At 35.7% G+C, this 143516-nt stretch overlaps 3 protein-coding genes across 3 annotated transcripts; 1 reads left to right on the top strand and 2 right to left on the bottom strand.

Moving 5' to 3' along the window:
• The first annotated feature begins 9481 nt into the window (after positions 1 to 9481).
• brms1lb (BRMS1 like transcriptional repressor b) lies at positions 9482 to 26213 on the top strand. Its single transcript, XM_056481584.1, has 10 exons — positions 9482 to 9702; positions 9783 to 9873; positions 12916 to 13043; positions 13761 to 13840; positions 13919 to 14015; positions 14732 to 14821; positions 19516 to 19580; positions 19673 to 19712; positions 21007 to 21133; positions 23268 to 26213. Exons 1-10 carry the CDS (start codon positions 9567 to 9569, stop codon positions 23383 to 23385), a joined length of 972 nt encoding a protein of 323 aa, XP_056337559.1. The 5' UTR covers positions 9482 to 9566; the 3' UTR covers positions 23386 to 26213.
• Positions 26214 to 79484: 53271 nt separating this feature from the next.
• On the bottom strand, positions 79485 to 111600 carry calm1b (calmodulin 1b). Its single transcript, XM_056481244.1, has 6 exons — positions 111492 to 111600; positions 94948 to 94978; positions 94724 to 94867; positions 85592 to 85698; positions 85350 to 85485; positions 79485 to 80468 (listed from the first exon to the last, which is right to left on the bottom strand). Exons 1-6 carry the CDS (start codon positions 111492 to 111494, stop codon positions 80440 to 80442), a joined length of 450 nt encoding a protein of 149 aa, XP_056337219.1. The 5' UTR covers positions 111495 to 111600; the 3' UTR covers positions 79485 to 80439.
• Positions 111601 to 114281: 2681 nt separating this feature from the next.
• psmc1b (proteasome 26S subunit, ATPase 1b) lies at positions 114282 to 136757 on the bottom strand. Its single transcript, XM_056481420.1, has 11 exons — positions 136707 to 136757; positions 134438 to 134491; positions 134252 to 134348; positions 132755 to 132879; positions 132485 to 132670; positions 127601 to 127729; positions 124216 to 124312; positions 122763 to 122952; positions 119496 to 119647; positions 119009 to 119163; positions 114282 to 114555 (listed from the first exon to the last, which is right to left on the bottom strand). The coding sequence occupies exons 1-11, from the start codon at positions 136707 to 136709 to the stop codon at positions 114421 to 114423; spliced, it is 1323 nt and encodes a 440-aa protein (XP_056337395.1). The 5' UTR covers positions 136710 to 136757; the 3' UTR covers positions 114282 to 114420.
• Positions 136758 to 143516: the final 6759 nt, after the last annotated feature.

The raw sequence follows: 143516 nt of genomic DNA, 5'->3' as shown, positions 1-143516 counted from the left end.
ACCAAAATATTGTAATGGTTTCTTGTGTATTTGGGACATATGCCTCTGACAGGAAAATAGATTACCAATAGAGACCCACTGGAACTCAGATTATAAGGTGAAAAATAGTTTTGCTAATGCCCCCCTTTTAACTATGTGGCTAATTGCTAACCAGCAAAGCTTAAAGTGACCAATTACAAACCAAAACATTACAAACCATCAACGTTTAACCATTAAGACTAGTACATTTTAATGGTTTCTAGTGTGTTTTGAGTCCTAACAGGGCAATAGATTATACTAGACACCCACTATCTGAGATTATGAAGAGAAGAGTTATGCTAATGCCCATTTACGACTATATCTGTTGCTGTTTAAAGTAGCAGCTGTAAAATGACCAACTAAAGTCGTTTTACTCTAATTTGAGTCTAAAAAAGAGAGAGGGGGGGGGGGGGGTGATACCAGTAATTTATAGTAAAAAGGAAAGGTTTTTAAATCATGTTAAAGTGTGTCATTTACAAGACTTTGTTGGTGAACTGATGATAGGCCTACTGTATATGAGCCTACTTAATGGGTTTTATACCGTATGCTATACTGCAATTTATTGTATAAATTTTGTGTAATTTAGTGGGTAATTTGTTTATACTGCTATTGTTGTAGGCCTACCAGAATCGTCACTGGTTACTTTATGGTTAAAACATTGTAGTATTTACTGTGAATTACCATAGTTGTTTTTATGTGAGCAAGTACCCCTTGGTCGTTAAGACCAACTCTTAATGTGGTTGGTAAGCTATACTGTTCCCAGATCAGAACTGTAATTTGTTCTTGAACTTTATTAGATTATCTAGCAACTTATTTTGCATTGTACTGAATCTTGAATATGTCTGTTTACACTGCGAGGCCACTTAACGGGTACTGAAACACAGCCATTATAGAAACGCAGACATTATCACCCAAAACTAAAAGAAAGTATGTGAATCTGTTTGCAGACAGCACCCTCTGTTGGTGTTCATGTTCACAATGCGAGACAAAATAAAGGGCACATCATACACCCGGTGCAATAAGGCGCAAGACTTGTTTCCAAGATGTGTTGCTAGTTTCAGACCAACGCAACCCTAATTTTCCTGTTTTCTGCCATGTTTTTTAAATAGCAAATCAATTGCGCCACTTTGTAGACTCAAGGGTGTTCTGGTCTGGAAAAGAGGTTTGTTAAGGCGCATTATTGACGCCTTGCTATTTTGAGAAACTAAATAGCTTCTGCAACAGACCAGGTGATAGCAGGTCTAAAGTACAGCGCAGAGTTGGATTGCGGCTGGAAGGGCATCCGCTGCATAAAACATGTGCTATAAAATAGTCTCTATCGTGTGGTTTTTGATGTTATTTCTGATTTTACACGCTTCTTCAAAATTCAAGCTTTCAAATTTCACATGGAATAAACTCTCAATATATGAAGTATGACATACACTATATAATGCAAACCCATCACTGTATTAGCCAGGCAGAGCTGAAAACAGAGCAGTTGTTTTAAAAATTCTGGGATTGAGAAATTTGAGTTGGGTATAAACAAGGTCATAGCCAGCTCTAAATGGACAGGTCAGCTCCAAATTGGTGAGACTTGAGCTCCAGTTGTGCTGTACAAACCTCCGGGGCTTTGGTGTGCTCCACAGGTGAGTGGGCTTGACAAACCACCTGTAGGACACACTCTCTCATCTCCATATGCACCAGAAACTTTCTTTACGTTTCTGAAAACATATTGCAGTCCTTGTTGTGCTCCGCAGGTAAGTGGGCTTGACAAACCACCTGTTGACAAAACACTCTTGAAGAAAAAATAGCAGGCTGTCCTTTTGAAGAGTTTTTTTTAATTATAACTAACCAACTTTTTCCTAAATGTGTGTAAAATTACAAAACACACACAAAAAACGGAGTATTCCTGAGTTTCCTGTTTTGTGTTAAAGTGACTGTGAAAATGTTAGTGTGCTCACAAAGTGCTCATGTATCACAAAACAAAGTAATTGATTCAATTCAGAATCAAATGATTCAGACTGAAATTATGTTAAACTTAGGAAATAAATGTTCACATTTGCAAAGTAGCGTAGGAATTGTTATGTGTCAAGTTCACCAAAAAGGTAAATATATTTCAGGAAAGAAAGAAAAAAAGAAAGAAAGAAAGAAAAAAGAGAGAAAGAAAGCTTAATTTTTAATATAATAAATATTTATTTATTTGGTGTGAATAAAGTCTTATTGATAGGCTGCACCGGATAAGCCTACAGCGGTCACAGATTTTTATAATGTTCATATTTTTATCAGAGTCTTTTCAATATCCAGTTTTGCAATACACAGTAAAATTGCAATTTAGACAATACATTTTATTATTATTTATCATATTCTCATGACTGAATATGCTAAAAATTTGGTCCAGGAACATGTGAACTATGTGAAATCGCACTCACCAAATATCCCCAAAAGTATACGTTTGTTTTTTGTTTGTTTGTTTTTTGACCCCATGACAAAGATTTTATTCAACCAAAGAAAGGCAGGTATTAAAAAATATTACATGAAGTATTTCTGAAATGTATGGAGACAATCTAGGGCCATAAATACTTGCAAAATAAAAGAAAGTTTTGCAAACAAAACAAAGTATTGAGGAAAAAATAAATAAATAAAAAAAACACAAAGCGAAAATTATTTGAGAAATAAAAATGATTTTTTATAAAAAAAAATAAAGAACTGCAAAGGTAAAATTACGTTTTGAGGAAAAAAATTGCAAACAAAAAAGAACACACACACACACACACACACACACATATATATATATATATATATATATATATATATATATATATATATATATATATATATATATATATATATATATATATATATATATATATATATATATATATATATATATATTTGCAAAACATTTTTATAGCATTGCCTTTACAAAACCCATCCAGCCAATTGCAATGCTCATTTTGATTAGGTTTTTAGTCAATCTTGACCGTTTTGACTTCTCCCCATGTCAAATCAGGGCCACGAAGTAAAACGCGCAGAAACGTGAAGTGCAAAGAGAAAACACCATCGCAAACTCACGGTTGACTAGAAAGCAAATCAAAATGAACATTGCAATTGATTGGACGGGTTTTGTAAAGGTAATGCAATAAAATAAATGTTTTGCAAATGTATATAGTTTTTTTTATTGCAAATATTTTAGTTTTTTTTTTTTTTTTTTTTTTTTTTTTTTTTTTTTTTTTTTTTTGCACTACTTGATTTTTTTGCCTGTTGCAGTTCTTTTTTTAGTTAGCAAAATTATTTTTTATTTCTCAAAAAATTATTTTTGGAGATTTACGTTTGTTTTTTTTTTTTTTTTTTTTTTTTTTTTTTTTTTTTTTTTTTTTTTTATGGTTCGCTCTTCTTTTTTTTTTTTTTTTTTTTATTAAAGAATGCAAATATACAACCACAATCAGGAGATCGATATAAGAGACATACAAAGGAGAAAATACAAATTACATTAGCTGCAGAAAAGAAAAAAAAAAAGAGATTAACAAAACAAAGGAAGGGGTGAATAAATTATAATTGTATAAAAGTGTATGAAATTAAATTAAGAGCATTGGGAAAGCGTTCTACCTCAAATCAGAGTCCGTAGACAGCAGTTCTTCATATAGGACCAGGAATCTGACACATTTTTTGTTTTTACATATACGGAAAGATTTGAGCAGTGAGTCAACTTCAATCAGAAAATGTCGAAAAGTAGGGACTGAAGCCATGCATTTTTGCTTATGTATAAAAAATTTTCCAAACAAGATAAAAAAGTTGAAAATAAATTCTTTAGATTTATGTGAAGATTCTGAGTAATAACAAATAATTTCTTTTAAACTAAAAGATTGTGCAAAGGTAGGAGGGGTGTTTAAATAACGATAGAGGTCAAACCAAAATTTCTGAACAAATTCACATGTACAAAATAAATGTATTAAAGTTTCCTCATCCTTACCACAAAATGTACAACTACTTGGAATATCAACATATTTGGAAACAAATGAGTTAGCCGGATATATTTTATGCAATATTTTAAAGTGAATTTCTTTAGTTTTATTAGGAAGGAAGTATTTATGAGGCAAAAACCAAGCTTTTCTCCAATCTATATTATTAATTAATGCAGCCCAATGAAATTTGCCTCGCGGAGCAATACGATTTCTTTGCTGAAGAATTAATTGAATATGCTTATTATTGCATTTCTTATCATGAAAGTCAATGCCTTCCAGTACTAATGCTGATTCTTTCATATTTTTTGTATTGTATTGCATATGACTTTTGACCAGATGCATTAATCCTGTAGGTATAGCTTTAAGAACAGTATTATATTCTCTAAAGGGAATAGGAAAGTCATGAACAGTCATAAAGCGCTCATAAGATAGTAAATTACCAAAATCATCAAATAAAGAAAGTAAATAAATTATGCCTCTATCAAACCAGTTAGGATAAAAAAGAGATTTATTTCTAACAGTTAAATCTTTATTATTCCACAAGATAGTTTTGTGGGGTGAGAAGTTGTGGAGGTAACACAACTTCCATGCAAGAAGAGCCTGCTGATGAAAGCTGGCTAATTTAACCGGAAGTTTACTATGCAAGAAATTACATTTTAAAATAAAGGAGAGACCACCGATTTTATTAAACATATAATTCGGAATGAAAAACCATATAGAATTTGGATTTAATAAACATCTTTTAAGCCAATTTATTCTAAATGCATTGACAGATCTAAAGAAGTCTATGGCTTCAAGTCCCCCCTCACTTCTACATTGTGATATCACATCATTTTTTAATTTGTGGGGCCTATTTTTCCATATAAAGTTGAAGAGAATTTTATTAATGCTTTTAATAGTACCATCATTTGTATACAAGGAAAGTGAAGGGTAGACAAAGCGAGAAAGACCTTCCGCTTTTGAGAGAAGAACCCTCCCATATAGAGATATATCTCTTTGTAACCAAAGATTAAAAATATTTTGTGTTGTCTTTAATCTACTACTAAAATTAAGATGTTGCCTGGCTATTAAATTTTGTGATATGTAAATGCCTAAATACTTTACTGAGTCTTTAACTGGAATACCTTCAATTATTTTGTCATCACATTTATGCAAAGACATTATTTCACATTTAGATAAGTTAAGTTTTAGTCCAGATGCACATGAAAAAAGTTTAACTATCTGAGTGGCTTTAAAAACTTGATTTTTATCTCTTAAAAAAAGCGTGGTGTCATCTGCTAGTTGAGAGATTTTGATCTCCCTGTTAAAAATGGAAATACCTTTTAAATCCTGGTTATGCATAATACTTAATGATAATAATTCAGTAACCAAAATAAATAAAAGTGGGGAGATTGGACATCCCTGTCTGACACCGCGTTTTATAGAAAATCTTTGTGAGGTGAACATATTAATTATGACGGAACTGGTGATCCCTTTATAAAACATTTCAATTATATTAATAAAAGAGGAACCAAAACCAAACTGTTTGAGAGACTGCAGAAGAAACTCATGCTCAACGGTGTCGAAGGCCTTATAGAAGTCCAGAAAAAGTAATATAGCTTTAGAATTTACAAAGTCAGCATAATCCACCAAATCTAAAATAAGTCTAATGTTATTACTAATGTGCCTACCTTTTAGAAAACCTGACTGTGTTTCTCCTATAATATTATTGATCTTAACTTTTAATCTATTCGCGAAAACCAAGGCCAATATTTTATAATCCACTGTAAGAAGCGTAATAGGCCTCCAGTTATCTATTAACAGAGAGTCTTTCCCGGATTTTGGAATTAGAGAAATAATGCCCTGTTTCATCGATGGAGTCATTTCTCTCTGACTAATGCATTCTTGATACATGCCGAGCAAAGGGGACTGTATTAGGTCCCAGAAATGAATATAAAATTCAACCGAAAAACCATCAACGCCAGGGGACTTGTTTTTCTTCATGGAAAATAATGCAGATTTAATTTCCCCCAGTGTCAAGGTGGCATCGCAAATATCTTTAAAATCATCATCAATAGGGGAAATGTGATTTTTAATTGTTTTAAAGAAATTTTCACAACTATCTGTATTAAATTCAGAAGTATAAAGATTACTATAGAAAGTAGAAACAAAAGTAGAAATTATTTTTGGATCTGTACATTTGGCATCATCAATATTGAGTGCTGTTAATGAGTTTCTCCTGCAGTTTCTTTTCTCTAAAGCAAAAAAATAATTGGAGTTAGTCTCTCCTTCCTCAAGCCATTTTGCTCTAGATCTAACAAACACCCCTTTAGCCAAGTCCAAATAAGCCTGATTAATTTGAATATTTAATTCCCTTAAATGCAATTCTTCTTCTGGAGTTAGTATTTTTAGCAGTAAAGTATTCATTTCATTCAAGAGATTACATATTTTAATGTTTTTAGATGCTTTCAGCTCTTTGCTTCTTCGAATAGCAATCTGTCTGGCTTTAAATTTAAAAAATTCCCATTTTGTTTTATAACTATCAACAGATTTTTTGGAAAATATACCTGAAAATAAATTTTTAATATTATCATTAAAAGAATTATCCTTTAGAAGGGAATTATTAAATTTCCAATACCCACGCAAACTTGGGAGTTCATTGGAATTGCCAGACATTTTTAATATAATTTGTTTATGATCTGAAAGGGGAGCAAATGAGTGAGAAATATCATTTACAAATTGAAGAGCTGAAGAGGAGAGCAAAAAGAGGTCAATTCTTGACTGGTAGGATCTATTTTTATTAGACCAGGTGAAGTCACATAAACTAGGGTGAAAAAAACGCCAGGCATCTGTTAGGAAAAATTCTGAACATAAAGCTGAAATATTAGTATTTAAATGAAGACCATCATTGTTCCTGGGAGGAAATCTATCCAAAGTGTTATCAACACACTCATTAAAATCGCCACCTAGAACGATAATAGAATCCGGGTATTTAACAATTGTTTCTTTTAGTTCCAAAGTTATTTGAGAAAATAAAGATTTATTATCTGATCTAGAATTACAACCGTAAATATTACAAATAATAAAGTTTGAGTTATCCTGTTTAAGTGCTAAAATAATCCATCTTCCATCATCAGCTGATTTTGTCCCAAGAATTTGACCTTTAAATTTGTGAAATAACATTAAAACTCCAGCAGAATGGTTAGAGCCATGACTACAAATGATAGTATTGCCCCACTGATTTTTCCAAAATTTAACATCCATTTCACATGAATGTGTTTCCTGAAGTAGAATTATATCAGACTCACTGCTCTTACAAAACAAAAAAACAGCTTTCCTTTTTATAGCGTCACGTAAACCCCTTACATTTAAAGACATAACAGAAAATGAATTAAACTTATATTCCATTAAATATTAAGAAAAAGTATACCTCTTAGATTTAGATCGAAAAAACCGACTGAGATAGGAACAACATATAACCGAGAACAATTCTTAAATGCAAACGTAGGTTAATCGCACCATTGCACATTACTGTATTTATATAAGAAAAAATGAACTGAATATCAATTTTAAGGATAGCACATCATTAACTTTAATGGCGAACTTTGTTATTTAACCTTTTTAATTATTCACATGCTAAATCAACGGAGAGTAAGCATACTACATACTTACTATTCATTTCCTCATCAATTGAGAATAAAGAAAAAAAGACAAATCACTTAAAGTTATGACAGGTCACGTCATCGGAGTCATGGGAAAAAGAGAGAGAGAAAAAAATCTTCAGAGATGTGATAGTAGGTCTATTAAGTCGCCCTGTGAAAGACCAATCTACTTCACATCAACATAGTTGTATCTTTGACCGTCTATTAATGCGAACGAACCCCGAAAGGATGCTTTTTTGCCGTCATCTCTGGCTTTTTTAACAAGAGGCCACAGTTTTTCTCTGGCGACCCGATCTTCTGTTGAAAGGGCTTCCGTGATTCGCAACTTGTTGTCGATAAGGAATTTGCAGCCTCTGGCGGATTGCCAAACGAGGTCGCGAAAACGACGGAGCACAAACAAAACGATGATGGATCTGTGAGAGCCGTCCCCTCTTTTAGGGCCAAGACGATGTACAATGTCAACAGCGGCTTCGAGATCATCGCTGATGCCAGGTACTACGTTGCTGAGAATATCAATGACCCTCTTCCGAGTATCTTCTCCATCCTTCTCTCTCACGCCATGTAATTTTAGAGTCCATTTCCAACTGTAGCGCTTGGTTTCCCCAATTTCGACCTTAAAGTTTTTATTTGATTTTTTAAGCTCCTGAATCTCCGAAGCCACCGCTTTCAGAGATTCCTTGTGTACTGCTACTTCTGTAACCAGCTGGGAAACAGTGGAGGACAAAGATTGAATCTGCTTAGCAGTTGATCCAGTGGTTATTTCGATCGCTGAAATTTTCTGCAACATCTGGTCGTATTTTCCAGACAGCTCGCGAATCGCCATCAAAATTTCCGTTGAACTGTCATCCCTGTCTTGCAGTTTTGCCTTCTTAGAAGCAGGCTTTAAAGGAGTATCGGGAAGCGGGATTGCAAGATGATCATTCATATCTGGTCGTGAGTCAAACCAGTTGTTTTCTTCTGTATTCTCCGATGAGCTTATGTCCAGTGAGCGAGCGATACTAGTTTCATCACTTACAACAGTTTCCATAGTAGGCGCACGTGTTCTCCCTTTAGAAGTTTTGTTAATTTTCTTTTTGCCCATAGAAAGTTCTGTGCAAGGTGAGTAACGTGGTAAAATATTTATATACGCATTTATACACAAAGATATGTATTCTTACGGCTATATATTGACCTATTTCAATTTTCCTGAAGACACCTCCGAAACCACGTCCACACGTCACGCCGCCATCTTGGCCACCTATTTTACGTTTGTTTTATTTTGCGAGAAATTACCAACCTACGTCACACATGATGTCACATGGGCCCCTGGTTGCAAAAAAATGCAAATGAACCTGTCAGACAAATGCTGCTCACTTAATGTTAATTTTGCTGAATAACCGTGCTTATCACTGAGTGACAGGCTGTTATAATACACTGAAAGCATTATGTAAATAATATATATAATATGTAATCAACATAACTTATTTGTAAGACAACAACAAACTCTGTACCGCATCTGATGTCATTCACTCGCTGTAAATGCTAGCGCTCCCGGGTTTTTTTCTGCAACCTCACTGGTAATTCGTCCATATGGCCCTAGATTTACTCAATATATAAATATAAATATAAATATATATATAAATATTTTTAAATATACACTTTGTAAAATATAAAAATCATGATTTCCAAAAAAGATAGCTTTATACAAGTGTATGTGTGCGCGCTGGTGCTTTATTAATATGGTACAACAAAGTGGTTAAATTTATTGGAGTACTACAGATCCCATCATCTACCGTTAAACATGTAAACACACTCTGACCAATTAATTCGCTATCTCGGAGCGATCACGTGCCTAGCAGCCCGTTGATTGGTCGTCCGCGAGTCCATGTTTGAAACGTGAATCTTCTTCGCCGGTTGGCCACCGGCGGTGTCGTTTGTCCGTCAGAGTGTGTTGTTTACGTGATTGCAGATTTATATTTAATATAAAATGCCAGTTCACCCGCGCGATAGAAAAGAGAATAACCACGAAGAAATGGACGTGGATTATCCGGAACAAGAGGCCAGCAGCTCCGACGAGGAGGATTCGGTGAGCTCCACCGCGTCTGAGGATGGAGACACTTCAGGTAACGTTTCAGAGATACACAAACACTGTAATATCATCTGTGTGTGTGTTAGAAAGATGATGCTGATGATGTTTTTGCAGATATGGATGATGAAGACTGTGAAAGAAGGCGAATGGAGTGTTTAGACGAGATGACAAATCTTGAGAAGCAGTTCACAGACCTGAAGGATCAGTAAGTGATGTGGCAGTATTAAAGAGCACATTATTTAATCTTCATAATGTATACAAAATCTGCATATGATTTAGATGATTTTCTTACAGTCTTGACCCTTGTTTGCCGTTGGGGGTGTTTTTTTATCTGCTCTGGGGTGATTTTAAGTTACATTTTTTCATAACTTTCTCTGTGAAAGGGATTTGGTTTTTATTCGCTCATTCAGACTTTCTCCTTAATAATATCATTTCAGAAAAATATTATTTCATTCATTCATTTTCTTTTCGGCTTAGTCCCTTTAATAATCTAGGGTCGCCACAGCGTAATGAATCGCCAACTTATCCAGCATGTGTTTTACGCAGTGGATTTTATTTGAAGTATTATTTGCAAATTCTAAATAGTGAAATCATATTAGCAGCCAATGAATATCAAAGTACAACAGTGTTCACAGTCAAATAAATAGTGCTAATGTTGTTTTCAAGTCATATTTACATGTGATTTGAGACCCTATATTCAAATTAGCGTAGTAGATAATATAGGGAATGTAATAATAAGAAGGAATGTGCAAATATAAAACCAACTTTACCTCAATGTTTTTGCTGACAAATCTTATTTTAACATATTTTAGGAAAATGCTTTGAATTTTTTCAAAAGTTAAAAAACAACAATACATACAGATTTTCTACGCTTTAGAAGATGTTTTGGCCCCATTGACGTCCTATTATAACTATCTTTTTTGCTTGCATAAATTATATAAATAAATACATTATACCTACAAATTATTCATTTATTCATTTTCCTTTCGGATTAGTCCCTTTATTAATCAGGTGTGGCCACAGCAGAATGAACCACAAACTTTTCCCACATATGTTTTACACAGCGTACGCCCTTCCAGCTGGAACCCAACACTGGGAAACACTCTTGCATTCTCACCCATACACTATGGCCAGTTTAGCTTATTCAATTCACCTATACCACATGTCTGGACTGTGGGGGTAACCGCAGCACCCAGAGGAAACCCACGCAAACACGGGGAGAACATGCAAACTCCACACAGAAATGCCAACTGATCCAGCCGAGACTCGAACCAGCGACCTTCTTGCTGTGAGGCGATCGTGATACTCACTGTGCCACCATCTAACATTTCAAATGTTAATGTAATTAATATATCCGTGAATATTTGTCCCCAATCTTGGAGCAGTCCAGGAGTCAAATCAGGGGCTGGTTGCACCAGCACTGTGTAAGTTAAAACGTAGCCTAGTTGTTACTTAAAGGGACGCTAAGTTACAATTTACGCATTACTAAATATTTTTGTGTTGCACCACTGAACTTAGTTTAAATGTAACGCTACGCTCCACCAAATTTTTACGGCAGCCTCCCCATGTATAAAGGTAGAAAAGAGACGACAGTGAGATTAGTTTACATAGAGGAGCTCGCGATCATAATGAAGAATTATCTCGCTTTAGTCACAGCCTTAATTTTCTCCCAAATCTCGCACTTTTTTCGGTTTGTGAAAGAAGTATAATTTTCTTTCAATTTTTTTTCTTTTTACTTTCATGTGTAAGATATAAAAAAATTCAAGTTTAATGTTTTGAGAACATCATGTGTATTTCGCGTACATTCGCAGCTCGCACATGTAATTTAATGTGTTATAAAAATGTGATTTATAATAAAATTTTCATTGGACAGTCATAGGCTTGGGCCGGTATAAGTTTCTGATTGTATGATAACCTTGGATAAAAAATCACGGTTTCACGCTATTAAGTTTATTGCTCTAAATTATATATATTTTAAATGTCTGGGTAAAAAACAAAAACTTTTTCCCCCTTTGAACACAATATATTTTATTTTTTGTAAGATTAATAATATTTTGGAGCAGTAAACATGTCAGGCCATATAATTCAAATGAATCATTGACTTCTGCTGTCTTCATTTGGTTCAAAAACACAGATTTCTTTACTATTTAAAACAGCATCTTTGGATATCTTTTCTGCTGGAGATTCTGTTGTCCTAAAAAAATGTAAATAAAAATTCTTACACATACCTTAGGAACGGTATTGTAGAAAAATTTGACTGTTTTAAAACCTTGACTTTTCCAAAACCACGGTATACCTTAAAAACGGTTATCGTCCCAAGCCTAGACAGTCATATGTAGATGCATTAGTTGCAGAAATTTAAAGCAGTTTAACGATTTAAATGCTTTTCATTGGACATTATGTCATTCAGCACAACTACGCATGACTTTACGGAGAGCTTGCGACCTACTAACTGCGGTTTGCCTAAAGAACATGTGGTGCAACCGAAGTGAGGACAAATTTAGTTACAAAGTAGCTAGTGGTTACTAAGCCCCTAGTGTGAACTTTATGTTCCAGTTTAAGAAAGAACTTATGAACAACTGGTGCAACCCTACCCAGATGAAGATTTAGATTTAAAAACGAAGTAGTTCATTTATTATTTTTAGGGTTTTTTTTTCCCACTCAGGAATCGCCACAGTGGAATAAACCTCCAATTACTCTGGCAAATGTGCAACTACGCATGACTTTACGGAGAGCTTGCGACCTACTAACTACGGTTTGCCCAAAGAACATGTGGTGCAACCGAAGTGAGGACAAATTTTGTTACAAAGTAGCTAGTGGCTACTAAGCCCCTAGTGTGAACTTTATGTTCCAGTTTAAGAAAGAACTTATGAACAACTGGTGCAACCCTACCCAGATGAAGATTTAGATTTAAAAACGAAGTAGTTCAATTATTATTTTTAGGGTTTTTTTTTCCACTCAGGAATCGTGACAGTGGAATGAACCTCCAATTACTCTGGCAAAGGTTTTTATGTGGCGCAAGCTCTTCCAGCCTTAACCCAGCACTTTTTTTGTTTTTCATTTTAAGGAAATAAATAGAAAAGAACTGTTTTGAATGATGTTAGAAAAGAAACTAAAACAAATAAATAACCACAAAGTATGCATAGTAGGACTGTTGGGCCCCATGGCTGGAAGTGTTTAGGGCCCCCAAATCCTTAAATCCACCCCTGGTGAAGACTTCTGTTGATGTGTTGTGCACTCTCTTTAGTTTGTACAAGGAGAGAGTGACTCAGGTGGATCTTAAACTGCAAGAAGTGATGGCAGGCAGTGCTGCAGAATACCTGGAACCACTGGCTACCCTGCAGGAGAACATGCAGATCCGGACCAAAGTCGCAGGTCTGATCCAGCTGAAAATCTAAAATATGATAAAACAATACTAAAAATATGTCTGCAAAGAAATAGTTCTCAGTCTGCAGGGTAAATATAGACTTTAAAATGCTTTTTTTAGTTAACAGGTATTGCAATCATCAGGTCTTTATTCAGTATACTAATGCTATACTACATAAACATTTAAATACAGTAAAATAGTTATTGCTATGAAATATTGTTACAATATTATAAACATTTTTATATTTTAATATATTTTACAATGTATTTCTTTATTTCACTCCATTTCTGTGTTATCAAAGTTGAATTTTAAACTCAATTACTCCAGTGTTCAGTCAGTGTCCCATGATTTATCAGAAATCATACTAATGTGATGGTTTTCTGCTTAAAAAAACATTTATTATGATTATCAGTTATGAAAACAATTGTGTTATATTATGCAAAATGAACTTTTTGGAGTAAAAACATTTACAACATGAATTTAATGAAATAATTAATTATTACAAGTAATTATTTCATTAAGTTAATGTTGTAAATGTTTTTACTTAATTCAATGTTTCCTGACCCTATTTATTTTTTTATTAATAAGATACTACATAAATACAACTAATGATAATAAAATGCTTGCAGTTTAAAGTATTACTATAAGCAAATGTTTAGCAGGTATACAATTGAATGATTCAGTTTGTGGTTTGATTTTTCTGATGGTATTTTGTTTTTTTGCAGGTATTTATCGTGAGCTCTGCTTGGAATCTGTCAGAAACAAGTATGAATGTGAGATGCAAGCAGCCAGCCAGCATTGGGAGGTAATGAGAGGTGACAGACCAATTGAATTTCAAACGAAATACCATGTAAATATTTCATGTCTCTTGTGTTTTCCATAGAGTGAGAAGCTCCTGCTTTTTGACACGGTTCAGAGTGAGCTGGAAGAGAAGATCAGGCGGCTGGAGGAGGACAGACACAGTATAGATATCACTTCAGGTACAGATTCATACATGCACTGTTATCTGTATATTATTAAGGTGACATATTAGGCCACATTTAAAAAGTTATAAAATAAGTCTCTGATGTCTCTAGAGTGTTTATGTGAAGTGTCAGCTTAAAATAACCCACAATTAATGTTTTATAACTCTTTGAAACTGCCCTTTTTAGGCTTTAATTTTGCCATTTTGGTGAATGTCACTTTAAATTCAAATGAGATTGATGCAAATGTGGCAGATTCAAAGCAGGACTAGCATTATCTTTGTGGAAAAACTGAAAATGTCAAATTAAGTGGCTCAGATAACGATTTATGGAGTTTATGGAGACTCCGGTATTCATTTGTGCATAATAAAACTGAACATTCATAATGCCTCCAAGTCACAGACATCAGGTATGGTGCGAAAAACTCAAATGGTGGATGGCTGCTTCTCACTCAGGGCTGTCTATGCTAATGAGGGAGATATCATCAATGGGCGGGGCTTTCTCCCTCTTATGATACGTACAAATGGAGTATGTCAATCAAAGTGTTTTGCGGACTGTTTTTATGAAGTGTGTTTAAAACAAATAAAATTACTAAACTTTTATTGTTAGAGGCTGGCTTTATTCACACACTGTTGCCACACAACTGTGTTCAAACCTCTAATAAAAGGAATTTTTGCATAATAGTTTTATATGTGTATATTCACTTATAATGAACTGATTTGTTCCTGCACCAGAGCTGTGGAATGATGGTCTGCAGTCCAGGAAGAATAAAAAGAAGGATCCTCTCAGTCCTGGAAAGAAGAAGAAACCCGTGGTCGTGTCAGATATCCTTTTTAAAGCAGCAGTGCTCAAGTCACTTATTCACTGGAAACTTGTCTCGCTATTTTCTAATGGACAAGGGAAGTTCTCTGTTGAATTTATAACTGTCTCAGGTTAAACAGGGTAAACGTCACCTACAATAGAATCCGAAATTCAAATTTTTGGGGGAGGGGTTTGTGGGTAAACTAAATGGTTTTGCTGTAAGGACATTTGTTTGTTACAAGGCAACATGGATGCGTGCGAACACATACATTGATCAGTAATTATTTAGCATTTTTATTTTATGATTCCTGGTTAAAAACACTTGCGTTGGGAAAGTTAATGTTGGAGAATATAGCCAAATTACTAAACATTATTAGGCGCCTTTTCAAAATCTATCCAGCTGCCTATCTATCTTGCAGGTGTGAATTGAAAATATTCCTGGAAGCACATTTCACAAAAACAGCCACATATCAGACAAAAGTTTTTAAGCGTGCGCAAGGTGTTTTTTTTTATCCATTAAGAAATTGTCATGTTAAGCAGCAACGCAATAAATTAAATAGTTTGTGGATTTGCGCTGTAGCTATCTTGGTTTCACAGATATCGGAAACAACAAAATGTTTTGTATTATTTGTATTAATTCACAATATATATTTAATGTATAAAACATATATTAATATTAGGGTTGCAACAAAGAATCAATTAAATCGATAAAAATCGATTACTAAAAGCGTTGGCAAATAATTTCATAATCAATTCGTTGTGTCGCGAAACATGAGGATGTTTGATTATTAAAGAGCCTCTATTGTGGGTTTTGAAAATGACCTTTCATGTAGTGTGTAACACAGCTCTAGAAGGGAAGGGAAATATCAAGCTAAGGCTTAAAAATGAAAGTGCACAGTGTTTAAAACTATTGATTCATTTATAAAAGAGTCGACTCATAGGGGTTTAAATGAATCGTCTTGATAACGAGTCTTTAGCCGTTTCGGTAAGTGTAAGTGCGAATAAAATGGCTGCTTCCTTGTTTTCTCTGGGTTGCAAATTATGTATTTAATTGTGTTTTGTTACTTGTAACCGCTTGTACTGTATCTGGTTAACTCTTTATATTCTCATATTGCGTCTAATGCCATGTTTAAAATGCGACGTGTGCCGCTTTGTTGACGGATTTAAATGCGTTTGTGAGCTCGTGTTCCACTGCCGTTTGTCATTGCTTATGCCACCGTCAGCTGTTCTTACACACGTGCGGCGGTCAAGTTTCAAAATAGTTCTGCTTTTGCTGCTGTGTGGATTAATACTGAATGTGTGTCATAGTTAAGAATAGAGCACTATGCTGGTGTTTAACCGCACTGTTTTATTGCACTCCTGCATTGGGTTTCGGGTGGCCGCTGCGATCGGGTTGGTTAAAATTACGTGAGTTTTCTGGGATAAATAACAAAATGGGTTGGAGATGGGTCTGAAATACGGGAGACTCCTGGGAAAAGCAGGAGGGCTGGCAGGTATGCTCACACATACACTATGCACTCTGACTACTTCAATATTGTTGGTGCTGGGCATTTCACTCTGTCTCGCGCTGAATGCTGTCGACCAATCGCAACCGGCTGTCATTGGTTCAATCAGCACAGATTAGCTTTACGCTAAGGAGGGGTTTGGGAACAGATGAAGCGCTGAACGAATCATATGGGAGTCGCTGGGATAATTAGGTAAAAGTAAATGCAAATTATAAGACAATGAAAGTGTTTTTGACCTTGCATGCATATCAGACTGTTGTTGAAGACCCTTAAAACCAAAATATGACCCTATTTAATGTATAATAGGGGTTCTTTAAAAAAACACTTAAGTTCAGCGTGGAAGGAGTAAGTACGGTCTCTCTCGCGCACTGATACAGAGTTCGGCGCCTCATAGACGGGCATGAGGAGCAAGGGAGCAACAGCAGGGTAAATCACTACAGAACCCTTATTTTGTTCCATTTTGAAGTGAGGACCGTAAAGTACCTGGTGTTAGTGCTTACTTGTTATCCAGCTTGACAAGCATGACAAGTTAGTGTTAGCTCATTTACCCTTAGAGCGGCAACTAAAAAATTCAAACTGAGCTTTGGTGCATTGGCTGGCGCTGAGCCAGGGAAAGACGTTTCATCAGTGTTACCAGATTGGAAATGTCAAAGTATTGTACATTGAAAAAAATTATTCCAAGATGATTCCTTGGATTTACTAAATGTTTTTACGTTAAGTGGTTGTAAACAATTTATTTTGGCTGAATATAAACAATCAAATTTAGTTGAACATTGCTCAATTTAATTTGTTTGTTTAAATTCAACACAAATAAATTGTTTGCAACAGTTTTGCATGCAACACTTTTGAGGTGTACCAGAACCTCAAAATTATCGTATTTGGAGGAAAATTATCACACACACACGAGTCAAATGGAGAGTATACAGCTATTATCTAGACACATAGCGTTTGTCACAATGTGCAAATTACAATACATAAAAAAAAAACTAGCCATACCTTAGTGGGAAGGCTCAAACTCCACCTCTGAGTTGCTGTCATCAAATGTTGAAAGTTGCCAGATGTTGAGGGTTCATTTTGCTGTACATTCTCCGCGTTGATTGGCTGAGAAGAGGTAACATAAGATGAGATAGAAAACTTGCTAACTCCACCTTCTCCTCACAGAGAGTACAGAAAAGATGCAGCTAGATCAATAAGTAAAGAAGCCGGAAGAATTCACTGAAATTACTTTTAAATGCCATAAAATTCTGAAATTATCGTACATTATAGGATTTTACTCATTATTGATCGTACAGAGGTCGAAATTATCGTACGAATAAGACAATTATCATTTGTCTGGCAACACTGCGTGTCATATTATTACAATTATGCAGCGTTTGTGTTTTAGACATGTAAATACACACAAGTACAAGTACTAACAATACATTTAGAGTTTGTAAAACACAAGGAATCTAACAATCCATTCAAATATAATTTGCCAATGTGTTTTATTCATGTCAGATACACATAGTGAAAGTAACAATAAAGTTGAATCTATTCTTCCCTAAGTTCACCAGTCACTTACTAGCATGTATTGGGGAGTAACTTATGAATTTACATGCTGAATCCTGCTTGGCCGCAAAGAAACATGGTGACGCCCATCTCACGTTACAGATCACGATCACTTACACGGTTTTGTGAATTGGAATATCAGGTAGTTGATGACATGATGAGCAAGCGTGTGAATATGTTGAAATAAAACAGAAAAAAAAAAATAAAAGGGGTACATCGGTCATACAGTGGCTGCGGTGTGTCACGTGACAAACATGACGCGTCGCCATAGAAACAATAAGGGTGAACAATCTAATATAATAGTCGCCTAAAAATTGACTCCTGGTTCCAGAATATTTTAACTTCACCAGTTAAATAACAGCAGTAAAGTAGTGGTGATACAGTTTCTGCGCACTTTGCATTGCAAGACTAAAGACACGTTTTTATTCACTCGCCGTTTTTTGATCATTAATTTTTCAATCTGTTGTCATGTATAGCTTCACTGCAAAAAAGCTTTTCTTTCTTAGTAATTTCATCTTGTTTCCAGTCCAAATATCTAGAAAATCTTAAATCAAGACTAGACACGATAAATGGCAAGAGAAAATTAAGTGATGCTTGACCTCTGTTTGAGATTATATCTCATTAAGATTATTTTTATTACCCCATTGGCAAATAATTTAGCTTGTTTTAAGCAAATAATCACTTTATTTTGAGGTGTTTTTTCCAGAAAACAAGACATAATTTCTTATGCTACTTCATCTGTCTAGTATTTATCTTGATTTAGATTTTTTTAAATTTACTTAGTTTTTTATTATTATTATTATTATTATTATTATTAATTACAGCTTTTTTGAATAAAGGGTTGGAAATGAATGCTTTTCTTGTTTTGTTTTTTTTATTCGATTTATCGATTAATCGAAGAAATAATCGACATGTTAATCGATTATTAAAATAATCCTCAGTTGCAGCCCTAGTAAATATTTAGTTAACATTTACATTGAAAAATCATTCTTAAGTTCAATGTTTTTCGCTCCCTTATGAAATTCTTTGTTTTCGATTGGTTGCAGAAAAAACCTCTGTTGTCCAATGACTTAATTAACCTAACTAATTTACCTGACTTGCCTAGCTAACATAAAAACCTATTTTTAAGTCTTTAACTTTTTATAGCAATTATAAATTATTGTATAATATTATTAAAATAACACTGTGCCCTCAAAAATAAATGTAAACAAGCATGATGCGTTTCTTGTATAGTCCTACAAATGAAACAAAATGGAGTATGTACTCATTTTTTTCCCCAAATTTGTAAATAGTTTAACTGAAATGAATATATAATCATATTTATTTTTTTCAAGTTTTGATGTGAGGGACAGTATGTACACCAGGCACTACTATTCAGTTATTCAAGTGCGTTTGGGGTCAAATTAATTTGTATTTGTGATATAAATTGATCAGATTCAGTAACTCTTACAATTTCTATATGTGCTGGTCAATTACGACCAATTAATAAAATTAAACTTCTAGCCAAAACTTCAGAAAACCATGTGGGTCGGTGGGGACGCTGCTGCAAATATTTGAGTGGCTCTTGTAAAAACTTGAGTGCCCTGAAGTAGCTAATATTGCAGATTTTTAATATTATTAATGTTCCGCTATAAAAATGACACCATTTTCCTGAACCACAACACGACCATACATTGTTTACATGTTGCAAGACCTGGATATACTTGAAGACTGGACTGCCATAAGAAAGGTTTTATTTTATTTATACAATTGTTTATTATATAAATAAAGTGGTCTGTTAGTAGTTGACTAATCATTGATAAACCTTTTTATTCCTCACAGGCTATGGCTTCAATGGGTCCCCATAGAGTAAAAGCAGATGGTAAGAAAGATTTTGAATGTTTTACAAAGCATGAAAGTAAAGAGTATTTATTCTCTTAATCAGTCTTAAGTTGCAATAGCTGCATTTTAATAAATACATTTTATTAAATTACATTCAATAAATACATTTTATGGATCAAAATAATCATTACAGCTCATTCGCACAGGGCGTCAGCATCAACGCTTCCCATTCACTTTGAATTGGAGACGTCAGGCGTTGCCAAACGGCATTGTAGATCCGTTGGCACCACTTCAGCGGTGTTGCTTGCTGCAGAAGTTGGGAATTTCTAAACTTTAAGCACCAACGGACGCATCAGCCAATCAAATAGCTTTATGCAAATACACCAGCTCAGACAGTAGCCGTTATGACGATCATGTCAGCCTCAATTTCAGACACGCCCTCTGTCAAGTGTTGACGCAGAAGACCCGTGTGAATGCACTGTAGAATATTAAGTCAAGCTCAAGTTCTATGAAGATAAATTAAACATTTCCTACCAAAAACTATATATCAAAACTCTATTTTGATTAGTAATATGCATTGCTAAGAACTTAATTTGGGCAACTTTAAAGGTAATTTAAATCAATATTTTTTAACCTCAGATTCCAGATGTTCAAACAATTGTGTCCTGTGTCAGTCCTGTCCTAATAAACCATATGGAAAGCTTATTTATTCAGTTTTTAGATGCTGTATGAAAAACAAACAAAATATAATAATTATTATTATTATACTTTGTTTGTAATATGTGACAGTGGAGCACAAATATATCATATATTTCATTAAAAACTAATTATATATATTTACATTGAAATATATGACTGGTTTTGCGCTCCACTGTCACATATTATACTATATATTCATTATATTTTACCAGTTAGTCATGTTTAAATTATTTATAGTTTAACTATTTAAATTATTATTTATGTGCTACAATAAATCTGTCACTGTTGTTAATTGTAGCATTTAATATTATAGTATTGCAAAAGGACTTAGCCTTTTCACATAGTGTTACAGCATTAGCTAAAGCATATCTATTTTTTAACTTTGAAAGGAATTATAACTGAGTATTAATGTAATTATATCAGATACAGTTTGTTTTAATTACTGTTTAATAATAAAGAAAAAAAAAAGAAGCAAAATTGTACCAAACTGAGACAAAGCAAAATAATATCCACAGAACCATTTCTGGTACATTTTTATGTACAGTTACACCAGTAAGACTCTGTTTTAAGTGATTTTTGGAAAGACGAGTCTCTGAAGTGAGTAAACTGTGTGTGTGTCTCTGTGTGTGCATCAGCTTCTCTGAAAGCAGAAAAACACCATCATGTTGCTCGATCAGAAGAAGGACGTCTGTTCTATGATGATAAATGGTTCAGCCGTGGTCAGGCCATATGCATCAACAGAAAGGACGAATTTCCCACCAGGTGTGTGTGCATGTGTGCGTGCATGTTTAAGGATATAGGTGATGCGTTGGCTTTTAGGTATTTTAAGTGTGTAGTATTAAAAAGTGTGTGTGTGTGTGTGTGTATATAGGTATATATACTGTCAGAATTAATAGCCCCTCTTTAGATTTTTAAAAAGTATTTCCCAAATGATGTTTAACAGAGCAAGGAAATTTTCACAGTATGTCTTATAATATTCTTTCTTCTGGAAAAGTCTTATTTGTTTTATTTCAGCTAGAATAGAAGCAGTTTTAAAAAAATTTATGAACCATATTAAGGTCAGAATTATTAGCCCCTTCAAGCTAATTTTTTTTTCGATAGTCTACAGAACAAACCATCGTTATACAATAATTTGCCTAATTACCCTAACCTGCCTAGTTAACCTAATTAACCTAGTTAAGCCTTTAAATGTCACTTTAAGCTGTTTTAAGGTGTCTTGAAAAATATCTAGTCAAATATTATTTACTGTCATCATGGCAAAGATAACATAACTAAGTTATTAGAAATGAGTTATTAAAACTATTGTGTTTAGAAATGGGTTGAAAAAATCCTCTCTCCGTTAAACAGAAATTGGGGAAAAAAAATAAACAGGGGGCGAATAATTCAGGAGGCTAATAATTCTGACTTCAGCTGTGTGTATGTATGTATGTATATCGTGTATCCGCGGGGTCCTAAAATGTCTTAAATCTCAAAAACAAAATTTTAGACCTTAAAAAGTCTTAAATTGACTAAAATGTTGTGTTGTAGGTCTTAATCTTTTTTAAGCAGGTCTTATTTTTCTTTGTTTATGTATAACTACCCAGTCTAAGCAACACCCATCCAATCAGCGACAATCCATCTCAATAAAACTTAAAACTTTTTATTTAAGAATGTAATTTTACTTTTTTACACTCTTAATTTATTAATTACACTCTAATTTTACTCTCTATTTACCATAATTGTTTAATTATTTTCCTTGCAATAACATTTGTTTAAAAGTTCTCCATCTATTTATTGCTTAGGAAGCTGACCTGGACAGATTGTTGTGCACACATTTAGTTTATTAGTTTTTAAAACCTTTAAAACATTTGTAAATTTATTTTATTTTTTTTTTCATTTTTAAGAAAGGTTATGTTGAAAAAAGTGTATTCATAAAACTAGAGCTTGCTTGTTTTGACACAATATTCAAAATATTTTGCTCAGAGTTAACTGAAATATTTAATTTTTAATTATTAAATTATTGTTATTGTATTATTAAATTTATTAATTATTAAAAAAGTTTGATATAAAAAATGTGATATAAGCCCTGTTTGGGCCTGAAATGAAATTTGTGTGTGTGTGTGTGTACGTGTTTTTATGACATATCAGGACACAAATCTGTATAATGACATAGGTATGACACAGGTATTACAAAACGAGGTGAAATATGAGGACATTGGTGACGTCCTCATTTATCAAAATGCTTATAAATCCCACAGGATGAGTTTAATCAGAGAGTAAAGCTGCCCACAAGTTTCCTGTGATGGTTGGGTTTAGGAGTAGGGTGGGGTGAGGGCAATACAATATACGGTTTGTGCTGCATAAAATGAATGGAAACCTATGTAATGTACCCACCTTTCACAAAACAAACGTGTGTGCGTGTGCGTGTGCGCGTGCGTGTGTGTGTGTGTGTGTGTGTGTGTGTGTGTAAACATGAAGAAAAAGAAAGAAAATATAGAAAAAGAAAATAATAGTATGTTAATTTATTCCAAACTATTTGTATTTCAACTAATACTCAAAGAATCTTAAATTAATACAACGTGGTTTCCACAATAAAATAAGCACAGTTTTAAACATTAATGATTTTAAGATTTCTTGAGCACCAAATCAGCATGTTATGAATAACTTCAGAAGTCATCACAGAAATATAATAAATTAGAAAAGTTATTTAAATATATAAAAAGTATTAAAAAGTATATTAAATATATAAAAATGGTCATTTTTCCACTAAATATAGCATTAATTTTAAGCCATTAAAAACATTTACACTTTCCATGAACTATACAGTCAAATGATCTTATTAAGTGTCTTCTAGAACATGGTTTATATTTGGTTATGATATTTTTTGTACTGTTTTTTTTTTTTTTTTTTCCTCCAGTGCCACAATAACCACCATAAACCATGATGAGGTTTGGTACAAACGTCTGGATGGCAGCAAATCAAAGCTTTACATCTCGCAGCTCCAGAAAGGCAAATACAGCATAAACCACTCCTAAAGCTTCATCTCCAGTGCTGAATGCAGACCTTCAGGAGTCTGTCTTCAACACTGAGCACTGGTGCGGGAGGGAGGCTCCTTTTTCATGCACATCACACACGTTTGCACGTCTTAAGTTAGAGCTGCTAAACAAACACATGATTGCCAAGGACACAGGGAAAGTGTGCGTGTATGTGTGTGTGTGTGTGTTTGTCTTGATGACAAGGAAGAGCCAGTAAAGCCTTGTTGTAAGTAGAAGACGTTTTGCACGTCTTAAGTTAGAGCTGCTAAACAAACACATGATTGCCAAGGGAACAGAGAAAGTGTGTGCGTGTTTGCGTGTGCTTGCTTGTGTGTATTTTCATGTGTTTGCGTGTGTGCGTCAGACTGGATGTATGTGCTTGCGTGTGTGCGCATGTTTGTGTGTTTATATTTGCATGTGTGCGCGTGTGTGTATATGTGCTTCACAGTGGATGTGTGTACATGTGTGCGTGTATGAGTGTGCATGCGCCATTTGTGTGTCTGCGTGTTTGTGTGCACATTTGTATGTGTGTGTGTGCATGGGCACAGGTGGGTCCATTTGTGTACATGTGTGTAGATGTTTGCGTGTCTGCGTTTGCGTGTGTGTATGTTTGCGTGTGTGCTTGTTTGTGTGTGTGCGTCACAGCGGATTTATGTGTATGTATGAGTGTGCGTGTATGTGTTTGCATGCGCGCGTTTGTGTGTGCATTTGTTTGCGTGTGCATGGGCATGAGTAAGTGCATTTGTGTACATGCGTGCGTGTATGCGTTTGTGTGTCCGCGTGTGCACATTTGTGTGTGTGTTTGTGCGCATGTTTGTGTGTGCATGTGTATGTGGGTGCATGTGTGTGCAAGGGCACGAGTGGGTGCATTTGAATACATGCGTGTGTGCTTGTTTGTGTGTTTGTGTGCGGGTTTGTGTGTATGCGTCACAGTGGACGTATGTGCTTGCATGTGTATGTATGAGTGTGCGTGTATGTGTTTGCATGCGCGCATGTGTGTTTGCGTTTGTATTTGAGTGTGCACATTTGTGTGTGTGTGAGTGTGGATGTGCTTGCGTGTGTGCGCATGTTTGTTTGTGTGTGTGTGTGTATGTGTTTGCATGTGTGCATGTTTGAATGTGTATGTATGAGTGTGCATGTGTATTTGCATGCGCACATTAGTGTGTGCGTGTGCGTTTGTGTACATGCGTGCATGTATGTGTGTTCGCGTGTGCACATTTGTGTGTTTGCGTATGTGTGCACCTGTGTGTGTCTCTGCGTGTTTGTGTGTGCATTTGCTTCCGTGTGTGTGCATGCTTATGTGTGTGTGCGTGCACGTGTATGTGGGTGCGTGTGTGTGCATGGGCACGAGTGGGTGCGTCAGTGTACATGCGTGTGTGTGTATGCATGTGCTTGTTCGCGTGTGCACATTTATGTGTATTTGTGCTTGTGGGTGTTTGTGTGTGTGTATGTGTTTGCATACGCGTTTATGTGTCCACGTGTTTGTGTGCGCGCATTTGTGCGTGCATGTGCTTGTGAGCGTATGTGTGCACAGGTGGTTTGTATGTGTGTGCATGCAGATTTGTGTGTGTGTGTTTGCGTGCACATTTGTGTGTGTGCGTGTTTGTGTTTGCGTGTGTTCGCGTGCGCATGTTTGTGTGTGCATGTATTTGCGTGTGTGTGTTCGCACACGTGCCTTGATGACAAGGAAGAGTCAGTAAAGCCTTGTTCTCAGCAGAAGAGCAGCGAACACATGAGTGTTTCCATGCCTTTGATGAACTCAAGAGTCGTTATTGGTGAAGTGCCACGTCCTGTGACATGCATAATGCTTTAAACAACGCAGAAACGCAAAGCTCTGTCTGGCTGGTGTTATTTTTCAACCCGACCTAAAAAATAACTTGTGAAACAGACGGAAAGACTATAAAATATGTATAACGCTATTTCAGAGAATGGTTTTGGTTCATTTTAATGTAACGGGGGCTTGTGCAAGTCGTCAGATGTTGTGGTTATTTACAGTTAAATGGATAGTTCACCCAAAAATATATAAATTTACTCACTCTCAGGTGGTTACAAGCAGTTTCTTTCTTGTGTTGAAAACTGAAGATTATATTTTAAAGGAAGCCTGTAACTATTGACTTCTATTATAGGAAAAACAGACACTATACAAGTCAATAGGTACAGATTTCCAACATTTTTCAAAATATCTTTAGAAGAAATAAAGTCAAACAGGTTTGGAACAAGTGAAGGGTGAGTAAATGATGACAGAATTTTCATTTTTGGGTGAACTATCCCTTTAAGCCAACCAAATGTACCACATTCGGAACCTTTTATCATACTTGCGTGTGATGTCTTGATATGAAAACCACTGCATTATGTAAAACGTGAGCTGGAGATTAATGAATGTGGCAGTTGGTTAAATTTTCAGTATTTGTCATGTATTGCAGTTTTAGCACTGCAGTAAATTGTATTTGTGCACCAAGTGGCATGATTTGGAATTGCACAAATGATTGTTGGTTTTATTATTTTACTGCTTAATAATAAAAAAAACGTACTGCAATACCAAAACACTACACAGAAATATGTCTTCCAGAAGCCCCAAAGGTCAAACACATGAGGTATGAAATCCACAGCTTTAATGTAAATCTCATTTTAGCAAAGACAGTTATAGCCTATCAGAGGATTATTCGATGCATTGAACGTCATTTTAGTAGCAGATAAAGAATCTTCTGTGAGTTTCAGGAGTAAGACTTTAACTTAATGGAAATTAATCATATGACAGTATTCGACGCTGAAGGTTTTGTTCAGAAGTTCATGTCATGTTAACTCATATAAAGCTGTTTTGCATGGTCTTGTGTTGTTTGCATTCAGACTGATTGAATATATATATTTTTTCAGCCTGATCTCATGAGGAAACGTAAGTATTTTACGTTTTATCAGTTTATGAGTTAAATCGTATGAAATTGCAATTTTAAACAGGAGGTATAGCACCAAACCCCACCCCTAAACCATTGGGTGATAAGCAAATCGTACTAAATATGAATGAGATCGTACGAATTAGCCACTAAATCAAACAGTTACAAATTGCTGTTAATTTATTTTTTTTATACCATCATTATAAAGGCTAACTTTCATTGACACTTTTTTTTACATTGATCTTCCAGATAGTACTGGGTATCATTAGTGTAAACATTTAAGAATTAGTTCATCCAAAGATTCTACTATGGTTCGGGATCTGTAGAGCTGTGCATCGTTGGATCTGCTCTTCAGTATTTGGACTCTCAGTAGTGATTATTAAACCACACTGAACTGAGCTAAACTGAACTGAACTTAAACACTAAAACTGAACTACACTGTTCCTATTTACTATGACCTTTTATGTGAAGCTGCTTTAACACAATCTACATTGTATAAGCGCTATACAAATAAAGGTGAATTGAACTAAAATGTTATTTTTTTTACTAAAAGTATAAAAATATTACCAGGCTCTAATTTGACTTTTAAAGCAATTAAATTCATCAAATTCATCAACAATTGGATGCATTTTAAACATGTTTTAACATGTTTTTTTACTAAAACATGCTGGGTTCCACACATTTCCTTCACATTGTCCCAGTGTCCTGTGTTGATAAAATTAAGTTAAGCAAATTTAAGGATTGAACATAAAAATATTCAGTTTCCCCCTAAAAACTCAAGATTTATGTTGTTTCAGCTCATTTTAGTTAAGTAGTTTGAACAAGCAAAAGATTTTAGATGAAATCCTGGAGCTCTCTCAACCCCCTTACACAGAAAAATTCCAAAATGTATATAATCAGGGGTCGCCACAGTGGAATAAACCGCCAACTACTCCAGCATATGTTTTACTCTGCGGATGCCCTTCCAGCTGCAACCCAGTACTGGCAAACACCCATACTCTCGCGCGTTCACACATGCACTCCTACACTATAGCCAATTTCATTCATCCAAATCACCTGCATCACGTCTTTTGGCTATGGGGGAAACTGGAGCACCCAGAGGAAGCCCATACCAACATGAGGAGAACATGCAAACTCCACACAGAAATGCCAACTGGCCCAGCTGGGACTCAAACCAGCTACCTTCTTGCTGTGAGGCAACAGTGCCGCCCTATATTCCAAAATGTTTTTGGTTTCTTGAGTTTGAACATCTCATGACCATGCAGGATGAGAGAGCTCCAGGATTTCATCTAAAATATGTTAGTTTGTTTTAAGATGAGGAAAAAAATCTCTTAAACCTTTAAGGTGCAGTGAACACTTTTCTGTAAATGAGCAACACCTCTTTTAATACTTGTTTCCTTTATTCTTTACGTTGGTTGACAAATAAGTCACTACATAGTATAGTTAGATATGATCATAGATAGGCATGCAGACGTAAAGTGAAAAAGGCCACTGTGTTTTGACATGTCACGTTTTGCTGTACAGAGAAAACTCAAAAGATGGGATTGCGGCATCATGCTGAATGCTAAATGCTGCAAGGCTTGTCCATGTTTTTATTAAACCTCGTTTAGATTTTTGTAACTGTTTATTTGGGGGTCTGCCAGCCAATTCACTTAAGATTTTACAATATGTTCAAAACCGCATGTGTGTTAACTCACACATCATCTCATTCTCACATTACCCCTATACTCCAACAGTTACTTGCCTGTAAAGTCATGCATTGATTTTAAAACCTTGATTTTAACTCATAAAGGTGTTCACGGTTCTGCTCCTGATTATATATGTCATCTGACATCTATGTCCTCTTCCTCTCGTAATCTACGTTCAGCTTCGGGGCTCACCTTGTTTCAGCCTCGTTGCAAACTTGGCACCATGGGGCATTCTCCTACTATGTACCTAAATTGTGGAACTCATGTTTTTATTATTGCTTATAACTTATAAGGCTTTCTTTTAATCTGTATTTTTTATTTAATTTTATTTTGTATTTCATGTTCCACGGTGTTCTGATGCTCTTGTTAGCGATTTGAGTCTGAGAAAAGTAAAGTATAAAGAAATGTATAATTATTATTATCATAGATGTGTTTCAGTCAATTATCACTACATCATGCAGCATCACTACATATTTACAGGAAACTTCAGTTATGAACGAATGACATTTTGCTTTATTGTCAACAGCTAAAATAAATGTAGATAAATAGTTGAAGTCAGAATAATTAGCCCCCCTTGATTCCCCCCCCCCCCCCCCCCTTTTTTTTTTTTAATATTTCCCAAATGATGTTTAACAGAGCAAGGACATTTTCACAGTATGTCTAATAATATATATATTTTTAAAGTCTTATTTGTTTTATTTCAGCTAGAATAAAAGCAGTTCTTAATTTTTTATGAACCATTTTAAGGTCAAAATTATTAGCCCCTTTAAGCTATATATATTTTTTGATAGTCTACAGAACAAACCATCATTATACAATAACTTGCCTAATTACCCTAACCTGCCTAGTTAACCTAATTAACCTAGTTAAGCATTTAAATGTCTCTTTAAGCTGTATAGAAGTGTCTTGAAAAATATCTAGTCAAATATTATTTACTGTCATCATGACAAAGATAAAATAAATCAGTTAAACAAAAATTGGGAAAAAAATTAATAAACGGGGGTAATTATGACTTCAACTGTAAATGGGCTGCATTAAAGTGCAAGGCAAACAAAAGAAAATAGCTTAGGATTTTGTTTTAGTTTTAGGAACAGGCTTAAAAAAACTTAAACCATTTCAAAGAAATAAAGTTTACTTAATTGTGATGTGACTTCCTCTGGGAAACTCTGAAAGGCACTGAGGCATATCACTATTCTTCTCTCGTTAATTTGTCCTATATAGTTAGGCTGCACCAATAGAAAATAAATGGTCAACTCTGATACTGTGAAATCAATGCGAATTTCAAATTCACGTTTTGAGAACTATTACATGATAAAAATACATCAAGTTCTGTGGTAGACATGCCATTTCTAGTTTTGAGGTTAGCATCTTGAGCTAATCACAAAATGGTGGAAACTGTCGACTCTCCAAAAATTTAACAGTATTTTACATTTTAAAAATGGATTTCGTTCCAAAATCTGTAAATTAGAGGTGATGAACAAATTAGGTAGTATATCAGAAAGTAATAAAAAAATATAATCAGATTGCTTGTAAAAACAAATAACTCCAGACTAACTATTTCAGACCTATAACTTGTTAACAAACCTGTTATAATCGTTCAGGCTTTCTCAAGTTTTATTTCTCTTCTCTTCAAATGAATCTGACGCATTTTTTGCCAGTTTGTTTTCAGGTCAGTTTTACGTGCAGTTTCTTTCTATGACCACACAGAGGCAGTATAAACTAACAATTGTTTACTTTGACGGTCTCTTGCCGGACTGCTGTTTTCATCTTTCATCCATGTTCACTTCAAATAATTTTCAGTCTCATCTGGAAAAATAATAGTATTTCTTATCTGCGGATGGTGGAAATGTCTTTTGTCGTTATGATATTACTTTAGGGCTATATTTGAAGCCAGCACACTCAAGTCACCAGGTGACTAATGGTGGGACTCGTGATGAATTGTTTATAAGAACCTGACACTCCTTCACATGGGCCAGAGCAAATGAGCTCGAGTGAAAGACAAAGAACACCTTTATGAGGCTGTGCCTGAAAACCTGCCTTTGTTTCTTAGAGCAAGCGTGGCTCCCAAAAATAAAAGGCTTAAAGGATTAGTTCACCCAAAGATGAATATTAGCCCATGATTTACTCGCCTTCAAGGCATCTTAGTTGTAAATGACTTCCTTCTTTCAGTCGACGGTGTAGTGTTGTCTTTCAACAATTCAAAAGAGGTCCTATATAAGTTCATCCATCCATAATAAAACACAGCCTCCAGAGGGTGAATTAAGGTCACCTGTAGTAAACAGATGCAATTATGTAAGACAAATGCTCCGGTTTTCCCACACAAGTCCAAAGACATGCGCTATAAAGGAATTGGGTATGCTAAATTGTCCATAGTGTATGTGTGTATATTCTGGTCCTCCAGGTTGGGGGTGAGCATAGGGCTAATGATCCATCTTGTAAAAAATTTGGTTACAAAACACCAACAAAAAATATAATATAAACGGCTAAATATAAACTTTGATATAAAACGTCCCTGTAAGTAGTAGTTTCTTTAACAATGCATTATATCAGGGGTTCTATATATATATATATATATATATATATATATATATATATATTCATTTATTTTTTTAAAACATACACAGATTCAAAGAGAATCACAGGTCAACAGGGATATTGCAAAATACCAGAATCTTCTATAGCTTTTCTTTTCGGCTTAGTACCTTTATTAATCCGGGGTTGCCACAGCGGAATGAACCGCCAACTCATCCAGCATTTGTTTTATGCAGTGGATGCCCTTCCAGCTGAAACCCATCACTGGGAAACACATACACACTTATTCACACACTCATACACTATGGACAATTTAGCTTACCCAATTAACCTGTACCACATGTCTTTGGACTGTGGGGGAAACCGGAGCACCTGGAGGAAACCCACGCGAACGCAGGGAGAACATGCAAACTCCACACAGAAACGCCAACTGACCCAGCCAAGACTTCTTGCTGTGTAAAATACAGTAAAACAACCTAAATCTGTTGAAACGCGTAAATCTGATGGTGGTTGAGTTTGCAGCTGGAAATTATTGGGAGATTGCTGACAGGAGGAACAGTGAACAACTCCTCCAGACCGTGTCTGAAGCTCATATGCAAGTTTATTTTACATTCTATGGCAGAAACACCATTGAGCCTCACTAGATTCTCCTGTATGGGTGCGCGTCCGTTATAAAACACTCATAGGACATTAATTTGGACAACTGTGCGGATATAATTATAGTATAGTTCACACAAAAATACACAGAGATACTTTCACTTCACGCATAGTTTGTGAATGAACAGACTTACGTGTACTGTAGGTGCTGTTTCGCAGGTTGCTAGGCGACCATCAATTGTTTTCTCAGAGGATGACAAGCTCACAAAACATTGCTGTCACTCTGATACAAGTTTTATTTATGGAAAAACTACAAAGCACTGTAGTGTTTGGGTGTTCTGTGTTTGTCTGGGATAATTAGTCTTACCGAAATGTGTATATTCCATGCAAGCTGAAGCTGATCGGTTAGTTCTTGTCACGTTACTCGTGGTGCACTCCTGCAAGCCGCACACCTCCACTGGAAATAACGAATTGTGCGAACTCTAGACAAGACGCGATATGTGAACGTCCCCTAAAAGTCCACCATCATTCGCGATCTCCATCAGTTGATCTTCTTGCACAGAAATGGTGGATTCACCTGATTTGTTGACAAATGGGTTGTGGATTCATTCCTTGGCAGTTCGTGGGTCCTTCACTGGGCCTTTTCACTTTAGCAAAGAAACTTTCCAAAGACGTCTGATTCTTACCCATTTTGCTGCTTGTGGGTTAAATTTGGGCACGCAAGTGAGCGAGATGTAACAGAGACGGTCATTTTTCAGAATAAAATAATTAATGATTGCCTATGAATGAGTGAATCAGTATGTCATGACTTGCTCTGACCAAATAGTTTGGATCAGTAAAATATTAACTGAAGACTCACTCTGACTGAAATGTTTGAATCAATAAATCGTTAACTGAAAACTCACCCTGGATCGTCATCAGTGGTGTAGCGCAAAACGCATGGGCCCAACCGGTGGCGGTGTTGGAGACTTGCTCTCACTGAATTGCTTGAATCAGTAACTGAAGACTTACCCTGACCAGATCATTTAAATCAGCGAATCTGTAACTGAAGACTCAAATTCAGTGTTGTTGACTTGAGAATAGACACAATTGGATAAGCTCTAAATAATCTAGCTCCTGCTTATCTAACCAATCTTCTGTCTCGCTACAATCCAACTCGCTCTTTAAGATCTCAAAACTCAGGACTTCTGGTAGTACCTAGAATAGCAAAGTCGAGTAAAGGAGGTCGAGCCTTCTCATTTATAGCTCCTAAACTCTGGAATAGCCTTCCTGATAACGTCCGAGGCTCAGACACACTCTCCCAATTCAAAACTAGATTAAAGACCTATCTGTTCAGTAAAGCATACACTTAGTGCACCACTTAGGGGGCTTCCACACAGGTTATGCATCTTGCTGATATACACTGTGAACATCAGCTACGCTAATTATTTTCTTTATTCTCCATTTCCACCTGGGGATACTCTTCCCGAGGCCCTCAGACTATGCAGAGTCACTGATTCGATCCAAGACCAACGACGAGATGATCCCAAGGTTTCCATATCCTGGACCAGGCCGAATCCTGAGCAGCTACTGCGATGGTCATGGAAGAGTGGAGAACATGAGACTGTTTCCTATGACGCTCCAGAGACAGACGAGTCTTCGCTGAGGCCAGCTTCCAGCCTCCGCCACTGAGACTGCAGCTCTGCACAAGACGTTTGGCCAGCGGAGAAATTAAAATGGTCGTGCCCAACTGAGCCTGGTTTCTCTCAAGGTTTTTTTTCTTCACTTCCGCCTTTAGTGAAGTTTTTTTTCCCTCTCCGCTGTCGCCACTGGCTTGCATGGTTCAGGATCTGTAGAGCTGCGCATCGTTGGATTTGCTCTTCAATATTTGGACTCTCAGTAGTGATTATTAAACCACACTGAACTGAGCTCAACTGAACTGAACTTAAACACAACAAACTGAACTACACTGTTCCTATTTACTGTGACCTTTTATGTGAAGCTGCTTTGACACAATCTACATTGTATAAGCGCTATACAAATAAAGGTGAATTGAATTGAATTGAATAAGTTCCCTTCACAAAGCACTGTTGAGTGTGAAATTATTCATCAGGTTACCTTAAATGTCAGATTGTTTATCAGAGTAGGTGAGTAAAGACGGATCATCAACTGGAGACTGAATTGCTTGAATCACTGAATCGGTAACTGGAAACTAAGTCTGACCAATCATTTGAATCAGTGAATCTTTAACTGAACTCACTCTGATTGTTTAAATCAACGAATCAGAAACTGAAGACTCACTTTGACTGAAATTTTAGAATCAGTAAATCATTAACTGAAAACTCACCCTGGATTATCATCTCTAGATTTTGAATCAGTGAATCAGTAACTGAAGACCCACACTGACGAGCTCATTTAAATCAGCGAATCTGTAATGCTGTGTTCACACCAGACGCGGAACAATATTCACACGTAAGTAGACGCGTAAACATTTTAAGTTTACTTGCTTCATTTGCACGTCAAATCAGGCAGGGCTTCTGTCTGCCCGGTGACTGTAGCTTCGTTGCTAAATGGCTAACATGGATTTTATTGTGAGAATAGCTGTGCTTTATAAGGGCTGAAAAACAGCGTCGATTCGTTTGGAGCTGTGTCTGAGTCCACTAGATCCATTCAGATGTGCACCCAGCACTGTGAGCTCATAAACTCCTCCAGAAACTTAACCTGGATGATGGAAGCTTTCAGCTGTGCTTCTGACTGAGTCGAGCCCAGTTTGATTAACTGTTGTCGGTGTTGGCAGGAGGATTTTCCACAGGACACCAACAACAGGCTCCACAAGAGCAAGCTCCTGATTGGTTAACGTAGTGCGAATGTCCGCTGAAGTTCAGATTTTCGAACTCAAGTGTTTCGTATGTTACGTGCATCAATTGCGCAAAACGTTCAACTTGCGCCGCTTCATTCACACAAATCGCATCATTCACGTGATGATAACATGTAAATCATTGGCGCTTGACGCTTCTTCTGCGTCTGGAGTGAACACAGCATAACTGGAGAATCAGTCAGTTCAGTTCACAAAAGCACCGTCAAGTGTTATTAGTGAAATGATCAACCGATGATTCATGTAAAATGAGTTGAAACAACACAATTCCGAAGGGTTTTTTCTGGGGACAACTTAATTGTTTTATATTCAATCCACCTAAATTGTACAAATTTTTAAGTTATTGTATTTTTTTTAGGAAAAAGCAAAGGACTTGTGTGGAACCCAGCGTTTTTTTTTTCAGTGTTGGGCTATTATATCTACCCAGTAAATTCATATTAGGCAGTGTTCCAAACCAATATAGCTCAAATTGTGCCTGACATCTGAGGTTTGTAGATTCCCACACAAATGAGGCAGGCATTTTCTGGCCAGGTTGTCGGAGGTATGTAAAGCAACACCTGTCCCAGTGCCTGATATCCAGTCGAGCAGCCGTGTGGAGGCAGAGCCGCTGTTGTGCTGCACAGAGAAATCGATATGGAAATGATATTGAAATCATCAACGGACAGAGCCAACCGTTTGTGGAGCTCCTCAAAAGCACTAATAGACATCTTCACTTGAGTTCAGCAGGAACGTGGCTTCAAGAGGAAATTATGCAGCATTACTAACATTCCTTTCTATTTTAAACACATTTTTGTTGAGATCTTCCCCCCTATAAGACTTCTGTCCTGTGAACTCAAATTGACCCAGGCTGATGATGGAAAATTTGTTTTCCTGTTTCTCATGATGGACTTTTTTTACAATGTAAAACCCAAAAGGTTAAAGGTAACTCAGCTCATTTGAGGAAACCAATTGCAACAAACCATTTAAGTTCAAAAACTAATCCTAATGAGTACTGTGAACTTAATCCCTTTGAGTAAATGAAGCAATTTGAGCACAGTAAAACCCAATATTAAAATAAATATAAAATATTTAATATTTAATATAAAAATAAAGAGAGCTCAAACCAACTGAATACTGTAAAACCCAGTAAGTTAAGGCAACTCAAACCGTTTGAGGAGTACTGTAAACTTGCTCAATTTAAGTTGAAGTAACAAGGTTAAATTAAATTAAGGTTTAATTAAGTCTTTATCTTCTACACTGAGTTCAAAACTCTTTTTAAATGAGTAGAATAAACTTTCAGTCAATTTTAAGTTAACTACACTCAGTTCATTTGATAAAGTTGACTGTTGGGTTTTACAGTGTAACTGATACAAAACCTGTCAAAATGCACTGTAAAACCCAATAAGTTAACTTAAACCACTTTGTTTTGGTTTCCTCAAACAGTTTGAGTACTGTAAACTTATATATATTGAGTCATATACACATATATTATTTGTGTTGATATTGTCAAATATTTTGAAATAGTAGTAATTTCAACATTTTGAGTTCAGTTATCAAATCGGTTCAGTTAATAGAACAAATTAAGTCCAAACAACTATATAGCTACTCAAATGGTTTGGTACTGCTTCTAGCAGTTAGAAGCAGTTAGAAGTTAAGTTGGCACAAAAATAAAATTCATTAATTGATAACTCATTAGGTTTGAGTTCTGCTTAATATAATCAGTTTATGAGTTACTATAACTTTTTACATTAATTAAAAACTTTTTTTAAAAGTGTAAGGTAAACTAAGGTATTTTATTTAGTGATTTTCACTATTAGGTTTTACAGTGTGGATTCCACATAACTCTTTCATGTTGTCTCAACACAATTGGATTAAGTTAACTTATTTTTTTAATTAATATAAGTAGATTAAACATAATACAATAAAGTTGTCCAAAAAAAACGTAATAATTGTGTTTTCAGCTCTTTTTAAATGAGTTTGAACAAGCAACAGAAATCCTTCCCTGAGAAATAACTTTTGCTGCTTGTTTAAAATGAGTTGAAAGAACTTAATTCTTACACTCAAAAACTGATTTTTGCTGCTTGTTCAATCTACTTATTAAAATTGAGCTGAATCGCCACAATTAATCAGCTTTTTTGGGGACAACTTAATTGGTTTATGTTCAGTCCACTTAAATTTGTAAAAATAGTTTAGTTAAATGAATCGATTTGTCTTGGGACAACATGCAATTGTGTGGAACCCAGCATTTTTTACAGTATAAGTTTTTTAGACAACTTACTGTATTTGTTTTATGTTCAATCTAATTAAGTTTGAAGAAACTATTAAGTTAACTTAATCAGTTAGTGTTGGGACAACATAAAGGAATTGTGTTGAACCCAGCATTTTTTTACAGTGTTTTTGAGTGCATGTCGCTATCATTAATTTAATGAACATTTTTTTTTAATTTAATAAGACCTCTTTTATCATCCCTTTTAACGTTACAAGAGATATGTTGGGCTTTCAAAACATTAAAGTCCTGCATCCAAACTAGGATGTTAGTGGTAATCTGAATGACAAATAAAAGTCGGTTCATCGTTTTTATTATATAAAAGTATTATTATGAGTGACTCTGAAGCACAAAAATCTTTTGTTTCACTGCTCATCTTTGTAAGAATAGCCAAAAATACATACAGACATCGCAACGTGATCCGTTTTTCATGCCAAAAACATTTAAATGTTAAGTAAAATCCATGAAGAGATTTTGTAAATTTCCTACTGAAAAGAAGTAAAAAAAACTTTATTTTTAATTAGTAATGGGCATTTTTAAGAGTTTAATTTAGAAATTATAGACAATTTTCTCAGATTAAAGATTTTCAGCCAAAGATTGTCCTATCATAACAAACCATACATCTGTGTTTTTTTGTCCATTTTTAGTCCATGGTCACATATAGCGGTGAAAATAAGTATTGAACATGTCACTGTTTTTCTTAGACAACATATTTCTAACGGTGCTCAACTTGAAATGTTCACCAGATGTTGGTAGAAACCGAAGAAATCCAAATATGCTAAGAAAACAAATCTAATTAGTTTACAAATTAAGTTATGTGTAATAAAATAAAATGACACATCAAAAAGTATTGAACACATGAAAGGGAGGTGTAGAAACCCACATAGCAAAATATCTCTGGCCCAGCTCTGGCCCACACAATCAGCTTTTGCTTGGCCCACATGCCGCAGTGAATTACGGCACATGACTGGACCATATCTGGCTTCCAGACAAGGGCCAAACACGGACCATATCTGGGCCAAGTCTCAGCCGAGTTAGTAACCCATAACTGAGCCTAAAATGGGCCAGATATGTTGGTGTGTCACGACTGCAATGAAAATGATAAAGCCATAAATCATTGCACTTTAGGCTTGCTATGGGTGAGCTTTTTTCTCAAAGCGACCTGATTGGTAGAATTTTTTTCTTTATTTTAAAATAACAAAAATGTATTTTAAATGTGGGTCAGGACAGGCCAAACTTACATGGCCCACATATCAAGTATTAACATCTGGGCCAAATACTACATTTTACTTTTGGCCCGAGTATTGTTTGCCACCTTAAAGACGGTGCCACCTCTGCCAAACCAGGGCCAAGTTTGGCCCACATGCTGTATGCCAGTGCCGGATAAATGCCTGCTGTGCCAGATTTATGCCAAATCTGGGCCAGAATTTTTTGCTACCTGGGAAAGCAGTGAAAGCCCAGACAGCAGCTGAAATTTCTCAGTATGGTTCAGAAACTCTCTGCCCTTTGTCATTGTAAAGTACTATTTGCTGCTTCAGTCCAACATCTACATTATCAGGATGATGAGAGGAAACAAGGGTGGACATTTCAGCAAGAGAGTGATCCAAAACTTTTTTTATGTTTGTATTGTTTGGGTTTTTACACAGCAAAATCCTCAGAGTAAAAATTACTCAATTCAGAGAATATTTGGTCCCTCTCTAAACTGAGTAAAATGTACTCAACAGCAGAGTTAAAGTTAATGAGACAATGATGGGGTTAATTAAGTGATGATTGAGCACTGATGATGAACAACTGTGGTTAATAAGCAGAAACAGAAGAGAAAAACAAAATTACAACTGATTTCAGTCACAGTCGTAGATGAAATTAACTGAAATAAAACACATCAAATCTCTCAAAAGTTTCAGCAGAGAATCATTGAGCAACTCCACAAACGACAGCTTTACTTATTACCAACCTGTTTGGCCTTATTTCTGCCAGACTCTGAAAAATTCCATATAGTGATATTATTAAGAACTAAGTCATTTTTTACTTAACAATTAACATAAAAAAAAACACCACCACTTTTTGTGTTTAAGGTGTCACCATTGAGGAGAACAGCAGTTACTTTACTTGGACTCTGACTCGATTTCTAAAGTTTGTTTCTCTTTGTTTGCCAAATAGTGTATTGTGACAAATATTACATAAAGAGAGCAATTGTGCTCTGGCTAATTGATTCTGTGGCGATCTGGTCACTGATCAAATCAGTATATTAGTTTTGACCTGTTAAGTTTGAATAATGTATTATCACAAAAGGAGCACTGTATTAAGAAAATGGAACTCAGCAATACTTTTCTCAGATCATAAAACACATCTGAAACACTCAAAATACACAGACATAAAGAATCAGCGTGTGCTTCTCAACTATGGTGAGTTTTTTCCTGCAGTGCAAGCTGGGAACTATGGATGGTTGTTGTTTGATTCTCTTAGCATACATTGCAGCCAAAAAATAAATAAAATCTCTAACCACTGTTGAGATAGATACGCTGATTATTGATGTCTGTGTTTCTAAAGTGACTCAGCTGAGGTCCATTCTCTTGAAAAAGACTGAATTTTGTTTCTAAAATGATAAACAATTATTTAAATTTAGTTTGCAAAACCAAACATATACTCTTTCATAGTAACTCATATCAAGCATAAGAATCAATCAAGCTGATCATATTTGCTCTTTATACTTAACATTGATAACATAGCTATAGTAACATTACAGATCAAGTCAAAGAGCCCAAATAAATCAACCACTTTTCTCCATGATGGTGACATGATGTGGGAAACATGTTTGTTTTTTTTTTGTAAAATGTAAATAACTAAAACAGTAAATTCTCAATAAATTTCATTTGTACTTTTGTGAACATCTGACAGAAATAAAGTCAAACAGGTAAGAAATGAGCGAAGCTGCTGCTGCTTCTCTTCTGTTTCTGCTTATTAACCGCAGTTGTTCATCATCAGTGCTCAATCATCACTTAATTAACCCCATCATTGTCTCATTAACTTTAACTCTGCTGTTGAGTAAATTTTACTCAGTTTAGAGAGGGACCAAATGTTCTCTGAACTGAGTCATTTTTACTCTGAGGATTTTGCTGTGTACTAAAATCTGGTTCAATTCCATGTCAACAGCTCCTTTAGAAATATTATTCCCAGGAAAAAACATGACGTGTTCAATGCTTATTTTCCCTGCTGCATTTCAAACCTATGAAGCAGCTTCAATTAAAATGAAAGTATATAGTTCCTGTAGCAGAAATGTCACAAAGTATAAAAAATAGTCACAGTGAGCAATTAAATAGGTTGTGATGGGAATTTCTTGACATTTTAAGCTGTTCATTCGTGATATTGTATTGATTTTGTGGAATGGCTCCTCTTGAGAAATAACAAAAAAAGTTAGCAGATATTTGAACCATAATTTACCTGGCCAACTTAGGAATTATATGTTTTTTATTTACTTTTCAATACCAGAAGTAAAGTTTAAGGTCCATTGATGCAGTTCAAAACCATAAATAAATGTAAAAAGCAAAACAAAAAGTACTTCAGGGATGCTTCAAGCTGATTTCCTTTGTGTTTTGCTTTTTAGCTCTTGAAAAAGCCATTGATTATTTGCTCATTTTCAGGTATTATTGTTCAATGAATGAGTGTTCTTATTCGTGCATGCTAAAGGTGAACATGTCACATCTTCAAGGGCAAATGCAAAGCAAGCAGTCGAGAAGGGAAATGTAGACTGGATGAAGGCATTTATGAGAAACTCCCGGAGAGTGGAACACAGCCAGACTCAAACTGAAGCTGGCAATCTGCCCTGAGTAACATCCTTATTACAAATGTCAAGAGTATTGTAAGTAATATTGTAAAGCTTCATTTGCAGTTTATTGACAAAAGAATAAATGTGGCTGTTGACACAAGTGGCAGAACTATAAAAATTGTATTACTCTTACTGGTATGTACTTTTTTATATACTTCAATAATTTATGTGGGTCAAAGGTGAGATGTCTGACATGTACTCATCAAATAAAAATGTGAAAAAAAAAACTGAAAGGAAAGGTATGAAGGTTTAAAAAGTTTTACCCATTTGTCAGCAAGACGTTCTTAATCATTTCAATTAAAATCTAAATTCATAATTTGTTCTTTTTAAAACTTGAATACAGATCAGGGTGAGTCAAAAGTTTAATTTAAACGTAATATCTCTTGCTCTAAACATAATTCTACATTTTATTATCACAAAGGGAATTTGAAACATTTAATGCGCTTTCTATGTAAATGAAGTCACTTTGGTTCATTTACACAAAAGAATGGGACGTCTCATCTTTCACTCATAAACATGCTAAGTTGTTGGAATGGAAGTTTTTTTTAAGCAAACCCTAAAAAAAACCCCTAATTTGTGTCCCTGTGAGAAAAATAATTTCCCCTGAACACTGAATTGGTTTACTGTAAGCTCATGATAAGGATATTTACCCTTATTTCCTGCAATTGCTCCAAAACTCCCTCAAACCTGCTAATCCAGGTCTTCAGGTTCAATAGGAAATGTTTTGGAGTCAAGTGGAAAGAATGCAGATCTCAACGATGCAATATATTTGACAGCAAAAGTCCTTGAGAGTATTCAGTCTTCACAAGTGAAAATCAAATCTGGACAGAAACTTAAATAAATAAATAAACCTACATTTTGAAGTGCAATCCACGGCTCAATTTTTTTTTTTAAAGCAAATTGTGTTTCCTTGACAAAGTCGATGGCTGCTTTCAAAATATTCAGATTTTCAATTTTCTCAGATTTAAGATTTTCAGCCAAATATTGTCCTATCATAACAAACCATACATCTGTTTGTTTGTTTTTTGGTCCATGGTCACATATAGCAGTGAAAATAAGTATTGAACATGTCACCGTTTTTCTCAGACAACATATTTCTAACGGTGCTCAAATTGAAATGTTCACCAGATGTTGGTAGAAACCAAAGAAATCCATTAGTTTACAAGTTTACAAATTAAGTTATGTGTAATAAAATAAAATGACACATGAAAAAAGTATTGAACACATGAAGAAAGGGAGGTGTAGAAAAGCAGTGAACGCCCAGACAGCAGCTGAAATCTCTCAGTATTGTTCAGAAACTCTCTGCCCTTTGTCATTGTAAATTGCTATTCGCTGCTTCAGTCCAACATCTACATTATCAGGATGATGAGAGGAAACAAGGGTGGACATTTCAGCAAGAGAGTGATCCAAAACATTTTTTTATGTTTGTATTGTTTGGGTTTTACTAAAATCTGGTTCAATTCCATGTCAACAGCTCCTTTAGAAATATTATTCCCAGGAAAAAACATGACGTGTTCAATGCTTATTTTCCCTGCTGCATTTCAAACCTATGAAGCAGCTTCAATTAAAATTAAAGTTCCTGTAAAATTAAAGTTCCTGTAGCAGAAATGTCACAAAGTATAAAAAATAGTCACAGTGAGCAATTAAATAGGTTGTGATGGGAATTTCTTGACATTTTAAGCTGTTCATTCGTGATATTGTATTGATTTTGTGGAATGGCCCCTCTTGAGAAATAACAAAAAAAGTTAGCAGATATTTGAACCATAATTTACTTGGCCAACTTAGAAATTATATGTTTTTTATTTACTTTTCAACACCAGAAGTAAAGTTTAAGGTCCTATGATGCAGTTCAAAACCATAAATAAATGTAAATTTATACTATTTGCTGCTTCAGTCCAACATCTACATTATCAGGATGATGAAGAGGAAACAAGGGTGGACATTTCAGCAAGACAATGATCCATGATCAATGATATTTTGCATTCTCGTTCCCTCAACAAGGAATTATTCACTTGTGAGATGTGAAGTAAAAACTAATTTTCTTGTATTAGACATTTTAATCGCTAATTTTTCTAACCAGTAAATTGCAGGTACATAATGTGTAATCTTTTTTCGGCAATTTTTCCAGATTGACAGGTTAATTTACATGTACATTTTTGTAACTCTGTTGTGAGTGGATGGTGCTTTAAAAAAATACAGGTAATGTTGTTACTGTATTACTTTGTGAAAGGTAGTGATTGGAGAAATAAAGCTGTTCAAAGCTGCGAAACAATTGAACTGACTGCAAAATGATTCAGTGTGTTCGATATACACATTATGGAGGCCTGCTGGTCAAATGCGAGGGGGCGGAGCCATGAGCTCACCCGCTCTGTGTTTGCAACAGAATCAGTCAGGCAGACTGAGAGAAGGAGCAGGAGTGAGAGAATCAGCAATCAGTCGTACATATACGACTCGGACACAGACCAAGCAGAGAGTACAAAATCATTTGTGTCTTTGTACAGTTTTACAGCCAACTGTGTGCTAGTTTCAAGTACCGAGCTTGTACACCGAGACTAATAACCACGCACACTGAATTAACTTTGACTGAGGCACGGGATGCGTCGCTCGAAGCCGCGACAAGGCACACCAGACAGTCTCTGTGGCGCAGCAGAAACATGAAGTGTCCGGAATCGTCGCGCCGTTGTATGTACCCTGATAGAAACCTATGTTTAGAATTCTAAAACGCATGCCGCTGTGTCAGGTACAGCAGCACCTAGTTAAGATCACAGGGAGCTTCTGTGATCGCGAGAAATGCAAATGGCTGAAGTATAAGTTAGACTCAATGAGAAGTACACATGTTTGCTAACCTACCTAAAGATACAACCAATAATTCCGATTAGAGCGATAATGTGGAGAATATTGATCTTGTGTTGAGCCCAATGAGCCTTGCATCTAAAAATAAAGCTTCCTTTAGTGATATCGCTTCGACTCACGCTGAAAATAGCAGATGTGAATCAACAAACTGAGGATATGATGACGCGCCTGTCAATTAATTCGGTGGTCAATCAATTGGTCCACCGTTTTTTATGTTGTTAAATACAAATTATATTTTTACAATACATAAAAATGTAAAACTTTTGGGGGGTTTTTTTCAGCTAAAGCTCTGTATACAGTGGTCTCTCGTTATTAACCTACAATAGGCAAAATCCGTGAAGTAGTTAGCTTTATTTTTTACAGTTATTATTGATGTTTTAAGGCTGTAAAACCCCTCACTACACACTTTTACACTTTTCTCAGACAGGCTTTAACATTTTCACACATTTCTCTCTCAAAGTTCAAACTTTCGTAGAAAAACAAGTCCAGTATTATAGAATAAAACCAAAGATCAAAATCTGTTTCAGGTGCAATCGTTCATCACTGTTAGCAAAAGGTTCATAAAGCTTTTTAGCTTTTGTGCGGATAATGTTGTTTGTAATGTTGTTTGTAATGTTCTTTTTCCTGCAGTCACAGCCTGATCTCACGCAAAAATTTATTTTTTACGTATTTTACGTTTTGTCAGTTTAGTGGCTAATTCGTACGAATTTGTACGAATTTAAAAAGGAGACGTGGCACCTAACCCCACCCCTAAGCCCAACCGTCATTGAGGGATGAGCAAATCGTATTAAATTGTACGAATTACATCGCACGAATTCATACAAATTAGCCACTAAATCAAAAAGTTATGAATTGGCGTGAGATTGCGTTTGCAGTCACTGACCCACAAAACTAAAGCACACTGGATGCTGCGTGCACATGACAGTTGGAAGTAATACGCACTGGATGTGCATATTCGCATGATATTTAAAATTCAATTATTCAGATGGCAATCTGTCGCGTGGCAGAAATATGAACAGTGTCCTGAGTCATAGCTGGGCACCGCAGACAGCCGCTGACTTGCAGCGACAGTGTGTGTTCCCTGATATAAACCTATGTTTACCATTCTAAAATGCATGTTGCTGTGTGGCGCGGCACACCCGGTGTGCGACCCTCTTTACGATGGTCTTGCTGCAGACAGTTACATCCCTTTTTAAATCCTTGTTGAAACACTGCTAGCGATCGAAGATGTATGTTAATTTGGCAAGCTGAATGCAATCTGTACTGTACAGGAGACACGCAGGAGATTGATTGACAATGGTCTACAGCCAATCAGGACGCAGAACACAATGCGCTGTAAAAAAAAAAAGTGTCAAATTGTACAAAAAAAAATCTGCAAAACTGCGAGGCCGCAAAAGGTGAACCACGTTATAACGAGGGACTACTGTAGTTGCTACTATAGGCGATAGTTATTATTGAGTTAGTTCACAGCATAAATATTATGGAATTATTGTCCAAACTACTCTAACATGTTCAACTCACGCATGGTTCGTCTATGTTTGATAATATTGCAGGTTGTACAGAATCACGTCTTTTGTCAAGTGCAGGGATCTTTTAGAGTTGACCCACGCCCAGGCAGTGGGGAGCAGTGAACAATGCGTAGGGACCCTGTCAAACACAAGACTGAACTTCAAGGTTAGTAAATGGTACTTATGATTACCTTATATTAATAACAATACATTGCCCACAGGGTTATGTATAAAGGTAATTGTATATGTCTGAAAGGACCTGTCAGTCAAATAGCTTTACAGCCACTTTCTATCCTGCTGCTGCTTTTTGGCTGAAAAACACAAAGTTCAAGTTCATTTTAGGTAATCCTGTTTCGCCCCTATCGGGTCTATATATTGAATATTCATAAACTGCCTTGTCTGTTCCGAAAGGCTTGAATTGTTCAGCAGGTCTGCATGGGATACCAAAATAGAGAGTTAATTAACATTTAATGTGTAGTTCAATCCAGGGTCAAACGCACAGGCCGGATGAGCTGAGCCAGGGCCCATGAACAACACAAAACATGTTGAAAATGCTGAAACCCTATCTTCAGAGGGGACACATCGTACACCCCACAGCGTTTGGACAGACCCCCGGTCGCCTGATACACACACCGCTGAGTGATGACAGACCTTCTGAAACAAGAGAAATTGAACTTACAAGGAAAATGACAGTCAAACATCCAACATTTCAAAGTATATTTTGTTTAGTAGCGTGTCAAAGCAAGAAGATTGCTCTTCGAGCCCTGGCTGGGTCAGTTGACATTTCATTTTGTCTCATAATTCTGAATAGATAGATAGCTAGATAGATATTGAAAATTGTGAGTTAAAACATTGCCATTCTGAATGTTTTTTTTGTAATTCTGAGAATATTCATGCAATTCTGACACTGAAATGATCTGAAAATTGAAAGGTTTTTAATTTGTGAGTTTAAAGCAGCCTGATCTCATGAGGAAACGTAGCTATTTTACGTTTGCTAGTTTAGTATCTAATTCGTACGAGTAAGTTTAGTTGTATGAAAATGTACTATTTTAAAAAGGAGACGCGGCACCCAACCTCATCCCTAAACCTAAATCACTGGGGGATAAGCAAATCGTACTAAATTGTATAAATGAGATAGTACCAAGTCATATGAATTAGCCACCAAATTTAAAAAGTTACGAATTGCCGTGAAATCGCGTTGGTTTAAAGAGACAATTTTAAGCTGCAAAAGACAAACTTAATTCTGAGAAAAAGTCAGATTTGCAAAACGCAAAGGATCAAATTACATCCAATAAACTCACTATTGAAAAAGTGACTATTATTATTATTATCATCACTGTTGTGCAATAGCGTCGCTACAAGTAGTGACGCTACTAGCTTAACTACATATCTCAGTAGCATGGTGGTAGCATTACTACATTCTAAATCAAATAGTTTTTCTGTAGCGAAGCTATTTTATTAGTCAAGTAGCGCAGTGGCATCCACACAAGCTACATTTACTGATCGCGGATCATTAAGTGACGTCACTGACAATCACGGAGCTGTGAGGCCGGTGTCTAGCCGATGAAAGTAAATCCATATGATGGCGATTTCTTCTTTTTCCTGTTTTATGGTGGTCAAAAACAAACTTTTTGGTGCATTACTGCCACCTCTCGCTCTGGCCGGTGATGTAGCCAACCAATTAGGCCGACACGAGAAATTTGCTTGATGGAGAGATGACTGAGGAAGAGGAGTTTTATATAGTTTACTGTAGTAAAGACTAAAGTATACTACTATTAGTTCATGATAGTTACTAATGATACTACATTATGTAGTGTAATTCATTAATGAAGAGGTATAACTATATACAATATAATGCTCTTTCCTAAATATTTCCCTTTATTATAAATTACTGTAGTATTTTAACTATGTAACACCTGGTGTTATTTGATTTTTTTTGTTTTTGCTGTTATATACTATAATTAGTCTGGTACAGCATATTATTTGCAGTAAACAATTGAACTGTACAATTCTGCCTTATGTAAATCTTGACTTGGATTTAAGTTCGATTTAATAAATGAAAATTGCAAAAATAGCTTAGATGTAGCTAATCTAATTTTGTCAAGTAGCTATTAGCTTAGCTTGCTACATTTCCCAGAGGGTAGCTTTCAGTGTAGTTAAGCTACATTTTAAGTAGAGTAGCTAATAGCTTAGCTCACTACATTTTTCAAGTAGCTTGCCCAACACTGCTTATTATTATTCATATGTGTGCAAAAACGTGATTCTACTTCCAGCATTTTATTATCTTAACTTGTTTAGTGATGACTTTTACAGCTTTACAAATAGTAACACTAATAATGATTCGTTTATTGTGCTTTTTCTTCTTTAATAGTTGTGATTATTGCATTAATTACTGATTATTTAATGTCATATATTTTTCTATAGTCCTTCTGTAAAAGTTTCCAAGTTAAATTTAGATTTTACTTCATGATTTTGAAGCACACTGTACACATCTCACACTTTTCACACATACTTTTATTGCATTATCATCACTGTTTATCTCTCCAGAATAATAACCGGGGGGGGGTTCCGTCTGTTTATACTGTAGTACATTAGCTGTTCCAGCACCTACTCCCATGATCCCATACAGCCCACTGTAGCCTCCGGCAGCATCCGCACATCCCTGCATGTGATTCGGACTCTTATGTAACCCTGAAAGAAGAGAAGAGAGGAATAAAGAAACACCATCCCTCGCTCCCTTCATATTCACCTGGCTGTTTGAGCGCAGGCCTGTGGGGCAGGAGGAAGCACATGCTCAAAGACAGCCCGAATCAGGGCTTTGTGTTTACTCAAACCTGCGGCTCAATAGGCCGACATCTCCACGGCTCTTTTGTGAATGAGAAATGCTCAGAGAGAGGAAAACTGGTGTGAATGCAGCAAAGCTTATGGATTCCATTTTGTGGATATTTTAGGCTCACAAAAAGACGCGTCCTGTTGTAAAAAAGTAGACCACTGAATTGAATGGACAAAAAACTCACTGTGCTCTAGGAAATAATGCACAGCTTACAGTTTGGCCACAATTCAGCTGTCAGTTGATTGTGTTTAATCCTGTATTCATTCATTTACAGTTCAATAATTTGATTCAGGATGCCTATAACATATATATATATATATTTTTTTTTTAAGATTTATTTTTGGCCTTTTTTTTTGCATAGGACAGTATTGAGACAGGAAGCGAAGTTGGAGAGAGAGAGGGGGGTAGAGTAATGTCCTCGGACTGGGATTTCGAACTCAGGATGCCCTGACGTGCTACAGCACCACCAAATCAGCACGCTAACCACTAGGCTATCGCACTGACTGGATGCCTATAATATTGACTAAACTAATAAACACAAATCCTGCAAATCTCATAATAATCCTAATAGTAGTCAGAAATTGATTAAGCATAAAACTGAAATCTGAGGGATGGAATAGTTACTAAAACATAATTAGCTGCCACGTTTCGGTAGTGTAGTGATATCTACATTTACAAAAATTCCACAGCGTGTACAAAGCAGAATTGAGCTTGTTTGAAATGTGCAGTATGTTTAAAAATGTATTTGAAATGAGAGGGAGTGGTTTTGTCTCCCAGACGAGCCCCTATATGCAACATCCAGCTCCAAGTTTTGGAAGCAACCCAAACCAGCTAAAAGCAAGGATGGTTATTTTACTTAAGTTAACAAAAATACTTCAAACTTTGGGATTTATGGTAGTGGTTTTAGTAGCATGCTGTTGTATTAGTGGGATTTATGGTAGCGGTTGTATTAGCATACAGTTCAATAAAAGTTAAATGCATGTACAATGCATCGTTGTTGTTTTGTTTTTTTGTATTGGTTTACATTGCAGTTGACTAGGATTATTGTGGCACTGATGTTTTTTTTAAAGTATTTTTAGGATCAGGTTTGTGGCTGGAAGGGCATGCGCTGCATAAAACATGTGCTGGATAAGTTGGTGGTTCATTCCGCTGTCGCGACCCCTGATTAATAAAAGGACTAAGCCAAAAAGAAAATGAATGGGGATCAGGTTTAAGTTCTGTTTACACTCTTAAACATTCCAAAATAGTTTTCACAGTGATGTCATCACTGACAAAATATTCTGGGTTCCTTATTGAAATTTTCTGTGAAAAGAACAAGAACCATTTGTGTTGAACAGTTTCATTATCTAAAGAATTGGGAAGTTTAGTGGGAACACTTTAAAGAGCCTTTTGAGGAATCCAAAGGTTCTATGGATGTAACAGTTCAATTTATTGATATTTTAATAGATCGAAACAATGTATTATGTACAATGTGTTGGTCATGTAAATTACGATACCAAAAAATGGCCAATGGCCAGTTGGCAGTTCTGTGTGGAGTTTGCATGGTCTCCCCGTGTTCGCGTGGGTTTTCTCTGGATGCTCCAGTTTCCCCCAGTCCTAAGATGTGCTGTGTGAATTGGGTAAGCTAAATTGTCCATAGTGTATGTGTGTGAATGAGAGTGTATGGGTGTTTCCCAGTGATGGGTTGCACCTGGAAGGGCATCCTCTTTGAAAAACATATGATGGATAAGTTGGCGGTTCATTCCGCTGTGGCAACCCCTGATTAATAAAGGGACTAAGCCGAAAAGAAAATGAATGAGTGATTGACTTTCATGGTATTTTTTGTTTCTACTATGGATGTCAATGTTTGCTTTTTTTTCAACATTCTTCAAAATATCTTGTTAATCAGAAGAGAGAAATTCTTAAAGATTTAGAACCACTTGAGTGTGAGTAAATGGTTAGGACATTTACAATTTTGGGTGAGCTATTCTTGTAACTGCACTGTAAATAATAGGTTAACCCTCTACCACATGGTGTTGCCATATGGCAACATGTTATTTATGCTCATCTCCCTGCCACTGTTTCTTTAAGACCAATGTTCTAATTATTTGTTGGAAAGAGAAGACCTTAGCTTAGCCAATGATGCGCTTTTGTTAAGTCACATGACATGCAGTGTTTTTCTGTAGCGCGATTTCTGACAGGCTGGTGTTTATTGTAAGTAATTGCTAAATGCAAATGACAACATCAATTAAAACAAAGGATCAAATTATGTCAGATCCACAAAAAAATCTGAAACGTCACCTCCGGTAAGTTATGATGACATATTCACAACTCAAAAAGTTTTTATCAAATTAGTTTTTTGTAAATGGCACCACTGTCCAATAGTGGAATGTGCAATATTGCAATAGCTTAGCTAGCTAGCAAGTTCAGCTGTGATCTTTTAAGTTGTAACAATAACAACATGAATGCTAGTAATGTAATATTGATTAGTCATATGGTAATGGCATTTGAATTATGGATAAAATCAAATTTTAATGACAATACTTTTAATTAGATATAAATACAGAGAACAGTGTATTAGCGAGCACCACCATGTTCTATGGTCAGTGAAAGAAGGACACAACTGGCTCTTCCAGCAGATGACAGTGAGGATGAGAATGATGTAGATTGGACATTTGCAGACAGTTCAAGTAAGTTAGCTCATAGGCAGATAAGACAGGCGTAGTATAGTATATAGTATAATATATAAACATTGTTAGCTAGTAGCTACATTATTCTGATGCATCTGGATATATTTGTTATTTGTTATTTATTATTGTTTTTTATTTGTTATTACATTTACAGGAGAAAATATTTATATTTACTGTATGTTGTATAGATGATAATACAATATTAGGTTTGTTTTTAATAATATTCAGCAAAAAAGAATCAAATAAATGAAAGCTGTTGAAATATGAGTTGTCGGAAAGTGTGTATAAGGTGTCATTTATAAGTTCTGTGTTAAAGCTGATACTACTGCAACACCATTTAAATCATTTCAATCACCAAGAATCATCATTATTTATTATAAGGAAAGTTCTAAATTACAAATTTTTAAGTCAGATCCACTGTTGGATGTTGTTGCCATACGTCAATATACCATAAAGTACCTTAAAAAAATTTTTTCCAAAATTTTTTTTTTTAGCGCTTCAAGTTAAACCATTCTACGAAAAGAAAAACAGTCAAATATATATTTTTAATCAATTTATCTTAATGCATGCAGTAGAGGGTTAATTACCAGTTGTCTGATTCGTATATGGGGGCTCGTCCGGGACACGAACACAGTACATCTCATTTCAAATACATTTCTAACATACATTTCACTACACAAAAAAACCCGGCAAGAAGTTTCAATTAATTATCATTAACTATTTGATTCCTCAGATTTCAGTTTTATGCTTGTATTTTAACAGAAATGTTTTGTAGTTTATTTACACCTTCAAAGTGCATTAAATGACCTCAATCTCTGCTCTGACAACTTTTGTGGTGGAAAATTGAAATCGATACCTAAACAAAGGGACTTTTATTGACATTCTTAATGGTTTAACACTATATATTGGATAGAACATCAAGTATTGGTAGCCCATTGCCCATTTTTTGGTATCATAATTTACATTTCTAACTATTAAAAATGTCAATAAAATTTACTTTTTTAACCTTTTCAACATTAAAAGCTGACAAAGCAGAGATCAAATCCAAAAAATGCAATTCAAAAGTGTTAAACTCCCATAAATCACAACCTACAGGAAACTGTAAATTAAAAAATATTTGCATAACAATATTTAAAAGCCAAATTCATCTCCAGCAGCCTCAAACACTGCGTGTTTCTCACATGCACCCACATACAGAAAACACAAGCTCTGAAATGACACATTGCCAGACACAGTCGAACATACTAATTTTAGTCTCTCCATATATTCATGCTAAATGCACGGCCTTTAGATCAACTCATTGTGACATGGAGAGTCAAATGAGTCACGCATTTCCATCTCAGTGGTCTCAGGTGGGATAAATCGTACACTTACAGTAAATATAGCTCTTTAAACGTACACGTCGGCGCCTTAAAGGTCCCAATCCTGCATTATTGAGCAGAACCGCAACCTATAAATTCTTATCTTTTTGGATCCAGTGACTCATTAGTTGATTAGGCCGTTCAGTTATTAGCCCCAATAGCAAGGCAAGCACGAAGCGGTGTGTGTCACTCCTCTATTTGTAGCTCGTAAATTCTGGAAGACGAATGGCTGACTTGCGCACTATAGCAGAAATGTTAGACCACGGTGTAGGTTACAGTCTGCTAGCTCGGGTTTTCCCTCGCTTGCCACCGAGTTACGTCGAGTTCCCGCTCTTTTATTTATAAGCGAGGAAGCGAGTTCAGGTGCGTTAAAGAATGGAGGGGTTTCAAAGCCACTGAAATGAGGAGCCGAGCACAACACAAAGGTCTGGAACAAACAGGGTTGCTTTACATTTCCATGCCACTTTGTCTGAAAGTCAAATGTTTGTGTCCGCTTTGCAAGTAATCTGTGTGTGGAAGAGATTTAGTAGCAACACTTTGGCTCTGAATCACACTGTTTTGATAAAAATCAGAGTATACTCGATTTTCTTTTGGAAATAAATATAGCTGGTTTGTAAGTTTTGCTACATACACTTTTAATCCAAAGTATTAATCAAAAACGATTTGCTGTTTCATTCGGCATATGGGTAAGATACAGACAAACCCAACTGATAGGTAGCATTTTTGGTGACACCATCTATGATGCCCATGTGTATAATGAATTAGAAATCAGTTTATAATTATTCATAATCAAGTATATTTTATACAATTTTATAAATGTGTCTATAAAGTCACAACAAAAACTATACTGCATTATAATTACAGTAGTAACTATAATAGTGTTATTAATGCTTACACTGTGAAAATGTTGAGTTCCACACAATTCCTTCATGTTGTCCCAACAGAATACGATTAAGTGAACTTAAATGCTTTTACAAATTGTGGATTGAACATAAAACAATTAAGTTGTCCCAAAACAAAACTTATTTAATTTGAGTTGAACCAACACAATTCTTAAGTAGCTTGAAAAAGCATCAAAAGTATTTTATGAGTGTATTAGTGATGCATTTAATTTTTCAATATACACGTTCAAAACACATTATACACTGATTTATAAGTATTAATTATTCGGTCATGATTGTACTAATAATTTAATTAATTAGATTAAGTTAAAACATTGTTTTTTATAGTTACAAATATGTAGTCGTAGTAAATTAACACAGCTATAGTTGTTTAATAAGTGAATGGTTTTATATGTGTGAATAAAAGCCCTGTTGCCTTCGTTCATTCATTTTCTTTCTGGCTTTGTCCCTTTATTAATCTGGGGTCGCCACAGCAGAATGAACCGCCAACTTATCCAGCGTATGTTTTTACGCAGCGGATGCCCTTTCAGCTGCAACCCATCACTGGGAAACACCCATATAAACTCATTCACACACATACATTACGAACAATTTAGCTTACCCAATTCACATATAGCGCATGTCTTTGGACTTTGAAACCGGAGCACCCCGGAGGAAACCCACACGAACACGGGAGGAACATGCAAACTCCACACAGAAACACCAACTGACCCAGCTGAGGCTCAAACCAGCAAACGTCCTACCCACAGCGTCACCGTGCAGCCCACCTCTGTTGCTTTATAAATACTTATTGTTCATCATAATATAGTTACTAACCTGTATAACCACATCATTGATGTGTAAACTGTTTAATGTGTTATGAAAATATATATTGAAAATTAAATGTACTTTATTACTTATTAATTACTGTATTAAATATTATTGACACTATTTTCAATGTAGTTGTAACTGTCATTATAATATATTGAATGTAATAATATATTGAATAATATATAATATTGTATAATATATTGAATATATGAATGGATATAAATGTATATAGAAATCTTTATATATACATTTATAGAATTGTCATGCTTGATTATAAATAATTAGATTACAAATAATAAAAAGAGTTATAATGGGCTTCATAAATGCTACTAAGTGCTGCCAAAAAAAATTGCAACCAACGTTTAATTCAGTGTGGGCTAATTCTACAGTGACCGAGAACGCTTAACGTGCTGCAATTTAAGAAAACGTGTGCAATTAATTAAAAAACGCCATCAAATTAAGAAAAGATCCTCATCCATTTGCTACAAATCCTCACAATGCAAACATATAAAAAAAGTGCGCTGCATTTTCTCACAACGCAAACAATTTACAAAAGTGCTGCAGTTTCTCACAACACTTGCACAACGGAAATGTTTCAAGGGGACCCTAAAACATAATGGACGCCGTTGTGCAGTGACTATTGCTCAAGGAAGTTGTAGGTGATCTTTAAAAGGTGGGTTTTTTGTGTTTATTTGATAATCCTGATCCCCTTGTCTTTTGTTTATTATTTGCCTAAATAATGATAACCTAAATAGCCGGGTCCGTCACATTTTAGGGTCCCCTTGAAACACTTCCGTTGTGTTACATGATGCAATTTAAGAAAACACATGCAATTACAAAAAACACCAGCAAATTAAGAAAAGATCTTCATCCGTTTGACAACACACATGCTGCAAATCCTCACAACACAAGCCCATTTTTACACAACACAAACAATTTATGAAAGTGCTGCATTTACTCACATCACTTTTCAAATAACACGGAACACAACGGAAGTGTTTCAAGGGGACCCTAAAATGTGACGGACCCGGCTATTTAGGTTATCATTATTTAGGCAAATAAAAAACAAAAGACAAGGGGATCAGGATTATCAAATAAACACAAAAAACTCACCTTTCAAAGATCACCTACAACTTCCCTGAGCAATAGTCACAAGACGAAGTGGGTGAAATTAATGGAGATTGTGTCATTGTCTAGGAACTGAGCTTTTTATAAAGCTGTCCAGTCACAATGGAAGGCCCGTTCATTTGTTGACAATGGAAAAAAATGTGATTACAGACAATGAGCCGCATCACACGTCAAAAACTAGTAAAGTGGTTCCTTTAAGCAGAAGACATTAAAGTCATGAAATGGCAGCCAAAAGACCTAATGTAAACCTGATTTCTTAAAAAAATTCTTGTAAAACCTTTTTAATTTATGGCTATTAATGGCCACTACTGTTATTGAAGTGTGAAGAAACTGAAGAAAAGATCACAGTAGAGCAGTGTACTCGGCCACCGTATAATTCAGTTAATAAACAACTCAATTAATTCAGTCAATATTTTGTCCATATTTGGGTTGAAACAATTTCTTAGAATGTAGACTAAACAAATTCTAATAAAATTTTGTTGTGATCAAATTTTTGATATCATTGACTTTTTATAAATAACCAAAATCCTACTCTAGGTACATCTACTGTTTTTTATTACGTTGTTATCTAAGTGCTTCTAATTTCCTTCCAGTGGCAGCAGCACACTTAAGATGAACCTATCTGCAATACAATTGTCCAGCTTAGTTTCAGTTTCCACTGTTTCATGTGGAAATTAAGTCATTAAGTCATTCCATTTGCCTTAGCCATGTAGAAGGATTTGCCTTTCAAAGCTTGTGTGTGTCCTTTTTTCCACAATGGAATATAATGTCCAAGTAATGTCAACCTATGAAAAGAGTTTAAGAAAACGCTTGAAACTCTGAAAACATGCATAAAAACAACAATAAATGTTTTGTAAAAGTGCTTACTTCAACTAGAAGAACTTTGTTTTACACACACACAAAAAAAAAACAAAATAAAAAAATCAGGACACTTTATCAATAACAACAAGCACTTTAGTTTGTGGAGAATGCTTTGCTCAAAAGTAGAGATCAGCTATGATTGTAACATGAAGATTCTAAAATTTCTAATGGTCCAAGCAGTCAAGCATTAGTATGAGGTGTACAGGTGCTCCTTTTAAGGCACATCACTAGTCTCTCACAAACATAACTAGTCTCTCACACTGCTCTACTGTGATCTTTTCTTCAGTTTCTTCACACTTCAATAACAGTAGTGGCCATAAATAGGCATAAATTAAAAAGGTTTTACAAAAATTTTTTTAAGAAATCAGGTTTACATTAGATCTTTTGGCTGCCATTTCATGACTTTAATGTCTTCTGCTTAAAGGAACCACTTTACTAGTTTTTGACGTGTGATGCGGCTCATTGTCTGTAATCACATTTTTTCCATTGTGAACAAATGAACGGGCCTTCCATTGTGACTGGACAGCCTCATAAAAGGCTCAGTTCCTAGACCATGACACAATCTCCATTACTTTCACACACTTTGTCTTCAATCTTTCCCCAGAGACAGATGATGTAGAGACCGATCCTTACCTTATTGATGATCAATTTCATCTGGAGTGTTGAAATTATTTCCCATTGAAATTATCCTGTCCATTTAGGTATCACGAAGACCAGCATTTTTAAGGGGAATTGAATAAATTGGGAATTAAGCGAATCACTACTGTTTACTAATGATGTTTCATTAACAAAGTTCGGTGGAGCATGTTCTGTTTAGTACTTAACCTAGTTAATCAATGGGTATGTAATGTATGTAACAGACTCATCTCTGTCTCTCAACTGTTGACAAAATCCCTTCACCACCCTCACTTATGTCAAACTCATCCCAACCAATGGCACTGAGGAGGATATACTTTGGATATGGGATAATTCTGAGCTTGGTACCTTTACCTCTGACAGTATGCCAAATTCATTCATTCATTTTCTGATGCTTTCCTGGGGCCGGGTCGCGGAGGCAGCAGTCTTAGGAGAGAACCCCAGACTTCCCTCTCCCCTGACTCCAGCACCTCCGGGGAGATCCCAAGGCGTTCCCGAGCCAGCCGAGAGACATAGTCCCTCCAGCATGTCCTGGGTCTTCCCTGAGGCCTCCTCCCGGTGGTACATGCCTGGAACACCTCCCTAGGTAGAAGTCCAGGAGGCATCCGTAACAGATGCCCAAGCCACCTCAGCTCACTTCTCTCGATGTGAAGGAGCAGCGGCTCTACTCCGAGCTCCTCCCAAGTGTCAGAGCTTCTCACCCTATCCATAAGAGTGTGCCCTGCCACCCTTCAAAGGAAAGTCATTTCACCTGCTTGAATCTGAGATCTTGTTCTTTCAGTCATGACCCAAAGATCATGACCATAAGTGAGAGTAGGAATGTAGATTGACCGGTAAATCGAAAGTTTTGCCTTTCGGCTCAGCTCCTTCTTTACCACAACGGACCGGTACATTGACCGCATTAAAATCTTTGGACTGTGGGGGAAACCTGAGCACCCTGAGGAAGCCCACGCGAACATGTGGAGAACATGCAAATTCCACACAGAAATGCCAACTGACCCAGCCAGGACTCAAACCAGCGGCTTTCTTGCTGTGAGGCGATCGTGCTATCCACTGTGCCACCTTGACACCCCGTTTGGGTTTAGGGCTAGGGAATAGGTATGGATTACATTTTCAAATAAAAATGATGTTTAAGGATCAACATAGATGTTAATCCATCGTACTTGGCAAAATCATGAAGTGCCCACTGATACACTGTCAAACATATGTTGTGTGTGCACAGAATGGGTCCAAGCACAACCCTGTTGATTTAATTTAGATTTTCATATTATTATTAGTTGTCAGATATGAATGGATATATCGTGAAGCAATAAATGAAGTCCGGATAGTCTAGGCACAATAGTGCAGCTGCATTCATGGTGTCCTGAGTTTGATTCCCATCTCATGGTCCTTTGCTGATCTAACTCTCCTCTAAAAATTGGTTATAGTTGCCAAATGTTTACCTTTCAAATTAAATCAACACAATGTCAAGATTTTGCAACACAGATTTATTCTGAAAACGTCCCCCAGTATACATTTCTGGAGATCACAAATTATGTAGCCAGAGTTACGTATGGCTGCAGTACGTTGATGGACGTGGAGCGGAGTTGACTGTTACAATGGGGTTCAAGTCTGGCAAAGAACGATTCCAGAAAGCAGGTAAAACAAAAACAAAAGCCAAAAAATAAAACAAACAAGTAAATAACAAGGTAAGAATGTGGTAAAATCATAAAATGTGGGAAAAATCAGGCTGCTGCTATAGGGCTTTTCTTTTTCTGCATTGCTTTTGAAAACACTGTCGGTTGGGTTTAGGGTCTAAGGGTTTAGGGGTTTTGCCTCTGGTGGATTTAATGGCACGAATGGCACTCACGTGACATTAAAAAGTGTACACAGCGGCCTCTGGTGGATTCACAAAAACTCCAAAAAAATTTGGTGCTCTCCAGAAATGTATATAGAGGTACATATTCAGAATGAGCCTGGGTTGAGATTTTGATGTCAGTTTGAGTGACCTTTTTAAACGTGTTTAATAACATAAATGTTAATGTCACTTGTATTGATAATTGTTGGTTGCAGCTATATTTTACATTGTGTTCATGTATTCCATAGATGTAACCACAATAAAAAGAGTAATTAATGTTATTTCTTGATACCAGACACTGGATATGTACCATATATGTACTAAAGAGTGCCAATGGTGATTCCAGTGGACAGTAAAATCCTCCAAAACTGAGTGCAAGCTGGCATTCAAATCTTCCTCCATTGTGTTAGCAATGGCCATCTTCCAAAGATCCAATCAGTCCCCTACCTTTCCCCCCACTAACCATTTCAATTGGATGTACTTCAGGATAAAAATGACAAACTTAACTTCTGTTTCATGCGGACTTTAATAATACCTTCAAAAATCTTTGCTTAGAGAGCTCGCTCTACTTCCCCCTACCCCTCCAACCAACCGAGAATCAAGAACCCCCTGTTTCCTTCACGTGAATGTGCAAAGCTGAAGGATAAGCGAAAGATGTAGAACACTGTGGTAAACATTAGGAACTTTCTGCATTGTTCCCTCATTATCTCAACATCCCATTTAGTCAATAAGACACCAAAACAGCGTCTCCTCCCTTGCGCAGTGCAGAACCTGCATCAGGCCATCCCTCCATCAAACGGCAGCGTCAGCTCCATATGCCTCACTGCCCCAGAGATCTGCAGACGCCATCAATACCACAGAAGCTGGCAGCAAAGATAGGCTGAGTGCTTCAGAAGACCATAAAACAGCTCTTGGTAAGAGTCAGTTTGATTAGACTGCAGGACGAGGAACATAAATTGACATACTTCATTCACCAGCGGATTGACTTCGTTATGACCAAATGGAGGAATTTGACTCTTCATCCGACCAATCGTAAACTGCAATTCCTCGCCGCTTCATTTAAGCTGCGGTGTCAAATGCACACTGTTTAGCATTTTATTGCCTCTGCAAGGTATTTGGCGTTCTGGCCGCCACGGCTCATTCTGCAGTGGGTTACGGCGTTGTGTCCCAGCATTACTCGGCTCAGGTGGCATAAATCCAGGATTACAGTGCGGGACAGAGTTGGAGGGAGGGGGTGGGGGGTGTAGATCAGTGTGAGGAAATCCCTGGCAGGAGGATCCCAGCTCAGCAGTTTCTCTGTAGCGTAAAGGCCTGACGTTTACGATTGCTGACTCTGCTGCAGTCCCTCAGTGTCTCCTGCGCATTCGGTCACTGCAGAGGAAAACCACAAGCTCTGCTTAGTCTCACAGTGTGGCTGGAGGTATCCATCTATCCACAGGGTCAGCAGTGACTCTTTTCTTTCTGGTGTACTCTTTGTTTTCTCTCGACCGTAGGCGTAACTGTCGTCTTACTTTAGGCTTACTCTTTGAGCGGTGACACATCCACAGCCTCAGTCTGGGTTAGTCATAACTCTGAACAACACTTCGACTTTTTGAATTAATTATAAAGTTTACTAGCAGGTTCTGAGAGAAATTTGTTTTGAAGTAATGCTGGGTGCAAGCTACACTGTATTTTTGTTGATGAACATCATTTCATCAAGTAAAACCCTTTGACCAGCGTTTCTCAATCCCGGTCCTTACGCCCCATTGCTCTGCACATTTAGTATGTTTCTCTTTTAACTTATGATGCTTGTTCCAATTTGAGCATAAGTGCACTGTAAAGTCAACTCCATGGGATGTTCTGCCATGATTTCAATTTGAAGGGAGCATCTATTTCAAATGGAATCTTAGTGTGCGATTTGTGAATTTATATTGTATTTATTTAATCAGAATTATTAGCCCCCCTTTGATTTTTTTCAATTTTTGGAATATTTCCCAAATGATGTTTAACAGAGTAAGGAAATTTTCACAGTATGTCTGATAATACTTTTGCTTCTGGAAAAAGTCTTATATGTTTTATTTCGGCTAAAATAACAGCAGTTTTAAATTTTATTTGAACCATTTTAAGTCAAAATTATTAGCCCCTTTCAACTATATATTTTTTGATAGTCTACAGAACAAACCATCGTTATACAATGACTTACCAAATTACTCTAACTTGCCTAGTTAACCTTATTAACCTAGTTAAGCCTTTAAATGTCACTTTAAGCTGTATAGAATATATATCTAGTAAAATATTATTGACAATCATCATGGCAAAGATAAAATAAATCAGTTATTAGAAATGAGTTATTAAAACTATTATGATTAGAAATGTGTTGAAAAAATCTTCTCTCCGTTAAACAGAAATTGGAGGAAAAAATAAACAGGGGGGCTAATAGTTCAGGGGGGATAATAATTCTGACTTCAACTGTATATTATGTCACATTTCATGCTTCTCTAATAAGAAGACGCTGCAGGCAGTGCCGTTGTGTATATCTGTGAATGAACTTTCGAAAGCGAAATAAAGGTTTCTTATTCTCAGGTGGAGAGCAATGGAGGAGGAGGGAGTAGTTAGCAATGCACACTGTGTAGGGAACACTGTTCATGCACACAGTTCTTCTTCATAATAATAATAATAATAATAATAACTTTTATTTATAAGCGCCTTTCAAAGCACTCAAGGACACCTTACAATATATCACAGGCACATAATAAAAAACAAGACAGAAGAATAACAAACATAATATTAAAACAGAAAATTATTGAAAGCAATCCTGGACAGGGATTTAAAATTGAAGATAGAGTCCACCTAAAGAATAACGGCAGGGAATTTTATGACTGTCGTGCTATGCAGCTAAAAGCCCAGCCACCAAATGATTTCATCCAAAAATTTGCCTAAATTAGCCGCAGAAGATCTCAGTGAGCGCCGAGGAGTGTACCAGTGAAGAAGATCAGAGAGGTAATCAGGTGCCATGTTGTGAAGAGCTTTGTAAGTTAATAGAATAATTTTATATTGTACACGATAAATAACAGGAAGCCAATGCAAGTGAAAGAGAATAGGGGATATGTGTTCAGAAGCACACGAGCGGGTGACTACCCTAGCTGTTGAGTTCTGGATTAGCTGTAATCTGTGAAGTTGGTTAAGATGGATACCAGATGGGAAGGAATTGAATAATCAATCCTTGATGTAACCAGAGAATGTACATGCACTTCAGTACTTTGTTGAGATATTGAAGGGGCGAAGTCTTGCAATGTTACGTAAGTGAAAAAAGGCAGATGGTGAAATATTACTAATATATGAATATCAAGAGTTCGCCCTTAGCTGATGATTGATTATAAAGCGTGTTTGGTATGCTGTCCCGGGAGAGAGCCCTGAGCTCGTCTTATGCAATGGCCAAGTCAATCACCTGAGGTGAATCTGATTGAGCTTGCATTTCACTTGCTGAAGACAAAACTGAAGGGAAAATCCCCCAAGAACAATCAGGAACTGAAGACAGTTGCAGTAGAGGCCTGTCCAAGCATCACCAGGAATGAAACCCAGTGTCTGGTGATGTCTATCCATTCCAGATATCAGGCTGTTATTGACTGCAAACGATTTGCAACCAAGTATTAAAAAGTGAAAGTTTGATTAAGGATTATTATTCAGTTACTTTTGGTCCCTTAACAAGTGGGAGGCACATATGCAAACTGTTGTAACTCCTACAGCGTTCACCTGATTTGGATGTAAATACCCTCAAATGAAAGCTGACGGTCTGCAGTTAAAGCACATCTTGTTCAATTCATTCCAAATCAGTTGTGTTGGTGTATAGAGCCAAACATGTTAGAGTTGTGTTAATGTACACATATTTATGGACCTGTGTGTAAAATATTTCACATTTGTTTACTTGATCAAATGAAGCCTGAAACATCCAAGTCTCAAAAGTGTGTATTTCTATGAGAGGAAAAGCAATGGAGAGAGGATTACAGTAAAAGACAGAAGGAAAGAAAGCAGGAGAAGAGCCCTAGGGTTTTCTCCTGATGTGTAAGAGCCTGGGATCGTCCTCCTGCCTGCAGTGCTTTTTTCCCCTCTTTGTTCAGCTTTGACAGTCCTTCACCCTCCACAGCTGCAGTTTTCCTGGAGAAGCATTCTTGAATTTAGGCTCTGTGTCATAAGTGATAGTAAAATATGTTCTCCTTCAATGAACAGAGCTGTACATGTGCACACATACAGTCTCTCTCTCTTACACACACACGGTATCGTTGCAGAGGATTTTATACAGCATAGAAAAGCTGGGATACCCCAGTTTATTTTATGTTCTGCTCTCTGCAGCTTTTTTTCTCCCTTTTTACACTGTCATAAATTAATTAATTATTCACAGAATATCCGATCTAAAGGGCTTGAGGGATGATTTTCCTCTGCTTCTGTAATTTAATGGCCTGTTTGTTGCTCTGTGATGTTTGAGAAATGTAGGTCAGCGAGCTGCTGCAGTCGCCTTCACACATACAAAACACAAACGCTCTCAATTATCAGCCACATTCAGAGCGGCCTGCACAGATCATGGAGTCAGTTTATACGCAGTATCAAATATATAAATGAACTGATCAGACATTACGTTATGCACCATTGCAGCCACAAAGCAAGGAATTGTCTTCTGTGGTACAGTATATGGTACAATAATGTCAACATCAGAACTAGTCTCAATCAGAACTAGTCTCAATTCTAGGTTAAACCTCAAATGTTTCATTTGGGTTCATGGTAGCTGAATTTAGAGTCCAAGGCATTTGTAACTGAAGGAGGCTTTCACGGAGGTCTGAATCCAAATGCAGATTTATTTACAAGGATCGTAAATCAGGCAAGGGTCAACAACAGGAGTAATCGGGTACATATAGATAATCCAGAAGTCATCGTTGATAAAAAGGCAAAACCAGAGAAAGTTACAATAAACTAGAAACAAGACCTAGGAGTAGATAACATAAAACACAAGATTCAAAGAACAAGGCTAGACAAGAAAATGAAAATGCTACGTAAAGTTACAGGTTCAATTTAACTAACAAAACAAACAAACAACACTCAGCAATGTGTGTGAGCAAATGTGGTGCATAAATAGTCTGTGTAATGAGTCCTTAAGCAGCTTCAGCTGTGAGCGTTTGCAATCAGGTAGGATTCGGAACCGGTGTGTGTGCGCAGTGCATGTGGGATTTGTAGTCCATTTGGTGGCATTTTTAGCTGTTAGTATGTTAGTCTTGAGGGTATCTATGAGCTAGTATGCTCCAAAACAGAGGCGAAATTAGCATTTTAAAGACATAAACACCCAAAGCTTGCAGTTTGTCACTTCTGTCTACTCTAAATAATTAAGGTTTTTAAATCACCTCATACTTCAGTTTCTTCAGTTCATACTTCAGCTGATCAATTGCTCTGTAGTATCTGACATGTCCCACCCCCTTCACGACGCCTCTCATTTGCTTTTCAGCTTGATCTCAACCACTTTCAGTGGCAGAGCTGTAATAAAAAAAAAAAACAAATATCTAGGGCTGTGCAATTTGGGGGAAATATCTAATTGCGATTTTTTTTTTTTTTTTATTTATTTATTTTTTTGACAGATATTGCGATTGCGATTTCGATTCGATTAGCGATTTAATTTTGTAGTCAAGCTTCAGCTCAAAAATTTGTATATGTGTCTGCTGTAGTTAAAAAATGAACTGTAAATATATTAACTTACTCCAACATTTATTTAAATTTGCTTTGAAATATTCAGAAATTAAACATTAAATTTTTTTTCTTCAGAGCAAACAGTTCCAACAAATAAAGTGACCTTTAGTTCAACTCAAATTAGGGAGATAGTAACAAAAAAAAAAGAATTATAAAAATACAGAACATTCAGCAAACTAATATGGCTGATGAGAGCCTTTCTGTAGCTTATATTGTCTAAAAACAAAATAATTATCACAGATGCTACACAAAATGTCACAACATTCAACATACAGCTGTGGTACTGCAATTATATGTGTGAATTAAAACATAAAAAAAAATATTTGACCTTAAATTTACAGTAAATTACAGGCTAATAATTGCATTACTTTCACAGTAAGGTACTGTACGTAAATTCACAGTAAATTACTGTGAGGTACGTCATAATAACAATAATTCTGTAAATATTTCCAAATATCAAAAAAGTGTCTGTACTGGCATAAACGTTAATGTGTATGAATTTTTTATGTTGAATAAAATGTTAAGTGCTTGAATTCCTATAAATAATGTGCAAAAGATATAGCCATTTTTACAGTAATTTGCTGTAATCATGATGCCTGCCTTAATTTCACAATAAAATTCTGAATACGTAAAATTTAACTGTTAAATCCTGTAAGGTAACACTAATGTAATTTACTGTGAAACATTACAGTAACATGTTGTGAAATTCAGGGAATTTATTACAGTGAAGTGTACAGTATACCACCTATCCAGCATTTGGATGGGGTTTTTAAATCCCTCTTTGGTCACTGCATTAAACGGCACCGTGACATTAGCGAGGTTATGAGTTATGTTAGTTACTGTATCTCCTGGTGCCTTCGTGATGATTTTTCATATGGTGTAACAGCCGCAAACAACTGAAATTGTACTTTGCTGTTGCTTACCACTAGATTAAGTGTTACCGGCAATACTTTAGTTGACTTTTTAGCAAGACACTTCATTATATAGCCGCCTTTGGTGCTTTGTAGGTGCTGGTTGTTGTATATCCTCATGCTGGCAACAATTCTGCGACAGCTCTTACAAATAACCTGCTTTTGTTCGGTGTCTGACTTTGAAAGCAAAATATTCCCATATTACCAGTGTGCTGTTTTTTTATATTAATTCATTTATTAATGTTTCTGAAGCAGCAGATGCCATTATCCCACACATCTGCACTTTCCTGTTTGTTTTTTTTTATTGTGGGCGTTCCGCATAGTTTGACTGCACAATTCTGATTGGGCAGAATGAAAGTGTGCTCACTCAATTGGCTAGAAAGACTGTCACACACAGACGGCAGTCACATATTTGCTCTGGGTGGAGGGAAATTAAAAACAAATATATATTTCATATCGCAGCCTCTTGTGATTAGCTAATTGTAATGTTTAAAATCGCGATTGCGATTCGATTTCAATTAATCGCACAGCCCTAAACAAAACGTTTACATATTGCGTCTTTTGCAAACTCTAGTTCATCATTTCAAATGTAGACATACGACAAGTGATGGCCCTGATGCCTTCCCCACATTTACTTGTAATGGGCCCCAGTAAACAACAGTGGAGGACATACACCAGAACTTGTATTTGAGTTCAGGTTGCCAATGCATTGCTACATGCCATCAGTGTACTATTACACTGTAGTGTTTTGGCTGTGTATTTAAAAAAATAATGCTTCCTGTGTTGGCTCTCCTGGCTTGCTGCTTGCGCAAGTAACAATTCTCTGTAAAACTTTAGCATTCAGCAGCAAGTCTAGCACCACCCTTTTGGTAACATAATGTTGCGCTAAGTACCCTAAGGAAAGGGTGTCTAAAAGGTGCTACAGTAAGTTTGTTATTTTGATACCGTTGACAGTTGAAATAGAAATGAATGCATACTGTACTGTGCCAAACTGTACTGCTCAGTGGAAATGGGCTATTAAAGCGTCACAAAACACCAAAACACAGTTTTTTAAGATGTATATGTGTCCCACATTGCTAAAGAAACTATTATTATCTATTCATTAGTTCATGAGAAAGACTTGGTTTGAACCAATCAGCATTGTGAACGAGATGCAACTTCATTAATATGCATGATATAGCGTCTTTTACCTGTTACAGTGTTCAGATAGATGCCACGTTGTGTTGCCAGTCGTAACTCAAAGTCGTAGAAGAAGAATTGTTCGGAGATATGGGTCCATCAGTGTTGCGTTTATAAATGTCACAACAAAGGTTTTGTTTCCAATTTCCCATGATGTGAGTACAGCTCGCATGCAGACCCACATGTGTGGATTACAGTGGTCTGCTAACACGTAACAAAAATATGTTTGTAAGGAACATTTTTTACCCAAGAGCTTTTCGAATCTGGAAATGGTGAAATCCAGATTTGCCACTTGTCTCCTTTTAAAAAAAGACTCGGTTCCAGTTGGTGTTGATTGTCCTGTCTCTTCAGATTTGTTAAGTGTGTGATCTGTGTTTTTTGTTTATGTTTATTCAGATGTCAAAGTTAGTATCGTCAACTGTACTCTTTCAGTTTTTAAAGACATAACTTAGTAAAAATGATTTAGTTACTAAGTTTACAGTAACATCGCTACAATATTATGGACTGAAAATCCTCCACTTCCACACAGCTCTCAGATATGCTGTAAATGCTGGTTGATGTGAAAATCAGCTGTTGTGCACGTAATGAAACTCCCCTTTTGATGTGAACCATTCCCTCTTTTGCCACTCCCACCTAAATAAAGCTGGACGTACCCACTTTCCCTGCTGAGACATGGGGGGTTCATGGCCGTTTAATGTGTCCCAACAAAACAAAACCTACAGCATAAATCCGCTGCTATGCGCTTGTTTTGTCCAACAGTGTATCAAGGTGTAAGTATTCTCTTTGAAACTTTAGATCAGTGTTCCCCAACCCTGTTCCTGGAGTCACACCAATAGCACATTTTGGATATCTCCCTTATCTGGCCCATTAATTTTAAGTTTTGGAGTCTTGAAAACATTCTGATAAGTTGATTTAGGAATGTTGGAGTAGGAAGAGTTTCAAAATTTGTAGTGCTGGTGAACCTCTAGGAACAGGGTTTGGAATTACTGCTGTAGATTGTTGTAGACTCTAGTTTTGACTGTGCAATGTCTCTAGGGACACATTGCAACAAATCACCAGCAGATACAACAGTGGTGACCATGGCAATGTGCTATAAATCACAGTTCATTACATTTGTCTGCGCAAATGCCAGTGTAGACAATTGCTCTGGTCTGACAAAGATTCGTAGTGTAACAGACAAGTACAGGTAGTGTTATTACCATATTATCTCTCCAAACCTTGTTTAATCGCCAGCCTAAACGTACACTTTTCTCTGAACTCACGAGATGGTGAGCTGTTCTAAAATGACTGAAACCCTTTGACAATAGGTTGACCAGATGAAGATCTAAGGGATGAAGCTTTCATCAATACGGGAAGTTGATTGGTTCAATTTAAGTCCCCCAAAATACTGGTCTCCATGAACGACAAATGTACAAGAGGACAGAACAATGCAGAGAACCTCAATGATCAATCAGTTCAACAGTGGAGCTGCAATTAATCACCAGTTCACCAGTACAGTTCCAAACAGGGTAATGATCTATATCTACACACACGGCATCTCAGCCCAGTGACAGTCCTGTCAGCTAAGAAAAGAAAACTGAAGCTACAATTCACACAGGCTCACCAAATTGGAGAAATGATGCCCGGTCTGATAAGTCTTGATTTCTGTTGCAAAATTTGAATGCCATGGTCAGAATTTAGTGCATCTATCATCTGTCTACCCATCATATATCAATGATTCAGGCTGCTGGTGGTTTCATAATGGTGTTTCATAATTCTACTTACACACTTTGGTGGTACTTAAATCTTTTTGCATTTAAATGTTTTGTTTTTTCAGTGTTTTAGAGTTTTGTGCTTGATGTTTTTCATGGATTGTTCAGTGTATTTCACCATAGCGTATGCAGATCCACACAGACATGGCCACATACAGAAACACACATTGCTGTCAGCAGTGTTATGTAAGAAAATGTCTTCAGGCTTTGTAATCCTTATGCTGATGTTACTGTCTCAGTGTGTCTGTGGGTTTCTCTCTCGCCTGACACTTTCCACAGCCTCCTGCCCAAAGCCAGTCTACACTCAATAATGCAGAAGAAAACCACACAAGACTTGCTTACAGCAAAGATGATAGCTATAACTAACTACAATGATAAATCATCTTTATGCTTGGTGGAATCTCTTACAGGAGGCGCCATTTTTATAAACTAACATTTTCAAAAGCATTTTGGACAGATTATTGGGAACAGGATTAGGGTTTTGTCTTGAAACTGTACTGTAACCAGTGTTGGGGAGTAACTAGTTACATGTAATGGCGTTGCGTAATTTAATTACAGAATAAATGTAACAGTAATTCGTTACAGTTACTGAGAACAAATGTGTAATTACAGTACAGTTACTTATGAAAATGTTAAAGAATACAAATGGAGTTACTTCTACAAATTTTCTTTAAAAATCTGGGATATGTTTGCCCAACTCAATCTCACGGCAATTCGTAACTTTTTGATTTAGTGTCTAATTCGTATGAATTCCAACGATCTCATTCATACAATTTAGTACGATTTGCTCATCACCCAATGATGGTTGGGGTTAGGGGTGGGATTAGGTACCACGCCTCCTTTTTAAAATCGTACATTTTTGAACGACTGAACTCGTACGAATTCGCCACTAAACTGAAAAAACGTAAAATACTTACGTTCCTCGTGAGATCGGCTGGTTTGCCTGTTTTTGATTTGCACAGTGCTTTCTGCTAAGGCCATTTATTAATGCACTGCTATTCTGATGCTTTTGATTGGTTTTCGTGTTTGAGCTTGCGTCGCACCTCTGCCACTGAAAGCATTAGGCTACTATAACCAGTCTGAGAGCTGCCACCATGGCGAGTGATAAAAATGCATTTCATTCAACATCAAAGGCTTCAATGTCAAACCTGAGAAAGCATCTGCAGGTATGTAACCTAGCCTTTATTTATTTTATAAAAGCAAATGTTTTTTGTCGTTATCGTCAGTGTACAGAAATAAAAACAGACCCTTTCATTTCGAATGATATATTATGACTCACAAAGTGTCGATGTGGGAAATTCAGGGCACCAACAGACTCATCTGGCCAAAGCAATTTTATCACATTAACAGTGTTGGGCAGTAGCGTAGCTACAAGTAGTGATGCTACTAGCGTAACTACATTTCTCAGTAGCGTGGCGGTAGCATCGCTACTTTATAAATCAAATAGCTTTTCAGTAGCGAAGCTATTTTATTAGTCAAGTAGCACAGTAGCATCAACACAAGCTACATTTACCAATCGCAGATCAATACGTGACGACACCGACATTCACAGAGCTGTGAGGCCATTGTTTAGCCGATGAAAATAAATCCATATGATATCAAGAATAGTGATTTCTTCTTCTTCCTGTTTTTTCGGTGGTCGACAACAAACTTTTTGGTGCATTACTGCCACCTCTCACTCTGGCCGGTGATGTCACCAACCAATTAGGCTAACACTAGAAATTTCCTTGATGGAAAGAGGACTGATGGAGAGGAGGTCTATATATTGTATATATGTATATATATAGTTTACTGTAGTAAAGGCTAAAGCAGGGGCGCTACTGGCCAAAAGGGTGCCCTATGCAAAATTTTACTGTGGTGCCCCCACAGAGGAACAAAATCACACAAACATGCATTTAAACATGTAATTATTTATATACATAAATATGCAAATAAACACTCAAAATTATTCTTAAACATTCAAATATTTACATTACAAAATAATAGCTTACATCAAAATAAACACTGACGTGTCTTCTGCAAAAACGTTCCTAATTTCAAACATTTACAAAAGGTAAGGAATAAAGCCCTCTCTGTACCTGTAGAGATGGATGGTCCTCATTGCCAACACAATCTCACGGCAATTTGTAACTTTTTGATTTAGTGGCTAATTCGTATGATTTCGTACAATCTAATTCGTACGATTTAGTACGATTTGCTCATCCCCCAATGACGATTGGGTTTAGGGGTGGGGTTAGGTGCCACGCCTCCTTTTTAAAATCGTACAATTTCGTACGACTGAACTCGTACGAATTAGCCACTAAACTGACAAAACGTAAAATACTTATGTTTTCTCGTGAGATCAGGCTGTCATGCTGCATCCTGTGTCTGTACTTGTGCAGCTGGTGGTATCTCTAGAGCAAATTTCAGCATTAAACCTCCATGTAGAATGCAGAGGACATTAGTCATTTAAAGAAAAACTTATGACATACTGTACCATCAAAACAATGGGTTAGTCCAGCACTCTTCATAATGTGTCTAAACTACAACCAACATGTGGATTTAACTAGCTCTATAATCTTTGGTGACAAAAGCTGGCCCTTGCTTTCAGTATAAATCAAAGACATTTGTGGTTTTTAGAATTCATGAGTGTACTTTTTAACACAAACTTTGTTAACATTCAGAAAAAATACTTGTTAATGAATTCATGCAATACAAATGATTTATGGCCAGTGGCTTGCTGTGATTTGACTCATTTTATATTATTGATCTTTCAGAAATCACAGAATGAGTCCGTTTTGTTATTTCATATTGTAATGTACAACAATGAAAATCTGGCTTAATAAAAACACACTAATCTACTGATGGAAAGACTAAAGAGACTTTACTGTCATTGCAGTGATACAAGCAATAACAACAGCAGCAATAACAAATGTATAGAAATAGACAAAACAATAATAACTGCAATGAATTATATAATATATAATTATATATAATAACTATATGATAATAAATAATACAAACAGTGAAATAATTATGCATTGCATGTGTATGTAGCTGCTGTGCAAACAGAATTATAGTGTTGCACAAGTTAATAAAAAAATAATTGAGTTTGTGTAATTATCAGTAACATAGGGAAGAGGGGCAAATGTGAAAACACGTCACATGTTTGTTTTTACGTACGCTATAAAATGAAAAATTTTAATGTATTTAACAGCATAGTATCAATATAGATTTTATTTACACTCAGTTTATGTTAAAATTATTAAATAAATATAATTTTTTTAGCAGCCGAGATGGTGCCCCCCTCCGGAGTTGAGGCCCTACGCAGCCTGCGTACTCTGCGTATAGGGAGCGGCAGTACTGGGCTAAAGTATACTATGGTTATTACTATTAGTTCATGATACACTCTCAGAAATAAAGGTACGTGAGCTGTCACTGGTGGTACCTTTTCAAAAGGTACGAATTTGTACCTTCATTATATGAAAACTGTCATCATTTCCTTCCTCCTGAACAAGTTAATTTTTTTTTTAAATGAACAAAAGAGATGTTTTGAAGAATGTTGGAAACCAGTAGGCATTAGCTTTTTTTATGTGTGTTTGTGAAAACAAAAAAGAAATTCATAACAATTTGAAACCACTTGAGTAATTGGTGAGTAGATTTAGTAGTGAGCCATAATTCATAACTTTTTAAATCAGTGGCTATATCATGAATTTGCACGATCGATCTTATTCGTAGTTTTTATATGATTTATGGGTGGTTTATGGTTTTTGGAAGCATGCCTCTTTTTAAAAATCATACATTTTTATACATATGAAATCCTTAATATGTACAAATTGTGCCCTTTTCTGATTATTCCTTGTGAAATTGGGCTGCAATTTTCTTTTATTTTAGCTCTGATTACTGAATGATCAATCGTTAATGAAATTTGTGCATTTTTAATTTGGCATCCAAATACCAAAGCACAGCATATTAGTGGTATATGAGGAAAATATCCAATAATTTCATATCAAATTTAAAGAACCATCCCTCTTGATGATTATACATGTCCATAGATGGGTGTAATCATAAGTAATGCAGAAGAAACTGTCAGTTTCGCAATAGAAGCCTTCAGAAACATATCAGACAGGAGGAAGTCATTACCCCATTAATGGCTGTTAAAGGTTACGCTGATCTTTTATCAGGGGATGTTGCACATCAATTGCACAATAAATGTTGCCAACTCCGTCTAGTTCTAATGATTGCAGCATGAACCAAATACTACCCATTTGACTGCGCAGGCAGATGTTAAAGGGATTGTCATCCCCAAAATAAAAATATACAGTGAAAAAAAAAAAATCATTGGATTTACCTTATTTTGTAAAAGGAAAGTGGTTTCAAACTATTTATATGGGTTGATTTTAACCAATTAAGTTGAATAATAATAAATGTAATTTGTGTGTTTAAATTCAGCTCACATAAATAGTTTTTCCAGTGTTATGTACATGCTGACAATTTAAAAGTTTTTTTTCTTCATTATAGACTTTGAGCTAAAATTGTGGTAATTGGTGGCTCCTAAAATGTAAGTCAATAGCCGCGTTTCCACTATCGCGCCTAAAGCGAGCGAGCCAGGGTGAGCCAAGGCCAGTCGCGTTTCCACTATCACTTCCGGGGCGTAATCGGGCCAAAGCGGGGCTTCCTTGGGGCCAGCGTCCGGCCTTTTTCGGCCCGCGGAATACCTTGGGCCAAGGAGGGCCAACTGGGGCTTCGGGGCGGGGTTACGTACAAAGTCGGAGTTTTCCTGTCAGGTAAAGAGGAGACAAGATGCTTTCTTCCCTTACATTTGTTTTGCTATCGCGCTTGATCAACTCACTCCCCTTGCAGCCAAAATCTGTGTTCGAAGTAAATGCCGCCGAACTCGAATGTCCTTATCCAGGGATCGCTGTCTGGCCTTACACCAACAGACCACAAACAGTAAAAAAGCAATCGCTTCGGTGTTCTCCATCTTCCAGCTCTCGTAGTGATGCCAGGTTGTGTTTGTGGTTATAATTTGAGTTTTTTGTTCCCGCTGAAGTGGGCGGGTTGTGTGACGGGTTGTGTGACGTTTGATTCGGGGGACGTTCTGGGGGCGGTGTTTGCGTGACGAGCTGCGAGCAACTAGCCCGACAGTGGAAACGCGACATGATTTCTGCCTCATTTCTCAACCTCCCGGGCTATTGGCCCGGCCTGGCCCGATTAAAGCCCTGGCTCGCACTGGCCCGATAGTGGAAATGTGGCTAATGACTACCACGAATTTGAGAGTTAAAAAAATATTCAGACAAAATCAAAAGTAATACTTGTGGTTCCTGATCATTTATGTGTTTCAACCCAGTTGATTAATATGATTAATAAAAGAAAGCAAAAGAGCAGAAAATGACTAGGCTTTATTTTGAATAGATCATTAGCTTACTGTGGTATTGCATTAAAAAATGACAAAGCTTCACAATAAGTTTCCACTAGTTGTTATGTTCTACATGAGTCTTAAAAGACACCTTTGATGCAAAATCCTCTTTTGTAAGCTGTTTAGACTGAACTGTGTGTTGGTATAGTGAGTTCACAATCACTTTTTTTATTTCCTGATGTTAAAATAGGATCCAAATCAAAGTGATTTTGAGACCCACCGCAATGTGACGTAGGAGTGCAGTTTTCCCTGCCCACTGAATTGATTGACAGGTGCATATTAACAGGATTTGCAAAGAAACTCGGATTCAAAGATCTGTTCCAGCTCTCTGTGATCAGCTGGACCACAAGAATAAGTTTTACAAGTTTAAATGTATTTATTAACTTGTATCCTGTCACATTTGCTGCAAATAGACAATCTAAAAGTGCAAAGTGTGTGTTGCAAATTTTTTAATGGCATTTGTGTGGGACTCATCCTTGCAGAAAGGCTTGAATAATCCTCACCACAAACACATCAAATAACCATACTTTTTTAAAATTAATAAAATAGATCTCTGCTTCCTTCATGTCTGTCACTGACTGCTGTTTATCTGACATGACAGCAGAAAAAACAGATATGCACATGGAAGCGGTGGGCGGGGAGAACAAGCTCTTTTGCATTTAAAGGTACAGGTTACAAAAACAGCAACACTTTTCTCCGATTCCAAAATGGACATTTTCAGCATTGTATAATAAAACAATCTGATGGGTGTTTTGAGCTGAAACTTGACAGACATCAAAGACTTACCTTAAATCTTGTAAACGAGGTAAAATAGGTGCCCTTTAATGTTCAACATGGACAAACAGTGAACAATAACTTTATAGAGTATTTATTCATCTTTAAGCCTGTTAACTAATTAGGTTTTAACTTTTTTAGGTTTTTAATTTTCAACTCACTCACACACACACCCACACACAAGTATGTGTGTGCATTAATGAATATTTAAAACAGTATGTAACATTAAAAGGCCAAAGTTTCAGCCAATATAAAAATTACATGAAACACTGCTGTGATCTTCAGCACACTCGTGATCATGCTATTAATATATAAATATGCCGACCAATGAATAATTTTATTTATATTTACCATCATGACATCCTTATACTGAATGAACCACTTATTTCCTCTTTTTGACCCTCAGCTTAAAAGCCACGGATATGGATCGCTTTATCACATCCTGAAACATGACCAATGAATAGGACCTAAGAATTACTGTCAAATCACAAAGGCTACATTTTGATTAAACAAATAAATCCTCACAAGTGGTCACAGGCAAATGGTCAATACAGGCAGCAAACATTGTAAACAAGGGAACAATGCAAGGGTCAAATATAGATAGACAAGACACAGGAAATACTTGGAAATGTTACAACCAACAAGAGTCTGTGTGTGTGAGCTGTTTATATGATCCATCCAACACAATCTCACAGCAATTCGTAACTTTTTGATTTAGTGGCTAATTTCTATGAATTAGGGGTGGGGTTAGGTGCCACACTTCCTTTTAAAATTCATATAATTATATACGACTGAACTCGTACGAATTCATATGAATTAGCCACTAAACTGACAAAACGTAAAATATCTCGTAAGATCAGGCTGGGTCCATCTCATTAGTCCATCATGAGCTTCCAGCTGTGTGAGTGCAATCAGGGAGAACTGGAACTGGTGTGTGTGTGGTGCATGATGGGATTTGGAGTTCTTATCAGTGGCATATATGTAGTTCTTCAGTGATCTGAAGTTCTTCAGGCTTGATCTCTGCTGATCGTGACAATATTGCATTACTACTTGCATGGTAATGCTCATGTGTTTAATTTACGTAATTTTTTTTATTGTATTTCTGAACATTTTCCCCACACATTCCAGCCCTGAAAAGTCCAAAAATCTTCAACATTGTTTCTTTTTTGAGGAAAATAAGGATTTTAATCCATAATTATGAGCAATGTCCTATTCTCATTCAGCAGAACAGACATATTTTTGCAAAAAAAAATGATTCAAAAATGGGTAAACACAGCGTTTTGAAGAAAAAAGACAAAGTTTGAGGATTTAAAAATGAAATTATTAGACCTGCACTGTGACCTTTACATGGAGTCTTACACAGTTGAAGTCAGAATTATTAGCCCTCCTGAATTTTTAGCCTCCCTGCATATTTTTCCATAATTTCTCTTTAATGGAAAGAAGAATTGTTCAACAAATCTCTAAACATAATAGTTTTAATAACTCATTTCTAATAACTGATTTATTTTATCTTTGCCATGATGACAGTAAATAATATTTTACTAGATATTTTCAAGATACTAGTATTCAGCTTAAAGTGACATTTAAAGGCTTAACTAGGTTAATCTAAACCCTAAATTTAAGGCTATTTTAGGATCTAGATACTGTAGCGAAATGCTCTTCCACAAAGGTATTTAAGTGACGTTGCCTCCCGAACATACAGGAGACGCTCTCAGCATGGTTTAGCGTAATCTGATAGTGTTTTAGTGTGTGTTGGTGATGTTTGACAGGACGAGGGCTGGAAGGAGAGGCTGGTAAACCCTGCTCTCTGCTTACTGCCACAGAAACACACTGCCTCATTTTCACATGAAAGATTGATGAGCTAATTTAACCCCAGCAAGAGATCAGATGTCAAAACGTGTGTGTGTTTGTGTGAGAGATAGGGCCGGTGTTGTGCAAGTCAAAGCATCATGACTATAAAAGTGAAATACAACTGGAGATTTCAGTATGTGTTGTTATGATTTCTCTATCATACACTTTCACCATGATATACCGAAGACACCCACTAAAATGTAATTCACTGTAGCAGAAGTATATGTAAAAACAACAACAAAAAAATCTTGTCAGGCATATTTACAACACGATTTCTTTAATGGTGAGTTGTTCTAAAGTAACTGAAATCCTTTGATAACAAGTTGGCCAGATGAAGACCAAAGGGATGAAGTTTTCATCAATAAGTAAAGTTGATAGGTCCAAATTTGAGTCGTTTAAGCCCCCAACATTAGTAAAACCTAATGTTTAAAGGACAATGGCAAAGTTTAAAGCGTTAAATAAAATTAACGATTAGCATTTTGGTACTGCACTTTCATGCTTAAATAGGGTTAGGTTTTTTTTTAAATATAATTTGTAAAAATTATTTTGGAGGGGACTTTAATTTTGTAAAGTCCCCTCCAAAATAATTTTTACAAGTCCCCTCCAAAATAATTTTTAAAAATTATATTTAAAAAAAAAAACCTAACCCTATTTAAGCATGAAAGTGCAGTACCAAAATGCTAATCGTTAATTTTATTTAACGCTTTAAACTTTGCCATTGTCCTTCAAACATTAGATTTTACTAATTTGTTAGCAAAAAAATAAATAATATATGTAATTCAAAGTATAATTATTTTATGTATATCAATAAGTACAGGTTAGAATAAGTATGTTGTTTCATTTTTATAGAAATATGTTATATGCTGAATTATGATATTGTTTTAACCACATTTTTACATTTATTTACCTATTAGATCATTCTATTCGTATATTAAATCATTTTTTAACTGACTTCAATGCAGACACCAAATTTTTATGTCTTGTCTTATAATTATACACACAAAATAACTGAGGTGTAAAAAGACACTGTAGAAAACTTGGATGATTGGGTTATTAAATGTTTGATGTCTTCTTCTCAACAGGAAGCTGTAATTTAGCTGAACACGGGTGGTCTGATGCTGAAACTGATCAGTTTGAGCTCTAGTTTGATGAATGTCAGAGACGGTGAATTCACACAAACCCAGAGCCGATAAGAAGTTGGTACACTCTGAAATGAAATTTCTGTTATTAGCCCCTTCCACACATATAGACCTTTCCGGAAAATAAAGGTCTGTATATGTGTGCAAATACCGGTCAATTTTCCCGAAAGAGAAGTTGTCACAATACCGGTAATTTGCCAGAATGCTGCGCTGTGTGAACGCAGAAGGAAGATTGCCGGAAATTACATTACATTACATTACATTACATTTTAAATTACATATCAACAGAACAAAACCGAGATGTGATCACAAACTGAGCACTTGCGATCAATATACTTCACCCGCAGCTGTTTTTCAGTCATTTATAACCCTCATGTCGATGTCAGAGCTACAATTCACTGATGTTTTCGTCCGTCTTCTGGAAATTTAGTCATTGGTGACAGCGTTATACCGGGTTAGTGTCTGCTTTTATATTTGGTGTTGGATTAATATTTGCTGGTAGGGAAAATCTATTTGTTCACTTCTGCTATTTATACTTTGATTTGCATTTCAATTTATTAATTTTTTTCCACTTAACTGCAAATTAGAATAGAAACGGTATAAAAAGCACACAAACATACTGACAGTTAAAGGTATTGTATGTTGTTATGGGTCAATGATGCTAATATTCAGCACAAATCCATCAATCTCCTCTTTCTGGCTGTTCTTTCTATGAATGAATGATGCAGAAGCACTGTCCATGCGTGTTTCCTTGTCGGTTAGTAACGCTATATTTCATTGCACAACAATTAATCTATCAGGCTTTTTGGCTAAACAAGAGAAATCACGGTTTAATTTGTTATTATTAGATTATTTTAAAATTTCACCTCTCCTGCTGTGCATTAACTAAGCTGTTGAATGGTCAGCGTATGAGGCGGCTAGGCTAACCTAGCTTCAATTTTGATTGTTATTTTCTAATCAGTTGCCTATTATGTCGTGAATATACCCCTGTAATGCATACTACAGTCCTTTTTTGTCTGGCTTTCTCGGATATCTCACCTGTTCGCCAAAAATTACTAATTATATCCCTGGGAATGTTTGACATATTGTAATAGACATGCCAGGCACGAAAGCTTGACAGGTGTAGCAACAGTAACTAAGGAGGGCGAGGCTTAGCGAAAGGTCAATTCAGATGCATTTCTGTCTTTATCACATGACCTAGAGTCAGTTGCACCACTTGACTACTATTCATAAATTTTCTCGCATGGTCTTACGGGACAGTAAAATGTCCATTGCATGCACAATTCAGAATCTCAGCACCTACTGTTTTTCAAAAACTATGAATTTGGATATAGTACTCACCTCTAATACTGTTTTTCACATATATTGGGGGGAAGTATGTAGTTGTTTTTGGAATGTACAGATTCTCACGTCACACCACACATTTGAGCTTCTACAGGAACCAATGAGGTTCATTCATTTGTGTCATGTGGCTTTTTTGAGCTTCTGCAGAGACCATTATGCTTGTTTTCAGATTTTTTTAGAAGCCTTGGATTATTGCTCAGTTCATCTGAATTTAGTTTTTGATCATTATAAGTATGAGCATTTTAAGGGAATAGATCAATTAGGGATGCCAAGTGATAATTATTGGAGGCAATCACAGTTATATCTGTGTAGCACTTGAACACAACACTCAAAAAAAAAGACTTTTGTTACTTGTTCAAACTACTTATTTAAAATGAGTTGAAGCAACAGAGTTATTTTGCTTTTTTGAGGACAACTTAATTGTTTTATGTTCAATCCACTTGAATTTGTAAAAACTTTTAAGTTTACTTAATCGAATTGTGTTGGGACAACATGAAGGAATTGTATGAAACCTAGCATTTTCACAGTAAATGGCCAATCAAATGTCTTCAAATAGGTCCTATAAAGTCTTGATTCTGTTCGGAGTGTACTAGAACATGCTTTCATTCTTGATGGTTTAAAAATGCATTGTTTTTTTACATAATTAACATTGTCACAATAACCTTCTCCCCAGCCTGGCACAAACATCTCAATTAATTTTTGGTTTGATGAAGGCCCACCTTCAGAAGATAAAATGCCTTGTGATTGGTTATATATCAGAGAGGTAATGTTATTGTTGTTTTGCTCTTCCACACCCACCAACCATTCAAATTCCACCAAACATTAAGTGGGATTTGGGCCAGTTTGTGACATCATAAACACTGGAATCAATGCTTGTAGTCCAAATGAGTCATTCGCTGTAGTTCCTGAGGACAGGTTTCCTAAAAACAAAACATCTCCCTTTGGAGTGAACTTTGAGATTTGTAACATTGTAGATGTTTTTAATGCCCAAATATACACAATACACACTGACTAACTTTCAAAAAGTGAAAAAGCATAATAGGATCCCTTTAAGAACCTCAACAGCCCTCAAAATGTGAGTGAGAAATGTTGATATAGTATCTTTTTTTATTTTAGTACAGATTGGTTAGAAGTCTGTAATTTTGACAATGCTGTTCAATGTTTTGAAGATGATTATGCAACACGGGCTCTTTCTGAAAACGTAGCCATATATACGTTTCTGGAAATCGCCAATTATGTAGTCAGAGGAACAAATAGCTGCATTTAGTTTTTAAAACGAACACTATTAAAGGAACTACGCTGTTCCTTTTTTTGCTTACCAGCTGACCACTTATCTGCAAGTGGACGGCTTTTCCACAGTTACCAATTTGTCTGGTAGCTCGACACGTATGCCGGCAGACTTAAGATGCAGATCGGAGTTGACTACAACAACGGGGTTCAAGTTCGGTGAAGAACGGTTCCAGAAAGCGGGTAAAACAAAAACAGAAGCCAAAAAATAAAGTAAACAAGTAAATAACAGGGTGAGAATGTGGTAAAATCTGTTAGCGTATTAAAAATCAGGGGGCTTTACTTTTTCAGGATTGCTTTTCAAAACACTGTCGGTGGGTGGGCGTGGGTCAATCTATGCTTCTTAAAACACTATCGGTTTGTTTTAGGGAAGGAGGAGGGTGGGGAGGAATAATCAGTTGGTCACTCAGTCAATCAACAGCAACCTCTGGGGGATTTACGTGAGAATAGCAGGTACGAATGGCACTCACGAGAGAAATTTGAGATCTCAAAAAACATACACAGCGGCCTTTGGTGGACTCATGAAAACAAAAACAGCAAAAAAAACATAGCTCCTGGGACATATTTTGATCTCTCTAGAAATGTACATAGGGTACGTAATCAGAATAAGCCTGGGTTGTGATTATAAGTCGTATGGGTTTCGAGTAAATCAGATTTAGTAAATTACTACTTTAACGGACACAAAATGGCTTCCCAAGGAAAAACACAGAGCAGAGTGGTAGTCGTAAAGTACATGGTCACTTTATTTGAAGAAAATATTAAAACAGTAGCATGTACAACTTGGAATGAATGCAAACTGAAGAGTGGAGCGCAAAACTCCCACGCAGGGGAGATTTCACTGGTCAGAAGTAAAGAAAGAGAGGATAGAAAAGTGACGGCTCAGCCTCACACCTCCACTCATCTCAAACACAAACATCCCTCAAATCCCAGCCGCCACAGAGGAGATGGCCGTCCAGAAAGAAAGTCAATCAAACAAAAACAAATGATCGACAAAAATAAAAAACAACAAATCTGAAACGATAAAATCATGCCAAACATGTTCGACCTTTTCTTGTTTTTGTATTTTTTTTTCTCGTTTTTTTATTTTTAACTTTGTATCCCCCCCACAATACTTTAAAGCCCCATTCCACTGGAAACTTGAGTTTTACAAGCGTTCTCTCTACATGTGATTCCTCTTAAATTAAAAAAACCCCACGACACAACACTTCAGTGGACTCGGCAGGCTCTGATTGGCTGGAGAATGAGCTCCGGGCTCAAGCTGCATGCATGAAGATCGGATAATTATAATAATAATAATAATAATAATAATAATAATAATAATAATAATAAAAAAAGAGAGAAAGAAGGAGGATGGCCAGCCCAAACATTATCAGGAGCAGATGCAACTGAAGGAGTTCACCAAATGCTGTTTTTCTTCAGTTTGAAGGTGGTTACAGGTTATTTTTCTCTTGAATAACTGATTTTTGGGGACAGGGTCACTAACCATTTCATGCAGATATTAGATTTTTTTCTTCCATTATTTCTGTGTGGACAGAAGGATACTTTATTTTAACATTCAATTATTTTTAAAACAGAAACATTATGAATAAATAAACTTTTTTTCCCCAAGAGGTGAGTAAAACATTTGACTGATTTAATTATTTTTTCTCTTCTAAGAGGGCACGGCAGAAGGTGGAGGCTTCACTTTGCGGTCATCATCTGTACAAACTCTGCGAGAGGAGAAAGAGACGGAGAGAAAATGAGATTAGGCAGTTGCTTTTGGCCGAACGCCATGCTGTGCAGCCGGCTGCTAAATTGTTTAATGGTTTATTAATTTTTTAATCAAGAAGGTGAAGGTGGAATTCGCACGGTAATTAGCTTCCCATTTCCGAATAGCTTTCATATGCAACTAATCAAGAGGCTCAGCAAAACAAAAAAGGCTCTCTATCGCATGAGCCCTGAACCATTGTGATGCATTCTGAGCCATTTCCGATGTAGATCAAATTAAAAGATGCTGTGGTCATTCCAACATGGAAATTAATAATTAAACATCAGAAACAAGACTTTAAAGGGACGGGCTGGTTCACTAAGTGCATCATTAAGACCAGTTCAATGTCTGGAATCATCAGGAAACAAATGTCATGAAAATCTTTTGTTTCCAGTGCATTGCAGGCTTTCAGACTTCTGAAGATACGTTTTCAGATTTTGGAGACTTTTAACAGACAATTTAAAAACACAACACACAAATATTCGATGTAAATGAACGTTTGCAGGAGCACAGAGCTGTATATAATAAATTAAAATATCATTTTGTATTATTTCATTTTGATTGATTACAGAAAGGAAAGAATAATTAAAAAACTAGATTAAACAGTGTTGTTTGTCAGTATTTTGTCTTATATTCCAAAGCAAATATCGAAATAAGTTTTGTAAATCAAGGTATTTTTAAGAGTAGAAAATGACCAAAGTTTTGTTTTCTGTGAAATGGAGTGTGTTGATGAATAAAACAAGATAAAACATTGGTCACTAGTAGGGCTGCGCAATATACCATTTCATCATTGATATCACAATAGTTACATCGCAAAGATATGCAATGTTATGTCTGGATTATTGTTGACCATGTGCTACAGAATTGTAATTAATCACTGTGTTTATATGGAATTAATACGATTTATGCAACAACAAAAATGTTTTCTTACATTAATACTTGTCTTTGTTTCTAATCCAAATATCTACACTTCAAAGTGAAAACAAGATTATTTAACTTGCCATTTAAATAATGATTTCATCAGACTTTTAAAACAAAACAATACTTTTACTTGATTTAATATATTTCTTTTTAGATATTTGGACTAGAAATGAGACAAATCAAAGTAAGAAAAGCATTGTTGTATGTTATCATTCAATTTTTGTACCTGAATACTGTTAGTCTCCATAGAAAACCATCAAATAGAGCTATTCAACTATCTTGTTTTTCGAATATCGTGCAGCCCTAGTTGCCTAATTTTTTTTTAAAGAATCAAATTGTAAAACTCCAATTAAAATATATTCTTAATTTTTGGCATACATTTTTCAGTTACTTTTGTTTAGTTTGTTTGAAAAAAAAACACAGACTTTCTATTGCATCTCAGGTAAATGCATCTTGAGTTAAAGCAAAATACAAAAACAAAAATACAATAAATATTAATTTAACAGTGCATGCAATATTTACTTAATCAATTTAACATGTTCTGCTTTCATTTAAGACATTTTTAAGGCCTTTAATTGTAGAATGGTACAATTAAGATATTTTAAGACCTGCAGTAACACTATATATATATATATGTATATATATATATATATATATATATATATATATATATATAGTTGAAGTCAGAATTATTAGCCCCATTGATTTTTTTACTATTTAGGTATTTCCAAAATTATGTTTGACAGAGCAAGGAATTTTTCATATTTTTTCTTTAGGAGAAAGTCTTATTTGTTTTATTTCGGTTAGTACAAAAGCAGTAATTTTTTTTTTTAAAAACCATTTTGAGGTCAAAATTATTAGTCCCTTTAAGTTATATTTTTTTCGATTGTCTACAGAATAAACCATCTTTATGCTAATAATTCTGACTTTAACTGTTTGTGTGTGTGTGTGTGTGTGTGCATGTATGTGTATATATATATATATATATATATATATATATATATATATATATATATATATATATATATATATATATATATATATATATATATATATATATATATATATATATATATATATATATACATACATATATACAGTTGAAGTCAGAATTATTAGGCTCCCTGTTTATTTTTTTTCCCCCAATTTCTGTTTAATGGAGAGAAGATTTTTTTCAACACATTTCTAAACATAATAGTTTTAATAACTCATCTCTAATAACTGATTTCTTTTATCTTTGCCATGATGACAGTAAATAATATTTGACTAGATATTTTTCAAGACACTTCAAAACAGCTTAGTGACATTTAAAGGCTTAACTAGGTTTATTAGGTTAACTAGGCAGTTTAGGGTAATTAGGCAACTTATTATATAATGATGGTTTGATCTGTAGACTATCGAAAAAATATATAGCTTAAAGGGGCTAATAATTTTGACCTTAAAATGGTTTTTAAAAAATTTAAAACTGCTTTTATTCTAGCCACAAAAATAACCCAAAACAAATAAGACTTTCTCCAGAAGAAAAAATATTATTAGACATACTGTGAAAATTTCCTTGATCTGTTAAACATCATTTGGGAAATATTTAACAAACAAAAAAAAAAAATAATTCAAAGGGGGGTTAATCTAATCATTCTGACTTCAACTATATATATATATATATATATATATATATATATATATATATATATATATATATATATATATATATATATATATATATATATATAATTATTATTATTATTATTTCCAAACTTTGTGAACACTACATTACCATAAAGCAGTGAAATAGTAACTTTCCAGGTATGCACAATATTGTTAATGGCTTGAAATGTAAACATTGGCATCAGCCCAACATGGAAAATTATGCTAATTTGACTCTCCGATAACATGAGTTGATTATGCATCTGTAATAACTCACATGTTTTCAGAGAGTTCTTAAAATAATATTGAAAGTGAGAATGTGCGTACAGATGCGTACAGTGGCCTTTGAGCACTGACACACTCTGCCTCAGTTATTATCGGCCAATCTGAGATCAAAAAATATATAACTAGCGCTGCCAAACGATTAATCGCATCCAAGATCAAAGTTTGTATTTGCATAATATATACGTTTGTATGGTGTATATTTATGTATATGCGTATAAATACACACACATACTGTACATACAATACAAAAAATCTACAAAAGAAATGTATTTACATATATATGTATATATTTAGGGGACGCCGTGGTGCAGTGGGTAGCACGTTCGTCTCACAGCAAGAAAGTCGCTGGATCGAGCCTCGTCTGGGTCAGTTGGCATTTCAGTGTGGAGTTTGCATGTTCTCCCCTTGTTACCGTAGGTTTCCTCAGGGTGCTCCGGTTTCCCCCACAAGTTCAAAGACATGCAGTACAGGTGAATTGGGTAGGCTAAGTTGTCTGTAGTGAATGAGAGTGTATGGATTTTTCCCAGTTATGGGTTGCAGCTGGAAAGGGATCCACCGCGTAAAACATATGCTGGATAAGTTGGCGGTTCATTCCGCTGTGGCGACCCCAGATTAATAAAGGGACTAAGCTGAAAAGAAAATGAATGAATTCCTACAGTTTAGTCCCTTTGTTTATCAGAGGTTGCCACAGCGGAATGAATCGCCAACTTATTCAGCATATGTTTTACACAGCGGATGCCCTTACAGCCGCAACCCATTACTGGGAAACACCCATACACACTCACATTCACACTCATACACTACGGCCAATTTAGTTTATTCAATTCACCTGTACCACATGTCTTTGGATTGTGGGGGAAACCGGAGCACCAGGAGGAAACCCACACGAACACAGGGAGAACGTGCAAACTCCACATAGAAACACCAACTGGCCCAGCCGGGGCTCGAACCAGCAACCTTCTCACTGTGAAGCGAAAGTTCTAACTACTAGTCCACCGTGCAGCAAATATAAACTAACATTTTATTAAATATATATATATGAATATATTTCTATACACAAAAGTAAACACAGTACGCCCAAATATGTTTTGTAAATATAAACTGTTATTTCAGATGCGATTAATCATGGTTAATCATTTGACAGCAATAATATTAACCCTTGTATGGTGTTCGGTCACACTTTATTTTGATGGTCCGTTTGTTGAATTTAAGTTACATTGCATCTACATGTCAACTAATTCTCATTAGATTATAGTAGACTGTTAGTTTGGGCTTAGTGTAAGTTGACATGTACAAAGTTTCTTATAGTCAGTCTGTTGAAGGAGCAGTATCAACAGATATTGAGCAGACATTCTACTAATACTCAAATAGACCATCAAAATAAAGTGTTACCTGGTGTTCATGTAAATCAACTGTTCGTGGGTCTGGTCTACCCACTCCATTTTGTTTTTTTAATTCAACAAACCAAACATTTTATGTTAAAATACTCAACAGATATTTACGTCATCCCAGTTGAAAGCACTATAAACAGCATTTATGGATAATATTTACTATTTACTTTTATTAGATCACATTTATGAATTAAAGTTCTACTATTTTATTGTCCTTTCAGCCCCATTAAACACTTTGCCTTTTCATGCCAGCCCATACACCACACAAGAGGCTGAGTTTCACGGTGAAACATATGTATTTTTACACTTGATGCATGCATAGACTATTATGGAGGACAGAGTTAACGTTCCCAGGACCTACAATTTCTACACATACTTTAACCTACTCTATGTAATGTAAATGTACAGTATTAAACCTTTATGCTCTTCATGAAAAATGAGGCCAATGAGTCCAAGATTGAAAAAATATTGATTGGCATTTTTATTTTGATCTAAACACCATATAAAAGTTAATGTATAATAGCCATTGATATAACTCCCAAATATAGCATTAGCATATGAGTAAGAAGTGAATGTTTGCGGAAACACAGTGAGCAACTGACCTTCATAGTTCACTTGTCCATCTCCATCAATGTCGGCTTCTCTGATCATCTCGTCCACCTCCTCATCTGTCAGCTTCTCGCCCAGGTTTGTCATTACGTGACGCAGCTCTGCAGCACTGATGTAGCCATTACCATCCTGCAAGGAAACAGCAAACATCAGCCAATGGAACAGCAAGGAAAATATCAGTCTACTATGAAGTTTGACTTGCTAAACTAAACAGAAGTTAAAGCTCAAAGCATACCTTGTCAAATACCCGAAAGGCTTCGCGAATCTCCTCCTCGCTGTCTGTGTCCTTCATTTTCCTGGCCATCATGGTCAGGAACTCTGGGAAATCTATGGTTCCGTTTCCTAGAAATAAGGAAGTGAGATTTTATTGAAATTGAAGGTTCACTTTGAGGTATAAAAAACACCTTTCAAGCTTAAATACAAGCGTAAACAGGAGCTAAAACATTTTGATCTTGTCCAATCCCGACCACTTCCAGAGGTGGTTAAAAACGCATTCGGTTGGATTTGTTTTGAGCTTAAACTCTCATGTGGTTGAAAGCATTCAGAGAGTCACAAAAGACCACCTGCTCTCTGCCTACTAACCAAACAGGATTGTTAGGGGACGTATTGTGAGAAAGCGCACCTAAAACAAGCACAGGTGGAGTTAAGAGAGAGCAGAGACAACTGATTTTGTCAGTATATTTACACATTGCCTCATTTTATTTGCATTCTTTTATTTTAATGTGTAACTTAAGGCCAAACAATTATTAATTCATCTCTTTTCATCTTCTTTTCGCTTTCAGATGGAGCAGCATTTAATACATAGAGTCTTAGTTTACTGATAGGCTACACAAAAATCTGTTTCAAACTTCTGTTTATAATGAAATGCTCAGGGAATTTCCTGGGTTTATTCTTTGTGGCATATTTGGAGCTTCTACATGTGCGCCCCCTGGCCTTTGGAGGAGATTTACTATTGATCACACAAGCATGGTTCCGTGACAAGATGTGCATTACTATTGCAGCTTTGCTCAATTGTGTTTGAGATTTCATTTTGATTAATCACCTAGTTTCTATAAACTCAACCATCAACTTTAACAGAATAGTTCAATATATTTTTAAAATGTTTAATTTGACTGTGTGATTCAAGTGCTTCACAGGATTGAAGCTATTTCCCTCATTAAAGCTGTAGTACCTTTGTCTTTTTATCATCTATTCTTCATATACTTCTAGAGATGCACCAAAATATAAATTCTGAGCTGAAGCCAAAACTTCTGAATGCACTGAAAACTGAAAGCAAAAATGCTTTGTAATAGTGATTTATTCGTTAATTCATGAATAAGGCGATTGTGCTACCCACTGCGCCACCATGCTGCCTTAGTGATTTATTATTTTAGAAAAAATATAGAATTTTGTAAGACTTTAAATTTAACATAATAACTTAGATTTTACAAAAAAAACAAAAAATAAACATTTCATTGACAGCAAGTTGAGAGGCATAATTTTTCAAGCATTGCCATAACAGCACAGTAGCGCTGTTGCAAGCAGCAGAAACAAGTATAATTCATAGAAATATCCCGTCAGTGTGTTATTTGAGTGGACTTTGCTTTTCCAGTGAGCATTTATGGACCATGCATAGATAAGTAAACGAATACTCACAGAGCAGAATATTGAGCTATTTTGAAGTTTATTCCACTGCAAGAGCATTCAATACTCTTGTCCTTGGCTCATATTATCAGTAATTTATTTGAACACCAAATAACTTGACTTCTAGTTGATCACTTGGTATCAGAAGTGGCTTATATGAAAGGCAAAGGCCTCTTGATTACGCTTATTTTACCAAAATGAAATATGATCATGCCTTGATTTTTAAATATTTAATTAGGAGAGTAATGTCTGAATGTGCTTAGACAAAAGTCTTGTCTTAACAGAAATAATGTCCAGTACAGACTATAAAGTCATGGTGCAGCGGAAAAAGAATTAATCTTGTGTATGACTCCCATGAGCTTGGAGGACTGCATCCATACGTCTCTGCAATGACTTAAATAACTTATTAATAAAGTCATCTGGAATGGCAAAGAAAGCATACTTGCAGGACTCATCTTCAATGCCTCCTCCATCTTACCCCAGTCATGCTCAATAATGTTCATGTCTGATGACTGGGCTGGCCAATCCTGCAGACCCTTGACCTATTTTGCTTTCAGGAACTTTGATGTGGAGGCTGTAGTATAAGAAGGAGCGCTATCCTGCTGAAGAATTTGCCCGCTCCTGTGGTTTGTAATGTATTGGGCAGCACATATGTCTTGATACCTCAGGCTGTTGATATTGCCATTCACTCTGCAGATATCTTGAATGCTCCCATACTTAATGTAACCCCAAACCAAGATTTTTTCCTTCACTAAACTTGACTGAATTCTGTGAGAATCTTGGGTCTATGTGGGTTCCAATAGGTCTTCTGCAGTATTTGTGATGATTGTAATGCAGTTCAACATGATTGATGATTTATCTGAAAAATCTCCCTTCTGCCACTTTTCCAAATGATCAACTAGAAGTCAAGTTACTATATGTTGTTTTTACAACTGGGATCGACGACAAGACTCTTGTCAGGTAGTGTATACTTCATTGCGTCAAATTAATGTATGTAAAATTGTTCTCTTAGCTGGTTGGTCTGGTTTGTGACTTGTACTGCTTTAAAACAAAGCCTTTTTAAAATCCCTCTTTGAAAAAAAACCCCTCCAGAGCTGCTAAAAATTGGGTGGCCACTAATCCAGTCTATAACATAAAGTGTAGCCACGCTCGGGACCCATCGTGGTCACTCACACACTTCACCAGAGAGCCGACGAAGAGATGAGTGTGTACAGGGAGGTGGGGATTCGCTAAGAGAGATCAAAAGCCACGTGACTCACTGTGGATTAGCAGGAGATGATAGTCCTCGAGGGACGGCACTGAATAATAAAAGCCGAGAGAGTGACTGTGATATAAGAGACACGGCTAGATCCCTACAGCTGGCACAGACTATAGCTGCAGCTGACCATAAAAGAGTTAAAGCACGTTTAACGGTATGAAATAGGTCAACTGTGTGGTAATAAAGACAAGGCTGGATTACCGATAGCTGTGTGGAGGCAACAGTCTAGGATTAGCCAGCCTGAAAGGAACACTGAACTTTGACTTGGGTTTGAAACCTGCTTTTGGCTTTGAGCAGATGGTGATTTAATGGTATGTGGCATAATGCAGTGGAGATCAAAACTAGAAAAAAATACAACAATTGATGTGATCCTAAAAGAGCAGCGCCCTACAATGAAAACATAGATATTCTTAGGCATAGCCAAATAATATGAGTTCAGTACATGGAAATGGCCATGGTGTGAACCTCAAACACCATTGTTTTCTCATTCTCATGTAATCTAAGCGAGTGGAAAACCAGTGGAAAACAGGCCTTAGCAGTTATTGGTGCTATTTGGCACCTGATTGTAATTTCCTTTATTATTTGACAAGCTACTGTAGTCAACATTCGAAGTGAATCAGCAATGTTTTTCAAAATTGTCTTAGGACAAGAATGAGTGCCGTTCAGTAGTTTTACGACAACTTTGATGAAAGGTGATGATCCACTTTAAATGTTGACTACTGTACATTAAACTAGCATTTTCAGTTTTCTCTGACTTCAAACCAATCCTGGTTAAACTTTGTGACAAAAGATGATAGCATTGACAAATGCAATATATGCAGCAAAGATATTTAGTGCATTCGAGGAAGTAACTTTAATATGATGAAATGTTTGCTTTAACACGGCAATATTCTAAAGTAATACAATGTGCCTTTCCCAGTTGTCAAGACCTTTGATAATGCACAAGATAAAGCTAATACTTAACACAAAAGTACAAAAAGCAAACAAAAAGACAATCACTTTTAATGAAAGTGTTATTTATTTCTTTGCCTTTTTTGGCCAAATTGTTACAGTTAACAGTTACAGCCTATTGATTATAGCCTAAATGTGGTAAGAATAAAAGGTAAAAACTAGGGATGCTTCAATCAGGATTTTTGCAGCCGATACCGAGTACCGATACCTTATCATGGTGATCGGCCGATACCAAGTACCGATATCTTGTCATGGTGATCGGCCGATACAGAGTACCAATGCCTTGTCATGGTGATCGGCCGATACCATGTACCGATACCTTGTCATGGAGATCAGGTGATACCAAGTACTGATACCATGTCATGGTGATCGGCCGATACCAAGTACCGGTACCTTGTCATGGTGATCAGCTGATACCAAGTACTGATACCATGTCATGGTGATTGGCCGATACCAAGTACCGGTACCTTGTCATGGTGATCGACCAATACCAAGTACCGGTACCTTGTCATGGTGATCGGCCGATACCAAGTACCGATACCTTGTCATGGTGATCGGTCGATACTGAGTACCGATACCTTATCATAGTGATCAGCCGATACTAAGTACCGGTACCTTGTCATAGTGATCGGCCGATACCAAGTACCGATACCTTGTCATGGTGATCGGCCCATACTGAGTACAGATACCTTATCATGGTGATGAGCCGATACCAAGTACCGGTACTTTGTCATGGTGATCGCCCGATACCAAGTACCGATACCTTGTCATGGTGATCAGCCGATACCAAGTACCGATACCTTTATAGCAGCTTATAAGCAGCTTTATAGAACATAATAGATAGCACAGATAGAAAAAAAATTTACTAACATTGCAATTTGGAAACATTGCAGAAAAATTAAGAAAAAGTTTGGAGCGCATATTTGTCGCATAAGAAGTTAAAATGCACACCTATAAATCCATTACTTTCTTACTAAAAGTAAATAGTTCTATAAACTATTGTTTATTGCAATAAGTAAATTACAAGAAGTTAGTTGATTAAATATTCACATTAAAACATATTACTTACATTTTTTTCCAGCAAGGTTTAAGTGAACTTGCAATTAGGGCTGCACAATAATTGAAAAAAAGCATCAATTAAATTAATTTAATTAATTAAATTGAATTAAAGCATCAATCAACAATTAATCGGAAAAAAAAAACGCAATCTCGATTCGAACCCCAGTATAACTACTCAAGTCAGTATAACTACTCAAGCCTATATAATGTTGAATATAATGCAAGAGTGAATCTTTTACCAGTGAAAAATGGTCTAATAATGTTGTCAATGACAGATTGCAAGCATATGTCTGAAACATAATAATTCAACTTCAGAATTATGAATAGTTGTATTATGATGTCATCACTTTACTGTGCATTACCAACCAGGATAAAGTTAAAGTCTGTTCAAGTCCACCATTCCAAGTCTATCCAAAATTTAGCATTTTAACCAACAGTAGACCTACACAGACCTAATATTATTATTGTTTATCTTACCATATGTTTGAGAAATAACAATAATAGTCTCCTTAAATTAACCTTTATTTTACATTGACAAAATTGTGAGAAAATCGTAAACACATAAGCAAACATTTGCGATCGGTTCATGAGATTGCCCAATACCAATCTCCGGCCAATCAATCGGAGCATCCCTTGTAAAAACATTTTACCCTTTTTTTTTATCTCCAAAAAATACTGGGATTGGAACTGAGAATTGACAAGAACTGAATTCGATACGCAGAATTGGAATCACTCAATTTAAAAAAAGATACCCAACTCTACCTGACAGTGAAACTCAATAAAGATTTGTACAGTGAGCCACACTCTTAGCACGGCAGATAAAAACAAGACCTTTGATCGCTACAGGATGTTGAGTCATATTAGCGCAGTCTTTCACAGGTACCAAGGGGGATCGCAACTCATTAATAGAAGCACCACTCAGCACCACTCGATTGTGCTGAGATCAGCCATTTCCAGGTCACTTCCAGAGGAGAATCTCAAAATAAGTTCTTCCCCAGTTTCCCAGCAACTGAGGTCGATGAGTGTGTGGGAATGAGATGACGAACACCAAGAGTGGATTATGCAATTACTTTTTTTCCCCCAATGCTCACATTATTTGCCATCTGACCTGGATCTCGTCACGGCTTCATCCCACAGGCCTATTGATTGACTGATTGAAGACTTGCTCAATGTGACTGGCTTCTCGATCCTCCCACAGCATCCCGGCTTGAGCATCGCTCTTTGATGAGACTGCGCTGAGAGGATCGGCGGACGCTGTTATGTCACAGCGATGAGAGGATGAGATTAAATGGTCTCACAGACAGGCTGTACTTACAGACGTATTAGTAAATGACTGTAAGCATGCAGTCTAAAGAGTGCCTTTTACATGGCATCATATGCCATTATACTGGCTTTGTAAGAACTGGATAAATGCTAAGAATGATACACAATAAAAATGTGCTTATGTGCCCTTTTCTATGCCTATTTTCATGGTTTAGTTTTTCAAAAAAAAAGTGAAAACTTGGTTTAAATTGGATTTACTCATTTAAAAGCCCTTTAAAAGTATTAAAATATTAAAATAAATTAAATTGCTGTAAATCCATTGACTAATGACCTGAGATGTGGTTTATTTTCTAATAAGTCAACAGAACGGAGTCAATTATCCCATTATACTACAGTTCACCCACACCTAAAGACACTGTTCAGATGTTGTATTTCATGTCAGGTTCGTGTCCTCAAATACCTCATGTGTTTAGCACTAGTTTCTTATGCATCTCATTCAAAGCTTTCGGTTTTGTTTTGATTTTTGACCAATGTAGGCTAACTGATAACATTTCGTGTAGTTATACTAAACTATAATTCAGTAAAAAAACTGCCTTTTGAGCAATGTTGCCTGGCACCTTTAGGAAACGACGCCATCAATGTTCAACCAAGTGAGACAAAAGGCAACTAATTAGGGCAACTGGATCCAGGTACAATTTTGTTGACTATTCTCAATAGCAAAATAGCGAAGCAACATTACTCTAGATTATTGCCTGGCAACATTGCTCAAAAAGTTGTCCTGTGTATCATCAGAGTAGAAATCAGCCAATCAGAATCAGACATTCAGCAGCCCTGTAGTAAAATAATTCTTAATTCGTTGGTAAATAGGTTTATAGGTTTGTAGAGTCAAATTATTTACCAACTGCGTTTTCCAAACATTGACATAACTCGTGGCTGAACTACAATAGTACGACGCATCGTTTGGGAAAAGAACGATGTAGTGACAAGTGTTTCCCAAAACTGTAGCTTCTCTGTCGCAGATCCACCGTTTGAACCACGTTAGTTATAATATAAAACGTTCATACAGTAATGACACTGTAAACGGGGTGGAGTAACAACTTCTTTAGAGAAAAACCCTATAATTTTTGGTGAAAATTATTGTTTTACATGCACTCGCATTTAAAAAAAATCCTATATTAGTATGGTAAAAACATGTACTCATTTTCCATATTAATTGAGTAGTAAGTAGAATATTGTTTATTTATTTTATTTTTTATGTTATTTTAGGTCTACTTTTACAATTTGACACATTCAAACCACTGCAGAGATGTTCTAACCAACAGGCCCATGTCATATACAGCGCAGATACATTTCTTAATAAATAACCTACTATAAATTAAAACCATTAACGTATGAAATGTATTTTGTTTTCACAATCTTTGGAGATGTAACATAGCCTAAATTACTCTTTTAATTAATAGGTCACCTATAGCTTTCATAATGAGCCACGGCTGTGTTCAAAATGTCATAAATGTTTTCAAAGTGCATTATGAAGGGAACGCAATTGTCAATATGAAGATCTGTAAAACTGAACTGTAAAAATACTTTGAAAGCAAATTACACCTAAGAAAGATGACTTTAATGTCTTTTTTTAAAATGATTCCAAATTTAAATGTTAGAATGTTCTAAACGAATAGGGCATAGGGAGGATAACTGTATGCTTCTAACTACAGCTCCAGAAGTGTAGTTGCAAGTGTACAAGTGTGCGATGCAGTTTGCAAATGTTCGTTTGAACGACGGATTTGGGAAACTATGTTTGTAATGAACAAACTTGCGACCTTAGTTTGCTAACGATGGTTTTCGGAAACGCAACACAGTACAATATTTGGCAAATTTTTCAACCAACATTTGCTCCACAGCTCTTTGATCAACAAAATTGTTAGTCTGGATTTAGTTATAAAATACAAATTAAAAAAATTCAAACGCTAAAAGAAGATTGTTCACACAACTACGTACATCACCGTCCCATTTTTGACTTGATGCTGCTTCCTAAATCACTTTTATAATGCATCTCTGAATACATGTTAAGTATCATTAAATAAATAAGCAGATCAAGCTTGAAAATAAACATGTCACTGACCCTATTATAAGTAAGACTTCCTGAACAAACTTTCGGTTTGACTCAACATTCTAGCATAACAACACTGCTTCAACCATTAGTGTGAGTTAAAGTCATTTAAACTGAGAAAACTCAATATCTCACTACCCATTTATGACCAGTGTTCTGCCATATCACACATTAAAGTGAATCTTTTACAAAATCATGGTGATCACTTCAGTCTATGAATTTGCTGCATCCCATACACCAATATATAAACCCTTTATAAAAGATCACTGTCTCACCATCTGAGCTTAGACAAGAATATAAACATTCCTATCATTATTTTCAATAGTATTATAGCACACTACATTGATTGTACCATTAGTTATTTAGTTTTATCTTGCTAATACTTCATTCTGATTGGTTGTGAGGTGTGCAAAATTTAATGTCAATTCTGATCACAGTTATATATAAATAAATGTGCTTCTGTCAAACATTAGTAGTAACCAAAGCAACCCAGTGACATTTGACACAGTCTTCATTCCTCTGTGAAATCTCGAGGAAACTGACATGTGCGAATCCAAAGAGCAAATGGGCATTACCCACACACATATATGCTCAAAAATATTTGCAAACCGGTAGTTACATGTTATATGAGCTATTAGATATGCACGTGTCATTTACATGCACACACGCAATCTCTCTCTCACATGCTTTCTCTCTCTGTCTGCCTCTGACTGTTGATTAAACGTGGGGGCTATAGGATCTAACATGCCATAACTGATGGAAATTCTGCCAAATATTGTGCTGGAAAGAGCAAAAGATAAGTTAGACAAGTTGTAACCACAAAATAAGCAGTATAATAAACTGGATTTTAAAGGCACTTCGCTTCACATCGGGCAGTTCTTAGTACTCAGATCTTAGCCTTCAGTGTTTATTTATTTTTTCTGATTTTATTGAATGTGCTTAGTGCAAAAACATATCAGAAATGTACATTGAGTAATAGGATAATATCCATCATTCATATCATTTGAATCCTGACCCCACATGAAAAATTATAATAATTTTTATTTAATTGAACTGTAATTAAATGAACGAAAAACGTCTTCAGCGTTTCAGTAAAACGCACTCACCGTCAGCGTCCACCTCATTGATCATGTCCTGCAGCTCTGCCTCTGTAGGGTTCTGACCCAGCGACCGCATGACGGTGCCCAGCTCTTTGGTTGTGATGGTGCCGTCTCCATCTTTGTCGAATAAGGAGAAAGCCTCCTTGAACTCTGAGAAATAAGACAAGCGGTGTTTAATTTAAGCTCCAAAATGAACAAATGAAAGAGATCTGGTGATCAACTCCTCTCACCTGCGATTTGCTCCTCTGTTAACTGATCAGCCTACGAATCAAAGAGAAAAAAAGGTTACATAGTAGAGATAATACATGTTTATAGCTTTAATATTTAAAATAAATTAATAAATGTAACATATATCTGTCCATCAAGACCAAAATACAAAAACCCGCCTCAGTGAAACTGATAAAGTGACAATTATTGCATGAAGAAGGTGAAAATGCATTTTTATTGTCTCTGACATGGTTTATGAGTTATTGATATAGCTTCATTTTTTTTCAGAAGTTATGATTTTGTTGAGTGTGTTCTCCTCGTGTTGGCGAGTCCTCTGGTTTCCCTCACAAGTCCAAACACATGCGCTATAGGTGTATTGAATAAACTGAATTGGCTGTAGCGTATGTGTGTGAATGGGAGTGTATTGATGTTTCCCAGAACTGGGTTGCGGCTGGAAGGGCATCCGCTGTGTAAAACATATGATGGATAAGTTGGCGGTTCATTCTGCTGTGGCGACTATGGTCGGGTGATGTCGACCAATTTGGCAATGTACGTTGTCTAATGTGAAACATCACGATGGCATCATCGTCGTAGGTGGTGGTGAATTAATTATTTATGAATAATTAATTAACTCATAACGAATGAATTATTAGTAGCCTACCGTTTCAACTACCTGACCCGCATGGTCTTTGTTTTACCCATAACCAAATCACAAATAAATAAACATAAGTTACACACAAATTACCACCTGTCAATCACTTTTTCTGCGGGACTCTGGCATGAATAGGCAGAGTGATCTGTGTCGTCATAATGGCGTCGACAAACTTGGTTGGTAAAAAGGTGCACAACCAACAGGAACCAACCAACAGTATCTGAGGTTTTCACTAAAATGACTAAGTACAAGCGTGAAAGCGAAAGATTAAAGCAGTGTACTGACTAGGCTTGGGGGGTAATACGGTAATATGGTATACCACGGAATCTAAAAATAGGAATGGTGTCAGTTTCAATACCGCTATACAGTCATAAAAAACAATGCACTTATATAGGAGACAAGTATTAAATAATAAATATTATTTATTTAATGCTTAAAAATGCGTGTGTGTGATTGTCATCACGGGACAGTGTTTCGGGTTTCGACAGAAAGAAAAGGGAGACGTGGTAAATACGAACTAGAGGTCTGTATTCCCGCTGCTGTACCGTGGGAGCTGAGGACCCGACCAGATTTCTTGCGGTGCGGCAATAAATTTCCGAATAAAGTGCAGGAGTGGTCAGTAACTCTTGTGTAATTTGAACGGGAGCAGGCGCGCAGTCTAACAATATCCCTCCCTCACTTGATGCTCTCTATGTGTGTGTGTGTGTGTGTGTGAATGAGAGAGAGAGAGAAAGAGAAAGAGAGAGCATGATGCTGTGCGTTGCTTGGTGCTGTCTGTGTGTGTGTGTGTGAAAGAGAGAGCGTCCAGCGCAGATCTCTAATACGAACAAGACAAACAGGTGACCGCGAACCTAAGGTCGCCTATACTGTATTCAGTTTCTGAATGGTTTAGGCACAAGCCAACAGTTTGGTGACACTGTCTGCACCTTATATCATATTTTTCTTATTATGCATGGTAATACCAGATACCGAGGTAAAATAGTGAGGAGGTTTGATGGTATCAAAATTTGGATACCGCCCAAGCCTAGTACTGACGCTGTGACATGTTACCTGATAGACTCAAAAGACCAACGAGTTGTTAGATAAAGACAAGATTAATTAAATATCACCTTTAACAACTGTAGTGAGACATGATCCAGTGGTACATCCTTGATAAACTGTCTGACGTGCACTGCTCTCTGAATTGACTGCTGGAGCTTAGAGTCAGATGCTCGCATAGAGTGTGTGTGTGGTCACATGATGTGCATTTTCAGATGAAACGCCAGTGTTGACGTGGATCGTTTTCGTTTTAAAATGTCATTTTAAAACTAAGACGTATTAGTGTAAACGTGGCCTAAGTGTGTATTTTTCGTGAGCGGGTTTTTGCTGCAAGGGGGGCGTTGCGGAGGATCGCGATGCCGGCTCAGCATTGTGATGTCTGTCGGCCATCGGCGATGGACGATGGCATTGTCTATTGATCCAACCCTAGTGGTTGATCCCTGATGAATAAAGGGACTAAGCCTTTATTTATCATGACAGTTTTGCTTGGTGTGTCTTTGTACTGATTTTGGCCAGTCGTCGATCAAAAAAACTATTTAGGTTGTGGCAAGTCCCTGTCTTAACGAGTGAATTTCTCGATTCAAATGATTCATTCAAAACTGCTGATTTATTCAGAAATTAAGCAAATGGCAGTGGGCCTTTCCAAATTTCCGCACTTGTGGTCTTGCACCTGACCCCTTGTCTACTTGCATGGCTTTTCTTTCCTATATTTGGCTGCAGTGTTCAAGTCAGTCTAAACATTACAAGTGTGTGTGTGTGAGGGACTTTCCTTTACTTAACGATACACACTTACATTGTTCTAATGCAAGTGTTTGCAGAGCTTGAGATTTTCAATCCACTGCATTAAAAAACACACAAAATCTTCTGTAGTCCATATAACAAATAACAAGATTTCGTAATTGTGGTGTTTCTAACTACAGTGCTCTGCATAATTGAGTACACTCCGTTTTGAAAATCAATATTTTTATCCATTTCTCAGTGAATATAGGCAATGTATTTTGGTGCATTTAAACAAAACAGATTTATTAAACAGCTTTAGTCACAGAACATATTTAAAAATGTAAAGAAAATACAATTAAATTCAAGCTAAATATTGCTAAATAAAAATTACAACCTACAATTTTACTTCTCTTGATTTTTCCTCTTTTTGAAATTTGTATTTGATATTTTTCTATTATAGATTATAGACTATAGATTTGGGTGTTTTTAGTTTTTGGACCGTTGTTGTAAGCTATTTTGTTAGATAAGCTCCAGATTTGGCTTTAGTACTGGTTAAGTATTGTATATGCACAAATATAATATTGTATAGTTTCCTATTAAAAGTATGAATTTAAGAGATAGATTTGTGAGGGGTGAACATATATGCTGAGCACTGTAAATAAGGACATGGCTCATTTCACACAACACTTTCTCTCTTTTTTGAGAATGAGATCCAAGATATGAGTTTTAAATGATATGCTGTATATATATATATATATATATATATATATATATATATATATATATATATATATATATATATATATATATATAAAAATTTTTCTTTCTTTAGTATTAAAAAATAAGCTTTGTACACTAAAAAACAAACAAAAATTAACAAATAAATGATACAAATAGAAAGTTCTACACTCTAAGCAAACTGAGGCTAAACAAACTAAAGGCATGTGCTATGCCCTTTCGTCTTTTTTTTTTGGATATATAGAATTAGCAGAATTATTTGACCCCCTATCCCACCCCCCGCCCGTTTATTTTTTTCCCCAAATTCTGTTTAACGGAGAGAAGATTTTTTTCAACACATTTCTTAACATAATAGTTTTAATAACTCATCTCTAATAACTGATTTATTTTATCTTTGCTATGATGACAGTAAATAATATTTGACTAGATATTTTTCAAGACACTTCAATACAGGTTAAACTGACATTTAAAGGCTTAACTAGGTTAATTAGGTTAACTAGGCAGGTTAGGGTAATTAAGAAAATTATTGAATATTTATGGTTTGTTCTGTAGACTATGCAAATATACAGTATATATAGCTTAAAGGGGCTAATAATTTTGACCTTAAAACGGTTTTCAAAAAAAAACTAAAACTGCTTTTATTCTAGCTGAAATAAAACAAATAAGACTTTCTCCAGAAGAAAAAAATATTATCAGACACACTGTGAAAATTGTCTTGCTGTTAAACATCTTTTGGTAAATATTTAAAAAAGAAAAACAATTCAAAGGGGGGCTAATAATTCTGACTTTAACTGTATATATTTCCCAAACAAAACCCATTAGCTCTATATTTTAATATTTTTGAATTTTGCAGAAAATTCAAGATTTTTTACTTTAATTTCTAAACTTTTTAAAAGTAAACCTACTATTAAAATCAGCCAATGCATTTTCAACTTGCAATTATATATATTTTTTATATTTACATCAAAACTGTGTGTCATTTCAGGAAAATTATGTTGGTTCTTTAATAAATAGATACTAGCAATGAAAGCTGCAAATATCATCATTTTTTAATATCAGCCTCACATTTGTCTTCAAAGCAATGTACCAAGTATTTACAGGAGAAAAAACAACAACAACTTTTGTTTGGTAGGGTTTCTATAGGTTTTATCAAGTTAAATTTATGACATTTTAAGACCCTCTTAAGACCATTATGAATTAAATTTTAGACTTATACAGGGCTAAACACTAATGGTTATTTCTAATGGCCTGGTTGGCCTGATGGATTATTTTTTTTTTTGCCACAAAAACGAAAAAAAATAAAATAAAATAAAATGTAATTATTATTTAGCAACATACTTTAATGTGTGAAAACAAGAAAAATCTAGTTGTAAACACATTTTTCAACATAATATTTCAAGAATTTTAGAAAATTACAAGTTTAACATTTTTAAAAGTATATTTATTGTGAAGACAATTACATGAATGAAAAATATATATTTGTTGGCTTTTGGTCCAAAGTGATTGAGTATAACTTCTATTCAACCTAATGTGTTTCTGTTATAAAACCTTTCACGAGTTCACACTTGCAATAGTTTCAGAATAAAGCGTATTTGGCGTGCTGTCCGGGGAGAGGGCTCTGAGCTCGGGGAAGACACCCAAACTCGAGTTATTCCTCTTATCAGAAAACAAAGAGGAATAGGGATTCGAGCAAAGTATCTAGCCCGGCCCCAGAACGCTCCCCCCGGGATAGTAATGCTTAAGAGGTGAGGTGACGGGGTGGTGGAGGGATGCTAAAGTTGTAAGATGCTGCAGGTAAGACAGCTTTTGGTATATATAGGGGTTTGGTCAAAAACTGATTGGATAATAGAATAATTGTCAATGACGTATTTGATACTGAAACTTCTGCGCGTGCTCCTCCCGAAATTTGTTTATAAAACATCACTAAGTTTCAAGCCTATTTATAAATATTACGTCTACTCGCCCTTACTTCTGTAAATAGTTTTTGTATGAATGGAAGATAAGGTCAAGAGATATATTGCTCTGTTATTATCATGAAGAATTGTGTAATTGTTTTTAGTTTTCTTTCCCTGATTTTATTAAGATAGATTGTTAGTGATTGGATGGATGTCGGCCCGATTGGGTAGCTTTACTTGGACAGAGGAAAATTATGACCTGTTTAAAATGATTTAAGACATACAAGACAATATTTCAGTCGATTTAAGACTTTTTAAGGCCTAAAGTTTTTAGTTTTTGATATTTAAGACATATTAAGACTTTTTAAGACCCCGCGGACACCCTGGTTTGTAACTACTTCAATAGCAAAACAGAAGAACACAAACATATTGTCTCTAAAACAACAGTACAAATTCAGTATCACATTACTTCTTGTATAATATTATTAAACTACTTCACATTTACAAGTCGCGCACATGCATGTTTTGCTTTCATAACTTGAACAACAGCACTATCGTGTTGATCACAGTGGCGTCAGATTTCAAGCTTAACAATGCGGAGGAAAAATCCTGCAGTTTGAGTCTCCAGAGTCTGTGAAAGTGGATCAGAGCTGCGAGAAAAACAAATGATGGCCATTACGAAGAGGAGGAGCGGCACTAATGGCTGAAGACAGAGCAACACACTCATTATTGTGTGTTTGCTTCATGCATGAAGCCGACTTTTGCACATGGATTGACGTATAACATGCAGCTGAGAGGATTTTTAATGTGCTGCTGTAATATGAGCATCTCAGGAGTGCTGGATAACTGGCTCTTCCTGCTGTACGGCTTATTCCAGTTTATTCCTTAAAATCAACTTGATAAGATTTCAAATGAACTCATTAGCATTAAAATAAAAGTGTTATAATTTCATTTTACAGCATTTTTATTTTAATATTAAATATAAAATACAAAATGTGCACACATTTGTTATTTAAATATGGCATTTTGATTTCTATATTATTGATTATTGCTTAAACTAAACGAACTAAACTAATATGAACACATTTCAATATTAATTACATATTTAAATTTAAAAATGTAAACCCTAAATTAATTTTCTATTTGACTATTTAAAGTAAAATAACCTTTTATAAGAAAATTATAATAAAATATGTTTAAATATGTTAAAAAATGTTTATTTAAATGTTTCAATCTGAATTATTAGCCCCTATTGAATTTTTTTTCTTGTTTAAATATTTCCCAAATTATGTTTTACAGAGCAAGGAAATTTTCACAGTATGTCTGATAATATTTTTTCTTCTGGAGAAAGCCTTATTTGTTTTATTTCAGCTAGAATAAAAGCAGTTTTTAATTTTTTAAAACCCATTTTAAGGTGAAAATTATTAGCCCCTTTAAGCTATATATTTTTTCAATAGTCTACAGAACAAACCATCGTTATACACTGACTTGCCTAATTACCCTAACCTGCCTAGTTAACATAATTAACTTAGTTAAGCCTTTAAATGTCACTTTAGGCTGTATAGAAGTGTCTTGAAAAATATCTAGTCAAATATTATTTACTGTCATCATGAGAAAAATAAAATAAATCAGTTATTAGAAATGAGTTATTAAAACTATTATGTTTAATATTACATTTTAATAAAAATTAATAATTTGTTTTAAAATTTTTAACACTTTAAATTTGTAAAAAATTACAATATTCTATAATTTTATTTTTGCATTTTAATTTAAGTATTACATTTAAATACTAAAAGTAATTTACTTTAGCAAATTTCAATTAATTTAATAATTTTTCACATTTAAATATTATTATCAATTTATCACTTATATACAAATACACTGTTTGTGAAATCTGAGTCAATGAAAGTAAAAACAATATTAAGATAAACATGTTTATATTACATTTTTATATTTAAAAGTAAATTTAAAATTGAAATTAAAATATTCTATAAATGTATTTATCATTTTTTATTTCAATATTAAAACTAAATACTAAATTTAACATTGAAATACATATTCATTTCTATTTTACTTAAGTAATATAATTTAAGAAAACAACATTTAAAATAAGCAAATCTGAATATTTTTATTACACTATTACACTTCTTATTTACACTATTTTTGAAATGTAGATAAACTAAAGGATGTAAAACATTCAAATAGACACGCTTGAAATTGTCATTACAATTTATTTTTTTTAAACATTATTTTATCCCATATGCATTTAATTCCATGTAATATTTTACAGCTCACTTCACTGGCCAGTGTCAGGCGACCCAGCGGAACAAAGAGCAGCTGCTCTGGCACTCCCTGACATCCCGATCGAGCTACATACAACTGTCTGAAACACTTTTAATGGTCAATAAAGGGGAAGCTGTGGCTGTGGGTCAATAAAGACTCACTTACATGCATGCTTTAGACAGGAGCTCTGAGATCCAACAACTCCCAAAAAGCTCAACAACCTGCTGTTTTCTGAAACAAGTTCAACATGTTACTCTATTTAATTGTTGCACTTATTTTTGACTGAACTGTCAATAACTAATGAATATGACCAACATCCAGACCCTTTTTAGCTATACCTTACATTTGAAAAATAAACAAACAAACAAACAAATAAATGAATACATTTTATTCAGGGTGTCATGGTGGTGTAGTTGGTAGCACGATTGCCTCAAAGCAGTAAGGTCACTGGTTCGAGCCTCGGCTGGGTCAGTTGGCATTTCTGTGTGGAGTTTACATGTTCTCCCTATGTTCTTGTGGGTTTCCTCCCGGTGCTCCGGTTTCACCCACAGTCCAAAGACATGCGGTACAGGTAAATTGAGTAAGCTAAATTGGCAGTAGTGTATGTGTGTGAATGAAGTGTGTGGATGTTTCCCAGTGATAGGTTGCAGCTGGAAGGGCATCCGCTGCGTAAAACATATATAAGTTGGTGGTTCATTCCACTGTGGCGACCCCAGATTAATAAAGGGACTAAAAAAAGAAAATGAATGAATAAATATATTATTTTGTACATACAAATATATAACAAGTGGAACATTTAAATTTCAATATGAATTTGCTCATTTAGCCATGAAATATTAAATTATATTTATATTTAATATTTATTAGAAACATATCAATGTAAATGTAAGTTGTTTCGTACTTGTGAGTAGAATTAAAATATTACATTACATTTTATTTTCCATAATAAATTTTATAGTTTGATTTAAATATTTAAACATTTTAATATTTACATAAAAATTGTATGAAAATAATTTATCATATTTTATTTCAATACTTTCACATTACATTTCATGAGCTTAAATAAATTACTAATGTTTTAAATTAAGTGATAACGGTATATTTTTATATAAAAATAATTAAATGTCATATTTATAAAAAATATAAAAATATGAAGAAAATATATAAAGAAAAAAACTATAATTTCAGAACACTTTTATTTCAATATTAAATGTAAATATACTATATATAGATTCATTTATTAAAAAAAAAAATTCTGTCGGTGCCAATAGCCTAGTGGTTAAGTGCACCATGGTGCTCACGGCGACCCGAGTTCAGTTCCCGGCTCGAGGTCCTTTGCCAACCTTTCCTCTCACTGCTCCCAATAATTTCCCATCTGTAATCTCCACTTCGCTACCCAAATTAAAGGTAAAAAACCCCTAAAAAATTATTAGAAAAATATTAACATTTATTTGTTAAATGTATTTATTAATTTAAATGAATTAATTCATATTTAATTTATAACATTTATAATAATAATTTATATATATATATTTTTTTATATAATGGCAAACAATATACTGTTTGTGTCTAAACTATTTGTACTATTTTTACATTAAGTTATCATTTGATATTATAATAAATACACGAAAACTTTAAGACTCTTAAGCCAGAATCAACCACTACATAGCTACATTTTCATCTATATTTCATCATTTTCCAAAACTGTGCTTTAATTTCAGTAAAAGCGACGCTTTGAAAGAGGTTTGTAAAAACTTTCAGCCACATATTTCCAAATGTCCTCAAATGACCAGCACGATTATTTACAAAAAAAAAAAAAAAAACAACAACCATAAAAACCTAGACTCAAACCAACTTGTGTAAAATGTAACCTGTTTACTGTATTTTCTCTGACCTCCAGAAACTCCAGAGTTGAATGATATCCTTACTTTACACTGCATGCGACATTTACAGTCACCCATCTGCGGTGAGACGTGTTTGTTTAAACTGCTGTCCTGCCGCTTATTAAAAATGTTCAGGCAAATGAATGTAGGTCAGAAAGTGCAGTCCAATCCTCAAGAGTAACCACACATAAAAACACATCAAGTTTCAGTGAGCATTACAACCCAGCTTCACCCAGGACATCTGTCTCCATCCAGATGCTGATCCTCCACACAAAGCCAACATAAACATCAAAACATCTGCAATGTAAAACAAGTTGACGTCTACTGCCAGTGCAGAACATCAGAAAGACGTACAGAGCTCATAGTTAAAACCTCACCCTGCATTTACACTTATACTTACGGTAATACTTATTACTTGTCATTATTTTTTGTAAGTTCCACCACAATAACTATAAATATATAGATATAACGATAAACATATTTGCGTCTTGAAAATTGTTTATTTTTAGTTCACGCTTTTCGTTTGGCATTAACACTTTGTGACCAGCAGGTGTCTTCAGTGTGCTACTAGCTACTTCTCTGACCAGTAAATCTACATTTTAAAGAGCCCCTATTATGGGTTTTTGAAAGTGAGCTTCCATGCAGTGTGTAACACAGCTCTAAGTGAATAAAAAAACATCCAGCTGAGGCTTAAATCTAAAAGTGCAGCATGTTTAAAACTACTGATTCTTTAGCGAAATAGTTGACTCAGAGTCAAATAAATGAATCAGGGCTCGAAATTAACCTTTTTTTCTTGGTAGCACAGTTACTCCTAACTTCAAAAATTTAGGCACACCAGACAAAATTTAGTCGCACCCACCAAAAATTATGAGCACAGTTATTGCAGGTTTTATATTAACAGATTAATTGCATTTGAAATCAACTCAATTAGCTTCTTTACAATGTCATCTGTAGCTTTAAATTGCGTGAACTCTTTATATTTTTAATGGATTCTGACTGGCGTTCAGAATTTTAGCATTTATTAGCTGAGAAAAAAGTCATTCTGACAGTGATCCCAACAATATCGTTAAAGTTGTGGTCTGAACTCTGCTGTTATTTTACATTCAGAATGATTTAAGAACATTTATAGTTATCGTGCCTGGGCCTTTACTCGTAATATTCATCAGGACACGTGAGATTCTACTATGGTTAATTTGGCTAAATGTATACTGGTTTGTATAAAATAATAGGTTATTGTAGTGTTGTTAAAAAATTAATCACGACTAATCACGTTGTAATACATTACAGATTTTTACCTGAAACTGTGGTCTTTGGTAATTCATCTAATCAGAAATTCAACTGCATCAGTACTTTAAAGTCTGTGTGAAGTCAAAATTTACAATGTTTATTTTGCTTATTGTTATTTGTAAGGGGAACAATTAATCTGTGCACGTAATCCACTGACAAAATAAAATTGTTTTAGTAATCTTCATTTAAAGTCTGACCGTTTGTTCTTCATTTGGAGTGGCGACCTTCTGTTGATGTCAGTTTGATGGCTTCGGCATCAATATTCTTAACCAAGCCCGTCTTACCATTAGTTAATGTGCAAAAACAAAGCCTCACCCCCTAAACAACAATCCATTTCATTTGGAAGTCCATAAAAAAGTAATAAAAAATTGCAGAAAATATGCAGAATTGTTGCATAATTCCAAATAAATATATTACGATCCACAAATAAATGTAAAGTGATTGACAAAAACCAAGCATATTCACTAAATAAATGGAACGAGATCCACAAATAAATCTTAGACTTCCACAAAGATGAATTATATTCACAAGTAAGTTAAATTAAACTTGCAGATAAAAAACACACTCACAAATATTTTATTTTAAATTCTACACAAACAATTTTGCCTGACATTTATATGGGAATTGCGTGTCCTGTGCATTTGTAGATTAGTGTGCAATTGTTGGTAGCTCTCAGTGTATTTGTAGATCGCTGTGGGTATTTGTGGGTAGTTCTCTGTACATTTGTGGGTTTTGAACGAGTTCTAAAGCCAAGACGAACACTGATCCACAAATAGACGGACTCCACCGATCTTCTACTTAAACCAATCAAATGGTTTCCGCTACATTCATTCTTCCATGGCGGGGCGCCACGCCAAGAATCATCCCGCCACGGCTACATTACAGCTTCTCATTCAAAACATTCAATTTTTTTAATAGCGGGTGATAATTGCACCAAAACGTATTAAAAGGTAAGTGAATTATAACAGCGCAAACTTTTCTGTAACCGTAGTAGTGCTGTGCGTAATTTGTTTAACCCTTTAAGGTTACGTGCTGACTGACTGACTGTGACAGATGCGTGATGCTTAAGGCCAGCAAACTTTATTTCAGGACACATTAATACCGGAAGCATTCATAAATATTCCTAGCAAATCTAATAAATCCTGGAGACATACTCGTTACATAAATGCACTAAATCGCACCTCAGCAGCGTTTATTTGAGAGCGCACAAGAAGATCTGCACGCTCTTAAAGCGGCTTATATTTGAGGGGGCGTGAAAGAAGTTTTGTGCACGAACAGAAAAAATCGGCGCGCAAGCAAAGAGATCCGCATGCTCGTAGGCTATTTCATAAATGTGATCTCGACTTCTAATACTGCTCTCACGACATTTGTCATTGAAATAATGGCACAGGTATTTGGTAGATCTGTGTAAAAAAGGCCTGCCGCCACAGCTGGAAAAAATCCTAGAGGAAACACTGAATCAGATACCGACCTCGTGGTGCTGACCAATCGTTGCTTGTTCTCACTCCAACCAATCACGCTAAAGATACATTAAAATAATATACATTTACATCATCATTATTTTTAATTTACAGCAACAGCAAACAGTCCCGAGCATGTTCACAACAGTCTGGAGCACGTTCTGTTGCATAATAACATAAACTCACAACTTTTTGATGAAGTTGCAGCATCCAGGATGAGCACCAGGAATTACCATTTTGACAAATGATACGCACACGTGTCCTACTTTGTTTTAAATAAACAGTGTCAAGTCACTTGAGTTTACATGTGCGCAAACATAATTACACAACAGAAAGCTTGCACTCGACTGTTGTGTGTGAGGACTACTTGCAGACTCTTTGGATTAAAGGTGATGATGTTCAGTTTCTTGCAAAGACTTTCACTTCAGAAGTCACGGGTATTAATCTTGTGTCGCCTTATTATTATTTTTTTGGACGCTCAAAGTGTCGGTAGCCATTGACTTTCATTTTATTAATCACCTAAAGACCACAGTTTCAGCTAAAAAATGTCTTTAAAGTTCTCCTGAAGAAAAAATGCAGTAAAGGAATAGTTGAAATGAAAATTACCCCACAATTTACCCTCATACCATCCTCTTTGTGTAAAACTTTTTGTCTATCAGACGAACACAGTTTGAGTAGTTTTAAAGGGCACCTATCATGCCCCTTTTTACAAGATGTAAAATAAGTCTTTAATGTCCCTAGAGTGTGTATTTTAAGTAGTGGTGGGCCGTTATCAGCATTAACGTGCTGCATTAACGCGAGACTCTTATCGGGCGATAAAAAAAAAAATCGCTGTTAATCTATTCTCAAAGTTGAGTTGGGAGCTGGGTCTATTCTACGCAAGCTATGATGACTTTCACCTTGATAGTTTAGCGCGGATGTATACCTGGCCGAATTGCACTATAGGTGGCGAGAACGAGTCTTCGAACCTGTGTGTAAGCCATCTGTGAAATTACCACATCTAACGTGACGTGCTAACATGGATGCAGTTCACTAGAGTAAATCTGATTAATGTTAGCTCCACATCTAACTATCAGGCACATGTAGAGTTTATGCATTCGAGTAAAACATATACAAATAAAATGGACCGGGTGCTTTTTAAAATGAATGACGGTGAATGTAAGTCAAACCGATGAGCCGTCTGACAAAAAAGTGCCCTTCTGAATCAAATCAGTAGGATGCCCTTCTGGATCTTTCACTTACTTCGAAGACACTACTGACTACGCTTACATGAACATCTGTAATCTAGTTACTTGCCTTAATAGACAATAATATAATGAAGGTGTTTACGTGAAGTGTTTTCATGTAAAGGTTTCCTGTAATTTTGGGTGACTTTAAATGCAGTTCAGCAGTTTCACCTTCACTCATGAACATTTCATTCATGCAGTTTCTCAAGCAGTTTGTGATATATTTTGGAAACAGGAGATGAGCCCCTGTTCTAATGCGCCACCTGGTTTGAGAAACCCATTCTCAAAGACTTACTTTTAGTAATTATTTGGGTAGCACACATATTCTGAATGACTTCGGCAGAGAATGACCCATTTTAATCAAATTAATCTAGATTTAAAAAATGTATCTATGCCCAACTATAATTTTAAGTTTCAGATCAAAATACCCCAACAATGATTTATAACTCTTTGAAACTGCCCCTTTTAGGCTTTGATTCTAATTGTGCCATTTTGGTGACTGTCACTTTAAGTTCAAATTAAGGTTAATTGTACATCTGTACTTAATTAAAACGATATAGTGTTATTACTATTATTATTTTGCAGTAATTATTTAGTTTCTGCTTCTGAACACTGTTTAACTCACCAGAAATAAATCTTTTGTCTATTTTACTTAACTTTGCTTGTCATTTAAAATGATATATTATGCAGACACACTCCCCTAACAGATCACCCCAAAATTTCTAAGCTATCAAGTAAATATACAGTTGAAGTCAGAATTATTAGCCCCCCTGTTTATTTTTTTCCCCAATTTCTGATTAACAGAGAGATTTTTTTCAACCCATTTCTGAACATAATAGTTTTAATAACTCATTTCTAATAACTGATTTATTTTATCTTTGCCATGATGACAGTAAATAATATTTTACTAGATATTCTTCAAAACACTTCTATACAGCTCAAAATGACATTTAAATGCTTAACTAGGTTAAACAGGCAAGTTAGGGTAATTATGCAAGTTATTGTATTACGATGGTTTGTTCTGTAGACTATCGAAAAAAAAAAAAAAGCTTAAAGGGGCTAATAATTTTGACCTTAAAATGGATTTAAAAAAATTTAAAACTGCTTTTATTCTAGCCAAAATAAAGCAAATAAGACTTTCTCTAGAAGAAAAATATATTATCAGACATACTGTTAAAATGTCCTTGATGTGTTAAACATCATTTGGGAAATATTTAAAAAAGAAAAAAAATTCAAAGGGGGGCTAATAATTCTGACTTCAACTGTATATCGCATTTAATGAAAAAATTGCAATGTCAGTTTTTCCAATATCGTGAAGCCCTAGTTTTCGCAATAATGGTATGGGATATGCAATATTCATATAGCATAGTGTTGCAATAAAATACTTGTTTCATAGATACACCAAAATAAAGAACAATGGCATTTAATGTTGGTGTATCACTATTGACACTGACTGTTTATCCAAATTTGACCAATCAGGTGTGGCCTTGCTATCTTTATACCGGCCTACACAGAAGGTGCTATTCTTGTATTGGTAAGAAGGTGAACCTAAAGCTGAAAATAAATAATAAAAACAGGAATAGAGACAAGAGAGGAAATTAACAACCATCAATAAGATTCAGAATATCTGCCCAAGTCTTAGTTTATTCGTAGTGTCTAAATATTTGCACTTCGACAGGTTTCTTTAGATCAGAAAAGTTTATTAGGTCAGAAAAATATCCATTATTACCTGTATGATCATTACATAACCTTAAATCATATATTTTTTTTAAAAATCAGTAAAAACAACTTTTCTCTATATCCATATCGCTCATTTTTTTCCCAATGGCGTGCAGTCATATTCGAGGGAATAATTAAAAAATGTGAAATACTTCTGTAACAAAAACCCATTGATCTGCATCATAAGACATGCATTTACACCCTGGCAGTATATGGGTTAGTTTCGTGATGGATTTATGTGCTTTTGGGATGCTTAAAAAACATGGCAACTATCCAACGCCATTATACATCATGGAAGAGGAGTCAGTATAAAATTATAAACTACTCTGACCGTATTTGTCTGATGGAAAAAAGTCAAATATATTCTGAAGATGGGGTGAGAGGATGAGTAAACTCATTCATATTCCTTTGGCTTAGTCCCTGATTTATCAGAGGTCTCCACAGTGGAATGAACTGGCAACTATTCCAGCATATGTTTTACGCAGCTGATGCCCTTCCAGCCGCACCCCAGTACTGGGAAAGGATAAGTAAATTATGTGGTAATAGTTTAACCTTTCACATACAGAACGTGTGTAAATCTTTACAATAAACGCACAAAACAACTAAGATCTTGCACGAATTTGATGTGAAACTTCAAGAGTTGTTCTTCTTGACAAAACATACGAGACAACTAGAGTCTTCTTTTTCAGTGAAGAAACCTGAGAGGCTTTTAAATCTTGTTGTTTAGAAACATCTTTAAAAAAAACCTCCAACAGGTTCTGTTTTACTAGGATGCGCAACTACACATCACACCAAATGTCGAACAACACCTCTCCGATACAACAAACCAGGCGGCAGACATTTCACAAAAGACACACCTTTTATTTGCATAAGCTACAGTGACTAGAGAGAAAATACAGGAAACTGAGCACCAGCTACACCCTTTTAGTCTACGCAACAGTGTGGTGGTTTGCTCAAAACACCAGCGCCTGTCATATCAGCGAGGCCTTTAAATGCCTGTAAAGTGCTTTTCCGCTGCAAACACCGGCCCTGCTGCTGTAATTCAGTCTTTGAGAGGAGATGGATGATGCAACAGAAGCTGAAGGAGCCACATCCTCATCTGAGACACATCTAACGGCCATCTCCATCATGTACCATCAGTCATATTTCAGCAAACATGAGCATGACGTGTCAACCCTGATGATGAACCTCAACCCAAATGAACACTTACACTTGACATGTCTGTCTGATTCAAATATGACAGGTACATGGGTTACTGTGTGATCTAATGGTGATGTAAATTAAACTTCATTCTTGCTCTAGGACACAATATAATAATTATTATCATGTATGTAGGATTCCTCATGTTTCTGGAGCTGTGTAACCCGTATGTGTGTGTCTACGATCTAAAGGATGTAACAGTTGCGCAGTTGTAGATTCAGACTGTTGCATCACTGAGCTACACCTCAACAGCAGGTGCTTTAATAAAGCGCTGTGTTTACCGTACAGTGTAAATAATTATATGGGAAAGTTACATTAACAAACGAATATTTATCATGATTAATACTATTATGATGCTTATTATTATTATTAATATTTTTAAACGTCATTTCAGACACTCGCCCTGCACGCTAACCGACTCTTAAGGTGTGTTGAACAGAGTGTGAGGTAAAAGACGGACACGTACCATGTTTGTAGGGCGCGCGGGTGCTGATGATAATCTCCAGACCGGACTGAACGCGAGTCTCTCCGGGATGCGCGGGCTCTGGCGCGGCTCTGGCTGTGGACTTGGCGAGAAGAAGCGCGCATGTATTCATCCGCCGCGCACTTCCTGACTCCCTGAGCCAATCACAGGCGGCGTTACAGCGCCGATGCAGAACGCAGAAAACACTAGCCGTGCGTCCTGCTGAAACACTGACGCGTCCGGAGGATGAAGGTGATGGAGCAGGTGCACAACTGTTGTTCACATTTACAAGTTCTCTGGTTTCCCTTTTAAAGGAGTAGAAGATGTGAGTAACTGTTAAAGCAAACTGACTGGCTTGAACCTTTTCATTTTGGGACGTACAGTCGTCACATATGTTATTTACTCTTGTATGACTACTAATAAGGGCACTTGTGTTTGGCAGCGGGCACCATACCGAAAAGGGCTCTCAAAAAGTGTTTTAAAAGATTTCATAAAGGTCATTTTAGTCTGACCTGAAACTTGTAAAGTTAGCATTCACTTACACAAGAGTTTTAAAATGAAATAATTTTATTTCAGAAAAAGTACAAAGTACAAACATATTAAATAGATTATCTTTCATTATATTAATACATTTACTAGACTATAAATAGACTGTTTTAGTATTTAAATAATTAAAAATCTTCTAAAATTGCTAATTGTTTGTTAATTTCATTGTGAGAGGTTAATTATAGCCAATAGTTGAAGTCTGTGGAAGGATTTTAATTTCACACAAAAACTGTTGCAACAAATAAATGATAGACTAAAGAATAACATATTTACTCTGCGGTTTTTAACATATAATTTAAATTAGTGCGTAATTTAATATTAATCATTGAATAAAAAGGTTTTTGTGTACAGTTTTTCTGAAGATCTGGCTCTTTGATGAACTCAAGCTGTGTGGACTATTTTCTCCATGCGGAAGGACACGTAGACTTCCCTACGCTTGAGAATTCACCGTGTCGGTTTGTTACGTAGTGGCTGATTGGTGGACGCGGACCTGCAATATTATACACAGTGTTGAGGGGGGCTTTATTGGCCGCCCTGGACCTGCAATGCACCAGGCAACAGCGTTAGAATAGATATCCTAACAAAGATCTTATTAAAACTTTTCATTTGTTAACATTTATTTATTCAAGCACATTTCACTGGCATTTGGCTACATTAACACTATATACATTATGTATAAAAATAGAGGAAGTGCATTTTGTAGAGCACTTTCTATTGGTTAATGTGAGACTCATGAGTAAATCAACCTCATAAATATATTTAGAAATATAACATATAACATCCATACATTTTTTAAAAATTCATTCTTTCATTTTCCTTCGGCTTAATTCTTTTATTCATCAGGGGCAGCCACAATGGAATGAACCACCTATTTATAATCCAGCATATGTATTACACAGCGGATGCCCTTCCAGCTGTAGCCAAGTTCTGGGAATTAAAATAAAATAATTGTTATATCTTTAATATAATAATAATAATTATATATATAATAATAATATACATTCATACAATATTGGGATTGTATGTCATTCATGTTAAACATTTCAATATAAAGATCCACATATATACAGATTTTAATTTAGCAAATTTCACAAAAAAATATAAAAATAATAAATGTATTATATTTAGTCGTTTTATTTTTTAATTATTTGAATAATATACAAAAATAAATACTGTATAATGAATTATATACAGTAATTAAATCATTCAATAATTTTTTTTATGACTTAGTCCCTTTATTAATCTGGGGTCGCCACAGCGGAATGAACCACCAACTTATCCGGCATGTTTTGCGCAGCGGATGTCCTTCCAGCCGCAACCCAATACTGGGAAACAGCCATACACTCTTGCATTCACACTCATACACTACGGACAATTTAGCTTATTCAATTTATCTATACCGCATGTCTTTGGACTTGTGGGGGAAACCGGAGCACCCGGAGGAAACCCACGGCAACATGGGGAGAACATGCAAACTCCACACAGAAATGCCAACTGACCCAGTCGAGGCACGAACCAGCGACCAATACCGTGACGCCCACAGTAATTAAATTATATAATTATTATATTATATATAATTAATTACATTATTATACATATATTTATGTGTGCGTATATATATATATATATATATATATATATATATACTTAAAAAGATTTGAAGAATTCAAAATATTAACTGAATGATATTCAGAAATGTTTAGTAAATTACATTTTGACAACAAAGTAAATAACTTTAAGAAAAATTGTTATTTATAGATTTAGTTATTTATTTAGCTATATGTTAATTTAGCTCAAATACTAATTTCTTATAAAAAGACAGATCTTTAGTCTTAACTAAATGTCATTATTTAATAAAACTATCATTAAATTATCAATTTTAGAAAGTAGAATGTTTAACATCAATTAGCAAATCCTGAAACATTGAGCATTGTTGATTGTTTGTTTCAGCGTTTTAATTACTGATCAATTACAATATTATTTATGTAATATTTAAAAAAAAATACATTTCAAGGAGGGTTAATAATTCTGACTTCAACTGTATATATATATATATATATATATATATATATATATATATATATATATATATATATATATATATATATATATATATATATATATATATATATATAAATATATATATATTATTTATTTATTATTATTATTTTTTTATTCACCCAAGCAAAGACACATTTACCATATAATCATCAAGGACTATGAAAAAGAAACAAAGCAACAAATCAATCAGTTCTGTAGTATTTATTAATCTGGTTACAGGAATGAAAAACAAACTGGCAGACAAGAACATGCGTAGCTTTGACATAAAAGTGTTTATAGGAGCGTTAAGCTCATATACAGACAGATCAGTGAAAGTGGAGCGTGGTCAGAGGTAGAGACCCTCAGGTGTGCCCTCTTGCTTCTTGTACAGCACATTCTCCTTAGACTTCTTGAAGTCCTCATTTGTGACCTTCATCCTGCGCTCTCGCAGAGCCATGAGCCCTGCTTCTGTACAGATGGCCTGCAGAGACACGCAGATATAATGATGGTGAGCAACTCGACTGAAAATCATGGGGGAAAAGACAACACAAGAGGGCAGCAGCGCTTTTTGGAAACACTTTTAACCATAGGTCTCAAACTCAATTCCTGGAATTCCTAATCAATTACAGCTGATCTAAATTACCCAGGCGTTCAAAAGAGTCTTGAACACCTTGAGTAGTTGCATAAGCTGTGTTTGATTAGGGTTGGAGCAAAACTGTGCAGAGCTACGGCCCTCCAGGAATTGAGTTTGAGACCGATGCTTTTCTGCAGCTTGTCATTATGTTTGGGGTCAGGGTGACCTCAGACATTTAATGAATGTTAGTAAACCAAAGTTTCTAATGATATAAACACTGATATAATCCTTCTTTGTCTTATCTATACATTTCTGCTAGGATTTGGGAGATAATGAATATTTTTTTTAACCATTTACACCAAAATTTCTCTACAAACTCAGCTAGCTTCATCACTTAAATATTGATCTAAATGTAATGCAAGTTGCTTATTCATTTTGATACAAGCGTTACAGGCACAAATCTGCCATCTGTTGGTTAAAAAAAACCTTCAGATTTAGAAATAATGTATTTTGATCATAGATGTCCAGCAGAGGGCTATAGAGATCCATTCAGTGCATTTTCTGAGCAATTGTAACAGAAAAATACATTTTTGATCATACATCTGTCTCATTTTTTAAAGTATCATCTATATCAGGGGTGCCCAAACTTTTTTTTTTATGAAGGGCCAGAAACCAAACTTAACTGAGGGCTTTGGGCCGAAGGTACATTAAAGTTTCCAGGAGTAATCTCCTAATTTATTTCCTAACATTAAAAAATAACTAGAAAACATTAATTTAAATTATATTAACGAATGCAGTATATTAAAATTACATTTAATGAAGTTATTACAGCAAAAACATAAACAATCGCATTAATACAATAGAGTTTAATGCTGAATACACTAAGTTGCACCTGCCTTTGCCATGATTTGCCTGCTGATGTCTTGTGCATTGCCTGATATCCGTTGTTTACATTTTTTTTAAATCTGATGAATTTACAAAACGAAAGAAATTATAAAACAAACAAACAAAAGGCTACATTACATTCGAAATAATGACAATATTTTTCAAAGATATTCGCCCTGACCACCAACCCATCATTCTCCCTCTCTTCTCAAATGGAATTGTGGGCCAAAATAATGACCCGTTTTCACTGAGAGGTACAGTACGGTAGGGGTTGGTATGGGTCACCTTTATCAAGCTTGCATTTCCACTGCCAAAAGGGTACCCTTTTGGTGGCCGTGGTGTATGTCAGAAAGTTTCAGCACTTCTCACAAAACAGATGCTTTATATGCATGAATGTGTATTGTGTATTGATGTTCACTACTAACTTTTCTATGAACATGATTTGATTATAACTGCAGATCAATGATGTTGTGAAATAGCGTACTGTGACATCTGCAATTATATGAAATAAATAAAAAAACGTATATGAACACATACAGACCCTTACAGTTTCAGATACGTTATCAGTTACAGATAAACTACACAAAGCAGACATTTAGTCCTTATTTGGGTTAAAAAACAACACGAAATATAGCCCACAGTCAGAGCAAACCTCTCATCTGTGTCTTTAATCTTCAGCAGCACATGTAGCCTCTGTTAGAGAGTAATTCTGTCATTCTGAGTTCATAATAGTCCATAAGGTGATGATAATAGTTAAACATGGCAGTTTGTTCAGAAGCATAATTTGCTGCTGTTTTTTCCAGCTTCTCTTTTGTTTTTTCACGTTTCACTCTCACAATTTGTCTCTTTTCTGAAAGGATCGGATATCAGAGCACTTGATCATTGGCAGGTTATTAATATGAGCTCAAGAAGTTCATTATTTCAAATATAGACGTGCGGCGAGCTCTCTGGAGAACGTAAAACCACTCACGCTTTACACAGGCTCGTATAACAACAACAGGACACGTCAGATTTTGTTCTTGGCTTTGTGGCTGTTCAACAAGACAACGACAAGGTTTGTTTGAGCTTGGGTCGACCATGGCTCGTTATTATATGTATATATTATAACGCTGTAATGTCTCGGCTGTGTTTTTAAAAGTGTCGCTTCCTTTGTTTTTATTCTCCTTCTTCTGCAAATGACGTATTTCTGTAAACCAATAGCGTTCAGTTGCGCATCTTTGCAAAGGGTGACCAAAAAGTGGTATGGTACGGTTCGCTTTTAGGCACCCTTTGACAGTGGAAACGGCCATAAAAGCGTACTGAACCGTACAGTACCACTCAGTGGAAATGGCTCAAAAGGTTAGAATTTGCCAACGTTGGCCCCCAGGCCCTAGTTTGGGCATCTTTGATCTATATTTTAATGCTATGTTTTGGAAGATATGAAGTACTTTTTTGACCCATTTAACCCTATTCCAACAATTTATAGAAAAAATAAGACTTTTCTCAAACACTTCAAACTTTCACCCAATTTAGGTTTCATAATTGAATCATTTCATGAAGATGTGCAGTAAACAGGAGTAAACGATGATAGAATACTCATTTTTGGTTTATTACCTTTTAAACAAACCAAATCGAAACTGAAAACAGCTAATCACACCTTCTAATGGCCAAAACATCTATCACTTTTTTAAACCATGAAAAAATATCTGAAATAGTTGCACATAGTGTAAATAACATATATTTATACATATAATAATAATAATAACAATTATTATTAATCATGATCTATATTGATTACTATTTCCTATTTCCTTACTTATTGCCTTTCCACTGCACATGACATTCGGACACGTCTGACGGAATATGCCCCCTTGTGGCAGTCGCACAGAATTTCAGTTTTGGATTCTTGCGCTGTCCGAAATACAGGAGTGCAAAAGCAAGAGCCATTATTCTCCGTCGGTTCACCATAGTTGAATGAATGAATACTAGAAACTCATAGACCGCTAGACCTATGACCGCTAGACCTACTGCAAGACTTTGCAAGAAATGTGGAGGCAACATAAAAAAATAAGATTTTTATGACTCATTTATGAATAGAAATGTTTCTTTGATATAAACTTTTCTTTGATTAAAAAAATAACGAAATAACTACTATTTCTCATCTCGCGCGCATGGATCTGCTTGGACTACACTGGAATACATCACATCAAGTCGACGTGTCGCATACGGTCTTTTTGCAGGCGTTCAAATATTTTAACGTATCCGCAGCTCAAATCGCATCCAAATTTTCCGCATACGGAGAAGATCGGAACTCCACGCTGCTCCCGGACTTCTCTCCATTGGAAATAAATGACTTCCGGTCTGTCGCTTGTCGTTTGTCATGTGCAATGGAAAGGTGGCTTTAGGGTTTCAGACTGGACGTGACCACCATTTGCAACACAACTCCTTCACATAGAGTCGATCAGGTTGTTGATTGTGGACTGTGGCTTTTTAAAACAATAATTTAAAAACCTTACCAACCAAATGGTGAATTGCAGCATTTCATTTACTCACAACCATCGACCCTAACTGGCTATATTTTATGCCGTTAAGCATTATAATCTTAATCTGTGTGCAAGATCCTCAGTTTTTTCATTACTAAGACATTACAGTACTCTATGTGAGGCAGTTAAATCATTCAAGTGCTAGTGCTAAAGTGACACTTCTTATTGGCAGATCATGACTGTAGCAGGCACAATATATTATTCACCAAAAAACAGCCATGGTGAAGCAGCAAAAGTCCCTAGATTCTTATGTTGGAGAATATAGTTACTAAACACATTACAGGGTACAAGAGAGCGAAATGTGTGTGTAGATCGTCGAAATGGCAGGAAGTATGTCCACAGTTTAATTACTCTTGCTAATAAGACAGACATCTCTATCGTGAAAAAATCCGAAAAGCATTATTCCAACAAAACTTTTGTTTTTCAGTATTTTTTTTTCTGTCACTGCAAAACAGAAAGGCCTTTGTCCCATTAAATTGTCACAAAAGTTTGCAAACATTTAATTTTTCCGGCGTGAAAACTGCATAGAAGTTCTCCTTTTAATTTCAAGCACTTTTAAGCACTTTTCAACAAAACAAGCCAATTTTCCAAGTATTCCAGGCCTTGAATTTCTGAACACCAAATTCAAGCACTTTAAGCACCATGTGCGAATTCTGATATTAGCCTAGAAAATAGCAACTTTAAGTTGCCGTCTGTCTTAGTACATGATGTAACTACAGAAGCGTCAAGCTTTAAATAGGAAAACAATCAAAACTCCACTTATTTGAAAATGTTCACATGCTAATGGTCTAATCGAATTCAATGATTTATGCTAAGCTAAGCTAAAAGTGCTTCCGCCAGAGCGAGATCTGCTGAAGGGATTCAAACATGGTAATTGTTTAACTCTAGGGGAGTAATAAAATGACCCTATTTAAAAAGAAATTGAGTGTTTCTTTAACTTAACATCAACAAACCTTAATGTCGGCTCCTGAAAGGTCATCTTTGGCCAGGATGAGGTCGTCCAGGCTCACGTCCTCGGCCACAGTCATTCTGCTGGTGTGGATCTGGAAAATCCTCCTCTTGGTTTTCTCATCTGGTAAGGGGAACTCAATCTTTCGGTCGATTCGACCTGAGAGAGAAAGCAGAAAGAAATGCAGCTTTAGGCACATCTGAAATTCACACGAGCTCTGAGTCTAAAGGCTGGGACACACAAAGCCTATAGTCGGCCATTAGGCTTCATCGGGCTGTCGGTCATTGTTGAGCTGACTACTTGGTTTGGAGTGGCCAACATGTCGAGTCTCATCAGGTTAACATCGGATCGAGTTCAACATGTCGAATCGGCGTTGGCCTTTGGATGAAGAGAGCGCTCTGATTGGTTTTCAGCAACGAATCAGAGGGCAAGTTCAAAAACTGAAGTGACATAGCAAGTGAATTCCGCTACATTTCTCAAATATGTCGTACCGGGTCTAATTAGAGCAGGGTCGAGGGTCTCTATTCTGTTTGTGGCCATGATGACCTTCACGTCTCCACGCGAGTCGAAGCCGTCCAGCTGATTGAGCAGCTCCAGCATCGTCCTCTGAATTTCCCGCTCACCTCCTGAATTTGAGTCATATCTGCAAACACAGATGCAGTCAGGGAATGTCCATGACAAATATATTTTCCAGCATTGACATCGCAATGATGTCACTGAAAGTAAATGGGTCGCAGCATGTTCAGTGTTAATTACAGTAGAGCAGGTTCACGTGATCTGTGGAGTCACTGCAAAGTTGAACCATAGTAGAGTGTAAGTTGATTATTTGCATGTGTTTTGAAGTGAGTTTAATACATTGACACACTTGAAATTATAATGTTTGTAGCTTTGACAAAGATTACAACTATATTACATGATTAATACCATACAGACTGTTCACCTTATACTCCGTGTACGAGCGGGCGCAGCCATTTGAATCATTTTGGCTCGAGACTTCAGGTCTCATTCACTTCCATTCATTTTTAGAGGTTAAAATGAGCTCGTTTTGCTGCTTGGTGTTGCAAACTGACATTTTCTTATTATATTATTCTACTTTGTCTGTATTGTCATGCAAACACTTGTTTGTAGAGTAATTAGTTTGACCATTTTCTGCCGTTTATTATTCCTAGTCATTTCTCCCATAGGCAGCTAAATCGGAAGTTCGAAAACAATCACAAAAACGCACACACTTCCGCATTGAAGAATAAGGTCAATACAGTGTGATTTACTACTGATTAGTCAAGTTCTGTACCAGAATACTGTTAGACTCCCCCACAAAACAAAGCACTGTTGATTTTATTTTTATCTTTGCTTTATTATATTTATCTATGCTCATGATTAGTTTTATTTTTAAATGCACTAGCGTCAAGCATGCTAATATGCTAATAACATGCTAACAACATGATAATTCATGCTAAAATTCACTGAACTCACTTATTTGTACTCTACCTGCTATGTGCCCCTTTTTTAGTATTTTTCTCTCTTAATTTTATCTAAACTCATTTGTTTTTATTGTCCATCATGTTACATTCCTCTTGTAGTGTTTTTGTTATCTGTATTCACCCAGGGTCTGAAAGTAACAATTTCAATTCTCTGTTTGTCTGTACAATACATGCGGCAGAATTTACAATAAAGCTGACTTTGATGCTAAAATCGTGCTAACAACATTCTAATTCATAGTAGAAACATGTTTAAACCATGCTAGCAACATGCTAACTTATCACTCTACACATTTCAAAATGTTTCAAACTAAACAAGCTACTTCAAACAGGCTTACTCAAGCCAACCTCAAGCATTCGACAACAGCCCCCTGGTAGTAGCTATAATGATGACCTGCACAGTATTCTGCAACTTTACAGACACATCGTGTGGACACCAGAGACTTGTTTTACATCTTTAGAAAAGCAGGCATAATGGATCCCCTTAAACATATATGTGATCATCCCAAGACTATAAACCATTTTAAGAGATGTAAACAAAAACAATGGTCCCAAAGTATTTCCTGTTTTACATTTTTTAATTTTTATTGCTTCCGAGAATCTAAAAAGACCCACATATTGATAAATAATGTTATGATAGCTGTTTTAAGATTAAGTTATGATTGAATTGCCCCTTGTTACAGTTATGAAATAGTTTGATAACAAGCAGGAAAAGCTCATGGGCCAATGACTGGACCACATTGAATTGGTCTATAGCAGGGCTATTTGACTGGTGTCCCGCGGGCCGAACCCGGCCCTCAAGGCAATTTGTTCCGGCCCCCCAATTAGTGTGACCAAGACATCAAAAATAAATTTAGTTCAGTTGAAAAACGGTCGCTATAGTTATGAAGTGACATGCGTCTGTTCAATACATCACAAGCTGCAGTTGAAGGATGCGCAGAGAGTGAGTCACCTGACATTAAGCGAGTGGCGCGAGCAGCCGAACACATCTGGATATGTTTGTAGAAAAGGCCTTTTGTACAATGCACTGATATTGTTAACAGGGATGCAATGATTAGCCAATTTCATTATAAACCGCACATTAGTTTATTACAGTTAATTAATTGTAATGGCTTCTCAACGCCACGTTTCTGTTGCACAGAACAAAACTGCTGCAACTAAACAAAGTAATGCCACCTGTGTGCTAGTTTAAAGTTCCGAGCTCATACCGAGGCTAATACGCACGCACATTAGATTAACTATAGCAGCAGGCCGTTCATATATTGCGTCTTTTCCGCACGCAAGTTCGTTTTTCCAATGGAGAGGTGCGCATATTGGGAGCGTTGCGCAAGCGGACCTCCAGCCGCACACAGTAGAAATTATCTCAGGCTGTAGTGGTGAGAGCTGTGTGGCTTTCAGTGCAATGTAAACAAAAGATACGTTAGAGGAATTATTACAAATTATTAAAATGATTATGTATGTATGAACGCAGATAATAACAACAGTTCATTTAAAAACTAATATATAGCTCAAATTAACATTAGACAAATGCTATTTTTGTATTTATTATTATTTTTATTGATTGATTTATTCATTGTTCTGTCTTTTATTTTCATTGTAAATTATCACTGTTTAATTAAAAAAACTTTTATTTTTAAGTCCAAAGAGAGAAATGGACTATTGTTTGTTTTTATTAATATTTTGTGCTGCATTTGGTTACTGAGCAGCAATAAACAACACTTTAAAATAAGCCGTTTTCTTTTGATGTTCTAAATTAGTAGTGTTTTGAATTTAATAAATGCATAATAATCGTGATAACCGTGAAACCATGATTATTCTTCAGACTATAATCGTACAACCAATATCTATTATCGCTTCATCCTTAATTGTTTTGCAGTCCAAAACATAACACATGAATGTGTCTGAATGTAGAAGAAACCTACTTGAGTAGTATTGTATAGTATTGTAGAGTATATGTTGTGCATTCGAAATACAACATTAGAATGTTTGCAAGAAAAAGCCACATTGTACGATACACTGATGTTATGTAGTTTCAAAATGCAACTTGTTAACGTTTTAATGTAGAAAAAGCCAACATGGGTGTCTTAAGAAGCAAAAATACAGCATATGGGCTCTTATATTGCTGTTGTGTCACCACTCATATTGCAAAGTCATATCTCTCCAGCCCCTCATTTGCGATGCTTTTCATGAACTGGCCCCATGACAAACTAATTAAATAGCCTTGGTCTATAGTATATAGAGTATATATTTGATATTATTAGAGAGCATATATTGTTGTACCTCTTGGTTCCAATGGCGTCGATCTCATCGATGAAGACGATGGAGGGTGCATGCTCCTCTGCCACCCTGAAGAGCTCGCGCACCAGTTTGGGACCATCGCCCAGATACTTCTGAATCAGCTCTGAACCCACAACACGCAGAAATGTGGCAGATGTCTGATTGGCCACAGCCTTGGCGAGGAGGGTTTTACCTGTCATGCAGAGGAATATTAGGAATATTTTAGACATCAAAGTCTGACTCCTTTCTAAAAATTGTCATCAATATTCAGAGGTAATTAAGGATCAGAGATACAACTATTTAAAAAAATGGGGTTTAAAATAAAATCTTCATATTAAAAAAATCTTCACAATAAGAAAAAAGTTATAAGCTAATCATAAATCAAGCTTTAATATATTTACAGTAGGAAATTTACTAAATACTTAATATCCTAATGATTTTTGGCATAAAAGAAAATCTATCATTTTTTGACTCATAAAATGTATTTTTGGGTATTATTGGCAAAAATATACCTGTGCAACTTAAAATTGGATATAAGAGGTTTCAAGAGAAAATTAATCAATATTTTAAGTTTTTGTATTGGTTTAGGCCTGTCGTGGATGAATAAATATCACATTAGAAACACCAGTAGGTGGCAGCAAGTTTTCAATAAAGAGTGATTCACTTCATTCATCAATTGATTCATTCAAAACGACTGATTTATTTAAATCCAAAGCAAAATAGTGTTCAAAACGTTCCAATAATAAATGTGGAATCTGGACATACTACATTTGTTGTATCTTATCTGACCTAGCAGTTTAACTTAATGTTACGTCACAGCTTTCCACAAATACTCTCTCCCATGGCCTCATGGGATAGTAAGGTGTCCACGTATACCCACTTCAGAATCACACCAGAAATAACCTTACCTTAAAAGTAAACCTTACCGTAAAAGTTACCTTTTACTTTTTTACGAATACTGTAAACGTGAACATATTTCTTCTGTCATTTTCTAATTTCACCTACTATATAGCATGTGAATTCAGACTGCGCTCTAATGATTTGACTTTATATAAAATTATTCAAGAAAAAACACTGTAAAATTGCTCTGAAACATGCAAATTTGCCGTTTCTGCATGTTTGGAACTATTTTCATAGACAAAACAGAAGATAAATTGCATCTAAAATGTAACTTAATTAAAATGAACAGTTCAACGTCACAAATCATTGTCGCATTTGTGATCGCACTTACTCTAAAATTCAGAAAAATTAACAATTTTATGCCCTATAAAAATAAAAACAAAAATAAACAAATGGATATGTTTTGCTTTCAATAACTTAAATGATAGGATCATCAGAACTGCATTCTGCAATGTTTTTTTTTGTTTTTGCAATGTGAGTGACATTTATGATAGCTCGCTAATTGTTAATACAAGTTAAGATACTCTTGTCGATTATAAATGTTATTAAAACTCACCCGTTCCAGGGGGGCCGTACAGAATAACTCCTTTGGGAGGCTTAATACCCATTTCTTCATAATACTCAGGGTGGGTCAGGGGCAGCTCCACAGATTCCTGTAGGTCATTGCAACAGGCAAAATATTAATATTAATATTAAGCAGCATCATATTAGTAAAGCAGATTTACCTTTCCCTATCTAAACGTAAACACAAATGCATTTTCATATTATTAAATATTTTAAAATGTCATTTATTCCAATGATACCAAAGTTTTAAAAATAATTTATTCAGTCTTTAGTACCACATGGGCCCTCAGGAACCATTCGAACCATATGCTGTTAATTTTTTCATTTTTTATTATTTTTTTCAGATAGATTCTGTGGTGGGGTTATTTTCAAAATTTTTTGATTGCTAGAAAGTAAGAGAAAAAGTAGAATGCGAAAGTTCCAGAGAAAAAGAAATTGCCTGTAACAATGTAAAAATACTGACACTTTTCATCCATTTAAGCAATTTTTGTTGAATAAAATTGTATATTTTCTTTCAAAAATCTAATTAAGAATCTTTTGAGTGGTTGTGTATAAACCTGACTACAACCTCACCTCATTTAAGATGTATTTACCAATTTCATATGAAGAGTTTAGATGCAAAACCCTCTAAATCAATTAGACCTCTTTTTTTGTGAAGCATTTTCTATCAGGCTCCTCTGATCAGGTACAGAAGTTTCATTTAATAGATAATGAAAAGATTATTAGCTAGTAAATAAAATACCTTTTTTTCCAAAAATTATTATTATTTTTTTCAAAAAAATTCTCTGGTTTTTAACAAGATAAATTTTCTTTTGCGTCAAAACCAGCTAAATCCACGTGTGCTTTTTTTCGCAGAAACCTCTAAATCCACTTATCTGGACAAGACAGTGTAATTAGCTGAAAAATCACTAAAGACGCCATTTGAAATTATTTTACCAAACATAAATTACATACACAAACCACCTAAAAATAAAAATACATAAATCTGTCAAGTAAGCGGCAGTTCATTCCACTGTGGTAACCCCTGATAAATTAGGAACTAAGCAAAAAGAAAATTAATGAATGAAATCTGTCAAGTAAGTGCATTAATAAATAACATTAAAATTAACATTAAATAAATCTTAGCAATCTGTTGTCATTTCTGATACATGGGATTTGGATTTAAAATGTAAACATTGCAAAGCTTGTTAGATTTAAATATGTAGTGTAAAACATTGTGAGACATCAAATCTGCATGTGCATTGTCCATTAATATAAAAAGCTTATAAGACGTATAGGTAATATGAAGTCATGTAAATAATGTATAGTTTTATACACTACATTTATCTTTTATAAAATAGCTTACATTTGCAAATAAAACACAAGGTGGGCCTACTGGCCAAAAAAAGGATGTCTCTTAGACACTTTTAGAAGCTGTCATTCATTCATCCTCACCATACTCAAGGTCTTGGTCTAAGTCATAGCATCCATGTGTGATAGAAGAATAGTATCCTAATTCTGTCTTTGTGAAACGCAATTGCCGTTTAATGTATAGTAAATCGGACTCATTCAAAGCGTTGCTGCACAAAAAAAAAGCTATAAATGCATGCTACACTTCCGACTGTACAGTGTGTTTTCTTTTTCTTATAATGCACAGAGTTTTTAGGTAAGTCATTTTTCATTTGCCATCCACTGACAGTCGGACAGGCTCATTCAGTTCATCAAACTCCATCTTTTAAAAATCGAAAGCGGAATAAAACAGTCTCCTCATAAAAGCCAGCGTATCAGCGTGCTGCTACACTACAAACATATGATTCGATTCACATCTTCTGGTTAGTTTTCGGGATATAGTAGCTTTTGCTGTCAAAGGCAAGTGGCGTTTAGAGGCTTTTGCCAACAAACTGTTATTTCTAAACAGGCTAACGCTGGGATTTAGATGATTTGAAGCAAAAATATTTGTTGAACATGTACTACGTGCCTAAAGCATTCACTCAATTTCATTAGCTCATTTTTGGCGGAAGTGGCATTAAGCGGCTTTTGCATCTGAAATCTTCATATATTAATAATTATATTATAAACAACTATATTATATATTACTTATTATTCTGCACTAATAATTTATAAACCGTTTTAAAGCAAATAGTTTTCGCTAAAAGTAGCGTGGAAAAATGGCATTCATAAAAAAATTGTGCAATAAGGTTTGTACCGTTTGTTATATATTTTTACGTTTTATTGATATATTTTGTCATTTTAATTGTTATTTATGTTTCAGTAACACAAATTTATACACAGACTTTTCCACTGTTGGCATATTTGCTTATTTCTCACTGCTAAAACAATATCAAGCAATGCTAATTATGATTTTTAGAGCTTTTAGAGTCTTTAGAGCAGTGGTCTCAAACTCAGTTCCTGGAGGGCTGCAGCTCTGCATAGTGTAGCTCCAGCCACCTCAAACTCACACCTGCTTAATAGTCTCTAGTAGTCTTGAACACCTTGATAAGTTGGATTAGCTGTGTTTGATTAGGGTTAGAGCAAAACTGTGCAGAGCTGCGACCCACCAGGAATTGTGTTTGAGACCTATGCTTGAGAGAGTAGAATGACTAATCTACAATTTGAAAAGGTATTACCTTATTTTATTACACAGTTGTCTAGAACACTTGATTCTGGTCAATTGTGATATTACCAGATAACACCAGTTAAAACTAATAAAACAGGCTCATCCCTGGACAAATACCTGCAATATTGGGAGAAATGGATTGTACTTATGGCTTTACGCAGTGTAAACTGATCTTTATATGAATGTTAATGTGACCTGTAAGGAAATATGTGACCAGTCAACTCTTCAAGAAGTTCTTATGTGTTTTTGTATTTTTTATTATTATTTGTATTTTTCCCCTCTTCCTTTAAAAAAGAAATAAAAAATAAAGTATTTTAAAAAAAAAACCCAGGCTACTTCGAATCATCTTGAATACGTTCACATCCATATTTACATCTCTATTACAAAGCTGCTTTTGTCACTTCGGCGACTGAATAATATGTAGGATAGTGTATGCTCCATTCAGCCGTTTTCGTTATTGTCAGTTTTGCATTACTAATACGGCTTAGAACAATATTTAGTGTCTAATTTTTACGCTTTGTGGCAGGTAGCCATGTAATAAGCAAGATAAAGCACATCCAAGCAGTTGTCTTTGCAAAATAAAGCACTTCCGTCTTATGCATCAGTTATCCGCATTGTTTCACCCTATCCATAAGCCTGTTGGGCTTTATTCTGTGATAACAATCTCCAGGATGTACTTCATCCCTAACTTAAAACAGCCTTTTATGGATCTTCCACACCAACATCGCTCGAATAAACACTCCTGTTTCTTTAATCCGATATAGAACTGTCTTTAACCTGCCTTGATTTCTTGTATCTGATTGTCCAGTCCACCAATGTCAGCGTAGGTCTCTTGCGGAGCCTTCTCCACCTTCATGACTGTAACAAGAGGGTCTGTGTCGTCCATCAGCACCCCGATGACGGCATGGACCTACGTAAAACAAGTTATTTAACAGATCAATCCACCAGTGTTCAGCATCCAGAATTAGCCTGCAGGACACACAATCTGTTGCAGACAGGATACATTTAAAGATTCAAACCCATTCAATTTATATTAAAGAGGCCATATGGTGCTTTCTAATGTTTTGCTTTTGATTCAGTGTGTAATGTATCTGTTTGCGCACATATGGCTCTGTTTCCTCTTGGTATTATCATGCGTTTTCAGTAATCTGATCATAAGTGGTCAGCCGAGACACATCACTGCTTCCTTCTGGTAATATCATGCAGTCAGACGTGTCTCTTGAGACCAGATCTGTCGAGACACTTTCCTTTTATTTCGACACGCTATACCCCATCTTCGTAATAGAGTTCAGTACACAATATGAAAACTACTGCACAGGTCTACATATTGAAATTACAAGTAAAAGCAAAGTACAATAAACTGACGAAACATCTACAATAACCTAACCCACTAGAATAAATTCACATGGCTCTGTAGAATTCTTGATTTTGATTGGCCAGACACGACATTACATCCTATGAATCTTCTTGATAAGATTCTTGTTCTTAACTGTTTGGCACCATCTTGCAACTTAAATAAATAAATAAATATTAATAATAATAATTCATTGCTTAGGTTATGTAAACACGTCAGCGATTCTGTTTTGTTTCCTTTTGCAGATTCTAAAATGTTAGCATCCAAAAAGTATCCCTTGAAGTAGGGTTGGGCAATAAATCGAAAAAAAAATTATCGAAATTGACATACAGAACCTATAATCGATATTATTTTCCCAGGTTGATTTTTCGATTATTTTCCCTACTGTGTGTGGAGTCACGTGACCCCACACTGATTTACAGTATACTTCTGCAAAGAGAGCACGCATATGGTCCAGCGCAGCCTTCGCACAGTCGCATACCCATTCACCTCTCAAAAATTTACCTACACGTTGCTGCGAACGCTCTGTGATTGGCCGGTTTGGTAGTGTTGACACGCGTGGGTGGCATGGAGAGCCACATGATAGCAGAGAGCCAGTCGTTGGAGCATGTGTTTAAAATTGTGGAGTCCTGTGGAGAAGCTCCAGATGTAAACTTTTGTTTACCTTATGATTAAAGTTGCTGCACAACCGTCAGTTCCTGCCTCTAAATGAGTGAGTTTTAACTTCCTGTATATTAAGGTGGCATTGAGAAAAAAACAAAACCCCCATGACATAAAAACCCACTACCAGCCAGTGTCTCTGAAGTGTTGTTGCAGAGCAACACAAGCAGCACGCTGAAGTATAAATGCACAGCTACGCACAAGGCATGTGCCCTGGGTCATGGTAATCACTCGATGCAGAAGTAGATATTAGGCTTAAAAGTCTGAGGCTGATTTATACTTCTGCTGCCATATCTGATCTCTGGTCAGGTAGGACGATGAACCCATTCTTGAGACTTAAGCCTGGTTTATACTTCTGCGTCGAGTGATTGGCGTGACTCACGGAGCATGCAATGCAAGTCGCCATGCATTTATACTTCTGTGCGCTGTTTGTGCTGCTCTGCAATAACACCTGTAAAACGCTAGCTGGCAGAGGATGTTTATGTTCCTTTGTGTCAAGTTTCTTCACTGGTGTTTAGTTTTTTTCTGAACGCTATCTTAACGTACAAGTAGCTCAAACTTGCTCATTTTGAGGCGGGAACTAGTGGACATGCAACTTTAATCATAAGGTATCATAAGTCCTTCATAGGACTCGACACTTGTAAACACTCGTTCCATCGGGCTCTGACCCCCGCCCACACTCGTCAGTGCTACCAAGCCGACCAATCACAGAGCTTGCACTACATGTCGTTGTTACGTGTAGTTACATTATTTGAGAGGCGTGCGTTGGCCACGGCGAGGGCTATGCTATCATGCGCAGGCTGTGCCGGAGCATATGCGTGCGCTTGACGAAAAAGTATAAATCAGCCTTTACTTTGCACTGAATTGACGATGATTGAAAGCTGCGCCAGAAATGCCTTGAGACGGCATATTTTCCATTACATTTAAATTATTATTTACATTAAAATGTTTGCTTACAGAAGATGCAAGAAATGCACTGTTGAAAATATTATCTACAGGATATGCAAGAGTTATTTTATTTAGAGGAGATACTGCTTATTTTCTACTGTTAATATGAAAAACATTGAAAATAATTTCCAAAAGTGCAAGTTATTGAAGAAAACTGACTGTTGGTTTTAGCCAGTGTGTTTTAATTTCAGTTGTTCAACACTAATGATCAATAACTAATCATAGATAGTAGATAGTGTGTGTTTACTTCAATTATTTAAAAATCAAGCAATGCACCCTTCAATCAAAAATATCTGACAAAACTTGTCAGTGAACTATGAAGGCAAATATATATATACACATAAAACAATCATTCATTGGTCGCAATAGAGTTAAAATGTTCAATTAATCAAGATTTTGATTTTAGGCCAAATCGCCCAGCCCTACTTTGAAGAAGTGTCTGCATCCTCATGAAAATGGGAAAACTGGATTAAAACTATGTAAAATGTCAATAATAAGTAAATTTTTAGTCTTCCTGTAAAATTTTTAGCAAATGATGTTCAACAGAGCAAGGGATTTTTCAAAATATTTCCTATAATATATTTCTTTCAAGAGAAAGTCTTATTTGTTTTATTTAGGCTAGGATAAAAGCAGATTTACATATTTTTAAAAACATTATAAGGTCGATATTATTAGCCCCCTTAAGCAATACTTGTTCGGCTGTTATATAAAGACTTACCCAAATTCCCTAACTTGCCTAACAAACCTAATTAACCTAGTTAAGTCTTTAATTGTCACTTTAAGCTGAATACTAGTATCTTAAAAAATATCTATTAAAATATTATTTACTGTCATCATGGCAAAGATAAAATAAATCAGTTATCAGAAATTAGTTATTAAAACTATAATGTTTATAACTGTGTTGAAAAAAATTTCTCTGCATTAAACAGAAATTGGGGGAAATATACAGGGGGCTAATAATTCAGGAGGGCTAATAATTCTGACTTCAACTGTATGTCACACCTAAATGTGGCACTGTAAACAAACACAAACAGAGCCGCTAGGTACAAATGACAAATGGTTTCACTTTCTCTATTTGCATGTGCTCACCATGCATCTATATTTGAAATAATGAACTTGAGCTCATGATAATACAGTGCGCGTGATTATTGAAGTGCTTCTCACATCTGTTTAAAAACAAACAAACGCTAGGGTAGCGTGAAAAACAAACATGCAAATGATTCTTTTAGCAACCTAAAACAAATAACGAATGAACTGCCATTTATTTACTTTTTCTCCACCTTTTAGCAAATTATGAACTCTAAATGACAGAATTACTTTTTAAGAAGAGGTTACAGGTTATGGTGAAGAATAAAGTTGTTTTTGAACATAAATAAGGCCTAGGTAATTTTTCTCTAATTGGAATCATTTTTGAGACAGTAAGGGTCTGCATGTGTTCATATATGTTTTTTTATATAATTACAAATATTTAGGAACTAATATCAGCATTGATATGCAGCTTTCGCCATATCCTGTTTATCAAAAGATTAGTAATTAACATTTAAAGCATCTGTTTTGTAAGAAGTGCTTTTCATTAAATATGAGAACAACCCATACAGTTTTTCCTTAATTTTTCTTTGAGCAAAAATTTTGAGCTCAGGTGAAGTGGCAACTATGTCTGTGTTCTGATTAGGTATGTTGCATACTGGTCAAACCGATGAATTACCAGTTTGTAAACATTCAGGATGCGCGCGCAGCAAGGTTGCAGAAAAAACAGGGAGCGCTAGCATTTACAGCGAGGGAATGACATCTGATGCGGTACAGAGTTTGTTGTTGTATTAGAGATAAGTTATATTAATTACATCTTATATATATTATTTACATAATGCTTTCAGCGTATTATAACAGCCTGTCACTCAGTGATAAGCACAGTTATTCAGCAAAATTAACATTAAGTGAGTGGCGTTTGTCTGACAGGTCCATGTGCGATAGCACCCTCCCAATGGATATTGGATTAGACGAAATGGCCAAGCATCCAGCCCGAAATATACAACTATCTCATTGAAGCTCCAAGTGATTTTACAAGAGAGAAGTTAAAGGCCTACAAGTCTTTGGATGCCTACAATTGTGTTCTGTGTGGTCATGTGCAAGAAATAATGCTCCATGATTACCAGATTCAAAACTTTGTAGTGCTAAAAACCGAGGTTTTGCCAAGCCAAAGATGAGGAAAGAAGAAGGAGCTACACAAGGCCTGGGTAATTAATCATCAACAAGCAAAACAACTGCATTCTGACAGAGAACTGCACCTGTATGTCAGGGTATGTGAACTTACATGTTTACATTTCATTGTTAGCATTCAGTGTCTGCGGTTTAATTTACCATATTTAACTGTTTTTGCTGAAATTATTGCTGCAATCAAAAGCGAGTAATGTGTATGATTCAGCATAGCGTGAACTTACCTGATATGAAAGGAGAACTGCAGAGTCTAGCATTTTTAATTAGGTCCTCACTCCATTCAGCTCCCTTTCAGCCAAAGATGTTGGTTGTCATTAAAAGCAGTGTGGTGTATTTTTGCACTTTGGCATCCTACCGCACAACACGACATGTTTGCTTTTACAACGGGTCTTTTTTTGCAACCGAGAATCCGTGTGACGTAGGTTGGTAATTCCTCTATAGGTACCGTTCCAATAAATGCCCCATGTACCCAATCTACTTCCATTTTACCTTGTGATTAAGTAAGACCGAACAGCCGGGTTCCAGCAGATCTTTGTCCACAAACGACAGAATGCTGACGTAGTGCTCGGAGCCCACAGATGTGGAGACGATGGCATGATTGTCATCAATGATCTCCTCCAGGGTGCCCACAGACATGGGCGTCCCTCTGAGGTCATCGACCTTTGACCTCTCCTCCTATGAACAGAGAAAACCGAAACATCAGCACAGACAAACTGATTAAAGAATAAGAAAAAGAAAGACGTTGGATGGATGGTGCACCTCCTGTTTCTCCTCAAGAGGTTTCATCTGCTCCTGGTTTCTGATGAACTCTTCTTCCATTAGCAGGTAATCTTTAATTCTCTCCTGCTTCAAAAGCTTCAGTCTGCACTGTGTGTGAGGGGTGACTGTATGGAGAAACAATCTGACGTTAACACAAAGAAAAGTGGAGCTCAAAGTACCCTATTTTTTTGTTTTGTTTTGGTTTCCAACAAACGTTTTTACATGAATGTAAGATCAAAAACACTTTTTTTTAAAATAAAAAATGTAGTATCAGCTCGTTTCACTCTCTCTAAACCCCACCTTCCCAAGAGTGGACTTTACTCTGATTGGTCCAATATTTCCATGTCTGAATTCTAGCACTTTACACCAGGTTTATTATAGTTTTAGTAATATATATATATATATACATACATACATACATACATACATACATACATACATACATACATACATACATACATGCATACACAATATATATAAATAAATAAATGTGTGTGAAGTTAAACACAGCTAGTTAAAATTTTTAGGCAAATGAAGAAAGTTTAGAACACATTTGATGTTTAATTCAAAATTAAACATGTTTATTTATATAATCATGTGCTTAACTGATGTGTTTGTCTGTAAAAGCCGAAAAGCCGCAGACTCTGTGTTTGACTGTAAAGGTCAGCTTATTAATACTGAAAAGGACTTTTTGCTTCTTTTTTTTTATCTAAGTTAGTTATTCAGTGGATGATGTTAGACGTTAGTTTTTATTTGTTGTGATATTGTTTTATTTCAAACCAAGAGTTTTACTCTTTTAGTTTTCACTATTTTACTAAAATAATCTTGCTTGACACACTGTCTTGTGAACATTAACAATTTCAGAAACATTTTCAAGTGCTCAACTTTTTGAAGTGCAGAGTGGATATGCTTTTTTACAAGTTTTTTCTTATTTTCTTGACATGCCAATATCACAAACCCAACTCTTCCAGTCTCAGCTACAACTACAGTGCATGAGAGTAAAAGTAGATGTTGTTGGCAACCAATGTAGACCACAGACTGGCACTCAATGTGCAATTCACTTACATTGATTTATTTGTAGTTTTGTAACCTACAATTACCTAGAAATACTGGCAACAGATAAATTTCTGATGGATGACCACATAGTAACAATTGTCTCAGTAACTTCTTTATTTACTGAATTAGGTAATGATTAACTTTAATTCTTGATCAAAATAATTTCAGAGATTTAAATATTATTATTAAACATTTAATAATAATGAAACCATAAAAATGGCTATATGTCAAACCATCCTGGAGCAGTCATCCTTCAGAAAATCCACTCCTTTACAGGGCATTGAAAAAAGCTTCTGTTTTTGAGAGATAATTAGTCCATTTATCATGTACTTTGACCTTGAAAAGGTTTCAAAACAATCACAAACAGCTGCATTAAACACTATGTGAAAGACAACATCTTAAAAACAATAATGAAATTAAAAGAAGTATGACTTCCTGTACCTAAAGGCAGTTTGCTTGCAGCATCGGGGCCCTTGGACTTCCTCTTTCTCTTGCCTACTCTGGTTGGAATGGGCGGCTCATATTTCTTCTTCTTGTCCTGTTGTGATTGAAGATAAATGTATTAAATATGGACAAAACTCTGTCTGATGATGTCATTTTAAATTGCATGCATGCTATTTTGGTCACCTTATCATCTTTCTTTCCACCTCCCGGTCCGTGTCCTCCACTTTGACTCTGGCCCTGGGTTGAAAAAAAATCAGGTCTAATATTAATAAACGGTTAAAACACTACTGGTCAAAATATGGGAATAATTATTGGATCACTTTAACTGAAGTTTCACAAAGCATGTATCTGATCAACAAAAAACAACAGCTGTAAAATAAATCAAATTTCAAAATAAAATTGTTAGTTGACATGCAATATGAAATAGAAAAAAGCTCATATAAAATATTCAAGACTTTTAATATAGATCATGTGGCTGTAGAAAAAAAAGTACAACGTAAAAAATATATTGAAAAAAACTATCAGTACAAACAGAAACATAAGTGCTTCTATCAAATATTTATTTTTGTCAATCAATGTTTCTAATATTCATAATATTTCATAAATAAATTGTTTCATTTTCTCTTTTTATACACTTTAAAATGTAAAAATGTATTCCTGTGTTATCAAAGCTGAATTTGCACAATCATTACTACAGTTTTCATTGTCGCATGATCCTTCACACATTAAATAATGCAGTGTATGAAGCAAGAGACTTTCAAACATAACAAAAACGATCATCATGTTTACATCCATTCCAAGAACTATATTTCTATTTTATATTGGTGGTAGTGTAGCATTTTAACTCAATTAGATTGATTTGATATATTGTTAACAAAATAAATGGTAATAAAACGCATGAAATTGACTCCATACAGTCATTAAAATTGCTTTGAGAGCAGCATAATGTAATATTAGCATTGATTCAGGAATCATCAGTTTGTGCTGCAAAAATGTACATATTTTTTATCCATCTAATGCAGTACATTTTCAGGGTTTCTGCAGATTTCTTCAAATCAAATGTAAGACTTTTTAAGGGCCTTTTAGAACCATTATAAATGAAATTTTAGACTTGTATATGCTAAACACTAAAGATTTTTTGTAATGGCCCGATTATGTCTGAAAATAGTTTTTGTAATAATGGAAGATCATGCAAAGGGATGTGTTGCTTTAGTTTTCTTTCCCTAATTGGGGGATTTCTTTCCCTGATTAATTTGGGGAATTTGCTGTAAAAATGTCTAACAGTTGTTGTGAATTGTCTCTCTTAGCAATAACAACTTAAATATATATAAATGTTTTTAAAGTTTTCTGATGGATTATTGGTAATTGGGTGTCGGCCGATTGGGTAGCTTTACTTGGACATAGGAAAATTAAGACCTTTTAAAATTATTCAAAACCTACAACACTATTACAGTGTATTTAAATGTAGTTTTTTAAGGACCCCTTTCAAGACGCTGCAGACACCCTGATTTTGAATGATAGATGGAATGAAACAGAAACAAAGTGATAGAATGGCAGATAAACAGATAGAAGAGCAGACAGAATGGCAGATAGATAGATAGATAGATAGATAGATAGATAGATAGATAGATAGATAGATAGATAGATAGATAGATAGAACGACAGACAGACAGACAGACAGACAGACAGACAGACAGACAGACAGATAGATAGATAGATAGATAGATAGATAGATAGATAGATAGATAGATAGATAGATAGATAGATAGATAGATAGAACGACAGAATGATAGTTAGAACGACAGAACAATAGATAGATAGATAGATAGATAGATAGATAGATAGATAGATAGATAGATAGATAGATAGATAGATAGATAGATAGATAGATAGATAGAACGACAGAACAATAGATAGATAGAGACAGACAGACAGACCGACAGCTAGACAGACAGACAGACAGACAGACAGACAGATAGACAGACAGACAGACAGACAGACAGACAGACAGATAGATAGATAGATAGATAGATAGATAGATAGATAGATAGATAGATAGATAGATAATATTCTTTATTCATACCCTAACGTTAAACTGATTTTACGGTTTTCGACCAAACTACAGCAGTGAAACGAGCACAAATACCACAATTATGAACAATATAATATCACCAAACTCTGAATTCTATTAAAGTCTACACAGGCATTATCTATTGTGTCTGCATAACTTTAAAAATCACTGATTATTCCTTCACACAACACGACTGTTGGGTTAATCCGTCATCAATCTATTAAAAGGGATATTTAATGTAAGTTACAGCAAGCAGACATCTTTCACGCGGCTTTTGGTTTTGACAGATTTCACACATTACATCTCCGGATCATTAAATAAAGGTGGACAAACAAACATTAATCAAACAATCGTTGGTAAATAAACTGCTGGCTCACTCACCATTTTCACTACCGCTGGTCGCCCACAATACACGTCACTACGGAAAACTGGTGAGACAACTTACGTCAAATATGAAAACGTGTTTGTTGAATGAAAGTAGCTTGGCGTTTAGTAAAAGATGTGCAATATGTTACCGCTCAGCCGTTTTATAAACATCAATACTGCTCATTTTATAGCTTATATTAGCTGTAGTGTATGACCATTGGCTTAGCCTGCTAATATAAGTGTATTATGTAATAATTATTTTGTACAGCACAAAAAGAAACCATATCTGTCGTACATGCAGGTGCTTTTGCTTGTTTGGTGTTATCCAACATTAAATATTATATTATATTATATTATATTATATTATATTATATTATATTATATTATATTATCCCTACTGAAAAAAGCAGCTTAAACTGGTTGGCTGGTTTTAGCTGGTTGACCAGCCTGGTTTTAGAGGGGTTTTGGCCACTTCCAGACTGGTTTCCAGCCATTTCCAGCCTGGTCTTAGCTGGTCAGGCTGGAAAATTACCAGCTAAAACCAGCTTGACCAGCCTAGGCTGGTTTAAGTTGTTTTTTTTTTTCAGTAGGGATATTACTACAGTTGGCTGCATGGTGGAGCAGTGGGAAGCACATTCGCCTCACAGCAAGAAGGTCGCTGGTTCGAGCCACGGCTGGGTCAGTTGGCATTTCTGTGTGGAGTCTGCATGTTCTCCCTGTGTTCACGTGGGTTTCCTCCAGGTGCTCCGGTTTCCCCCACAAGTCCAAAGACATGAGGTATAGGTCCATTGGGTTAGCTAAAATTGCCCATAGTGTATGTGTGTGAATGAGAGTGTATGGATGTTTTCCTGTGATAGGTTGCGGCTGGAAGGGCATCCGCTGGGTAAAACATATGCTGGATAAATTGGCGGTTCATTCTTCTGTGGCAACTCCAGATTAATAAAGGACCTAAGCTGAAAAGAAGATGAATGAGTGAATTACTACAGTTATTTATTAGGGAGTTTTAAAAAAGTAAATCTTTATGAACTACAATATGAATGACAAACATACGGTGTAACAAATTTACACTTATACTAAAATGAAAACAGAAAGATAAAACAAAATAAACAAATATAATACAAATCATAATATAAAATACCAAATATATCATCACACACACATATGGGTAAGCCTGTACTAACCTGGTTTATAGAGGAATTACCAACCTACGTCACACATGACGTCACACGATCCCGGTTGCAAAAAAGACCGGTTGCAATTGCAAACATGCCGTGTTGTGCGCTAGGATGCCAAATTGAAAACTTAACTTTTACTGTACACCACACTGCTTTTAGTGCCAACCGCAGACATCTTTGGCTAAAAGGGAGCTGAATGGAGTGAGGACCTAATTAGAAATGCTCGACTCTGCAGTTCTCATTTCATATCAGGTAAGTTAACGCTATGCTGAATCATACACATTACTTGGTTTTTGATTGCAGCAATTATTTCAGCAAAAACAGTTAAATATGGTGAATTAAACCTCAGACACTGAATGCTCAGAATGAAACGTAAAAGTGTACGTTTACATACCCTGACATACAAGTGCAGTTCTCTGTCAGAATGCAGTTGTTTTGCTTGTTGATGATTACCCAGGCCTTGTGTAGCTCCATCTTCTTTCCTCATCTTTGGCTTGGCAAAACCTCGGTTTTTAGCACTACAAAGTTTTGAATCTGGCAATCATGGAGCATTATTTCTTGCACATGATCACACGGAACAAAATTGTTGGCATCCAAAGACTTGTAGGCCTTTAACTTCTCTCTTGTAAAGTCACTTGGAGCTTCAATGAGATTGTATATTTCGGGCTGGATGCTTGGCCATTTCGTCTTATCCAATATCCATTGGGAGGGTGCTATTGCAAATGGACTTGTCAGACGAACGCCACTCACTTTAACGTTAATTTTGCTGAATAATTGTGTTTATCACTGGGTGACAAGCTGTTATAATACGCTGAAAGCATTATGTAAATAATATATATAAGATGTAATCAATATAACTTATTTCTAATACAACAACAAACTCTGTACAGCATCAGATGTCATTCCCTTGCTGTAAATGCTAGCGCTCCCGTTTTTTTTTTCTGCAACCTCGGTGCGCACGCATCCTGAATGTTTACAAACATGGTAATTCGTCTATAGGTACTATGCTTTTTATACTAAAGCCTTCAGATAGATTAAAATCAAACACCAAATTAAATTTTTTACTTATCATTTGTAAAACAAGATACACAACATCCTGATTTTTTACTTATTGATGAGGACATATATCCTAAAAAACATAAACCAGAATTTTAAGGACACAATATTTGCAAGGACAGTGTGATGTCATGATGACATCACAGCACGTTAGCATATATCCAGTCTACATGATAAATTGGTTAAAAGATCTTGTAATTCACCAAAACAACACACACACTTTGGTTTTAATGGTTTATGAGGACTCTCCATAGGCACAATGTATTTTATACTGTAAAAACCACATTACATGCCTACCTCTACTCCTCAGCCCAGAATGTCAAAAAAAAACGTGCTAAGCATTTTGAATTACAAGGACACCGAACATGTCCTCATAAACACCTCAACATTGTAATACCAAAAACTATAGAATACACAAGACATGTCATTTGTATAGTTTTGAATAGGGAAAGTGTAACGGTCAATATGGCGAATAAAGCCTCGCCTACTAGTACAGGAGGCAATCATCGATTGCTATAGACCACAGGTGTCAAAGCCAGTTCCTGGAGGGCAGCAGCTCTGCACATTTTAGTTCCAACGCTAATTAAACACACCTGATCTAACTAATTGAGTGCTTCAGGCTTGTTTGATACCTACAGATGGATGTGTTGAAGCAGGGTTGGAACTAAACTCTGCAGGGCTGCTCCAGGAATTGACTTTGAGGAGAATCTTGGTCCAGACGTGTGCTTTCATGACAGTTTAGTGGTCAACAAATACACTGGAATCTCAGGAAGTACTTGCTTCACAGACATAAGAAACATATCCACATAAAGCTTGAAATCTGTACTTTTAAATGAACCCACTACACTTGAAAACAAAAGGTTTTATAATCCGTATGAAAAAAAAACACGGGGTACAGTCCATCCTATCAAATGGACATCACATGGCAGCAACTACTCAAACGCCCAAAAACTTGCAAACAAAAAGTCAATGTCAATCTGGAGGAGATATAAGGCATAAGACGTCAACATGACATCAGATTGACGTTGTACGGGGGCGTTACATTTTGCTTGGAAATTAAAATCGTGTTGATGTCAGAATCCAATGTCAGGCCGACGTCAATGTCCAATGTCCAACCAAATATCAACGTCTAATGATGTTACAGCTTGACGTTGTGTGGATGTTACCACTATGACGTCTATCAAATGTTGGATTTTGGTTTCCATACCTAACGAATAAATATCAGTGTTTGACGACAATGTGGCGTTGGTTTAAGATGTTGGCTCAACGTTGGATTTTGGTCACTTTCTAACACGAATGAAAATCAACCAAATATCAACATCATTTGACGTCGTTATTGGACAAAATAAAATTGGCCTTAGACGTTGGCTAGACATTGAATTTTGGTCACCTGACGTCACAACCTAAATCTAACCTAATATTAACGTCTTATGACGTTGTGTGCTTGCTGGGCAATAACTAAATGCACTACAGAATGTTACGTTTACACACATTCACAAATTACATGTAATGCATCAGCTTTTTACAGCGTAATACCAAAGACTATAGAATACACAAGACATGTCACTCCTATACCTTTGAATGGGGAAAAGTGTAACTGTCAATATAGAGAATAAAACCCCGCCTTCTAGTACAGGAGCCAATCAGCGATCACTATAGAATGACAATTCTCCGAGGAAGGGGCTCGGACCAGACCGAGTTTCTGCAGATTTTTTGTGATACGAACGTTTAGAAATGAAACTAAAGAGACAGTTTTGTTTAATTTTATTAGTTATTCGTAATATGTAATGTAATCGTAAGCTTGGCTAGTAGTTTTGGAGAAATTGATGTTTCCTCATTTAAACAGAATGCCCGAGCATACTACCTGAGCGGTGTTTCAAAGATGGTCGCGAGTGAAATGACTTGCCTTAAAGGGACTTTGGTAATACTCACTACTCTTGAGTACTTTTTACTCATACTTTGAGTAATATTTACACTTTGAGTGATAATTTTACTCTAACTGCACTACATTCTTAGGCAAGTAATGGAACTTTTACTGAAGTATGATTTTTCAGTACTCTTTCCACCACTGCCGAGTTCATACCCATATCATTATAAAAATTTGTGCCCTCATAAACCACCAAAACCAACACACAGCGACACACACATACAGCCAACAAAGTACAAACCAGTCTAAAACTAAAAATGATTTGCCTGATTGGATGAACCCATCAGCGTCTCTGAAGTCACACATGTTGTTGTTGCTGTGTGTGATTGTAGATCTCATTTAGTGAATGTAGGTCACTGGCTATTTTCACCACCGTCTTCTTCCATCCGCACTGTTTGGTCTGATTGCCTCTTTTGACGTGTTTTGTCAGTTTTTTAGACCCATAAACAGAGGCAGTCGTGACCGCTCGCGGACTCTCACAGAGCTTCAGCCAAAACATCTCACACTTTCCTATATCTGAGTCTGCTGGATATGAGCTCTGCTTCTCGCAAATTAAGAGTTATAGTTTCCATAGCAACCTCATAACATATCGTATCTCTGGTGATATGATCTGAAGACATTCGGCTCCATCTTCACATCTGAGTGGTAAAAACCATTAGCTGGATGAGTCTTTCATTCCTGACAAGCCGCACACACACTCACAAACAATCACAGGCAAGTTTCAGTTAAGATTTATTCATAATTCAGCAAGATTTATTCATATGTGGACACAAATTGTTATTGTGTTGTTCTTTTGGAGTACATTTGTCATATACAATATTATATGACTTCTACTTGTATATCTGGAGGAAATACACCAAGTTTAAGTCATTATTCATGCAGATTTCTAGTTTTGTTTGGAGAAAAGTTCCCATATTCTATGTGTAACTGATGCAGAATGTTCAAATTATACAATTCCCAGTCTACGAATGTATAAATGTCACTCTTCCCCTACAGTTAGACATAATGAACGCATTAGCATACCTGAAATATGCAAGGAAACTAAAAGTGAGCGGTGAATTGCTTTTTGTTTGCACATTAATGCACTGTACAGGTTTACAATGGCTCAGAGATTAGCTTGAAATATATTTAACACAGCACAGAGGCTCAAATGTCCAGAATCAGCAGCAATACATTGTTTTGTTCACATTGGGTCTCGTTCACTAATTGGCTAATCTTGTTCACTCGTTCAACTAAAAAAAAAAAGAGAACAGTGACAATTATTTAAATAGTTAACCTTAATTATTTGGACATATGTTGGCAGAATTCAGCTCGTTGTATGAAAGGTAAATTGTCTATGAAATATAGCACGCCCGGCAATGCCTCACAGCAAGAAGGTCGCTGGTTCGAGCCTCGGCTGGGTCAGTTGGCGTTTCTGTGTGGAGTTTGCATGTTCTCCCTGCGTGTGCGTAGGTTTCCTCTGGGTACTCCGGTTTCCCCCACAGTCCAAAGACATACGGTACAGGTGAATTGGGTAGGCTAAATTTTCTGTAGTGAATGAGTGTGTATGGGTGTTTCCCAGAGATGGGTTGCGGCTGGAAGGGCATCCGCTGTGTAAAACATATGCTGGATAAGTTGGCGGTTCATTCCGCTGTGGCGACCCCGGATTAATAAATGGACTAAGCCGAAAAGAGAGAATGAATGAATATAGCACACCCATTAGCTTTGTTTGTCATACTGTTGTGTAAAATCAGTCACATTTGTGATCGTGTGTTGATGTTACCTTATCAATTCTGACGAGTAAAAACCCAATCAATGATATTATTTTGCTTTCACCGCATTCAAAAGTCCATTTAATAATCACACAACGAATGCTTGTGAGCTCATGACGCAATATACACTCACCGGCCACTTTATTAGGTACACCTTACTAATACCAGGTTGGACCCCCTTTTGCATTCAGAACTGCCTCAAATCTTAATGGCATAGGTAAGGTACTGGAAATAAGTCTCAGAGATTTTGGTCCATATTGACATGATAGCATTACGCAGTTGCTGCCGGTTTATCGGCAGCACATCCATGATGCCAATCTCCCATTCCATCACATCCCAAAGGTGCTCTATTGGATTGAGATCTGGTGACTGTGGAAGCCATTTGAGTACAGTGAACTCATTGTCATGTTCAAGAAACCGGTCTGAGATGAATCATGCTTAATGACACGGCACATTATCAATATGTAGCCATCAGCTGCCATTAGAAGATGGGTACACTGTGGTCGTAAAGAGATGGACATGGTCAGCAACAATACTCAGGTAGGCTGTGGCGTTGATACAGTGCTCAATTGGTACTAATAGGCCCAAAGTGTGCCAAGAAAATATCCCCCACACCATTACAATTTGCGTTAACAAACAGTTGGACAGGTGTACCTAATAAAGTGGCCTGTGTTTATTTTCATTCATTCATTTTCTTTTCGGCTAATCCCTTTATTAATCTGGGGTCACCACAGCGGAACGAACCGCCAACTTATCCAGCATTTGTTTTATGCAGCAGATGCCCTTCCAGCTGCAACCCATCACTGGGAAACATCCATAAATACTCATTCACACTCATACACTATGGACAATTTTAGCTTACCCAGCCAGTGTGTGTATATAAAATGTAAAAAAAACATAACATATACTTTCACAT

The sequence above is a fragment of the Danio aesculapii genome, chromosome 20 (genome assembly GCF_903798145.1).
Source record: "Danio aesculapii chromosome 20, fDanAes4.1, whole genome shotgun sequence".
Taxonomy (NCBI): Eukaryota; Metazoa; Chordata; class Actinopteri; order Cypriniformes; family Danionidae; genus Danio; species Danio aesculapii.
The sequence above is the reverse complement of the archived record's forward strand: the minus strand, read 5'-3'. Positions and strand labels throughout refer to the sequence as shown.

What these genes read in the sequence shown, in the direction of transcription:
- brms1lb (XM_056481584.1), top strand. Translation starts at nt 9,567, where the DNA reads ATGCCAGTTCACCCGCGCGATAGAAAAGAGAATAACCACGAAGAAATG. An exon ending in TTCACAGACCTGAAGGATCA is followed by an intron (nt 9,874 to 12,915) that starts GTAAGTGATGTG and finishes CACTCTCTTTAG; the next exon opens with TTTGTACAAGGAGAGAGTGA. An exon ending in CAGTATAGATATCACTTCAG is followed by an intron (nt 14,016 to 14,731) that starts GTACAGATTCAT and finishes TTCCTGCACCAG; the next exon opens with AGCTGTGGAATGATGGTCTG.
- calm1b (XM_056481244.1), bottom strand. An exon ending in AACAGAGGAGCAAATCGCAG is followed by an intron (nt 94,868 to 94,947) that starts GTGAGAGGAGTT and finishes CTTATTTCTCAG; the next exon opens with AGTTCAAGGAGGCTTTCTCC. An exon ending in CAATGAGGTGGACGCTGACG is followed by an intron (nt 85,699 to 94,723) that starts GTGAGTGCGTTT and finishes CCTTATTTCTAG; the next exon opens with GAAACGGAACCATAGATTTC.
- psmc1b (XM_056481420.1), bottom strand. An exon ending in CGGTCTTACTTAATCACAAG is followed by an intron (nt 127,730 to 132,484) that starts GTAAAATGGAAG and finishes TGTTTTACGTAG; the next exon opens with GTCCATGCCGTCATCGGGGT. An exon ending in ATCAGATACAAGAAATCAAG is followed by an intron (nt 124,313 to 127,600) that starts GCAGGTTAAAGA and finishes AATGACCTACAG; the next exon opens with GAATCTGTGGAGCTGCCCCT.